This window comes from Pecten maximus, chromosome 3, assembly GCF_902652985.1.
Source record: "Pecten maximus chromosome 3, xPecMax1.1, whole genome shotgun sequence".
Classification (NCBI taxonomy): Eukaryota; Metazoa; Mollusca; class Bivalvia; order Pectinida; family Pectinidae; genus Pecten; species Pecten maximus.
The window spans coordinates 5834884-5952668 of NC_047017.1; the positions used below are offsets into that span (position 1 = coordinate 5834884).

The window sequence follows — 117785 nt, forward strand, 5'->3', positions numbered from 1 at the left end:
ATCTGGATTTTAAAAAATCGTGAGAGATTAAAAGGCTTCGACGACGATTCATTGGGTAATCGGATATATAAAATGATCAAAGTGATTTGAAATATGATCCACTAAATGAGTCTATTTTAGGCTGGAGTCTGATTTAGCAGTGTCGGGTGTCAATTATATCCTTGATTGTTTTTATGGCCGATAAATGCATGGATGACTAGGCCAATTATCGTTTGTCTCTCGGGATTCTGTCACAGACAAATAAAACAAACTATTCATATACATCAAACTATTTATTGTTTCAAAGTAATGGCATTTGTCTGAGGATCACTGGATTATGGAAATCGTATGCATTTTACATAATTCCCACCCATCGAATAAATCAGTGTTACTGAGATGGGCTGACCAATCATGAAGATATATAAACGTTTGTTGTTGGCTACATTTCGGGGAGACATCTTCCCTTCATCAGACCAAAACGTGTTTACACAAGGGCCTACAAGGACACTGTGAGCGTAAACATTTGTGGGGTTCGATCTGTGACGTCATCGATGTTGTGGCCCACTGTGATTTCATCAATGCTTTGGTTATCTTGGTTGTATGCAGGGGATTGGTGTATTACATTATCTTTGACCACCTTTTAGATGACGTCATAGATATACCTCTAAGTTGATGACGCCTTATATATGAACCACGCATATGGGTTAATCTTGCACATGTATTTGAAAACCACCTTTCGTTGAAATAAACATGTTATTTTATCTTTACACGTTTTGATATGCGGACTCGGTTGTTTGGTATTCAAGGTATCTTTTTCCGGTACTAGCACACGTGCTTACTTACCTACGTAGTGAACTGGAAAAACAGTAACACTTGGTCGGTAAAACTGTCCAGTACACCACGGTATTTCATTGCGTAGATAAACATGATGTACGTCTTAAGCATACTTGGAAACGAATGAAAAGTGTCGTCCAATATTCCAAACTTATTTGAAACAATTCAACGGTATACAAAGGGGTAAAACAGCCGTCCTCATCGTCGCCATGACAGCCGATCCCAGATGAAAGACCTTACTTGTTTTATGTTGGTTTATCACTCATCAATTTAAACGCATTTTAACTAAAAAAACACTAAAAAACACAAAATGTAGCCTTCATGTCAATCAGTGTAAACACAACGCGTGATCTGTAAACAATGTGACGTCATCGGAATGCTCAAGTTGCAACAATGTACAAAACTGAATATTTTACACGAATACACTTAACGAACAACAGAATGGGGCGCACAATTTACCCACATGCGCACTCAAATGATGACATCACGGTAACATGCGTTCCTCGTAGAAGCAAGTAATAGCCTTTCGAGATGTTCTCCCCGAAACGTAACAAACAACAATAATTTATTTCCGTTTGTACTAACGATTATTAAGATATAATGATATTGTTAACATACATTTTCCGACAAATGCGGGCATCACATAGCCGATCCTCAATACATATTGATAAAAATTAATGATATTTTATGCTTTGGTAGCATCAGTTGACATCATTTCAACTTCAAAGTAATATTTTCCTCTAGTACAAGGTTTTATGGACTAATGCTAAGAATTCATAACATATTAGTATCTGTTGTTGACTTTCACTGCTGATCTAATGTATCTGTACACAGGGACGAGTACTAACAGTGTTTTTTAAAAGTCAATTGGTCCAATTACATTCAGTGAAGAAATAGGCTAATATATCTATTTTCCACGAAAAACATCCAATTGGGATGATTACCTTTACCAGAATTGCAGTTAAATTGACCGAAATGAAAACATTTCTGTTACGGGAGATATGCTATTGAACTTTGTATAAGACACAAATATATCGTTTACGAGCGTTCCCGTATTTCATGAAGTCATCTAAGATCCAATTTCAGGACTTTAATGATGCTCCTTCTTGTACTCTATGGTGGATGATGAAGGATGGCCTTTATTGCGGCGAAAAGAATTACTGGGCTTTAGAATATATTGAACTGGTAAGGATAGGTCCAAACACATTTTACAACCGTTAATCGTCAGGCTTCATCAAATATAGTCAAAATTTATTTTATTATGTCTTTTGAACAATACTTTGAAAGGCGAATAACACGCAGGCGGAAGACAGTTATTAGATGTTTTGGTATAAGAATGACGGGCGATATATTTTTTTCGGTTTTTATTACTGTTTGGGTTAGATATCATGAGTATTGAAAAGATTTGTACGTGGTTTTGCACGGTTAATAGATATAACATGACAGACCATCATCAGATTACAATATCCGCTTTTATTATTAACAGGATATGAATATTGAATATAATGGTGATGCTCATTTCTATGGTGAAAGGGATATACAAAGACCAACATGTAAACATTGTTAATGTCTTTGACGCGTGTGTTCGTAGTAAAATTAAAAAGAAAAATTAATCTAGGTATTGTTAATCTAAGGTATTGTTAATCTATGGTATATTATATTTCAAAATCTAAATCATAGATACCTACCTGCCGTGCTCATAAACAAAGCGTATTCTTTTCCCACAGCATGTAATAAGGAATTATGGCCTAACTTATATGGTATTCATTCACATCGCTATCCTTTGATGCCATTCACTGAGGGGCAAAATGAGTTGCAGAGAAATAATGGAATATACATCATTTAAAGAAATTAGATTGTACTTGTATTGTGTACCAAACAATACATAACAAAATACTTTGACGTCAGAGTTCTGGAGATGTTAGAAGTAGGATTTTTCTAGTTTTCTTATGATCCTTATATTCAGATGCCTGCTGGAGGACTTCAGTTCTCATGCACTAGAAATTGAAATTATGCATAAAATGTATTGAATAACTGGCCTCCTCCTCCTCCTCCTCCTCCTCCTCCATCAATCACCTGCATATATTTGAATAGCTTTAACAAAAAAAAAAAAAAAAAAAAATCGATGGCTAATTTAGAATCATTTGGATATTTACTGAAATATTCCCTGTATATTGTAGCAAATCCTTATCAAAAGTAGGAAACATATTGAAAGGTTCCAGATACTTTAACAATAAAAATAAATAAAAAAGAAGAAGAAGAAGAAAAAAATGGCATAGTACATATCACTTAGTCATATATTTTCATTTCAACTCCTACTGTTATTACATTACCATTTCCAGGTCAAATAAACGCAACTGTACTCCAGATTTAAAAGGACTACAACAATTGTAGATGTAGGTCATATTTCTGCATGAAAAGCTACAAAAGGAAATTTTGATTAATGGAATTTGATAAAACTGGTTCCACTTTTCTTTTCAATACCATATAGCTTTTCCGAGCCAGCGGTAATGATAGATGGTATTTATATAAAACTGCTCCCGGCTATTTCAATCCGTGTCGACATTGTCGATCACTGATTCACCTCGAGCGACAACAAAGTAGAACGTCACCACAAAGCTACACACCTTTGCGGATGCAGTAGGTTTGTTTCCATCAGCCCATCAGCCAGATTTTTATTAATTGATCAATACTGAATGCTTAAAAGAAGGAAGAAGCAAACACGTGGGTGGTAAACATGTATCTGTTAAGACGTGATCAACAAAAATAAAAACAAAAACATACTGATCATTACACCTTCTGTATCTAATTGACTTTGATTGTACACGTGGTTTTATCTCGTTGTCAATAAGGTTTCATTAGGGCTCTCCTTAAAATCGGCTTTCTGTAAGATGGTATGGTTTTATTGTTTAATGCACGTTTCGACATCTGGTTGTCATGCTGATTGTGTTGATATCCTACAGAGATATTTTCACGTAATCTGGGAAATTAATGACTTCTATAGAAACCAAGCCTACCTTTTATGGTTACGTGATCAGAATTATTTTCAGCAATCTGATTGGTCGAAATTAACCAGAAAGCAAAACGAGGATGGTAGCTTGTAAGTCAATTAAAGCTATATGTACAGGGAAGAAGTACTAAAACTCTAAATAAGAAGGGGAAAAAAATCAGATTTGTGTAGTGAATTTTTTCCCGGTTAGGCATTTTAATGCCATACCCACAGACGACAGGATACTGTACCGCGATGCATTAACCTGGACATGGTATTTTGTTTACAAAATACATATTATTATCTATCAATAATGTCCTCTTACGACCCTGTCTGTTATTAGGGCGTTAAAGTGGGAAAACAGAGCCAATAAACTAACTAGAGTGACTATCCAGCCCTTACCGTCAGAAGTATTTCGTCTCTAAGGCTTTCTTAACACGACAGACCAATAGGAAACAAAATGAAAGTAAAACAGGAATGCAAAGAACCCATAAATGTAGCTGATTTTGGTCTCTTGAGTGTCCAAACGTCCATAAAACTCATAACATAATTCTTCTCGGAGATTATTCAATAGTCGACTACTACAAACACTGTTGGAATTGGTAGTGGTAGTTGTGTTAATTGTGCTGAAACACAGAAACATTGATGTATGTAATTGACAGATGATATATTGTAATGACAGAAAATATAGAATGTTCAAACGCTTATTTGGACACGGTCGTCGTAAAACTGGAATCAACAGAGACGTTTATGAATGTTTCCGTAATGATAGGGCGTCTTTCTCAGAAATCTTCGCCCCATGTCGTTTAATATTATTATATTTCTACTTTCTGTCGCCTATAGCTAAATGCTGGCATGTTATTCTACCACTTACTTAATATCCCAAAGCAATAGCCAGTCATTGAAACCTAGAAAAGTCCATTCAAGTTCATCAAATGCCATGCATACCATATTTTTATATGTATTAATCTATATTACCGTAATAAATGTAGTTTTTAATAAGAGATACAGTTACGTATTCAGTAATATAATATCTTATCAAATAACTGTTATCGGTTATCGTTGATTTCTATACATATTGATACTACATTCATTTTACCGAAAATGCTAAACCAATTATCTTTCGCATGCTGTCGGTATTGTGATGCATTGCAATTTGTCCTGGTTCCAAATATAATGTTTTAGCGACAAAAAGAACAAGATTACAATAATCTTCATCTGATTATAATATGCATTAAGCACTTTCACACTAACAGGTATAATGCATATTCTCCATTGCCACCTTACCAGGCGTCGCCGACGACTTGTCTTGTGACGTTAACAGCTCCCCACATGCATTACCTCTTTTCAAATTGTGAATTTTAAGTGTTTTGACGCTACGCTTTGATTATAACACTGTATTTACTCCATCTTAATATGGAAATGACTTACAAAAGGTCAGACATCATAATGCATTTGTATTCCCAGATATGTTTTCTGTTCTAGATAAGAGTTTAGGGATTCTCACCTTTGGAAAGCATTGGTCGCAGTAATTGAAACGAAAATGGTTTGGCTACATGTGCTAGGGATTATGAAGTAGCATCCGAAGGGAAAAAGTGACAAGAGAAAATAAAATGTCAACTTCATGATTCAACAAAAGGACTCGTTAAGCAGCAACTAGGTACAGTCTTTGTTTTTGATGGTTTATGTCAACAGAATTTCGTCATAATTCTTGCAAGTTTATATACGTTGTATGAGAGGAATTATTCAATCTCAGTATTACCACTGACTACATAAATACAATGTATTTTTGGAAAATAGTTCCTTACTTACAAAATGGAAGCTTCCTCATCACGTGCGAGGTCATTTTATATTTGATATTAAATTTTCGCTTATTCGCCTTTTCAAATACAAAAAGAGCAAAAATGGCAGTAATCAGTGATCAAGATTATTCAATTTCAAGTATTAACACTTTAATACATTTGTTATTCACTGACAGGTTTTTTTGTAGTTTAATAACCGCGAATATAGCGAAATTAAATTCCTCACGAACATTTTCAAATTAACAGTAATAGCATTGTGTCTTGACTACATTTTCCTTGTTTACGTCCAGTACGTAGCTGTAACTTTTGATAGTTCATATCGATTGTTATTTCATTGATGATCTGATGAAATGTTGTTAGCATCCCACCGGAAGAAGGAGGTGTTTAATTCCGGAAACATGCCAAGAAGCACGTGCTTATTTATTGTCAGGATACTGTCCAGCAGTAAACAAGTCATCCGCATTGGAAATGAATTTCTGGACACTATACCAAAACACGTGACAGGTTAATCAATTCATCAATCGAATGGCATTTATATCGTGGTTCACTGGAGTGGAGGCGGTTAGTAAAGTCAGGTCATTCAAACGTGCATCATACAATATTGATAAGAATAGAAGTTCCAGAGCGCATGTTATTATAGTATTCTGTGTGTGTTGTCCCGCGGTGATGTTTACAAACAACCGTGTTTGTTAAGGTAGCATTTTTTCAGTACTGACAAATACCTCTACAGTGCCCCCTATCGGTTATACTAAACAAATCAATATCTGGTGACAAGTTAACTGTAGGGAAACCCTGCCAGCTCATATCTGTATTCAAATGTCTTGGAATGCAACCCCATAACCACAACATTTTGAATGTAATAATTATAAATTGAGGAAAACTATTGGTTTCCTGCATTTGAGGTTCGTCAAATAGTACAGCTTATTCTTAGCAAGATAAATTAACCAACAAACCTAACAACTACAGCGCACTGGTTGTCAGTCACTAAACAACATATAAAAATATGAATTAATTAGCACTTTGACAAATACGGCGAACAGGTTGCGAGTCACTACACGAAGAACTTACAAAGGCGCATATGGGTACAAAGGCGCACCATACAAGTTGCTAAACGCGCGTGCGCATTGCGCATCTACATGTACCTCTACACAATCAATAAGTCTGTTCGAATACCGCATTTATAATATATCTAAATACATTATTTATCAGTGGAAAGCCTTATTATGACTCAAATCTTTATGCAGGATCAGATCAGACTTTGATATTACCCTGGGTGTCGATATATGACTGATGTAATCATTTTATACTGAACCTCCAAACAGCAATTGTCTAATGTCTGACTGTTCAACCTTGGACGGATTATTTATACGAGTTTCGTTACAGACATTATCCGCCCTCGAGTGGTAAAATTTCCCATCGGTGGTCACATCGCATACATATTGATGATATTCACAGAACGACAATGTCCGTTGGCTTCCTCTTTAGTGCGGATGATTTCAAAACATGGCTGTTTTTTTTCTATCAAAGTAAACCTTTGTTATGATCAATTATCAAAGTATGTGTCGAAGACAACGACCATTTTTCTGTGACAAGAACCGGTATAATCTGTCCTATGTTACCCTGGTAGTAGCAGACTTCTGAGGCCACTGTCCACTGGTAATAGTAAGGAGGACATTATTTCAGAAATTGATTCTGACATTGAACAATTCACATTGCATTTATACCTATAGTCAATCAGCTTCATAGTAAATGCCTAGTGTATACCCTGAAGTCAAGCCACATGGTTCTCAGTGTAATGGATGTTCAGGAATATACGAGTATGACGGGCGTCAATTTCAGGGACACATGATATCAAATGGTAAATTTATAGGACAATCAAACGAATTGGAAGCTGAGAGAATCCAGTTTCCTCATCGACGGAATCGCATGGACTGTTACTTTTCAATCGTTTTACAATATCTACATTTTGCAAGTTTCTTTTTTTGCTACAGATTTATTTGCAGTTGATCTTGTTAAGAACATCAAATATTCAATATGCATGTATTGATATCTCCTCTTCATCTTTCTACTCATTACGATTTCTGAACATCAATCCGTTGCAAATCTGTTTTGATCTTTCTTCGAAGTCAACGAACGCTAGGTTAAATTGTAAAAGAGCAGATCTCTATACATATCGAGTTTAGACAAAATTGTTTATAGCTCTATTTATAAGACGGGTCTTAACGGTGATACCAACGAAATAAGCAAGCGCATATATAGAGTAGAAAGAAAAGAAACGCAAACGTAAAATTCAAAGTGTTGAAATGAAAATATCAGATTAAAGATTGTATCTCGCTGTCCCTTACGCAAACGACACAGAAGAAAAAAATATTTTGCGGCAGTCATAATTTGAAGTGTCTTAAAACGATTGCAAGCAGAGAGACAAATGTCCCATCCTTGGATCATTTTGTATCCCCTATTCAGGGTTTGGGGATCGCGTCATACAGTGAGAAATGACGTTGAAGAACATTGATAAATATGTCGTTAATTTGTCGTCACGAAGATGCTGTCATCCATCCCGAACGTATTTGAGATATTATGATACCTTGATTTAATGATGATTTACACCTGAGGTGACAAAACAAAGCAAAATACGTTTTACCGCTTGAGGCGCCTGGCATTGTTACTCGCTCTTTTTTGTCTCCACTCTTTCTTCATCTTACTGATTTTGATTTGCAAACTACACTGACAGCGGTTTAAACAATATATTTGAGGGTGGTTAACAAAACAGCTCCAACGTGCAGAGCTTTTTTTTAAATTAACTGTATTACATTATATTGTTCCTTAAAATACTTCATTCTTACGTCCTCAAACGCATTTAATTAAGTTAGCCGATAAATAATGAAGACAGCGCTGTGCAAAAGAAAACGTTGACAACCCCTTTAGCCGGATATTTACCAAACATCAGTGTTTTTATTACCATGCCTTTTTTGGCGAATAGTAAACGTCTTAAGTGAAGACAGCGATTCTTTCTTCTTTGACAAGGACCGATATATCTGTCGCATGATAGTAACCCTATTAGAAGGACACGTCTGAAGACACTGTAATTGGCGACAATAAGAAGAAAATCCTTTCCGAAATTCACATTGACATTTGACATTTGCCAATTCACAGGACATCTATTTATACTAATATTCAATCAGCTTCACAGATAATGTCTTCAATGTAGCCTCATTTCTATCCAAGGCCAGTGTCAACGAGTCCATGATCCCAACTTTTTAAATGTTAAGGATGTGTGCCACACGTGAACTTCACAGACATATTAAACAAATGAGAATTCGGCCGTAAAAATATTCCTGGACTAGAACAATGAAAGGTTGTGGTTGCTTAAAACCGAGAGCTGGATTGATGGTTTTGTCACTGCATTGCATTTAATGTGAGATATTCCTTTCAAGGATGTCTGTACAAAGCTATATTTTCATTTATATCATGTTCTTTTTTTCATCGATTTCCAGTAGAAATTACTATATCATATTGATTTTCTCTGTTGATTTTAACTATCATTTTACTGAATTTTGTTGGGGTGTTTGGTTACGGATTGAATGGCAATCTTCTCCTGTCTCGAGCAGCAAACCTCTTAGGTGAATGTCTCACTATCCTTTCTTCATCTTTTTACTCGTTAAATTTCTGAACAACATTAATCTGTATCCATTACACTTTCCTCAGGAGTCAACGGACGCTAGGTTAATTTATGAAAGGGAGTATCTACTGCATTGCGGATGAACAAATCTAAGACGAATTGATACATATATTGCTTTTTATATCCCCCGTCCAACGAAGAAATGATCGGATTTTGATGAAACTCGCTTGGTAGGCTTGTTACTAATTATGTTGATTACTTTCACAGGAACTTGATGACTGAACACAAATACATGTAATGATTCTAAATGCTATGTCATACGTTTCATGTTTTTATGCATGTTGCCCATTTTAATTTCATGTAATACAATATTTGCATGTGCGGGAGATCTTGACGACTATGTCCTTGTTTTTATTGGTTTAACATTTGCACCAAGCTCATATGAGACAGGTCAGCGACATAGAAATTTCAAATCTGCATCAGTCTTCTAATGAAAAGACTTCGTACAATTCTCGCTATCTTCGAATTCTGAATAAAATCGCGATAATAAATTACAAGAAAGAAAAACATAAGCAAACATGCTCGTTAAACAATTAGTTTGATGAAAAACTTCCTCTTCATCTGTAGCGTTTGGGAAAAATCATGGGGATTTGAACCATCACAAAGACAACAATATCTGTCAATGGCGTTCCACATACTGTAAACCAAGCTATTTTCGTGGAGACATAATTTCCGGTTTTGATGCCTAACGATTTTTTAGCGGCGATATACTTTATCGATTTACAGTCATAAAAGGTCTACTGTTCCTTTGATTGAAACTGTTTCGTGGAGATTATTTTTTTGCGAATTTTAATCTCGCCCAGAAATAAGATGGTTTGCAGTACTTAATTCATTTAAAATGCAGTTTCAACTGTTTAAATATGAGCATTCCAATATGTATTTCCATTTTGAATAAGCATTGTTTATTTGTATTCGAAAGCATGCCATTTTAAACTATTTCTCCAACAATTGCGAGCTGAGCGGTAAGAAGGTCTTGTTACCGGGTCCTAAATAGATGTTTGAGGAACTATCCTGCATTGGTCAGTGGGAAACACGTTGGTCTCTAATACCTTGCAGTGGGAAATGTTAACTTGAAAAAATATGTCGTTTCATTATCGATCTTGTTAAGAAATATTCGATTCCATTGTAAGATATTAAGTTCAAAGTTGCTACTGATCGCAAGTTAACCTTGGGTATTCGCTGTCATCGCTCCAGCTCATTTTTGAGTTATGGTATAACCGTGATTTGAGACAGATTTACGTAAGACGTGATAATGTAGAATACGCTTCATTGCCCGGAACGCCTGGTCTTATTCTCAGATTTCCTTTCCTTTGTTCCTCTTTTACTCATTTCTTTCACTTTAAGATACACATAGCAATGACACTAGACTGACACAGATTTGGTTGTAGGGCGATTTTACTTCAAGCTCTTTACGTCTGTCAAACATGTACAGCTTCTTCTTCAGGTTGATATATCATACTAGATTCTTTAACATATCCCATGATTATCATCATTTTACTTCGGACATATTTGATTGTTAATTAAATTTAGCTTACTTTTACTCCACCTTAACTAAATACATTCAGAGTATTTTTTCTGACACTTTTGTGGTTTTACACTCATTTTCTCTTTCTTTTCCCTGGGATAAATAAACAGATACGTCAAAAGGGATACGTATGTATGAAACTCAGATAAATATTAGCGACAACACAATTCAAAATGTCCTCAAAACTGAATTACGATCGTTGCTGAACAAAACAGTGGAATCTCGTCATAACTATTTCGATTATTTACATGCCAATATCGACTTACCTTTCTAACATTTACCAGTTTTAATGCTTCTCTTCAAAAAGTACGACGATAGTGAAAATAACACCTTCAGGTACCAGGTCTTTTGTTACAGCGGATGTTTATCTTTATATATATCCCGACGTATGAAATCTGATCATCTGTTTTTACATTAAAGCGGGTTTCTTTTCCCACACGTCACGCGAAAAGTATCAGATTTCGTTTGCAAGTTGCCCATTTATTAGGATTTATTAGGAAACATTATGGACGCAGGCTGAAAGCCTCTATATCCATATCCAGTAAATTACAAAGAAATAATAATTAAATAATATCAGTCCGGTGCAATGTACATGTAGCATTTGGAGATTATTGTTCTTTATATATAAACCGGTTATTTTTCCAATAATTGTCCAACAGGATTTCAAACTGATAAACAGTTTCTGCATTTATGACATGTTGGGGAAGACTGTTCCAGAGATCAACAATTCGATAGCTAAAGAAGTGTTTCCTTGCATCCCGTCGACATCGTTTTTTGAAAATTTTCTGGGAGTGACCTCTAGTTCTGTTGTTATTGTCCATTTGGAAAAAGTTTTTCGTTACTCGACTATCATATATATTGTTCATTATTTTAAAAACATTGATGACATCTCCTCCAGTTCTCCGATGTGAAAGTGTTGGAAGATTTAATCTTTCCAAACGTTCCGAATACGATAGCGTTTTAAGTCCTGGGATGAGTTTAGTTGCCCTCCTCTGCACATTTTCAATCAGATCAATATCGTTAATTCTGAAAGGGTTCCAGACGCTCGCAGCATATTCAAGATGGGGCCTTACTAGTGCTTTAAATAGTGATGTAAACATTGATTCATCTAAATACACAAATGATCTCCGTATCAATCCAACTATGCTATTTGCTTTGTTGACACTTAATTGTATGTGTTTTTTTAAAGTTCAGATCTTCGTCGATCATGACACCAATATCCTTCTCACACGTAATATTTTCTAGTTGAAATTTTTCTTCACCCGGTCCTGACATGTAGTATTTTCTTTTCTCAGAAGATTTAATGGAGAGAACTTTACACTTCTTTGGGTGAAATTTCAGTAGCCATGTATTTGACCAAATTTGAAGTTTGTCCAGATCATTTTGAAGTATTTGAACATCATCATTGCTGTTTATCTGCCTGTATAGTTTAGTGTCATCTGCAAATAATGGCGACTGGGAAGCTGTTATTTCAGGAAGATCATTTATATATATTACAAACAGTATTGGACCTAGTACACTTCCTTGGGGAATACCGCTGATTACTGGGTAAGTTTTCGATGATTTGCCTTTGACAATTACACGTTGGCAACGATTACTAAGGAAGTCCTCAATCCATTTAACAATCTTTTGACTAATTCCGTATCCTGTTAATTTCTTTAATAAACGTTGATGTGGTACTTTGTCAAAGGCCTTCATGAAATCCATATATATAACATCGAGTTGACCGCCTTTGTCTATTATATCTGTCCATTCCTCGAGTACTGTAAGTAGCTGGAGTTGGGTTGATCTGCCTGATATAAAGCCGAACTGTTTAGAGCTTAATAAATCATTTTTGTCCATATGTTTAACAATGGCGATATGTCACGCGGTACTTTCGGCAGGCGCAATTAATTTCGTATGTTTTTTCCTGATTATTTGACACATTTGTAAAAGATGATTTTTCACGGGTTTTAGTTGTAGTTATGAACAAGTCTTGCTTCTTTTGACATAAATACTAACGATTTGTTTTGAGAATAAAACATGTGGTAATGAAAATATATTACAATTATACATTTTTTGGCTTAGAGTGACGGAATATGGCATCAGAAAAAAGGATTAAATAATTAATCAAACAGCATAATTAATGTGTTTTTTTTTCTGAAAAATAATGAAGGATTGAATTAAAAAGAAAGGAAAAAAATGCTGCATCAGTCAAGGATGGTTTCTTTCTTGAGGCAAATTTAACACCGGGTATCTTATTGCCGTCATTATCAAAATTAATTAGTTTGCTACTTCGAACTAACGTAATCTCGATTCAAAGAAAATCTCTTAAATACCCCTCTCATATTATCTTTGATCATATTATGGTACTTAAAAACATGATTGAATAACAACAGGAGATGCCCTGTCAAAGTCTCATTTCAAACTAATAATTTTGTTCAGGTTTTTATCATGCCCATACGGATTATGCAAAAGACTCAGAAGTGAGGAGTTATGACTATTATATTACTGTTTGTAACGTCACATGATTGGTAAAAACACATAATAAAGCTGTTTAGTCAGTCAGTGCCTGCAGTAATAATACTAAATTTGAAGTGTAGAAATCCAGAAGAGTATTTGGGAAAAATCAAAATAGATCTAAGATAATACTAAAAAACAGGAAACGATGTGCATTACCCTATAACTTTCATGTAAAAGGATATATTTTACCCTACAATGTCCATTTAACTTCTTTTTTCATGCAATGCATTGCCGCTTGTTACTTTGCAAATAAGAATTCTCTGAATTAGTTCTCATCTTGATGATCCACAACACATTATGTAATTGATCGTTCCTGACTTTCAGAGATGAAGCAAAAGTGGTTGTGTTCAAATCACCTTGATTCACCTTGAAGTAAGTGTGGTTTATTCTCACTAAACATTTACTTTCTTTGAAAGAACACAAAAGGAATTGGAGACAATACATTTTAAATTATTACATAATGCGTTGGATTTTCCCTAGCTTTACATATAAGCTATATTTTGAACTACTGTAAAAGTGGATATTTTCGCGTGTGGAAATTTTCGCCTAGCCAGCTTCCAAAGTGTTCGCGGTGTGGATATTTTCGCGCCGTCAAGATATTTTTGCGCTAACTTGTATCTTTTATATTTAGTATTTATATGTATCAATATATTCGCGTGTGGAAATTTTCGCGGAGATTTACTGATAGCGAAATAAGCGAAAATTTCCACACCGCGAATATTTCTACTTTTACAGTACTGCACGGCTAAAATGACTTACACGGTCACGCACGAACTATTGAACACCGCGTGACGTTTCCGAATTTAGTCCTACCCTTTCAAGCGTCTAAGTCACGCAAATGTCAACACTACCAGACGACAGTCATGGCGACCTCTAGTCCCAAAGGAAAGTCGAGATTTCAGTGATTCTAAGTGTGTTTTAGTCCTCATGTGATAATACAGGTATATCATGAGTGTCGGTACTGTTAATCGACCGATGTTTTATTGCACCCGGCCTTCGTACAGACACTCATGATATATGTGTATAAAATTTCATCTTGCGTGTTTCTGGAAAACCAATTTCATTATGGATACCATATATATCATGATGTCATTAGATGAATAAGATTTCCCTGTGCAGAAATAACAAAAATAAAGAAAGCTATACCTAAACAATATATTGAGATTATGCAAGGACAAGAACCTGACAGAACAGCTGGTGCTAAAAAACAAAAAATATATGTTAACAATAAGTTAGAGATATGTGTCTTGAAAATAAATCATTTTAAAATTTTAAAACCACATGAACTAAAATTTTCAATTCTCCACAATATTTCAGATCCAATTGTAAGACCTAAATCAGAAATGAAATGGAATACTCATTTTCATAAGGAAATACCATGGGAGAAAGTATGGGAAAACTTCAAAAATACTGACATTGCAATAACTAGCTAGATGCACACTGGGGTATTATCGACCACTGGGTATTATCGACCATTTGTCTTATTAAAGCTTGATATAAGTCGTAAGAAGCTTTGTCTTGTCATTCAATCGCTTCTATCACTTAGAATACTCCCTTCGGAATAACTTGAGGTTTTCCTTAGATTTCTGAGAGACTTTAAATTCCTAATGGATAACATTGTTGAAACTGGCAAGCGCGGGTCTTTCAAAACAACGTAACGTTACGGGATAATTTAACTGGAAAGGGAAAATGAAAGTGTTTTTTTTAACATGCACACGCAGACAGTCTGCCAGTTTTTATTGTTTGAACTGTATATGAATGAGTATTTTTAATGTTTTTATGAAAAATGGGATAGTCATGTCAGCTACAAGAAAAATGGGATGGTCGATAATACCCTGATGAAATTAAAATCGCAGGGTATTATCGACCGTTGACTAAATAAAAAAATAAATGGGAGTTCCGCACGTATGATTTGACATTATACAGGCTATATAAATATTTGACTCATTAGTAAACTATTTGTTCGATAGTGTAATGGTTAAAAAAGAGAAAATAAAGTGATAGTTCCACGAATTTGTTCTGAAATTGAATACGAGTTCGAATACACTCACCAGCACGTATTTCATTTTTTTCTGTTGTAATTGATCAATTAGAATTAAGATATGCAGCGCATTGTAACCAAAATAACCCGTATATTCAAAATCAAATTGGTAATTTGATGGATTTAAACTTACAATAAAAGGATTTATTTATTAGATTATATCTTTTTTATATACACTTGTGTTTATATTTATTTACCAGAACAGTCCCTAATGAATCAGATACAAGCTTTAATCCCACTGTAACATATTAACATATCAACAAAACAGTTGAAAATAATTAGCACCTGGTTACGTATCAGATTGATGATAAATATCAGTTCTGTAGTTTATGGTAGTAGATTCTAAGATTCTGTGCAGCAACGATGCAACTCTCATAAACCTGAATCGGGATGCTGATATTCAGGCATACTGCAGGTCCTGGTGCAACTTCTGTCTGTAAGGCCTATATACATGTATACGTAGCTTGAAACAACTTACATTTTGTATTTGTTTCCATAGTTTGTTTTCGACACCCTATACCTTATACATTTCTGTAGTTACAACTATGATTTTAAAAGAAGATTCGTATATGACCGAAGAGTGTGTTATAGCAAGTTTGGGTGAAAATATTGTCGATAAAAAAAAAATATATACTATCAATTCTTTAAAAAGTTTTCTTACGGTCGATAATACCCGGAAGTGGTCGATAATACCCTGCGTATATTATTGAATAACACCGAAGGTTATCTCAAGGTCATAACACGTCTGTGCATCCAGTTGGTCAATTAATATGGCTCGTCAATGAGGCTATCGAATCATCGATGTTTGAGCAGTATGTGACAGTGCAACTCTCGGATGCAGTGAATTTACCCTTAAACGGTCGATAATACCCCAGTGTGCATCTAGATAGAAGAACTTCATTGGAAAAGTATTCATAAAATTATATACACTGAAAGCAAATTAAATTTAATGAACAGATCTAATGGCTTATGTCACATGTGTAACACTGAAACTGAAACTCTAACTCACTTGTTTTTTCACTGTAGTTCTACATTTTCAAATCAGCTATTAGATATAATTCATGTTAACTTGTACAATAACCCTGTTTTTGTCACAGCTAATCAAATATGGAATATTGGCGAAGAGAAGATGATACTAGGAGATACAACTGATAACATCACAGCCACCATAGCTAACACAATTATCTTGACAACTAAATGGGTCATATGGAAGGCTAGAAACATTAAAAAATTTCAAAACAAAATAACGTCTCCACAATCGGCTTATATAATTCTGAAGAAATTATTGAAAGAAAACATATCACTTTACATTAAAATTACACCCGACGCTAAAAAGAGATGTTTGATATCAAAATATCGAACACTATTACAGGAAATTTGATCCGTTTACTTACAAACAACGTGCTACGACAAACCGGAAGTAGATATTGAGTATTGTATAAAGGCCAAAATAGTCGAATACCAAAATTTCGGCTAACCACTGGATAGTTTTTTTTTTATAATATACCGATTATAGTAGACCAAAGTAGTAGAACAAAAAAATGTGTGTTAGTATAGATTTTAAGTGATATTGTGTGTATATAATTTAGATTGAACGAAAATGTATCAGAGTGTACAGTACATGTATGTAAAATATGAAAAGAATGTGTGAGGGGATAGGATCTCTGATGAGTGAGAGATAGGATGTCTGATGAGTGAAAGCCCTCCTGCGTGAGGACATTTGTTTATATATATATACATGCTTGTTGAATAAAATTGATTTAAAAAAAAAAAAAAAAGATTTCCCTGTGATGTTAGCTAGACGTTGTTCAAGTAAGTTATATTGGTTGGTAGTTTCGCTTCCCCGACTCTCATGTTGAGAACGTGCAATTACCTCTATTGGACCTTAATTTCCATGAAAGTGTTATCGGTGAATGAATATATTGAGTTTTTCCCTTTTTGAGACATTCATATTATCCTCTTGTTAATAAACATTTCATTTATGTTTTCAAAATTAAGTTGGTCACGATTTCGTTGTTTGCCAGTCGACATTCTCTAGCTTTTTTGTAAAGTACGTAGGATGTTTTATTTCCGTTACATCTTCCATGTTCTCTTGTGCAATGATCAATTCTTAGAGAGTGAAACACAAAGGAATGTACGGTTACAAAGGATACTATTTAAGAAGAGTTTGCCATAGTTTCAGCGAGAGTTGCTGACTAGCAAGTTGAGTCGCCTATATCCATGATTGGCCTTATCCACCAAAATATACGTATTCCTGTTTTCAATAAAACGGGAAAATTAAATTATTTCTGTCAGGGATATTCGAAACGGTATATGTTTCTTTTAACATTCAGATTTTAGGTTTTAATATCACTGACAACAATACATTTGCACCATTTTTTCAGGCATTCATGAACAAGTCTGTGTCGACTATCAAAATCAACAATTTGTGACCTATATACTGACATACATATCTTGGCTTCCAGACTGGAACAGTTTCTCCATCACACCTTTCCTATATACATAGTTGCAATCTGGTTGTTTTGCGTTTGTTCTGACATTATCTGATTCGCATTGATCCTTCGGAAAGCCAGTCGCTACACAATGAAGTTCCACAATAAATCAGCTGTTTTTTTCCTAGAAACCCATAATGCTTCCTTTAGGATAATTTCAAGTCAAGATATTATCTTAAGTTAAGAAACGACGATGAAACTGAAGCCTTCTAATCGACTATACAGGTGATATTGTCGCATTCTTCCTTTTCTAGTGGAGGTTTGCTGTAATTGGAAGCACAGAAAGGACTGGCAGTCGTTATAGATTTGTTTCCTTAGCAGAGCCAGACCAAAATGTCACTCCTGTCTCGCGGTGTCCTTTTTGGAAGGTTTTCCCAAAAAATCACCGCATCTCCGCTTGAGGACAGTCCTCTTTATTACTTGTATTTATTACTTAAAACAGGTGTATCTAACTAATGTATGCTATATCTATATTCAACGAGGAGGGTTATGCAGCGGCATTTATCGTAATGATTAAAAAGTATAGTCTATTTCAAAAGTTCACCTTAGAGAATATTTTCATCAAACTTTTGGCAAAACTTCGATTTGAATCCACTAAGAAACAATTGTTGTCAATGGAGCAGAAGACTATTTCTCTTCCGAATCACCTGCTGTTTTAAACCTGAAACTTTCCCATGAGACTCCATACAAATCTATATATTTGTTTATATTGTGCCCTCGCTTAATCGATTTAAATTTTGGTTTCGTAACGATGTCGGTATTCTTTGTTGTTTTTTTTGTATATGACAATATGGGATATGCTAATTGTAATCAAGATGCAGTGTTTTCAGAAAATTTTGACTACATATCACCCGTTTTCCCATTGATATTCCGTTAAACGCTGCCTATTTTCAGCTATGTTTTATACATTGTTCAAGGTAGTTTCAATTTTTGAAATTCAACCGTTGCAATATTTATTCTCTATTTCGACTTTGATTTTGAAACTTATGATTTGTATTTAGAACTATATTGATATTCAAAACCCGTTTTCATATTTGAAACATTTCACTCTTTATTCAAAATCTTGGCGAATGATTTTGTATTCGTTTCATGACAACGGAACAAAATTAATTGGCAATTCGTCATGATGTAATAGCTGATACTGAAGTGTTTGTTACGACTGTGTTACAATGACGCTTTGATTTGGCAATAGTCATGCACTTCTACGAGGTAACTATACGCCGATAACGATAATTAAATGTCGTTCGAATTGCACTCATGTTTAAAGCAGAATATCAATGAAAAAAAGCCCAACCTTTCCGTTTCTTTATTTGAATCAGAAATTCAAACTTGCTGATCTCTCTTGCTATTTTGATACACTTTATAGTGTGATTATTTCAAATCTAAGCATTTCCGTTACTACTTGTATTACCAAATGCCCTTCCTGTCTCTCTTGTCAATGAAACCTTTCAGTTTGTACAAGGTTTGGAGCGGAATAAAGTTATATCATCATTGTAATGATATGTCAGCTGTTATTCCGTGTCCATTTCGATGTCAATTAGCTCCGAAAAATCAACATTGAATGTTGCGTCAGTGTTCCATTACGTAATTGTTTTTTCTCTGTATTCTTGTTTTGTTTTCTTTTGTCTGTTCATTTTTTTAAGGGAATTGTATCAGTTCCTATTAGCGATACAATATGCATGTTAATTATTGGAAAACAGGACAAAAAGACAAAAACAAAAAAAATTAAAAAATGTTGATTAACAAAACAAGTAGCGTCATTTTCGGGTTCTTGGACGAAGGACGAGCATTATTCAGCATATAAAGTTTCCACTGCTATAACGTTTAAGATTGATGAAGTTTAATTGATTTTTGTCTCTACTGTATCGAATTCAACTTGCATTGAAGGTGTTATTACCATGAATGTCTGATGTACACACCTTTAGTCAATTGTTTACAAGTGCAGCTTAGGGACAATCCTAGATGACGAAAGCAAGGACGGCGGACTATCGATATGTTTCAACAGACGTATGCATTACAGATTTTTAACTTGTATAAATGCCCTAATATCTCCTCCAAATGAAGAGACCTTCATCCTGAGGGGATGTCGTCTCTAGCATTGGCGGTTGAATAGCCATTTTTTTACCGCAGGTCGTAAGAGCATTGGGTATCATTTCCGGTTTAGTTAAGAGCTACGCAGGGCTGTTTTATGGAAGGATATTAGTCCAGCCGAAATAAAAGACAACGCGATGGAGATCGAAGTGTGAATAAGGAGCGGCCGCGACAGAGGACAAAGCCAAATGCAAAACTTGGAATTAACTACATATTGTGAAAGGCCCTGGTGCGTGTTCCACATAGATATTCAGACAGTACTGCTACGAAGCGACAATATACCAAGTAATATTTCCTATGTAAAATGTATACCCATATTTCAATTTTCGTGAAACTTATACAGAATAATAATGTATATCATTGGCTATATGGAATATCGTTTTCATAAATCTCAAACTACATAAACAGAATATGTTTACGAGCGGACTTAAACTCAATTTCACCCACGTTGAATATATGATACCAGCGAAGCCTTTGGAAACAAGCAAGACAAATTGAAGTATATTCCTCCCCACGTTTGATTTTATGCAGTAAGACCGTATATTTGCAAATACATAAGCTGTGTGGAACTAAATCAATAACTATACTTGTCTACTAAAGTCATTTACTGAGATCTGCTCTCTGTGATACCCGTAAAGAATCAACAGCGAGTGTTTATTTCATCCCGATGAGAGAGATATCTAGTAACGCTACTTCTCCCTAATAGATATAATTAATGTAACTAAATTTATCCCACGGACATCGGAAAAAATCTTTAAAAAGTTTTAATACCCATATTTCTCGGGTTAAGTTTTTATTTATATAAAAATGTTTAGAATTATAGCGAAATATATAACATCCCCGTGATGTCAAACTAACTAGTCTTTAAAGTAATTAACTCCGGAATCGGTGGTTGGCTCCGGAATTAGTGTATCTTGATTAGATCTGGTTTCTTGTATTATATTTTTGATCCAATTGGACAGTATCTGTTCGGTTATCTGGGTGAAGCTAATTCTAAATTTATGTTTAATAAAGAGAATTATTGAGGAACATGAATCCGAAGAATAGGATTTTGACGTTCGTTTGGTGCCATGTGAGACACAGGGGACTTGTTAGATAAACAGAGTTGAAAGTATCGTTTTGACACACTAGTATGCGGCCGGCGGATGACTTATGCCATTAATGTGAAACACAATTGCCTTAAATAATTTAATCTGACTTAAACTCTTTCAAAATAAAAAGAAATCAACCTTCCAAATAAAACAAATTATAATATGTATTTTGAAAATAAATGTTATGAAATGTCTGGAAACAAGGCTCACGATGTTTCTCCTAAATGACAACTTTTAGTTCTATATATAAAAGGTGGGTCAGACAAGTTTGACCTTTTAGTACGAATTATGACCGTTATGAGTAAAATGCTGCTGAGATCGTGACGTCAACAACATTTTTTGTAAAGATTAACTGCCTACTGAAGAAAACTTACAACATAGAGTTAAACTCTATGTTGTAAGTTTTCTGCAGTCGGCAGTCGATATCTATCATGGTGTCATGCTATTGGAGACTACACCTAATGAATACTGAATCTACTTGGAAATAAAATATGTTATGTGGGGTAAGATGTTACAATCAAGAAATGGAAAGTTTTATATATATATATATATATATATATATATATATAGATTTTTAGCGGGGAAAATAAATACATCGCCACCGCTTTGTAATGTCAATTCATTTACATTCATTGCACGACAGGTGCTGACAACTTAACTCGGTTGTTACTGTCAAGGAGATCCGAGTAGATAGAAAATAAATGCTGAGGCAATCAGTAGTTATTATTATAGCTTTTTACCTGTCAATCCTTTATTGTGGATGTCAAGATACGCTACTGACTTCGTCTTCCTAAAACTGAATACAATCATTCAGTTCTATTTGATACTCAGAGATGTCTAGTTAATAAATAAATAAATAAATACATAAATGAATATATAATTAAAGAAATAAATAAATAAAGATCAACATTTGGTTTGTTCGCGTGTTTGTGTTGGGTTTTATTATACTAGCCAAATGAAACCCAAATAGGTCATCCAAAAATGAATTTCAAACTAAATTTAGGAATTTTAAGTATATATTTTATAACTATGACAGTTACTGTTGGTAGATACTGTACGGTTCAAATGTGTAATTCTTTTTATATGGATTTTGCATATTTCTGAAGGTATGACGTATTTGAAGATGATATATATATGTAAGATAAGTTTAGCAGTTTTTTCTAGTCCCAATCAAGGACATTGAGCGTGTTATGTAACGAAGATACATGTAGTTAACTCGAGCACAAACAATTAGTTTGTAAAATATATTTGTATTAGGAAAGTAGATAACTCTACGATAAATAACAGACAACTTTTGTAATGTAGCATACATCCTTAAGCAAACCACGCGTCGGAACATTACCACACATTGTTTACTCTGGAGAGAGTTCCGAGCCTGTAGTTTTCCTGTAAGTTAATGGTCGACATGTGCTTAATCTCAAATGTTCTTGTTACAGGTCGCCCGCTAGTGGTGAGTTGTGAAGATTACTGGCCGAATACAAACAAACGAAGCCTTACCTTGTCAGAAAAACCATCACAAACTAATGCTACCAAGCATAGTCTAGCAAATACCGTGTCAAGTTCATCTCAGTCCCTAATATCGGGCTCCGCAATCTCGATAGCATACACTTGATTCCAAAACCTTTACGTACACAAAGCCGATGTAAAAGTGTACAAATCGGAAGTTCGTCCCGGGACATGCTCATTTAAAAAAAAAAAAAAAAAACTTTCTTTGAAAATGGGAGATTGTTTAAGTTGCTGTTGAATCGATCGAAATAGATTGTCACGTCAAATCATTAGAGACCTTTCTCTTCCATTTAAAGAATGGGGCGATTTTGAAGTATATACCACACCCTGATTCGCGGGATTTGTTTGCGAAAGGTTTTCCCTTCGAGCCATTTATCCAATGACAACTATAAGATTACAAACACGACAATTGCAGCGAGCAGAAAATCGACTGTTAACGAAGACGGCAGAGCCGGCAACGGCAACGAGAGCTCCCGTAACGCCACAGAAAACAAGCTTACATACGAGTTACAGACCCTAGCTGTGAAAACGGCAGATTCCTGCGAGGGCATGACTTATTGGCTACGGAACCGACCACTCGTTTTGTTTTAATAGTTGATACGGTCTCTCGTTTTTAGTCTTGATTGGATTATACGGGACAAGACATACCGAAACAGTAAAGTCAGTGACTTCAATGTTTGGCTTTATTTTAAAATGTTGACTTTGGATTGTGAGGTTGACAGCGTATTTATAGAAAGGAGAATGCGTAGATAAGTGTTATTTAAACATCCATTGTTTGTGAAATTCGTATTTAATTATTAAAATATCAACATCAATTAATGGGTTTATATTACTGGAAATGATAGTTGAACAATGTGATTCGATAAATCAAAAAGGGATTTTTAAGAAGTTGACACGCGAGAGGACAATATTTCTAGAAAATTTATTCCATATACGCACTTAAATTGTCGGCTGATTGAATCACTTCAGGGTAGATATAAACTGCGTCTGATGAAACAAAATACATACAAAACGGGGCATTAATCACCTTAGTGACGTCAGAAGATTTTAAGTTGTTATTGCAAAGCCTGGAAATACATTATATATGGATATGTAGAATGTCACTTGCTGTGGAACTCGCGAGATTTAAATAAATTATAACCAGCTGTTTTTGCCGTACGGTTACCGACACAGCGACTAGATCGGGACGGAAACACAACTAGTATGGCGGACGGGAAACCCATTGGAAATTCTGTAGTGTTTAACACTTCAGCTTTTAACATTTCTGGATTGTCGGGTGATGTGTTGTGCTACTTATGGGGGAACTGTACAAATGACACAAGAGAACTACTGGATCGATGTAGTGGTGGTGTGTTCGATTCCTACGTGGATTTTACCCAAATTTTCGCCGTTCATACCGCAATGGTCGTTTGCTACCTCCTGGTAATGGTTTTCGCTGTTTTTGGAAACATCTTGGTGATCTGGACGATCTGGAGAAATACGCACATGCACACGGTGACCAACTATTACATAGTGAACCTCGCACTTTCGGATTTCCTCGTGTCCTCAATTGTCCTACCACTCAAACTTCTGGAATACACAAGCCCCTGTGATTGGCAGATTTTCAGCCATGATGGCCTATGTGCTGTTGTCTACTACATTCTACCAATATTCGTCTTTGCCAGTGTTCTTACTCTCGTCGCTATTTCCTTAGAAAGGTAAGTCTTCTCAATACAATTGATAAAACTAACAAAAATCGTTCTGTTTTGCAGCGTTGCTTATTTTGACTCCCAGTCATCCTTCTTATGTTCACACTGTATGTTGATTTTAACTTAATATCGCTTTTAAAATAAATAGATTTTGATTTTGAGCTGTACTACACACAGCATACAAAATAAGGCCGCCAAAATTATCCTCAACGATAAGATTTTAGTATGATAGAAATGTTGGGTTTCCCTATGTTTCTCTATCGCAGAATATCGATGACCTCGGTGCATATCAAAGCTTTTAGGAAAATTAAACAGATTTGTTCGCGGTGAACTTGTTTTAGATATGAGTTTAAAGCAATCTTAACATTATTATACATTAAGAATTGCAATAACCAAATAAAATTAAAAAAAAACAAAAAAAAACAAAAAATTGTGTATCGGAGAAATTAAAATCTACTGCCCTTCTTTTATTCAATATTTAAGACAATTACTTTTTTTGTTTATATTTAATTGAAACTGAGAATGCAATGACTGGAAGAAAGTTTCATGCCCTCTGTCTATACATTTGATTTCATCTGATCGTCTACATAATCATCGAAACTCGTACAGAAACACACATGTAAAAAAAACCCAATAGGTCTGATCCAGCAAGCAGATTATATTCAAACAGACCGGGGTCTGATTAATTTACTGAAAGTGTTGCTAATGACTATTTTAGTACACGCCGGTTACTTCTCAGTGATTAACCCCATAAACTAATACTTGTAATTAGTCCGCATTCCCTGCTAATTACACACGCGTGTTTGTGAAGTCGAATAGACAGTTACTGGAGCTATTCGTGTCTCGTCCTTTAAGTTTGTCTGTACGTGAATGATTGAATTTATTGATTCAACGATATAATCATTTGACCTAAGTTTATTTATCAAAACAAACTGAAACGTATCTTTATTCATCATGATATACCACTTTGAAACTTAATTCATCTTTAAAGGGCAAACATGTACGAATTAATAACTTCAAAATTGCAGTACTCTTGGGTAATATACATCTATTGGCGTTTGATGAGGTTTGTTACAGGGATTATCAACGCTGTGATAACAATATTAACCGAGGGATTCAAATCACATCCTTCTTCAGTAACGTAAATATACAATATTGCAGACATAAGTCTGTAGATAACTGAAAAATTACTTAAAACACTGATATTATATTCAGACCGCATATGAACGGAATATACGCTGATTTGTTATGCCATTGCACGTGCAGTATAATGCACTTCCTGTCTCATTACTATTCATATATCTTGTTAGTTATGCTATTACACGTACAAAGCCTTGAATGCTGGTTTATTATGAGTTTGCAAATGCGTGTTGGCTGTATGATTTATGTATCCTTACATTCATTCGAAGCCTATACTATTTTGTTGCGTCCCTACACGTAGTCTAGCGGTATAATAATTTTTATGTGTTCGCGCACGCACTGTTACGGAGATTTCTGGTGAAAAATACGTTTAATCAGGCAACATTCTCGTTCATGAATAAAAGATAACACCAGCTACTGATATAGAAAAGAATATTAAAGTTTCGAATGATAAATACATGTAGGGTGTGTTTTCTGGATAAGAATAATTACTATTCACATATCTAAAGACGACAATTAATGATCATCTTATCTGCTAAGATGCTGGTAATAACTATATTGTATTTTCAACGTACTAATTGATGTAGATGACAAAGGATTAGAGATGGGTAGTCGTTTATGCTTCTACATAAAACATATGCTTAATAGAGAAAAGAGCAAAAAGATATGCTTAATAGAGAAAAGAAAAAAAAAAGATATAGTCCAGATGTATAATAACGACAGAGGATAGCCTTTAGAGAGAGGAAGCTCATTTCCGTATGAATCAAAGAAAGGCTGGCATTAATTATCTTACATTGTTAATAATCTTCGCCCATTTCTGAACCCACATATAAAAACTTCACGAATCGCTATTAGAAAATACTGAAACATTCTTTATCTCCCGAAACCCCATTAAAATAAAACAAAAAACTTGTGATAGCACAATCGGTTAATAAACAAAGACAGAATTAAATGGTATTTCATAATTCCTGCACGTACTATTCATGTCCTCATAGCAATTGTTTGACATCGTCCCCTTAAATCCAAGCTATGAAATAAACAAATTTCCCAAAAGAACATCCATACTTTAAAACTATTTCTATACAAAATGATCATGAGAAAACAAATTTCGAATTTCGAAAACAAAATTCTGTCGATAAGATAATTATCTTTTGATAGCATATTCAGGAGTTTCCGGGATAATTACATTCAAAACAACCAAAGCTAGGGTTGTCGAACGCTTTTTCTTGATCCTTTTCCTAACACAAACAATGTTGAACGAATAGCCGTACTGCTAATTCATTATCGTTTTAAAATTACGAAAACGAAAACAATGTTCAAATTGCCACAGGACATTTTGGAGACTCAAAATAGCATGCTCGTAGAGATAAACATGAGTTTTCACAATCTCGAAATAATGCTACACGAAATTTGTTAATTAAGAACACAGCAAAAATATCAGCTTTTTAATTTTTGAATTATGCACTAGAAACATGACAACATCGTGGATGTAACCGGAACGATGACGTCTACAGTGTCAAAACCGACTACATGCTAATCCCTGCATGAAACAGTATCATGTATCAGTCTATATGTGTTACATGTTGTATATAAGTCGATATCCGGTTGATAATCCAGTCTGGATGTGTGTCAAGATGGTCATGTGTAGGCCAGTATCTGAACTAATAAGCCATGAATGTGTTTTAATGTTTAGTCTATTAATACTCACATATAGGTATATATCTGGACATGCAGATCACCACATTTGTATCAATATCTTGTCTATAGATGTCAATATGAAGGTCAGCATCTGGCCGAAAAGACAGCCAAATATGTGTCAATATCGTCGCTAACGGCGTTCATATGTAGGTCAATTTCCAGATTAATAGCCACTAAATGTATGTCACCGACTAGTATAGAGATGTTTCTATATAAGTCAACATCGGGCCTAACATACCCCACATTTGTATTAGCATTATCATGTCGTGAGAAGTTCATGTGTGAGTCAATATCCGGCCTAATAGACCCCACATTTGTGTCAGCATCTGGTCTTCAGAGGTTCCTGTTTAAGTCAGTATCCGGACAAAAAGACCCTATATTTGTGTCATTGTCTGGTCTTGAGAGGTTTCTGTATGAGTCAGTATCCGGACTAATAGAACCCATATTTGTGTCAGCATCTGGTCTTGAGATGTTCATGTGTATGTCCATATCCGGACAAAAAGACTCCATATTTGTATTAGTATGGCCATGAGAGGTTCCTGTTAAGTCAGTATCCGGACTTACACAACCCATATTTGTTACAGCATTATCTTGTCTTGAGAGGTTCCTGTGTAAGACAATGTTCGGACTAACGAGATCCGAAAGTGATTTTGTCCGAAAATAAGTGAATATTTGGACTAGAGAAGTCCATATGTAGGCCAATATCTGGACTAATTTGATCCGAAAGTGTGTCAGTGTCTGGAGTTGAAAAGTCGATATGTAGGCCAACATCCGTACTGATTTGATCCGAAAGTGTATCCGTATCTGGATTAGAAAGGTCCATATGATGGTCATTATCCGGACTAACATGTTCCGAAAGTGTGTGAATATCCGGAAAAGAGAGAGCGGTCCATATGTACATGTAGGTCACTATCTGGACTGGAAAGGTTAATATGTAAGTCAATACCCAGACTAAGGATTGCCAACTATGTGACGAAGCAAACAGAAGACATCAAATGCATAATAAAAAGACAATGGTTGTTCATATCACCTAGGTTTGCTTCAGTCCCTTTACACCAATAAAAATGGTCTTAATCGTGAATAGAATCAGGCAATTCAGCGGCATCCACAGAAGTTGATGAATGTATATGTTATAGCTTTCAAATGATGGTGACAACTTCGATAAAATGGTTTTCCCCATGGCATACCCTCATATCTTACTAAAATAGAAATGTATCATTGAAATTGTACTGAAAATGAGAATCACATCAAAACAATTATTCCTATAGCTATTCATCTTCATTGTAAAGCATTGGTTTTGACATTTGCAATTATGAACTGAGCAATTTTCCGATTATTACTCCAACAAATTATCTTTTTCATGTGATGAATTTATACATAGTAAAGATTAATGTCATTTTATGCCTCTTGTAGTACATCTTTCAGACAAATATGTGAATGACGGAACGATTGTCAGGATTTCGTCGACATCGGGTACCCACAATAATGTTGGCTTTAAAATGCTAAATAACAGTCCAGCATTTTAGTTGCCAGAGACACCTGGACTGTTACTGTGGATGCAATGGCCAAATAATACTTTTTATTCCTGGATATGAGAGAGCAAAGGTAATTTGCATTTCTCAAGACAATATACATCATAAACATATTCTGGTCAAGTGGTAGCAGCAATGAGGTCCAATCAAATGACCATTTTTGCGATCATCTGAACAGCAGACCTGACTTACATTACGTTCATTCCGAGATCTGGGTTTATTTCTTTGAACTCAATGGCGGGTCAATAACAACCGATGCTTGTCGTGATATTGAGAAAGGTAATTGATTGGAAAACATATCAAAGGCGTCAAGAAAAGGTTTATTTTACTATACCGTTCAGTTCTACTGAGATTGATTGGTACCAAATACCGTGTGAGAGAGGGAAAGCTATAATTGTCGAGTTTTGTATAAACAAAGTACTGAAGTTTGTTATCAATTAAAGCAGCGTACAAGTATTGCGTTAAAATCAATACACCTAATTCAAGACTATCAACTATCACACAAAACTGACTTTGAAAAGTCGTTTTAAAGCGTGATGTTCAACTGTTAATGTAATATGGGGGATATTGACGTATTTGTCCGAGAATATCACGTAACCCGGATTTGACCGAGATATATATACGAGGAATGTCGTCGACGAAACAGAAGACGCTTACTCTTCCACGACATCTGGTCATATTCTTCATCTACATTTGTTTTAATGGTCTCCATGCGATTCTAGATATTTGTCCATATTTTGCTCTTATTTGATGAGTTTGAGACTTACAAATGTTTTATTATGTCTGTATTCCCTCTTGTTTTTGCATGTATTGAAATGTCTTATCAGCTCCACATGGGCCTCTTTAGCTTGTATGCATCTTTTAAAACCATGTAGTATGGTTTGATCATCATATTCATCAATCTGAAATCTCTTTGACATCTTCCTGTTCCATTTACTAAGAAATTTCACTCTCTAGGACATTTTTGTTTTCGGTGATCTCAGCTGCGCCATCTGCCGGTGCCGGGCCGTATTTAAAAGGGGAGACTAATGCTCAGCGTTTATCAAGGATAACGCGACTGTTGATTTCGATCAAAATGTGGTCAGTGGGGACAGAGCATATCAAATGTTTCTCCTACACAACATAGAATTCGGAAAACCTCGATGAATATTGAATTATATATACACTTAAAACTGGACCCTTTTGAAGTAAGGTGAAGCCAAATTAAATTGAGAAATGTTGCGAAAGAATATTTTCAAATGATAGTTCTGACAAAAACCTTCGATATTTGCTTCTTGATTTATTTTCAATTTTTCAATGATAACACGATGCCTAGCAAGAATCTGCTTGCTAGCCATTACAGGCCTTCCCTATATTTTTGTTGCCTTCCCTGTACTTTTGTTGGGATGATTCTAATGTTTAACATTACGATACAAGATATTGTTTTTTTTTGTTTTTTGTTGTTTTTTTTTGCTGTCAGATGTGTTCACAATGAAACTGCTAGTTGATAATTTAATTAGTTCCTTAAATTGTTATTAGCATGGGTTAAAATAAAACACATCATTTTAAAAGAAATACTATTTCCGGAGTTATTTTTTCAAATTGTCTCTTATGACATCACCAAGGTACAATAAAACACTGAGTGAATTAAATTTCACAGAACTGAATTTTTTATCTCAACAATGTATTGTGACGGAGAAAAATAAATCAACGAGAAAAATCTGTTTGAAAATTTTAAATATTTATTTTATTTCTGCAACTCCAAGGTCGTGATGTGATAAATTCCGACACGGAACACAATTGATATTCCCTTTTTAAATATTTTATTGGAATACATGTAGGTGTTAAATACAAGATGAAGCACGCAACAGTCATAGTCTATGAGGGCCATCCTCTGTTCAGAAATGGAGCATAACTTCTTCGAATTAGAGACAATGGAAATCGCAAAATGAGTATTTTAAAGGGAAATATCGTAACCAGACAATGAGCATCATGTTCAAAATCTGACAAAATGTGTCATCTCATTACGAGTCATTAAATGTACATTGTTTCCTATAGTAAAAGTGAGGGCCAACTTTAATATCCGAGTACTAGTAAAATGATGATTGGTTCATCTTTCGAATGACGTAATTGTCTATGAATTAAAATACATACATAAACGATTCGAACTAAAAATCTATAAATTGAGGGGAAACTATTTACAGAAACAACATTCGAAACGTAAAAACGAAACCATAATTCAAACTAAACCGATTAAACGAGGGCAAAATACAAAGAAAAATATAAATTTGGATTGGGACAAAGTACAAGGAAATTAAGACCAAGAGTTCCAGAGGAGTAAGTGTCTTTTACTTTATAGAGGACACTCGCCATGTGAATCTAAGTTAATTCCATCTCAAAGAAGAATGTTAGGATGGCGACAACGGACCTACTAGACAGTTTAACAAGCACCAAATACGTCATATCGCTAAAGGAAATATAATATTTCAAAATGAGATCATTATGATCGACCAAACGATTTGCCAGTGGACTACATCAACATTCATCTCTCGAAACATTGTGTTGTTAATTTCTCCGTCTGCCACGTCTAGACTCTATCTAGAAACAGAAAATAAACAATTGGGAAACTGAAATCCTCTCTCTCTTATCTCGTAGCTTAGTTGTAATCTGTCCCTGTTGGTAACATTGTAAGGGAAGATCAAGGTAAGCGGATGATATTGAAGAGTCTGTAGTGTCATTGATTTCAAATGTACAGGGTATGTTGGGTTCATTTGGTTTAAAGTCCTGTTAACAGCCAGGGTCATTTAAGGACGTGCCAGGGTTCGGAGGTGGAGGAAAGCCGTGGGTTTCGAGCTCGCGACCCAGAGGTTGAGAGCTAGTAATGAAGTGTCGGGACACCTTAACCATTCGGCCATCGCGGCCCCTTACAGGGTATGTCCAATCGACATGTTCAACACATTTTTATTGTAACCAAGTTATTCATCACTGTTTCCTTGTCCACGTAGGACTATATAATATCAAGTACCTTACTTTGACAGCTTATTTGGTCAGCTTCTTAGTACTGGATACATCGGTCATACACATTGATGATAATTAAAATCGGAGATACACTTTACTTTGGACTCCATACTCTTTCTACAACTACACTTAAAAGACCCAAGTAAGATCTACAATACTCTGTAGGTCACAATTGTACGAATTCGCGTCTCCATCGCTGGGGTCACAAATGACGTCACTGTTACGATAAATAGATTTTCAAATCTTCGCTCTACCGACTTCATTGATGATCCATTTTTCTGATATTTCGTACACTAACAGTACCAACAAAATGAGGTCACTGTTTCTATCAATTTTTTTTCGTCTTGACACTTATCCCTTACAAACTCCTGTTATCATATTTAGTGTGTTTAGACGATTCTTACCACTTTTCTTGTGGCTGATATTGGATAACAAGGGGGTTTGGTTTGTTTGTTTTTGTTTAACGTCCTATTAACAGCCAGGGTCATTTAAGGACGTGCCAGGTTTTGAAGGTGGAGGAAAGCCGGAGTACCCGGAGAAAAACCACCGGCCTACGGTCAGTACCTGGCAACTGCCCCAAGTAGGTTTCGAACTCGCAACCCAGTGGTGGAGGGACTAGTGGTTGAAGTGTCGGGACATCTTAATCACTCGGCCACCGCGGCCCCCGTAACAAGGGAGTTTCTCTCATTTGAGATGTCCCGTTATTAAAAGATTGTACATCACATCATTACTTTAACTTTAGATTTTCCAATTCCTTGGAGTAATGATACAGATATCCTGTCGTAGTTGATTTTCCATGCTTTTACTCCTTATCTGCTGTGAAGAGATTAGAGCATGCGGCAATATCGAGACATTTATGTATATATATATTCTTGACATTTCATTATAACAGATAAGAAAACGAAATAGCCCTTTTGTTGTTGGGCGCTCAGGATGGAGGTGTTTTCTAAACGATTTCTACACAGAAGATAATATTTCTGTGAATGACGTGTCCATGTTTTGGTGACAGATTAATCTAAGCACAATGGAATCCGAAATTGTTTCGCGCCACGTGCTGACAATCTTATTGTCACCAAAGTTATTATGATGAATGTATAGGACGCAGATACAAAAATTAAGTTTCATTTGGCATCGTGTCAGCTTACGTATTTCAATGCAATTCAACACATGCAAAACGAAACAAGACGAAGGGTGTGTTTTAAACCATTTCCTCAATAGGGAAATGTTTCTGGTTTAAGAAAAACATTATTAGATATGTAGCCTTCAATTGTGCTCTCATCCTAATAATTACATTCTAACACTGCAAAGTCAAGTTGCAAAAGCAACGGATGCACTAATATTAGGCAAAGAACGAACATGTTGAAAAACACCCATAATTGCTTAGTGAGTTCCGGAGACACAAAAGACCATTAATATTCTAACGTTCTTGATTTTCTCTTAATTCTAGCAGCAAATCAGAATCCTCCCCATGGATTTATATTTTCATACATGTCCGATTCAGAAGGTCTGATTGCCAAGTTGAATGAAAACCAAGAGAGTCATAAAGAAGTGCTACGAGAATTCCTGAAGGACTGAAACAATTTAAATTCAATGTCACGTCTTACCGGTTTTATTTCGCTAAATGATCTCTGGAAACAGTTTTTTCAGTGCGAAAACAAATTGAGTTCGTCACACTTTGCAGTGATTTCAATTATTTTACACTTAATGGGATTTGATGATGTTTATCAAATTTGGCCAGTCGCAAAGATGTATCCGATAAAAGCTCAAAGTTGTCCTTATACCATATCGTTTTTGCTGTGTTTTCAAGGACTACTGCAATACCTTGACTACCAGACTACAGATGTATATCGCCCATTGCTGGACGTGAAAGAGACAACAACCATTGATGATTTCTATACAGTTAAATATCCCTTTCACAAACAGTCCGGAAAATGTTCAGATAAAAAACGTGGCTAGATAACTGTGGCAAGCAAACTAATACAGAAATCTAGATCAGATCGCTTCGGTTCAGCGAAAATATTACCTATCTTTTATATATTCAAGTGGAAACTGACGCCTACCTTCGCGATATTGGCTATAAGAGTATACCGTGGAAATCAATAGCTACAAAAATGAAACGAATAAATAATATTTCTACTACTACTTCGTCGCATGAACTAATTTGGAGACAGGGGACAAAATCAAATGAACTCCGATTTAAGTCAAAACAGACAATATATCTTCTCTCTATATTGCTGCGCTTGAATATGCACATTTGATTCTATTTTGGTTTTGACAAGCACTTTCATTCATCATAAGAGTCTTTACATGACGTGAAGCAGATCAGAAGGAAATGCTTTTGTGTGAAGTTCTGTGCGCTGTTATGTAGATATAGAAGGATCCCATAGATTTCGGGTCTTCAGTTACGGGAGAAGAAAGCCGGTGTGACAGATGAACGATTTATAGAGAAAGCTACCCTGTACAGTGTCTTTTCTGGTGTATAATGTAGGATTCAAAGAATGGTGCATATGCTTTCTACAATTCAATATATTTTCAATACATTTCCTGAAGTTGTTTGACATAGGACTACCGAGGCGCCAGAATTATTATTCATCAGATTTTAAGAATGATATGTTCGATCCAGCGCTTTCTGGAAACGGAAGTGTTATGTTTGAAGTAGGATGAATATAATACTTCTGGAAGTAAAAAACTCTTTATGTCAATATAAATTGTAAAATAGACCTGAAATCAAAATACCGTGTTCATACTTGAATCTGTTTTATATAATTGTATATCAAATACATTTCAAAAGGAACTGCGATTCAAAATCGATCGAAAAGTATTCATTGAAAACATCCCTTTTATGTATCAGTTGACTTTGCAATGAGCACGCCTATTGTGGAATTCGCAAGGTCATTTCGGCCGTGGGAAAATCTAACGAGGAACATCAGTTTCCATCAGAGAGAGCATTGATACCGATGATGATAATCTTTTCCTCGTTGACAAAGAAGTATGTAAGCAAATCCGGGTTAAATGTGTTTTGGCTACATTATATGTTGTATATAATTGCCATCGTCAAACGGACATTCTATCATGATAGAAGAACATTCAATGTATATTTACTTCATTTGAAAAAGTGATGTCAATACATTAAGAAAGTTCGAACCTTACTAATCATGGAATGTCTGACAAAATCTCATTTTTGGTTCAAAACACGAAAATGGGTGGATCTAAAATCTTTCAATTAATGTTTTAACTTTAATTCCGTAAATAAAGTCATCAATTAAATCTTTAATTGAATTTCCGAGTCAAATCTGCCCTTTTATAATGTAGTGGTAATATTAAACTTATTCTGTAGTGGGATTTGAAAACCGCTTTGAAACTGAACGACTTGGTCTGTTGGTTTCCCAAACCGTTTCACCTTAGAGTTGGAGCCTAATGACAACAAGGGTTGGGGACATGACGCTTCCTGCGTGTCTCATTAAATAGGGCAACCAGGGTTGGGACATGACAGTTGTTCAGTGTCTCAGTACATAGGACCACCAGGGTCGTGGGCTGACGGTGTCTCAGAACATAGGACCACCAGGGTCGTGGGCTGACGGTGCCTCGGTACATAGGACCACCATGGGTTCGGGACCTCACGGTGTCTCAGTACATAGGACCACCATGGGTTCGGGACCTCACGGTGTCTCAGTACATAGGACCATGGGTTCGGGACCTCACGGTGTCTCAGTACATAGGACCATGGGTTCGGGACCTCACGGTGTCTCAGTACATAGGACCATGGGTTCGGGACCTCACGGTGTCTCAGTACATAGGACCATGGGTTCGGGACCTCACGGTGTCTCAGTACATAGGACCACCAGGGTCGTTGGCTGACGGTGTCTCAGTACATACGAACACCAGGGTTGAGGAACGACGATGTCGGGGTACACATGACTACTAGGGTCGGGGACCTTACCGTGTTTCGGTATATAGGACTAGAGTGTACCAGCGTTTGGGACCTGACGGTTCCCCAGTGTCTCAGTACATAGGACCACCAGTTTAGGGACCTGACGGTTCCTCAGTGTCCTGACATTTCCTCAGTGTCTCAGTCCATGGGACTACAAGGGTTAGAGCCTGACGGTTCCCCAGTGTATCAGTACATAGGACCACCGGTGTAGGGAGCTGACGGTTCCCCAGTGTATCAGTACATAGGACCACCAGTGTAGGGACCTGACGGTTCCCCAGTGTATCAGTACATAGGACCACCAGTTAAGAGAGCTGACGGTTCCCCAGTGTATCAGTACATAGGACCACCAGTTTAGGGAGCTGACGGTTCCCCAGTGTATCAGTACATAGGACCACCAGTATAGGGAGCTGACGGTTCCCCAGTGTATCAGTACATAGGACCACCAGTTAAGAGAGCTGACGGTTCCCCAGTGTATCAGTACATAGGACCACCAGTATAGGGAGCTGACGGTTCCCCAGTGTCTCAGTACATAGGACCACCAGTGTAGGGAGCTGACGGTTCCTCAGTGTATCAGTACATAGGACCACCAGTGTAGGGAGCTGACGGTTCCCCAGTGTATCAGTACATAGGACCACCAGTTTAGGGAGCTGACGGTTCCCCAGTGTATCAGTACATAGGACCACCAGTATAGGGAGCTGACGGTTCCCCAGTGTCTCAGTACATAGGACCAACAGTATAGGGAGCTGACGGTTCCTCAGTGTATCAGTACATAGGACCACCAGTATAGGGAGCTGACGGTTCCCCAGTGTATCAGTACATAGGACCACCAGTTTAGGGAGCTGACGGTTCCCCAGTGTATCAGTACATAGGACCACCAGTATAGGGAGCTGACGGTTCCCCAGTGTCTCGGTACATAGGACCACCAGTGTAGGGAGCTGACGGTTCCCCAGTGTCTCAGTACATAGGACCACCAGTGTAGGGACCTGACGGTTCCCCAGTGTATCAGTACATAGGACCACCAGTATAGGGAGCTGACGGTTCCCCAGTGTCTCAGTACATAGGACCACCAGTATAGGGAGCTGACGGTTCCTCAGTGTATCAGTACATAGGACCACCAGTATAGGGAGCTGACGGTTCCCCAGTGTATCAGTACATAGGACCACCAGTTTAGGGAGCTGACGGTTCCCCAGTGTATCAGTACATAGGACCACCAGTATAGGGAGCTGACGGTTCCCCAGTGTCTCAGTACATAGGACCACCAGTGTAGGGAGCTGACGGTTCCCCAGTGTCTCAGTACATAGGACCACCAGTGTAGGGACCTGACGGTTCCCCAGTGTATCAGTACATAGGACCACCAGTATAGGGAGCTGACGGTTCCCCAGTGTATCAGTACATAGGACCACCAGTATAGGGAGCTGACGGTTCCCCAGTGTATCAGTACATAGGACCACCAGTTAAGAGAGCTGACGGTTCCCCAGTGTCTCGGTACATAAGACCACCAGTATAGGGAGCTGACGGTTCCCCAGTGTCTCGGTACATAGGACCAACAGTGTCGGGACCTGACGGTTCCCCAGTGTATCAGTACATAGGACCACCAGTGTAGGGACCTGACGGTTCCTCAGTGTATCAGTACATAGGACCACCAGTTAAGAGAGCTGACGGTTCCCCAGTGTCTCGGTACATAAGACCACCAGTATAGGGAGCTGACGGTTCCCCAGTGTCTCGGTACATAGGACCACCGGTGTAGGGAGCTGACGGTTCCTCAGTGTATCAGTACATAGGACCACCAGTGTAGGGACCTGACGGTTCCTCAGTGTCTTGACATTTCCTAAGTGTCTCAGTCCATGGGACTACAAGGTTTAGAGCATGACGGTGTCTCAGTGAATAAGACTATCTGGGTTTGAGGCCTGATAGTTCCTCATAGTGTTTCAGTAAAGTACATATCATCACCGCCAGGGTTGGAGCCCTGGGAATTGAGTACGTATTGTAACCACAAGGGCACAAACAAAAACAGATAATCATGCTTGTAGGTCATTTCGTACCAGATGATGTAAAGCTGTAACGCCTTTGTATGTTTTATTGACGGTATCACGGTTAATCGTGTTAGTAGTGCTATGTTAGTGTCCTATCTAACGGAACCAACATTCCCTGGGAGACGTCTACGTTAAAGGTACAATATGGCCATCAACTATATCGGAACACATGGCATCAATATGTTATACCTTATACCATAGATGTTTGCATTGATCGCCTCCCTCTCTGGTCCGAGTTTGATGAACTTTTCTTAAAGATATTACAGCGCAAACAGCCTTTTGCCCTATACACTGCTTGTTAAAAATGCATAAACTTGCACCCATGGCATAAAAATGTCTCATCAACAGCACAAAATGAAAAAAAAAAAAAAAAACTATAACGGTGATCTTATAATGATCGCTTATAAGACCTTAAGTTATAACTCCACCAGAATGACCTGTCGTGTTGACACTCGACTGGAGACGAGTCGATATTCATGTAGGGGAAATATGGGCATTGCAAGACGGGACACGACAGTCAATGATTCAGAACAGGACGGGACGGGACGGGGAAGTCATTGATTCGGAACAGAACGGGACGGGATGGGACAGGACGGGACGGGAAGGGATGGGAAATTCTCCCACCTTTCACTGATTTGTCTCCTGTTTTGAGTGTACAAGATTTCTCTGTCTTTTTTAGCGCGTGCAATCTGTCATACCCTAGGGTGTGACAGATTGCACGCGCTCACTTTCTTCACCGGAAGTACTACCGGAACTACTTTTTTTGTTTACATTACGTCGTCTGCTACGTCATCGAACAAATTGTGTACACAATAATACAAAAATCCTCAGTCTCTAAACAACTACAGACAACTGAACAGTTTCCAAAAACAAAAAATGTCTGCCATTCTTTCAAATACAAATTAATCCCCCAACTGTAGGCCTACAACTGAAACTGAGAGCACAAGTGCACCTACCTGCACCGATCGCGACAAAATTGTTCAACTGTCACAAGTAAAAAGATCGCACAACAGCATTTCCTTGTGCCCAACTCCGTCCGATGTCACAAGATCGGTGTTTTATGGATCCACAATCAGTGGGGGAACATTTAACATCCATTTCCACAGCCATAATGACAACACAAAGTCGATTTCAAAGCGACCTCGTGTGATTTACTCCGAGTCGGACAGTGATCATGATGAGTGAGTGACGTCACCCCACGTGAAATGGATGAATGGAAATATGTGCATATTTCCCGCGTTTTTTTTGACATGTGTACTTGTTTACAAACAGACGGAGATCGCCGATGGGAAAACACATAAAGAAAAGAGGTGAGAGAAAAATAATCATTCCCTACCTTGAGGGTGTAACAAAGAAATCTCAACCTTCGGGGGAGATTCTTGAATGTCCAAACCCTCGGCAAGCCTCGGGTTGGACATTCAAGAATCTCCCCCTCAGGTTGAGATTTCTCTGTCACACCCTCAAGGTAGGGAAATATTCTATTAGTCATTGATACGTAACGGGAAGAGACGGGACGCGGAAGTCATAGATTCGGAACAGGTTGGGACGGGACGGGACAGGACGGAACGGGAAGGGACGCGAAAGTCATTGATACGTAACGGGAAGGGACGGGACGCGGAAGTCATAGATTCGGAACAGGACGGGACGGGAAAGGACGGGACGGGACGGGACGGGACGGGACGGGACAGCGTTCCGTGTATAAAGTTAATCAAGCAATTAACCAAAAAGTATATGATGCTATTTTGGCGTTGTGCCATTCCTGATACGATGAGCTGTCTAATGGAAATCATCCTGGTGATATGACCTAAGTTTCTATTGTTACACACGGCATGAGTCAGTGACCCAACCTTCTTAATATTGGCCTAAAAACGTAACAAAAGGCTGGTTCTGTTTGTTGACAACGCTTTTAAAACTTATTCGTCTTGGTCAATAACGTTGAATCATTGGTGACAGCTACCGACCTTGAAATTAGAATACATTTCATCACATTCTTGAAAATGCAATAACCAATTACTCAAGGAATGTGTTGTGAAAATGGAGCTCTGTGATTGTTGTTAAAATCATGCAGGTCTTTTACCGACTGTGTATTCAGTTGAGAAAGGCTATTGTAAACGGGACGTATATCATTGCGACTGCTTCTGTTAAAAAAAAAGAGGGGGGGGGGGGGGGGGGGGGGGGGGGGGGATCAGCCATAGATGATGCTAATGGATTCACGACTACAGTAACATATAGTGTGCTTTTATTGAATAGCCTGTATCTATGTTCTTTAAAAAGCACACCCATAAATGATCTTAAATTGCATCATCATTAAATTCAATTTGTCCCGATTAAAACCTTAATAGATATTAAATATTGTGTACGTCACAGCACGAGCAAACCTTGCAGTGATGAGTTGTGCCACAGTATCGCTGTGATAGCTACCATCAAAGATCCCTTACCAGTTTATCAGATGAAACTGCCTGTCTGCTCTCTCTGATTAAATCCACTCTAAACCGTGTCTCGTTGAGAGTAGCGTTCGTTCCAGCCTGTCTCGAATCAAACGTTAGCTTACTATTCACAAACCTTAGTCTTGATCCTCGTTATGTGTGGATGTTGTCATATCCCAATGCATAGGAAAATAATGTCAGATATATATTTTCAATCTTATATAAAGAAATAAACATCTTTTTTTGTGTAGTTTGGAATCACTGACACGTTTCCTCAGAAATACTTTTTGCGACAGCGAAAATAAAAGACACACGAAAAATAGATAATTCACAGTTGATCAGTCGGAATGTTTTTGCTCCCTTCATATCGATATGTGAAAAAAGGAAAATACATTGTTGTAGCTAATTGAAATTGAACATTAGATACGGCATACCACGTAGCGGAACAAAATTAATGAATTATTTTCGGAGAAGTTTAAAAAAAAATAAGAAAAACGAGGACGTGACAGCGGGGGGATTTTCTGTGTCAGAATAAGGAAAATGGCTTGTAACATATAACTCGTTGACCGAATATGGTAAACTAATCCATCAGCCGTATCCTAAAGCACTGACCGCTCTCCACACGCGCGTTCTTTCCATTGTTTTGGGAAATAGATTGAGGTTTTGTACGCGTCACCTAACCATGCATATAAATAATGTCATTACCTGTTCTGTATATCACAGCATTTTGGAATACCGTCACGCGCAAACTCGTTTACAGTTCACGATGAGAAATGACTCGTGCATATCAAATACGACAAAGAAATCTCCCAATTTTTTTTTCAGGCGGACCGAAAAATCAAAAACAGTATGGCTACAATCCATCGCGCCGTGTGCCTTGGTATTGACTGTTGACCCTGGACGGATTTCTGACCATTACTCACAATAAATCGGTCTAGGCAGATCCCATTTCTCTTGTACGTTGCATGATGCTGATGGGATTGTCTTTCCTAATCATCGTTCATACATTTCAAAATGCCATATGATAGGCTGTTGTTTCCAGTCGCCTTTGGGTATCATTTTCTGACATTGGTAGAGGTTTCACGGATAGTTGTGTGACCGATAATCAACCATTTATAAATATTATAGCTATCTTCCGTTATTTCTTTGTCATGTAAAATGGTCATGCTACAACATGCCACAGTCTTGGTGATATTGAAACCTACCATCGTACGTTAAGAGCCATCTACACTAAGGTGACCTTTTGCTGAACAGGATAGCATACTTGATTCATAATGCACTGTTCATATTGGGGGATACAAACCCTTCATGTGCGTGTATAATGCAATCAAATTATATTATAAGCTCAAAGATATTATGACCCAAGTGACTGAGGGTGTTACCTGAGATGATGGTAATGATTTAAAGTCGACACGATGACCTCAATGGAAACAACCTAGCCTACATCCATGTAGGTTCCATTGCAACCACTTGAATTCCATTATGGGAATACAATATTGCCAGGATTAACCTAGATTATCATGGCTGATATCGTTGTTGGACCAGAGGACGCTCACCCTTCCGGACCATACGGCCTTGTTCTAACTCTGGTTGATTTTGTATTTCCTCAACATTTTAATTATTCAGGTTTTGAATAACGTTTTCGCTTTAAGCGTTAATACTCTCTTGTTTATGTTTACTAAGCCGCGATCTGTTAATCTAGAATCGGTCATATGTTAGTTGTGTTACATTATTATTGTATGATTATGTAATTGAGGAAAATCATAATCACCATTCAAGAGTACTTCCGGTCTGTGCTATGAGCGATTCCATGTTTTTTTTTATTAACTTTGGCTGATTCAACTACGTCATTTTATTCCGTTGAAATTCAACCTTATTTTAAGTCGTGTCGTCTTGTAATAAGAAAAGCAGGGACACAGTGAAGGATTTTGAGTATCTAATGACACAACTTAAAACTATCGTTTAATAAATGTCGGTACCAAAAGTAAGATGTCTTACTAAATAGAAGTTTATTGACAAAATCAGAATCAATGGTGGTACACTGCAATGGCTTGTTAAACAACCAAGATTATTGCTAGCATTTCAAATTTGGAGGGTTATTTTCAAACAATGGATACAAAATAAACATGAATAAACCTTCAGTCTGTTGTTATGCGACAAAAATCATTCCACCACCTTGATTGAATTTTCATTGTGCAGAAGAATTAAAAGGATTTTAAAACACTTAGAATAAAAAAAATATCTTTCGTGTTTGGTTTCCTTTTGTTTGTTAATACGTTTGTGTTAAGAATTAGTTAGTTTCACGAACATTTTGTGACGATAAAATAGGGGAAGATGACAGAATGAGTTAGTTAATAGAATGCATTCGTATATGCTGACAAATGATAAATAACCTATCATGGTTTTAGCATTTTATTGCTTTACCTGTCAGGATTCTATTACCAAGTTGGTCGTTAAATGAAGTATATGATGTAAGTTAAAGGTTTCGAACGAATTCACAAATTGTGTAAAACAATCGAGAAGATTTAATCGCCAGGAGCATGCATGTGCATGATTTTACAACAGTCAAATCTGAGTGCAAGTTCACATTCGGAAAGTTCGGCAAGTAGGTTCCTACCAACGTCTTTATATAGATAAAGCTAGCATAGGATCAACTACTTTTATGTAACAGAATAAATGTGTAAAGAATTCAATGGGGAATCGTTAAATGACTGTATACTTAAGATTTGTTCGTAGTTTCTTATACGTCTTTCTGAAGGTTTTATCTTGGCCTCCCCCTTGGAATAATGTCTTCTTTATGTTTCGTGTATTGGCGCCGGGAAATGTGGAATTCAGAATCGGTATTGTTCAACACAAAGTTTGTGTTTGACGAGAGTAAGGTAAAAACCAAGATGGCGACCCCAAGTGGATACTTACGTTTTATTGAAATGGTACCCATAACATAACCGTACTGTAAACGTAGGAATTTACGCGAGGGGGACATTTACGCTTATTACACGGGGTCCTTTTGATCGCGAAAATTTCCCCCACGAGTATTATTTTGATATCAATTTGCATAATCTCGAACTACAAACGAATGTGGATCGATCGCAAAAATTACCCCAGCGCGTTTAGTTTACATATAGAAATCGCGAAATTAACCCCCAGCGAAAATAACCACGTTTACAGTATATCATACAATCTGCCACTCATTCACACGATATATATACTTCAGATAATATTGTCCGTTTACCTTATGTCCATATGTACCAGTTGTCAAATTTTACAGAACTGATAACAGACTTGAATTTGTTTATAATAGCGAAACTACCAAAATACCGGTACCAGTTTACCAGTAGTAGCTGAGCAAAGATTTTTCACCAGAGAGGTTTATTCGAAACAAGGATAAGTTTGAAACCGTTATCATTAATAAATCGCTAGGATTACTAGCGGATGCCGTGCTGTAGAGTTTTACACACATATATACTTATATTGTACTGGAATGGACAGGGATAATAACTTACATTTCAGAAATATCTTATTTAGCCTCCAGCGTGAGTGGGTGTGATTTATTTTTCTCCTCTTGCAGTTGTTTCTTCAAGTTCGGTTCCGTTTTCTTATGAATTTGTACCCCGGTGGTCAACGTAGAACTTTACCGAGGAGTTCCGATTGCCTTTTAGACAAATTGTTTTGACATTTTTACTTATCACAAACAATGTTCTATGTCGACATGTCATATATACGCAGCATAGGAGTAAAGCATGACGTTTCGATGACTACACTCTGTCACAATCATCAGAAAACGAAACGTTTGATCGCAATTCATATTGATCATCGGAGGGCGCCTATCAACAAGATGGCTCCGATACCTGTTCGCATCAGATCGCGTATAGATCCCACTTCATTCGCGGTAAAAGGACTAGCTTGATATCATGTCGGCTATCCTCCTCCCCAAACTCCACTGCGCCATCCACTGCGCCGTCCTTTGCGCGTCAAACTCTGCACACGTACCATACTCTGCGGCGCCTCACCGGATATCATTAGCGAAATCATACGCTAAAGTGCTGTTTTAATCATTTTTTATGTTTATTAAAACAGAAAAAATGATTCAACATTTGCACGAAAATTAAAAAATCTACACAACATAAAGCAATTTTTGTTTTCAAATGCGTGCGAAACATTCATTAAAGTAGGTTATTGCATCCGGGATATTGTTTGCCGACCTTTGATTGCTGCTTGTGTTTTGTTTGTTTGTTTGTTTTTTTTATATGGATCAGCTTGATGTTTAAAATATGTTTAAATACGAAGAGTAACCTTAAATTTTCATTAATTTGATAATTCAGGACGGCCTAAAGAATTTGGTGACACATATATATAATATACCATACAAACCATTTGATCATGTATGTCGATGCATTATTCCAGTAAATTAATCAAACGTAATTGGCATCAGTAAGGACTAAGTGCAATGTACGATTTTAACCTTGACTTTTGTCTCTATATATCTAAAAGAGGACTGTTATTGATGAGTTCTTCTTAGACTTTTCTATGTGTGTCACTGTCCTACGAAAATATAATTAATGCCGGAAGTAATATATTACAGACATTCTCGCATCACCATGGCTGTTGATTAGACATTTCATAGCACGCCTCAGGTGATGTAAAAACGCGACTTAAACAAAACAAAAATGATTTGATTGTTTGTTATGTGAAAGAACCAGAGAAAATAACCGAATCATGTACGGTGTGACCCTATGTGACAATCACTGGGGAACTATCTAAGAAAAGTACAGTCCCAATCAGGCATCTCCTTCATTAAGGGGCCTTTTCCATTTTTATTCGCTTCTTAAAGGGTATTCCTGTCAATTACTAAGGTAAATTTACTGACATAGTTACACGCACGAAATTGAAACCACATTAAAAAAAACATATAACTCAAAATATTTCATTTCACTTGTTTTTTTTTTTTTTTTTTTGTTTAGTTTTTTTTTATCTCTGAAACTTTTCCGTTTTGTTGCAAAAATTGAGCTCCATAGTTAAAATGCAAAATGAGAATGAAGCACAGAATAAAATGATAAAAAAAAATCTTAAAAAGTCAGTGAATGATTTAATACCTGCATAACTGTAATTGAATGATACTCAGCTAAATTGGATGTATTAATAAATGGGTTCCGAGCACGCTCCGAGATATGTTTGGAACCCCTATTAGAGCGAAACACAACTGTACAACGAGACTGATTGATCAGGATCTCTAGAGCGCTTGACATTCTGAAATTTATTTTTAATCTGTTTGGCTGAAATATGAATAAGTAGGTTTAAAGACACATTTTGGAAGTAACTATTCGATGAAGGTGATTTCTAGTCAATTTCATAGAATTTAATCTCATATAACTAACACAAAAGGGCTGCTTAGGAAGGCAAAGAAAGTTGACAAAAAATCCGTGAGAAATTGAGGAGACATACGAGGGTGGACAGGAGGAAGGGGATTCCCCATTATGTGTGCATGACGTCATCGAATCATGTGGTTTTTCATCTGCTTCACGTAGCAACAACTTGTAGCGCGGCAATTGCTGATAAGTCAAAACATATACATGTATTTGAGATTGATTAATTATCGTATCACGTACTGTATGTTTGTGCATAAATTCTGTATCATTTAGGTCGTAGAGAAAAAGCAATGAACCGTTATAAAAACAAAAGCTACACATTGTAACACAGGTAAACACCCGGGGCTATGACCTGGCAGCGATCGCTATAACTACGCACAGTGTCAAGCGATAGTCTGTACAGCTGTCGACACGGGTGACTTGCATTGCCCCGACACTTTTTTCTCCTCGCGGTGAAAAAATCGTCCGGATTATTGAGGGAAATTTACTAATGAAAAGTACGTTCCGTTCCCAAAATGGGCTTCCGGAATCGGAATCCGAATTTCCGGACTGGTGAGTACAAATAACGTTACGGAAATCCGTTCCCGTGCATTTCCGTCCGGGCTGTGAGTTTTCCGGACTATCGGCGTCCGGATTATCGCGGGTCCACTGTAGACATTGTGTTTGAATGACGGATCATATTTTTGAGCACCTGTATTTCCTTACAAAAATAAGTCTTGCTTGATTTAGCTACAAAACATAAAGAAATCGAGCGTTCAAAATAGGCGCTTAAAACATACCTTCACACACGTACACGAATATGTCGTAACGTCGTTCCCGGAAGGAATGCGTAAGGATTCTTCATCGACGATTGGTTTGGTTTGTTTTTGTTTAACGTCCTATTAACAGCCAGGGTCATTTAAGGACGTGCCAGGTATTGGAGGTGGAGGAAAGCCGGAGTACCCGAGAGAAAAACCACCGGCCTATGGTCAGTATCTGGCAACTGCCCCACGTAGGTTTCGAACTCGCAACCCAAAGGTGGAGGGCTAGTGATAAAGTGTCGGGACACCTTAACCACTCGGCCACCGCGGCCCCTCCCGTCATCGACGACGGTAGAACAGGAACCCGTTGTTTTTAAAGCTGATTCGTAAGAAAGTTAATATATATCAATATACAATTTATAGATAAAAGATCCTAATAATTTTGCACACTACTTGAGCCATTCAAACGGGGATGCCCTCTCGTTCGCAATAAATGCGGACAAGATAGCTAACAAAGTAAAGCTGGTCTATCCAGGGGAACGTTTCGGCACCCTATAGTTTCTTTCTAAACATCTTTCTTCTTTCCCAATATAACACTTGACAGTGACCGCTGGTTAGCCGCAAGATCTAGGCGTCAACCGAAACAATGAGATCATTGGTTCAACATCATCAAAGATAAAACACATTTTAGCTAAAATTGGTATTTAATACTGTCTATCTTGCCTTTAGGCCGTTGTCTGTAAACGTCGACGACTGGATGGGTTTCAAGCTAAGGTAAGCTGGCTGTGCCTTTTTTACATTTCAATGTGATTTTTGTTTTAATTGATTGATGCATATATGGACATCTTCTACATACTATCTTAAAGCGACTAAAGATGTAAACATCACAGTTTTGGCTGGCATTAGTTTGCAAAAAATATGTAATAAAATTAAGAATTTCCCCTTAATTACAAAACTTAAGAGTGTCCGAAATTGTGTTTTGCAAATACCGAACTCAGTGCCGAACAATAATGTTACTATTCGGTTGGACTGATAAGAATGCTTATGTTACCGTTCGTAATAAGAAATTACCGTTTAATGAATTGGAAATCAACAGTTATAGTGGCTTTAACAGTAACGAGGTAAGAAACATCAACCAATCAAACATTCGCATAGTCTCGCATGATATTATGCTGTTATACATTATACATCAACATGAAATTTAAAGTGAAACTATAGTCAATGGATAAAAAAACTACCGTTACCTATCTCTAGGTCAAGAAAATCTTGGCAATAATACAGGGCGTGTTAAAGTTACAAAGGAATGTCAATGAGAGGAAAAGAACAGACCTAGGTATTGTTTTATGCCGTCTTATTGTTCTTAGTACTAAAAGGTCATACGCAAAAATAAATCGAATTTTCTGGGGCAACACGCCAGGTCGTTTGAATATCCCGTACCGAATGACATTAGATATTATGATAGCTTAGTATGTACTCCTGATAGATGATCGGTGTCTTGGAAAATATATTCCAAGCAAAATTTTTTTTGAACAATCCAGTGTTGGCGAATATCAATAAACAAAATATTATAGAAGAGAGGCTCATGATGAATGGTTCATTATATGGTTACCTAAACTTCCGCTAAAACTGTGAAGCTGAATCGGAATCCTGGTCTGGTTTATCAGTAGTAACGAACAACATATTACCAATCAAAGTTCCGTAATACCTGACGCGTCTTGCTAGACAAAACGATGTCAGAAAGTAGCATTGTGTAAAAGTGATCCTTGTTTTTTTTTTCATTAAATAAGCCTCTTTCAAAGTTTACTTTTGAATCTAAGATGAATAGAAAAGTTCACTCCATCCCAGTTGTGAACCCGTTAATTCATACGCCTGGCAGTGAATGATTATTGATAATGAGTCACGTTTTATCAATGAAAACATTGTTGTCAAAAGATAATTAAATTATCGTCCTGACATTATTCTATTGCTTCGATGACGTCATACCATTGTTGTCAGTCATGAAAATGAATATATAGTTTAACAAAAAGATATATTGAAAGCGATCCTTATATATCGGCCAAAATACTATTGATCTTTAGAGCATGGCGATAGCCGCCATGTTGTCCAAACGTCGTTATATGCTTCAAATCGAATGATACCGATTCCCTATTCAATATCAAACGCCTGCCATCTTATTCAGAATGTCTAATTGAATGTATTTTTCGTGATACCTGACCAGACATGTTCATTTAGCCTACGGGAACAATTAGGATTGTATAAAAACCCGTGACAACGGGCGGATTCATTATAGATAACGTAACTCAACGAATTTTGTCCCGAGCCTTATTATGACTGCATGCGAAATTACTAGCTTGGAAAGCGATCTAAAAGTGTCAGGTGATTTCGATATTAAGTATTCAGAAGGCTTGTAATATTCAACTACATAATGTAGGAGCTGGAAAGTGTGTCAAAGTAGTAAAAACGTAAAATAGGATGTCGTAAATAGCCTATAAAGTCTATAAATGGTAAGTTTAAGTCAAAGTATTAAATGACAGCAGGCCATTGTTATGGTAGAAATCTGCCCTTTTGTATCGTCTCTGATATATTGAAACTGTATTTGGCGGCTTTGTGTCATTAATATGAAAATTGGTCGTCGAAGCGTGAAGATTTCCGTGTCAAATCCTGGCAAGAACTATTCCTAAATTGCTTTGTGTTATATCGCGTATTACTGTCTGTCAATGTATTGAATAACGCCCAATATGTATTTGTCATTTGTTACGCTGGCTGTCGGAGCTTTTAGAAACATTACATAAATCTGTCACACAGGACATATACAGGTCAGAAAAAAAGTCGACCCTCAGTCCCAAGTCCACTTACACTCTAGATAAAGAGGAGGATAAAATCCGTCTCACATGAGAGAAATTGACACGAATCTTTGACTAAAGTACCGAAGATAGACATATGTGATACTTAAAAGTACAATAGTCTGTTGTGTATTTCAGGAAGAAATAAAGATTGAAAAAGCGACAATTTGTTTTTACAGTCGGTGATCCCAAGTTCGTACGAATCGATACGAGGTCAGGGAGAACGGCTGGCCTGTAAACAAGATAACCTGATCTACCACCACCAGACATGAACTGACGTTTAAAAGACAATCAAACATATCAAAATAAGTTTTCGGCAAGCCCAGATACTTACAATCACGTACTGATTATGTTATTAGTTTGCAGCAAACGAAATCGGTAAAAACGAAAAGGATAGATAATTTGTATCATTGGGTTCATCGGACTTTTCCGGAAATTTAATTAGCATGATGTTAAGTACGAATTCGCCTCGGAGTCATCATCAGGCTTATTAGATCTTGTCAGTTACTACACTGTTATCCGCTGTAAATTATGTACAGGGATGTATATGTACTATCTATTTATTATCTTGGAAATAAAATTAGATAAAGTCACAAGGCAAAGGCACTAGATGTGCTCGATGAATCATGTTAGATTTGCTGTGTGTGAAATATATCTCAAAGGATCATCAGTGGTAAATGTATCAATGGAACTATGTAGCTATATCTGTGACCTATAATAAGATAACTAATACATCTGTTACTTTGAAGGTTTTATTAACTAATAATGAACAAGAAAAAGAAAAAAGAAAAACTGCACACAAACTACATCAGACACACTTTCTCCACGATTCTACATATCAGGGGCAAATATTTTGGGAACTACAATACGCCTTACATGAAAATCAAATCCAGATCCATAATAAACTTTACACGAAAATCAAATCCAGAACTACAATCAGCTTAACGCGATAATCAACTCCGGAATTACAATAAGCTCTCCACGAAAATCAAATTCAGAATTACAATAACCTCACTACGAAAATCAAATCCACATCTATAATAAGCTTTACACGAAAATCAACTCCAGAACTACAATTAGCTTAACACGAAAATCAAATCCGAAACTACAATAAAACTATTCTAGAAAATCAAGTTAAGAACTACAATAAACTTTTCACGAATATCAAATCCAGAACCACAATAAGCTTTTCACGAAAATTAAATCCAGAACTGTAATATCAAGAACTACAATAAGATTTTCACGCCAATATACAACGTGTCATCAATTCCAATCTAGAACTCTTATCATTTCTACCATTTCCATTTAATCCCCAATAGAACAAAATTATTTTTTTTACGTAAGTAGGTAAGTGTTACTGCTGGAAATGAGTCTGACATTCAAGGCGTCTACCAAAAATAGGTATTATGTAATGCATTAAGAATGCTGATTTTAATTTGTTCTTTCCGTACATTTTATAACAGTTGTACACTTTATGGTCGAAAGTTGACACGTAGCCGGTGACAAAATGTCTGGCAGGGGGAAGATGACTCTATCTTTTATAAACTTGACCTTTAAACTTAATGATCATTGACCTTCATTTGTCCAAGAATTAGATATCCTCACCATTGTTCACTTTGCTGCCGCACGGAATGTGCTTGAAGCAGCAATTTACCCTTTTTTTGCTGACATTTTGGATAAATAAAAAACCTATATATTGCGAAAACAACTAATATCGTCTTATACTTATCTATCTTGCTGGGCTTTATCGCAGCGCGTGGTGATAAGGGGTGGAGACTGCAGAAAACGGGCTGCCGATCCCATACCTTTATTACGACAATGTAAAGCATTTTACAATATATATTAATGTTTATGGCTTCAAACGTTTGTTGAGGCAGCAACAATTTAAAGCAGCGATCAAAGTCATGACATAGAAATAATTCGGTATACGTGTAGTTAGTTTTATCTTTGTCGCTAAGAAAGAGAGTAAATTTAACCGATATATACGCCATTTTTAGGTGTTATTGTTTCTTCATAAAAATCACAAAGAATTTTTGTTTCGAAATACGTTCACTCCAAGAAAAACATCCAGTTCCATTTACCAGCGTTAACCAAGTCGATATAAAGGTCTCTGGTCTTTAACGTGACTGGTGCATCTATTGGTTGATTTCAATGAATCATTCATGCAAACTATGTACTTTCCCTTCCCTCCAAAAGAAAAAGTTTGAAATGGAAGCTTTGGGCAAACCAATTGTCTGCCGTATTTCTCGTCATTTATCAATGAAAATCTATCTTTCTCCGAGAATGGTGTGCCTCTAGACAAAATCGTATAGGTTTTTTTGGCAACAGTTTATGGTATAAGAATAAATTTACCATTAAAACTAGTTGTCAGTTCCAGGTTGTGTTGTCTAGACATGCGAGACCGTTTATCAAATGAATGCTGTGACTGAAAAATGTATGCTGCGACAAAATAGAAAGGTGTTCTAGACTATCGATGAAAACACGGTAAATCGCAAACCAATTCATACGCAAGAAAAGAAAAAGAAATCAAGCAAGCAATACACAAACAATAAGCAATGTGTAGTACAATGTATCGAGACACGAAAATAAAAAATTAATAAACAAACACAAAACGAGTAGCGGACAACATCTGGTTAAGAAGTGTAATTCCTTGCACCGAGGATCTAGTTCGGATATCCAGTTTATTCCTCCTGAACTACATGCAGGCCATTAAGAAATACAGAGCTTGAATAATCGCAAAAGTGACAGAAATATCAAAACCGTTATACGAGACAGCCATTCTTCAAATATACTTAAATACGAAACGTAATTTTGATTGCTTCATGGTGGGTTAGCTTGGTTGCCTTAAAGTGATATGTCATTATTTGGTTAGACAGAATCCTCTCTTTTTGAATGGGTTAGTATTAGCGATCAGATGGAGACAATTGGATCATGTAGAAAAATGACACAAACAGTTTTAGTAGAGTTAACATTATGTTGGAGCAAGTGGTTATCTAGAAACAAACAGCATGTACTGTAGAATGTCTTTTTAACGGATGTCTTTCTGTGATTACGGAAAGTGCTAATGATTTTCGAGTTACAGAAAAGGTTCCTACTTGCTGAAATGAAAGAATTTTGACTCTCCTAATCTGAAGCAACTGATATACATCCTGAACATGTTTGAATATTGTAATTAAAATCGGGGGAGTTATCTCAATTGATTGGATCTCATTCCGCACTTGAGCTTATATATAATCCAGTGGGATGTCAGAGAGCGATCTCTTTGATCCTAAACCTCTCAATGTAAAGCCACGAAACGTGAGTACTCACTGCATGGCATGGTTTTTGGATACGGAAGCACTTCATTGGTGTTCTAGAGAAGACTCGTGAGCTCTAATACACCAGTTTTCTCTACAATATGTATTGCAAAAGAAATAGAAAATTGTGCAGTTTGATTATATTAACTTCACTTATACTTATTGAGAAACAGAGCAAAAACTATAAACAAAAGTTCAAAATTCCAGCATCCATTATTTCTAGAGTCACTGGACCATGAATGTTTGATGATATTTCGTCAATCGATTGTGTGTTGATATGTCAAAAACTATGTCATCCATCTTCTTGTACTTTTTAGCAAAAGTTCTTAACGCAAAACTGTACAATAAATCGATTACGCCGACGCCGCCGTCGACGACAAATATCCTAGACTCGCCTTCTTGAGGTTTTATTATTTAGGAAACAATTATATCACCCCAACTGTACCATCTATGTAATTTGTGAACAAGCGGGCAAATTGTGGTGCCTGCTATAACCAAATTCTAGGAGGGAACCTCGTTTTGATTAACGGTGACCTTTCCATCGGTGATGGGGAGTTATAATCCGAATTCTTCTGCTGCAACTTCAGGCCATTCGGTTACGTCCCTCTGTGTCAATATTCCTTGCGGATTATCGACGTGGTACATTTTTTATTGACTCAAGGTCCGATCTTGTCCTTGTGTGATGATGATGTTGAATATTTTATATCAACTTTGCTTTTGGATCTTCTTTTGTTTTGACTTGACGATGTGGTGCATTTAGTGTTAATTGAAGTGAAGATTTTATACCTGTGTGCTGATGTTGAATAGCTTTATCGACTTGAAGCTCGGCTGAAGATGTTGAATATTTCATATAGACTTTGATTTTGGGTCTTCCTTTTTTCTATATTGACGATGTGGTACATTTTGTGTTAATTTAAGTTCGGATTAACTTGATTAAGGGTATTGTCCTTGTATATTTCTAGAAACAAAGCTCTTTGATGGCATTGAGTAATCATTATAATAATGTTACGAAAGACGTAATTAACCAGTCTAGCAGAAGAAGGTACCTTTTGGCTATGATGATATTACAAATACAATAATTGATTTCAACATATGAACCGGCTATTTATTATCTTTCCTGTACCCATTCTGCAAACGCGAACGAAATAAGCTTAATTAAACATTCAGCAATATTATGTATGAATTCGGTCCTTCCAGTCATTTGCGGCTAAACTTGTGCTTTAATGTCAATTAATACAGTTAATTATTAAATGTTTCTGATATTGTATCAGCCCTACATGTCAGTATTTATGTGTTTTTTGTGTTTTAACGTCAATAACATCGACAAAAGGACATTGCTCCCCGCTCGAAGCTAAAAAAGACATTAAAACTGAGGTCAGAGACTTAAGAGTTTCATAAGCAACTATCAGATGTATAATCAATGCAAAAACATGTGTACGAACCTCTAAATGATATGGAAGTTGTCCCGAAAGGGCATTCATTGCTCGTCGTCGGACAGCGATGAAACCAATTAGCTACAAACATATATCATTGTCATAAAACAGTTCTTCAGGAACGGGTTTGAACTTGACAAATCCCTTACCAGCTGACTGAGCTGAAGAGAAGATAATTATACAACGCATTTAACATGTTACCGAATGTAATCGTCCCAGTTAAGGTCATGAATATAAAGTTCGGCCATCTCTCAAATTTGTTTTAATACATACTAGATAGAAACATCATTTATTTTCAATTTTAGAGTATAGGTACATGCATAGTCAACTCGACTAGAATAAAAAAAAACAGTATTTGTAAATAGGTCAAATTAAGCAGGTAAATTAGGCAGGTTAAGATTAAGGAGGTTCATAACTAGATATGTGTTTGTGGTTTGTGGCCGAGACCAAACCTTTGTCCTGCGAAACATTAATAATAAACAATAACAAATAAATCTAACACTACACAATTACCATTTAATGCCACAAACGTTTAAACAAATAGTAGGTGTAACGTGTTTACGGTCAACACGTCCCTGGAAAATATTGTCAGAAGCAAAATTGAATATCATTATGTTTACGTGATATTTTCTCATTTTAGTACAACAAGAATTGATATGTGAATTTCAATCTATTTAATCATAGTCATTATTGTTCTATCGTCGTTTTATAAGAATAAAAGTTCTATTTGCTCGTCGGTATACAATCCTTGGTTTTGTGAAACATTTTGGATATTTAATTCCCGAACTTCATTTCATATCAACACAAACCATTGTCATTTCCTATAAGAAATCTTTATTGACGTTTTTGAGTTTTAACCTTCAATTTAGAAAAGAAACGCATTTGCGCTCTCTAGAGAAGTAATTTCTCAGATGCAATATAATGTTATTAAACAAGCGTCTAGCGAATTCCATTTTGCCAGAATATAAGAAAACATATCAGTAAATTGTCGCCTTTGGCTATACGATCACATTTCAGGCGACATACGACTTACAACAATCAAATCTACATGTCTACATTTATGACGTAGAAAGCATCAATTCATTCATCTGATGTCGCTCCTTGATGATTAGATTGAAACTTACTGACTGCCGCGCTGTGACCATTTATATCAAACTTTCAACAACACTTTTAACAATTAACCCGATATAACAAGAGTTTCAGAACTTGAATTATCTGATTTAATCTACCTGCCATCATGTTTGGCCTCGTCCTCAATTTGTTGTTATTACTATCCTAGCATTTACTCCGAAAATTTAACTGTTTCGCTAAAGGCTAATGGAAGTTTTCTGACAGATTCAGTAAAATATCCAGCTTTTCAAGATTTTATATCGTCTGACCGACTTTTCCTCCGACGTTTTATCACAAACTGGTTTTGAAGATTAATCATGGCTCTACAGTTATAACAAACCCGTGAGGATTATTACTTTTATGTTGACTAACAGAAAAACTACTCTGGTGTTGTTTTTTTTTTTACCGATATTAGAAGTTAATGATTCTCTCATTTTATTTTACCAATTAAGATCAGACAATGGCATATCTATCCCCGATTCATCTACTTTCTATGTGACAGGTCAATTTTACTTAAGGTTTACATTGTCATATGTATGCTTAATGTTTAATATGGAACAGTAAACTTTTCTTTCTGTATGTGGCCAGCTAGGTTGTTTACTGTGTCTTTGTCTATTTGCTGGCGTCACATGTAACAGGGTGTGTTATATGTATTATGGGTAATGTGTTGCTATTTTGGGCGTAACAATTAACTCCCAGTGATTCCAAAATCCATGTTCTTATCCTGTTTTTGATTGGTCGCTATTTCTATAATTCCTTGTTGGTCAGTCTTGGCTGGAATATCATTGTTAAGACATGACCACAAGCTCTTTCTACATGTCTTGAAATTATCCCAGTTAGTTACAGAATTACTATGCTATTATATACTGTTTCGGCTACTCTCCTTGTCTCATTGAATACTAGTACATATATATTCTAAAGAATAAAGAACTTACGTAAATAGCACCTGTGCTCTCATTATATTGATATGGAGACAATGGTTGCATCCATTTGGGACCGCGGTGGCCGAGTGGTTAAGGTGTACCGACACTTTATCACTAGCCCTCAACCACTGGGTTGCGAGTTCGAAACCTACGTGGGGCAGTTGCCAGGTACTGACCGCAGGCCGGTGGTTTTTCTCCGGGTACTCCGGCTTTCCTCCACCTCCAATACCTGGCACGTCCTTAAATGACCCTGGCTGTTAATAGGACGTTAAACAAAAACAAACCAAACCATTCATTATGAATGTTGTTGCTTTGTGTGTATGTTCAGTGAAGGTGATATTTGAGGTGCCAACACAAAAATTTTGAAGCTAAGATAACATCCGTCATCATGTTTTCAATTTGATATGCCTTAAGACATGGTCGGTAACTGAACCGATAGTTTGTTTAGGATCTACATGAAGATGTCATGGAAATCATTTTCATTTTCATTTTAACATGTTGTGTAAATTGCCATCGAAATCTGATAACGGCGAAACTGAAGCATGGCTCCATATCTGCTTGACAAAGAGTTAAACATGGCATACACCTAAGATCCCGAAAACGCAAGGTAACGGAAAATCAAGATTCTTTGTAAGCAAGCAGGTTTGCTAGGATTTATTCTCGAGAAGTGTGTAAAGAAGGCCCCGACTCTAAAGTATGCGTGATAAACCGTGCCTGATCGTTAATACTCGTGATGTATAATTTGCCCTCTACAAACTCCGAAATGCACCAGGAAACATTTCATGATTCGATAAGCAGCGCGTTGTGTATGCGTGGGGTTAGTTACATTTACCATGAGTCTCATTATTTCCAACTTCCTTTATTCCAGCAGGGGACAGAGAAAACCGACGCTTCGTTTAGCTAAAGTGGCTTCAACGTGTTGGGGGTCAAGCTTATGTAAGGTGGTGCTGATTGTTTCGATAGACTACAGAACTAGTTAGAGCTTGGAAGTCTCACTCCGTGTATAGGGTTTATACCAACCAGCCTTTTGCTCTTTTATCTTAAGCAAAACTAATAAACGTTAATAAAGGGCATAAATAGTTTGAAGGCAAATAATGTGATTTTGTTACAACCATGGGTGATCCTTTTGGGGCTACATTTCACTTGTATTGTGCACGGGAGTGGTGTATCGGCCACTGTGAACTGTCATAATGATGTCGCATTGATCATGTATAACGTAAAAAGATTAAAATAGTAACAAAATATCAATCAGTACTAGAAGAAAACAAAACAAGTAGTCCGCAAGGGAAAGCGTCTTCTGCTTAAAGGACGACCGTAAATATGTAAATCCACGTGGAATAAAGGGAATACCTTAATCTCAAAATAAGTACTACAATGGTCTTACCACAGAACTAAAAGTTTTACGACTTAAATATTTATCACGACAACTACCACAAACCTTCCCTGCGTTCTTCGTCGAAATCATTAAATAGAACAGCAGAGAATACCGATATAAAAGCAAATCGTAATTCTAATTCGAAATCGGCAAAAATATGAACAAAAACATGTACGTTTCCATGGTGACCAATGCAAAAATACCAGGCGAATTAGTTGAGATATTCAGGAATAGTAGCCGTTTTCAGCTTCATCGACGATATATAGATATCAAAGTTCGGGTTACATCAAATTCTCAAAATATTAATTAGGGTGTGACAATATCTTGATGCAAAAGAATGAAAGAAATATGAAGTAAATTTTGATAAACCTCTTTATTTCGAACTCTGATAATTCAAATGCCGAGCTAAATTCGAACCAAAAGTTTTTCATAACCGCACTGGCTTTGAAATAACAAGATTCAACTGTAATTAATAAAATCATCACTTCAACCTTTTGTTGTTTTTGTTACTGTAACATGTCTTTGAAAACGTAATAATACTTTGATTTGAGATTTAAATGGAAAGCATCGTTGATGAAGAAGAGGGGCGTTCTGCTTCCGGATACACTTCTCGAGTAAATGATTAAATAGAAGATAGCATGTGAAAGGCTTGATAAATTTAATGAAATCTTATTCACACATTTGAAGATAAGAATGCTTTGAATAGATACAGATGTAGTTAGAAAAACATTCGCTGTATTGTATTAAACAACAAAAACAAATTATCAAGATAATATGCCCTTAAAAGATGATTAACTACTACTTGGGTTTCGGTTTTCGAATGAGGCGGAAGCAATTAGCGGAGAAACTAAAGAAAATTTCTAATTATACCACATGTATGCAGTTAAAGATGTTAACGTTAGAGAATATGATTAAAGAAATTGTTGAAAAGAGTAAATAATGACGAACAGATTGGCACAGGTATTATTAGACCTAATAACACATGCGTGTAACTGTAACTATGAAATGTATCATTTATTTATAAATTAAGCCTCCAGATGACAAGAAAATTATTCGTTTTGTCAGCGTTACGCTGTTAGGATCAATATAATTATTCTTTTCTTTATCTATTAAAAAATAATGATCATTCTATGTCTGTGGTCGTTTAAAGCGATGTATGTTTTGTGTAGTAGATTTAGGTAAGTTGATAAGGAAAAGATAACTCCAGTGTAGGTATTTACGACAATTATCTAAAACGTTGTTTATGTGTTTTCATTAAAAATAGTTAGTATATCTCCTATTCTTCACTTAGTTACAGAAAAAAAAATGAAAACACCTGTTATCTTAATATAGCGGAGGATGGCTTTAAGGTCTGGAGCACCTGTTTCACGTGAGGTCTGTTATGTGGACGATTTTTAACGATAAATACAGAAAGTAATAATTAAATATCAAATCAAACATTTTTTTTGTTTTTGTTTTTTTTTGTTTTTTTTTTTTCTGTTTGTTTGTTTGTTGATTTTTTTTTTTTGTTTTTTTTGTTTTTTTGTTTTTTTTTATTTTTATTTTTTTTTTGTTAAAAAGCTGATGTAAAAAATGACAATTTTGACAATATAACAAAACCCCGTACCCACATGTTAATAAAAAGTGAAATTTATATCAGGTAAATTGAGTAATTTCTTTCAGTAGAATAATTCTAATGTTGATTTGTATAGTAACTATCATTCTATCTCCTCGACATGATGAAACTTTCCAGAAGGGAGTAAAATGTAACCATTTGTAACTTTCCTTTCACCGTCAGTTGCTTCTTAAACAGCAAATCATTGGAACGTGCACTCCTAGGGAGCGTCATTGACCCCTTTCTTCTGTCTCTGGAAAAACAAAAACATGTTTATGCTTATTTAATTTTCATTTGTGCCTTTCATTTGATCTGAACAGTGATTTAATGGACCTAAACTCATACAAACCTCTTTCTTTCGGGAAATCCATATATAATTATTCAATTTTCTTTGCTGTGTTTTCATTATTTCATCATTAACATTCAATTTTATTTCTCTTTTTGTGCCCAATGACCAGGTTCGATTCAGTGATTTTATTAATAGATACACCGTGTCGCGTACGAGGCGACCAATGTGAACTACCGAAACAGGTTGATTTTCTTAAGAATAAAATTATTCTTTTGTTTTGTTTTGAAATTACTAATGTCCTATCAACAAATGCGTTCATTTAGGACGTTCTTACCTGTATGCGAGCTTCATACATATTGGTTGGATTATTTTGTTTAACGTCATATTAACAGCCAGTGCCATTTATAGACGTGCCAGGTTTGGAGGTGTAGGAAAGCAGGAGTACCCAGAGAAAAACAATCGACCTCCGTTCAGTACTGCCCTACGTAGGTTTCGAACTCATAAACCAGAGGTAGAGGGGTAGTGATAAAGTGTCGGGACACCTTACCACTCGGCCATCGCGGCCCCGACTCCTGGTGGGGCCGCGGTGGCCGAGTGGTTAAGGTGTCCGACACTTTAACGCTAGCCTTCCACCTCTGGGTTGCGAGTTCGAAACCTACGTGGGGCAGTTGCCAGGTACTGACCGTATGCCGGTGGTTTTTCTCCGGGTTCTCCGGCTTTCCTCCACCTCCAAACCTGGCACGTCCTTAAATGACCCTGGCTGTTAATAGGACGTTAAACAAAAGCAAACCAAACAAACCAAACCCGACTCCTTGGTGTACCAAGGAACTGTATGGTCACACTTCACTAAAGCGTACTGCTAAAGGAGTTGATAACTCGCTTGTACTCCCAAGGGATAAAAAAATCATTTACCTTTTTGCCTTCTTGGAGGGCAGTAAGGATATATTTCAGAAACAAAAACCACATTACAACATCCATTCAATGCATGTTTTTGTGTAGTATCCGGAAATGTTTCCATAGGAATGTATCTGTCGTGCGCAATATTTGTGCATTCTGTACGATTTGGACTACTTCACTAAAGCGTTGTGGATCTCTAGAGTGTAAATACAATCGGAAAAATCACACAACTAATGGATGTCGAGGTTTAAGAAAGATCGTGTTAACAAAACTGAAGAATGAGGCTAATTTTAAGAAGTGATGCCGTCTTTGGAGGCATTTTTGAAGAATTTTTTTTTCATTCAGGGCACCATGCTGCTTGTTCATGGAAAATTATTTTATTTCCTTAAACAAACCAAAATCTACAGAAATCTAATGTTTAAAAACATGTTAATACATTTTTGTATATCCCGAAACCTTTGAAATGATGGGGACAGCTTATAAACAGCCATCTACAGGTGAATGTTGTCCGTTATATTTAGGACTAGGTGTTTCGGAAGAGTGAATATCTTCCGCTTTATTGACTCGTCATATATTTCAAGGTATCGTCAAAATGTGTTATCTTCTCAACAAGTACATTAAAACGAATTAGGATGACAACAAGAGTGAAAGATTACAAGATAAAAAGACAACACCAAGACACAATAGAAACATTATAATGCAATATCTTATCTGAGGATTGACAGCCGGTAAGAGAAAGAATAATGCATCCGTCCTTAAGCAATTACTGTAATCCCTGCTTAATTGTTATCATAACGAGACAAGTGCATGGCTATCTGTTACCCAAAACATCATCAACTGATCCCGCTAATGGTAACAGTTGTTTCAGAATCAATCAAGCTAGCAACAGAAAAATCAAACGACCATTGCATTGCAAAAAAAAAATAATAATAATAAAAACATAATTGAAATATATGAACCGGTTCAATTATCGTTAATTGAACCAAAAACACAGATTGCATGCCAAGTGATTTGTTTCTGAAAAATTAAGACAACTAAACGATGACTCCTTCTGAGAGAATAATGAATTATTCATTTAAGATGGTCCAGAACGACTATTTGTAATCATGAGGTTTGTTTTAAACAATTTTGAAACCAATGCATGCATATCTCAAACTAAAGATTAGCATCCCTACGAAATTTGTTTCGTGTGATTGATAAAAGGTTTATTTTTTCGAAGTTTGGTATGTGATGCATTTGCTGTCAACAATTAAAGCAATGTGTCTCCTTTATGTTCCCGTTGACGTGGCTGAAGTCGCATAAAGCTGTGCTAATCTTATGTGGAAACTGTGAGATATGGTCTGTAAATTATTGAAGGAGGACAAAATCGTGGTGACACAAGTACACTCCAGTGTCAAACATCAAAACATCCTCACTTTGACAATATGATACGTGTTGACTTCTCAAATATAGTGAATTTCCAGATTACCAATTAGGGAGTATGCCGCCTTATTTGAAGCCAACATGCATGGCTTCCACTAAAGCAGACATATGAAGACTGAAAAAGTTTTATGGTCGCCATGAACATGTCACTTGGGAAATATTCTATAGATATGTGTGGTTTAACGTTAGATGTGTTCGATGGTTGCTGTTATTCATGGCGGTGCACCAAGGTTATCACACGGAGATCTTGGCGCTATCTACAGATCACCTCTAAATTTACATGACATGTGTAGATGGGAAAAACGCTGACCCTTCTTGGAAAAATCAATAATTATTCTTCCTGTACATTTTATATTTTTTAATCATACATTGCAGATATTAATGGGACTTTTGCACCCATTTTTGCATTTCGTTTGAATCGTCACCTAGATCTCAATACTTGAAGCGCTTAGCATCACTGACGAGTCGTATACGAATGAAACAGCTGTATGATGCAGATTTATTTATTTTTGGCTGGACTGTATCTACCTTTATTTTTTTTAATTTTTTTAAAGGTTTTGCTTTATTAGGTTTATATTGATTAATGTCCTATTATCAGCCAGTGCCATTTAAGGACGTGCCTGGTTTTGGAGGTGGAGGAAAGCCGGAGTACCCGGAGAAAAAGGAAAACCCCACCAACCTACGGTCAGTACCAGACAAGTTCCGAATTCGCATTCCAGATGTGGATGTCAAGTAACGAAGTGCCGGCACGCCTTAACCACTCGGCCACCGCGACCCCTGTTTAGGTCCATCCGTACGTGAACTTAGTGTCTGCTTAACCATCGTCAGGTATATCGAGAAATAAATATGACGAATACGCGAAAAAGAAAGATATTAGTCGAATTATCCGTGCAATATACAAAGGAATCCGGTTAACTCGAAGTCAGAAGCGAGGAAAAAAATCCCTAGACCGGGAAAGATAATGCTTAGGCCTTGACCTAAATAGCGAGTTGTGAAAAATTCTTGAACTTCGAGATAAAGTCCAGCAATTTCGCGTGTATGGGAGAATTTAATTAAAGATATTGATATAAGAACGCCGTTTTAATTACGCCCACTGCTTTTGGTGTGTTTAAGACTGACATGGACATTTATTTATCGACAGCCCGTGGTTTTAAAACCCTGCAAACCTGATAGACGATATAAACTTGGAAATTAAATTATTCCACTTGATGACAGTAAAGGTAATTAATAGCAGCACGGTATGAACGAATCTGTCTAATACGGCTTGGGAAGACATGGATGGCACAGCTTACAAAACCGGTCTCTCCAATTCACATAAAATCTATTTAACACGTGTATCAAAGCTTATAACATGTTCGATCGTATGATTAGCCAAACAGTCTGAAGGTTATACTGGAGTTTTAATTATCGTGATTAAGAAAGTGACAATTCTGTTTAGTAGCCTTGGTACATATCTAGTATCCATTTTATTTCGATAGCTAGCCATGCTGACTCTTACTATTATTATTAAAGTATAATTATTATCTTCATCTTATTTTTTTTTTTTTTTTTTGAAAATAACTTTTGCTAAAACACATTCTCTTTTGAGGTTTGAAAAAATAAAAACGGCGTGAGCTTCATTTAACACATAGATAAGTTTAGTTTCCTCTTTTTCACTGGATAATTTCATCTGATAATATTTTGACAGCGCCGACTGAGTTGTAAGAAATGCTTCTGGTATCAAACTGTTTAAGTGGACAATATTATATTTTTGTCTATTTTTAGTTTAAGCGTTGTACTGCGGATTGGTTTCACTCTTCAAATAACAGCTTTTCTGTTGATACATAGAACGATAAGATACGTCTCAAGTACTACAATGAAAACAATATGTCGATTGTTATCTTTTGCGGTTATTTTATTTGGGGCTCACAAGAACCTATAATTTGATGACGTCACATATATGCCACCTCATAAATAAACCAATTTTCAACGTCTTCAAAATGGTCGTAGCTGATCTTATCCCCCATGTGAGGTGATGAAAAACGGTGACATGCCCGACCACGTGGGTGTTTTACTGGCAAAGACCCCCTGCGAGCTTCATCTGTTATGTCTCTCAAGAATTATTCCATAGAATGTAAATAATACATTATTTACATATTATGCAAATCAAGACATGTTTCAATAGTTCGTTCAATGTGTCACTATACTCTGGCAAATTATCTTGTCATTGTAGACATGCAACAAGCACCTACTTTTTTAACTAGCTAAAGGACAAGATACATGTACATTAAGGGTCAATATACACTTGGCGGCCCTGTCTGAGGTACCATATTTGTGTCATTCTCCTCCATGTAATCAAAACGTCTATTTGAACCTGATCACTATGTATATGGGGTTCCTGGTCATGGTCATTCCGCTACACAATCACGATATCCGCACGGCGACACTGTATATTGTAATACATACATTTCCCTTGATCGTAACATCGCCGAGTTATTCAGTCCGACCAATTTCTGTATGTAAATTTACTATGTAAATATACTTTTGTACGATATGTTCATGTTAAAACAGTTAATACAAAGTATCTTCTACTCTGCTACCAGTTCCAAGAGTGAATGCCGGCCTGTTAATCAATTACTGATATATTTTCATTGTTCTCCAGGTTTCAAAGAATTTTTAAATCTGCTCTGTGGTAAAACTTCAGTCGCCGTTTCTAGTTTATTAGGCTGTGAGCATTACATTATAAAATAAACATTAACTCAACTTGTTTTTATTCTAACCCCAATTTGAGTCAACGAGAACATAATTTGAGCAAATTATTTGATTTACACAAACTCATGTGAAATAAGTGAAGATGCTCCATGAGGGAGCGCGTTGTCTTCTTTTAGAGTTCCAATCAATGTAATATCACGTTTTTTACCTGGATGGTAACAAAGGAACCTCTTGGCTAAGAACTAAACATCTAGAACGTATGACGTCATACCTCACAAGTAGATAAATATTTCCCGATGAAATTATAATTTCGAAAAATAAAACTTTCCCATGATCTGCATCGACTTGTATCACTCGAAATCCTTTATTGTAAGTGTCTGATTATGACGTCGTCTAAGTGGATTTATTTACCAATATTTAAAATCAAATTCCATGTCATGATGTAAAGAAGTTTCGTCTTTTGCCGGACTTATCGTGCTCTAGTAAGTGAGTTTACGATTTGTTTACTTCTTTTCGAAAATCACATCCTCCCGTGGGAAAAGAATATCTTCGTGTTTTTTAAGCAGACATCATCACTGAAACTGGCACCGAAATTCTTTTCGTGACATGATAAACAGAATATTATTATACACTACATAATTACATATGACATGTTAAAGATGTTATTTTGAATTCTACATATAAATATGTCTTCTTAAACAGATGTTGATGAGCTTAACAAGCAGAGTTTCAAGCATCTAAATAGGAAGATGACCTTTTTGCGTGACAAAAATACTTTTCTTTCTTGTAGACAACGACGGCTTGAACGATTTATATTGAACACGGCTTTTTTCCAAATGATGGTCTCTATTTGGTTTAATAACCTTCCGGAACTTTAGTCTCCCGGTGTTGATTACAAACGTACGTTTTGTATATTAGATAACATAGTTACCAACATCATGTGATCGCCGTCATTAGTGACACTTATCAAAGTGCATACTGGGTAATTACCGACCATTTACCTACATGTCTGCAGTCAGACTTCTCTAAAGAGTTCCAACAAAAATCACAGTCTAGTGAGCACAAGGATGTCCCTTTGGCCATTTGATGATAAACCACGGCTTGTCACTTTGTTAGTCACGAACATTTGACTATGAAAAAGAAAATTCCTGTAACTCTGCCATATATGTGGTTACTATAGGTCACTATTCTCGATCAAGCTATCGGGAATTTCCCTTTAGCCTAGTCCGCTCAGAGAGCGAGAGGTCGCTAGTCAGAGGCCCGGTCATTGCAGGGTATTTTCATACTTCATCAGATCAGCGAGGATTTCCTTTTAGCCTAGTGGCAGAATGTCGGTCCGTTCAGAGAGCGAGAGGTCGCTAGTTCGAGGCCAAGTCTTACTTGTAAAGATGAAGTATGTGATTGGTCAATGTAGCGGTAAATGCAAAATGCAGATATGCAGTTAAAACCAGCAGCATTAAAACTATACCGTTTATCTTTTTTTAAAGATATTTCTTGTTTCTTGTTTCTTTTTCTTTTTTACATTACTCCATATTATAGATCATTTTGTGCCGTTGACCACTATAAATGAAAGCTATAGGAGATTGAGAGACTTTCTTAGAACTTAAGAATCTAGTTTTTTTTTTTTTTTTTTTTTACGAGGCCAGAACAAAGGTCCTCTTATTAGCTCAGGTTAGCATGAATCTCGCTTTAGTCTAGTGGAAGAATGTCCAGTCGGTTTGGTTTGGTTTATTTTGTTTAACGTCCTATTAACAGCTAAGGTCATTTAAGGACGGCCTCCCGTGCGTGCGACATGAATGTGTGTGGTGAGTGCGTATGTGTGTTTTGGGAGGCTGCGGTATGTTCGTGTTAAGTCTCCTTGTGATAGGCCGGAACTTTTGCCGATTTATAGTGCTACCTCACTGGAGCATACTGCCGAAGACACCCAGCAGCATACCCCACCCGGTCACATTATACTGACAACGGGTGAACCAGTCGTCCCACTCCTTATATGCTGAGCGCTAAGCAGGAGTAGCAACTACCATTTTTAAAGACTCTGGTATGTCTCGGCCAGGGGATAGAACCCAAAGCCTTAGGACAGTGAGATGACGCTAGTTCGAGACCAGAGCGGGCAGTTTAGTTTTCAATATATAATATGGTGTCAAAGAATGCGACACTTAATTAACATCCAGATATTATTATTCCTCGAAATTTATGTTGTAATTAACTCGTAATTTATACTTATTTTAGCTTGCAAATTCCAAAAGGTTATACTGGTATCGCTGTATGATACATGGACATTATGTACCGGCTGCCATATTGCCTACGGAAATGTGGAAGTTATTTCTTTCTACTAAAACCAAAGATATTTCCAATAATGGTTTTTTTTTTTTTTTTTATTTTTTTTTTTTTTTTTTCCAACTCCGCCAATATTAACATGGAGTATTGACAATAACCAACATCAAAGGGAAACAAGACACACATTAAACGCAAAGGATATATCCATTTTATGGCTCGAATATACGTCTATCGAAAGTCATATATAAGGAATGTAATAGCCATTAATAAGATTATTGGTATGATGAACTTCAATACAGATGTCTTAGTGATGTATAAAGGAGTGCCATATCATTCTTATTTCTTCATGCAACATTTAGCACAATAATGGAGATCTTGACTTAAATTCTTTAGATGCAAATTGACGACAAAATTTCATTTGAGCTTAACATGTTCCATATATATATATATTTATCTTTGTTACAAATAAGAATTTATAACATAGGAGAATAATCAAACTTTTAAATTTCAAACTAATATCCTGAATTATTTTAATTTACGATTACAATTGATCATCCCGCGAAAAGATATCGATCGCGAATATTAAAGTAGTTCCATAATGTAAGGGCTCTCAGTCAACCGACATGACAGGACGTAAAGTGTTATGTATGAAGATAAGTAAGGCAATGCTGATGCTAACCTTTAAGTTATCTGCAGTCGATGTAACCAGACGTAATTTAGTGTGACGCTTGTCTTGTCTAAGTCGTGTTAAGTGCCAGTTTGATATGATATAATTTGTATCAATGATTGGTTTTCATCTGGGTTATATCAAATATATGTAAACGAATTCACATAGGATAACTACCAAGTGCTACTACATCCTAGCTTGATATAATAACATTATATATATTATTCGTGAAGCACTACACATTTATTGGTGTATAGGCAGACACTAGCCAAAACAGGGTCCTTACAGTCCGAAATATTCAAGAGATGATTTGATAATATTTAATTCTATTTTCCAACATAAGTAGCCATGTTGTTATGATCTGGGTCACATCTTATTCAATAAACACTTGATGGATTTAGGGACCCTAAACACAGCCTTGGATCGGTTGTCAACGATATATGTTATTAACAGAATGCCCCGCCCCCCGCTCTGGACAAAATCCTTGACGGAAGTTGAGGAAAGACGATGCTTGTGTGAATTGTTTTATTGTAAGGAAGCCTAACAATGACAAAAATCTGGTGTGTTGTTGTCTTCAAAAGAAGAACAAAGCCTCGTCATATTGGTGTTTCTATGAACTAGAGCGAACACATACATGTGAAAAATCGTACTTCTATGACACACTTCAAACTGCGACGTAAATAACCCCTTAATAAACCAATCACTTCGAATCATGCTTCAATTACACACAATGAACACATACATGTGAAAAATCGTACTTCTAATTCGAAATCAACAAAGCGAGGTCCCAATATTAACAGCATACAGACTTGCGTGAAAACTCCTGAGAATACGGCAATGTGTTTCGGATAAGTAAGCACCATTTGCCTTGTTTTAGGGCAAAGTGTTGTCTTCAGTTTTGTGTAAATATTTTTTGAGTTATTTGTACCTAGACACTCATAATAATTCATTTCTCGAATAGTTTAAAGTACCCGTATAATTACATTACTCTACGTTAATTATTATGTTATTTTTGGCCAAATATTATTCATCGGAAATTTTATTCCCTTGGATTGACGTCATTGGGTGCTTGAAGGAAATAAATATATCGATCTCTTAGATATAATTACTTAAAAAGGATAGGTTTCGTCGCCGATCAATATTTTATTTCGTTTTCAAAACACTTTTAATGCAGATACATATGTCAATTAAATTTGGTGTTCCGAAAGGGTAATGTCCTTTCGAGCATCCTCGAGTTATTTACGGGGCGATACAAGATTTGAATTGTGAACTGAAGCCTGCTTCAGATTAAGTAACTGAGGAAAGAATATTAAAAAGGACCATTATAAATACTCTTGATAAACAAAACAATGGGAATTTGACACATTGCTCATACAATTACATGTTTTATTAGGCTCAATACGGCTTTATTCTTAATTTAACACTTTTTTCATTTGTATTTTTATTGCTGAACATATCTTGAAATGACACTCAGCTCAACTCAACATTAGAACAAACAAGTTTTTGCATAACGGAAAATTGACAAGCGCATGTCATATAATTGTGTTCGATTCCAGGTCTGGGATAATATCATCTATCTATACATCGACAATGGGTGTTGACCAATAAGATACAAACGTTTTTGAGATAGCGATATTCTCTTTCTCCAATGACGTTTGACGTATTCAGGTTCGTTTACGTTTTTTGGAGCGTCATTCGCGGGGAGAGTACTACACCTGTGCAAACATTTGCACTTGAGCGTGTGAAAGATGCGTGTGTGCAGTACAACCAACTCCATAACCTACAAACATAACCTGTGTTTATTGAGAACGAACTATTGACATTATCAGGAAGTCAGTGAAATAAGAGCTTTTGAGGGACGCTGTCTAGACTTATAAAACTGTGGTCTATAATTTAAGACAGTTCAATTTCATTCCAAATACGCAGATTTCCTGTCATTAGAAAGATTATCTGCTAGGGTTCCTGTTTATCCATGTCAGTTGAAGCCACCCAAAAGCATTATTTTCTGCTTTTTATTTTACGTTTCCGTGGCATTTTGAAGTACTGGGCGTTCGTCTGTCAAGTTTGTCACCGATAATCGGTCTGAGCAAGAAATTTCGGACAAGCCCATTTCTTCTGTATACAAAATCTTAACTACCAAAGGCAGCATAAAGGGTTTTGATTGGATGTTATAGTGCCGTCGTTATAGCATCAATGAACTGGTCACCATGGCAACATGTTCATTATCATTTTACATCATACATTATATCGCTCTTAACATTAAACATTATGCTTTATATTTTACATTATAAACTATATTATCATTTTACATTATATACATTTCGCTATATCATATCAGTATTCCTTGTTGTTATTTTACATATCTTACATCTAGATATTAAACAGGGAATTACAATGACTTATTGTAGGACGGCCAGTGTATCAATAAGCAGTCTACTTACATCGACAAGACCAGATAAATCACATACATGTTCTTCATCTTACAAAACTCCACAATCTGTTTTTGTTGGTGTTCCTTATCTATTCTTCTTCTTTCTATCTTTATCCCCGTCTTCGTTAAAATCCAATTTCAGTTTATATACACTCTTGTTACGGAAAGGACGTAAGTAATTTGTATAAATTTTGTTTAATCCATTTGCTTTTATCTGCAATATAATACAATTGATTTAAACTAAACTATCAATATGTGTTTTTCCTGAAAGGATGATTTAGATTTATCTTAGAATAAATTAAAAATAGAATTTAGATATTTCAGACATTCGCTGGATAAGAAGGGAGAGGTCATTTATAAGTTTGTAAGACTTACGGACTAATGCCTTTGTCCTTTTATGTCAATAAAATATGTTTAAACTTTAAATAATCAAAAATAGATGACAATAGAATTTAGATAATCAAAAATTCACTGGATTACCATGTTGACATACATGTATGATATATTAATTTCCAGAAATGTGACTTTTAACAAACTAAAATCCGTATTTTATAAAATATGTTGTTGAAACGGCTTATTGAGCAAAAGTGCATAAAAGTATTCCCAAGGAATGAAATAATTCAACATTGAGCTTTTTGAGATAAGAAACTTCTCATTATATGCACTTCTGCTCTGCAAGTCAACTTTATTTTTCCATTCTTACCGATTCCAATTTTAGAAATGACGGTAATTTTTACGTTTTCTAGATTTCCGATCTTGTATAGAGAGGCATGAATTGTCCGCAGGAACATCGCAAAAGTTCGTGTGGATTTGATTGTAGTTTACACGACACTGGCCTTTTATAACCCTGATTTTCTCGCCGTTATTGTCTGCACGAGCAGATTATTAGTGCGGATGTGACATAACGTGAGTTTTGAGAAAGTAATGAAGATGCCATGAAACGATCGCATCCTCTTTACATGTATTTCACACTTAATTATTGATATCTGGATTATATTTCAAAAATCAGTCACCGTGTCAATTAAAATTTGTTTATATCTTCAAGTCTAATGCACTTTTGCATGTAACAAATGTAGTTAATACTTTGCATGTTTTATATTGTGTTTCCACTAAATTAAATTTAATTGCTTAAATTAATGTCTTGTTTACTCCCTTTACATCCAGCAGGGTTTCACTCAAACGCGTTACTTCTGCTACCAGTAATTGGGAAACCTAGTTATCGGTTTATATGTAACCAATCATTTGTTATCACGACGAAGTTACGCAAGAGCAAAGAAACAAGATAATGTAATATCAGATACTGAAATCATATGTTGTTTTTTCAGAACACATCGGGGGTTATAGATCCGTAACAGGTGGAATATCAATCGGAACACCTCGTCTTCGTCTCCGTTTACGAACGTAGCAATCGGAACCCCTCGTCCTTTTCTTCGAAGCTAGATTATCTACGTTGACACACGAGGTGTTCCGATTGCGGACGTAGGTTCGAAGAAAATGACGAGGGGTTCCGATTGGGGAAATATAATCATGTAGATTCGTTACGTGAGGTAGTACTAGGTAGCACAGTGCTTGCTTTCTATTTTCGGTCACGTGACGTATTACTGTAAAACGAATAAAAACAATCGGCTATTTCATATTGATGAGGCTTTTGCACTTTGAGTGTTAGTTGAGTTATGATGCGCATGTCAAGTCGACTTTTGCTCAATCACCGATTTCCTTTGGTCCGACTACAGCAACTAGACTTTGTTTGCGCATGCGTCACCATTTGGAAGCACGGCAGTGGTTGGTTGTTGTTTATACGAATATGTAACCACATTGGACGGACCAGCCTGACTATTGTAAATAATTGACGCTCGTACATGTAGTATGATGTCACCTGACTGACCGCGTGGGTTTTCTGCGGGTACTCCGGTTTCCTCCCACAGTAAGACCCGTCTCGTGCTTCCATCCGGGTCATGTATTAATATAAGTTGATAAAACTTGTTTCGCAATTGTTGTAAAATAAATAAAATTTTCACTTTTTTATTATCACCTGAATATCGGTAAATCTCAAATATCGTTTGTTTCTTTAAAGAGGGGCAGTGGTGCCCAGTGGTTAAGGTGTCCCGACACTTTATCACTAGCCCTCCATCTCTGGGTCGCGAGTTCGAAACCCACGTCGGGCAGTTACCGGGTAACTGCCCGACGTGGGTTTCGAACTCCGGCTTTCCTCCACCAAAACCTCGCACCTCCTTAAATGACTCGGGCTATTTATGGGACGTTAAACAAAATAAACCAAACCAATACACCAAATTATTTCGTTTAATAACATCGACGTCCTATTTTGTAGATGCTTGTAATCATTTTACTCAAACATGATGAAGATTTCATTAAGTCCTGGCCAGTAAAGACATCATACTTTTGCAACCATCATAATCTTACCATCGTTCATTCAACTGTTCTTTGAAACCAAGGAGCGTCTTTTACAAAAAGACGCCGTCATCATAGAAATTAATCCTTGTCGTAATTGGGAAACAAATAAGTCCAGGCGTTTTGTTAATAAACAGTTGTTATACATGGAACGCTGTAAGTTAATTGAGTTCTTTTACCCAATATAGAATCATGATGTTCAAATTATATATTTGGACTTAATGAGTGACACCTTTTCGCTAATAAGGGATGTTGATCTTTGATATACGTGTTTTCAATCAAAAAAAAAAAAAAATCTGCATTCTAATTTGTTTGTCACAAGAAGTATGATTGGAGTTTGTGTGTACTAAAGGCTATATATAGTACGTTATGAGTGCTCATCTTCGTAGCCGTTAATTCAAATAAACAACTTGTCCCCAGAAAATGAACTGTTACGTCATGAATGGATTATTTTCAAGTACTGTCACAATTAAGGGCCGTAGCTTGTTTCCAATATCACTGAATGTACCACATACCCCAGGTCATAAAATGTCAAAGCTTTTACAAAATGTCACAGAATGTACAAATTATCATATCTTGAAAACAATGTCGTTGCTTGAACAAGATGTTGCAAATTGTACACATTGTCACACCTTGTATACAGTGTCACACCTTGTACACAGTGTCACACCTTGTACACAGTGTCACACCTTGTATACATTGCCACACCTTGTACACAGTATCACACCTTGTATACTGTGTCACATCTTGTATACAGTGTCACACCTTGTACACAGTGTCACACCTTGTATACAGTGTCACACCTTGTATACAGTGTCACACCTTGTATACAGTATCACACCTTGTATACAGTGTCACACCTTGTATACAGTGTCACACCTTGTATACAGTGTCACACCTTGTACACATTGTCACACCTTGTATACCGTGTCACACCTTGTACACAGTGTCACACCTTGTATACAGTGTCACACCTTGTACACAGTGTCACACCTTGTTTACAGTGTCACACCTTGTATACAGTGTCACACCTTGTAGACAGTGTCACATCTTGTATACAGTGTCACACCTTGTACACAGTGTCACACCTTGTATACAGTATCACATCTTGTATACAGTGACACACCTTGTATACAGTGTCACATCTTGTATACCGTGTCACATCTTGTACACAGTGTCAAAGCTTGTATACAGTATCACACCTTGTATACAGTGACACACCTTGCATACAGTGTCACACCTTGTATACCGTGTCACACCTTGTATACAGTGACACACCTTGCATACAGTGTCACACCTTGTATACAGTGTCACACCTTGTACACAGTTTCACACCTTGTATACAGTATCACACCTTGTATACAGTATCAAACCTTGTACACAGTGTCACACCTTGTACACAGTGTCACACCTTGTACACAGTGTCACACCTTGTACACAGTGTCACACCTTGTACAACGTGTCACACCTTGTATACAGTATCACACCTTGTATACAGTGTCACACCTTGTATACAGTGTCACACCTTGTACACAGTGTCACAACCTTGTACACAGTGTCATACCTTGTACCAGTGTCACATCTTGTACACAGTGTCACACCTTGTACACAGTGTCACACCTTGTATACCGTGTCACACCTTGTATACAGTATCACACCTTGTACACAGTGTCACACCTTGTATACAGTGTCACACCTTGTACACAGTGTCACACCTTGTATACAGTGTCACACCTTGTACACAGTGTCACACCTTGTACACAGTGTCACACCTTGTATACAGTGTCACACCTTGTACACAGTGTCACACCTTGTATACAGTGTCACATCTTGTACACAGTGTCACACCTTGTATACAGTGTCACACCTTGTATACAGTGTCACACCTTGTACACAGTGTCACACCTTGTACACAGTGTCACACCTTGTATACAGTATCACACCTTGTACACAGTGTCACACCTTGTACACATTGTCACACCTTGTATACAGTGTCACACCTTGTACACAGTATCACACCTTGTACACAGTGTCACACCTTGTATATATTATCACACCTTGTATACAGTGTCACACCTTGTACACAGTGTCACACCTTGTATACATTATCACACCTTGTATACCGTGTCACACCTTGTATACAGTGTCACACCTTGTACACAGTGTCACACCTTGTACACAGTGTCACATCTTGTATACAGTGTACAACCTTGTACACAGTGTCAAAGCTTGTATACAGTGTCACACCTCGTATACAGTGTCACACCTTGTACACATTGTCACACCTTGTACACATTGTCACATCTTGTACACAGTGTCACACCTTGTATACAGTATCACACCTTGTATACAGTGACACACCTTGTATACCGTGTCACACCTTGTACACAGTGTCACACCTTGTATACAGTGTCACAGCTTGTATACAGTGTCACACCTTGTACACATTGTCACACCTTGTATACAGTGTCACACCTTGTATACAGTGTCACATCTTGTACACAGTGTCAAACCTTGTACACAGTGTCACACCTTGTACACAGTGTAACACCTTGTACACATTGTCACACCTTGTATACAGTATCACATCTTGTACACAGTGTCAAAGCTTGTATACAGTATCACACCTTGTAACAGTGTCACACCTGTACACATTCATCTTGTATACGTCACACTTGTACACAGGTCACACTTGTATACAGTGTCACACCTTGTACACAGTGTCACACCTTGTATACATGTCACACCCTTGTACAGCATTGTCACACAACCTTGTATACATGTCACACCTTGTACACATGTCACACCTTGTACACAGTGTCACTTACAGTGTCACCTTGTACAGTGTCACACCTTGTACACAGTGTCACACCTTGTAACAGTGTCACCACACTTGTACACAGTGTCACACCTTGTACACAGTGTCACACCTTGTATCACAAACAGTGTACACATCACACCTTGTACACAGTGTCACACCTTGTATACAGTGTCACACCTTGTATACAGTGTCACACCTTGTACACAGTTTCACACCTTGTACACAGTGTCACACCTTGTATACAGTGACACACTTTGTATACAGTGTCACACCTTGTACACAGTGTCACACCTTGGACACTTTGTCACATCTTGTACACAGTGTCACACCTTGGATACAGTGTCACATCTTGTACACAGTGTCACACCTTGTACACAGTATCACATCTTGTACACATTGTCACACCTTGTACACAGTATCAAACCTTGTATACAGTGTCACACCTTGTATACAGTATCACATCTTGTACACATTGTCACACCTTGTACACAGTGTCACATCTTGTATACAGTGTCACATCTTGTACACAGTGTCACACATTGTACACAGTGTCACATCTTGTATACAGTATCACACCTTGTATACAGTATCACATCTTGTATACAGTATCACACCTTGTATACATTGTCACACCTTGTATACAGTGTCACATCTTGTACACAGTGTCACATCTTGTATACAGTGTCACACCTTGTATACAGTGTCACACCTTGTATACAGTGTCACATCTTGTACACAGTATCACACCTTGTACACAGTATCACACCTTGTACACAGTGTCACACCTTGTATACAGTGTCACACCTTGTATACAGTGTCACAGCTTGTACACAGTATCACACCTTGTACACAGTATCACACCTTATACACAGTATCACACCTTGTATACAGTGTCACACCTTGTATACAGTGTCACACCTTGTATACAGTGTCACACCTTGTACACAGTATCACACCTTGTATACAGTGTCACACCTTGTATACAGTGTCACACCTTGTATACAGTGTCACACCTTGTATACAGTGTCACACCTTGTATACAGTGTCAAACCTTGTACACAGTGACACACCTTGTATACAGTGTCACACCTTGTACACAGTGTCACACCTTGTATACAGTGTCACACCTTGTACACAGTGTCACACCTTTAGACAGTGTCACACCTTGTATACAGTGTCACACCTGTACACAGTGTCACACCTTGTATACAGTGTCACACCTTGTACACAGTGACACACCTTGTATACAGTGTCACACCTTGTACACAGTGTCACACCTTGTATACAGTGTCACACCTTGTACACAGTGTCACACCTTGTAGACAGTGTCACACCTTGTATACAGTGTCACACCTTGTACACAGTGTCACACCTTGTAGACAGTGTCACATCTTGTACACAGTGTCACACCTTGTATACAGTATCACACCTTGTACACAGTGTCACACCTTGTACACAGTGTCAAACCTTGTACACAGTGACACACCTTGTATACAGTGTCACACCTTGTACACAGTGTCACACCTTGTATACAGTGTCACACCTTGTATACAGTGTCACACCTTGTAGACAGTGTCACACCTTGTACACAGTGTCACACCTTGTACACAGTGTCACACCTTGTACACAGCGTCACACCTTGTAAACAGTGTCACACCTTGTATACAGTATCACACCTTGTATACAGTGTCACACCTTGTACATAGTGTCACATCTTGTACACAGTATCACATCTTGTACACAGTAATCAACCCTTGTATCACAGTGTCACACCTTGACACAGATCACACCTGTACACAGTGGTCACATCCCTTGTATACCATGTACACACGTTGTACACAAGTGTACACAGCTTGTCTACATTTATCACCAGCTTCTGTACTACATTTGTCACAGCCTTGTACTAACATTGTCACACCTTGTATACATTGGTCACACCTTGTATACAACTGTGCTCACACCTTGTACACAGTGTACACACCTTGTACTACATTCGTCACACCTTGTATACAGTGTCACAACCTTTGTATACAGTGTCACATACTTGTACACCGTGTCCACACCTTTATACCAGTGTCATCACCTTGTACCTACAGTCGTACACACCTTGTACTACAGTGTACACCACCTTGTATACAGTGTCATACATTGTACACAGTGTCACACCTTGTATACAGTGTCACACCTTGTATACAGTGTCACACCTTGTACACAGTGTCACACCTTGTACACAGTGTCACACCTTGTACACAGTGACACACCTTGTATACAGTGTCACATCTTGTATACAGTGTCAAACCTTGTACACAGTGTCACACCTTATACACAGTGTCACACCTTGTATACAGCGTCACATCTTGTACACATTGTCACATCTTGTACACATTATCACATCTTGTATACAGTGTCACACCTTGTACACAGTGTCACACCTTGTACACAGTGACACATCTTGTATACAGTGTCACATCTTGTATACAGAGTCACACCTTATACACAGTGTCACACCTTGTATACAGCGTCACATCTTGTACACATTGTCACATCTTGTACACATTATCACATCTTGTATACAGTGTCACACCTTGTACACAGTGTCACACCTTGTACACAGTGACACACCTTGTACACAGTGACACACCTTGTACACAGTATCACACCTTGTACACAGTGTCACATCTTGTAGATAGTGTCACACCTTGTATACAGTGTCACACCTTGTACACAGTGTCACAGCTTGTATACAGTGTCACACCTTGTATACAGCGTCACACCTTGTATACAGTGTCACACCTTGTACACAGTGTCACACCTTGTACACAGTGTCACACCTTGTATACAGTGTCACACCTTGTACACAGTGTCACACCTTGTATACAGTGTCACACCTTGTACACAGTGTCACACCTTGTACACAGTGTCACATCTTGTACACAGTGTCACATCTTGTACACATTGTCACACCTTGTATACAGTGACACATCTTGTACACGTTATCACACCTTGTACGCAGTGTCACACCTTGTATACAGTGTCACATCTTGTATACAGAGTCACAGCTTGTACACAGGAGCATTTCTTCTATTGACATAATGTGGCAGCCATCTTTCCCTGGTCGACCAGAGGGAAACACTGAAAGAAAAGGAGCTGGGATGAAAAAAGACCCACAAATACAATGTATGGCGTGTTGCAATGGCGAATGAATAACACAAACATTATCAGAATTTAAAGATGTTGTAGAACGCATTAAGACGAATTCAATCAATGTTCCCACGCATTACTGGAGGACCTTATCAAATATATCGAAATTCAATTCATTGTCGAAATAAATCAATTTCGTCGTAGAAATGGTTGGTAAACGGTTAAAGTAGTTTTGGCGATCAATACAGTAAAGGCATATAGTTCAACATATATCAAGATGATAGACTTTAATACAAATATGTGCATATATATATTTCACTCAAACAAGTGTGAACATTTTATGACGTAAATGATAACCTATTACCTTTGTAACAACCGTAACTGTTGTAGGCATGTTCGTATCGGCCATATATACATGTATAATATAGTTTCAATGCTCCGCGGCCGCGGTGGCCGAGTGGTTAAGGTGTCCTGACACTTTAACACTAGCCCTCCACCTCGGGGTTGCGAGTTCGAAACCTACGTGGGACAGTTGCCAGGTACTGACCGTAGGCCGGTGGTTTTTCTCCGGGTACTCTGGCTTTCCTCCACCCCCAAAACATGGCACGTCCTTAAATGACCCTGGCTGTTAATAGGACGTTAAACAAAAACAAACCAAACCAAATCAATGCTCCATACATGTAATGTAACTGCTAGTTTGTATCGCTCTCTAAGGACTGCTGTAGGTTTTATCACTCCCAAAATTCCTCTAGGTTTCATCAAATGAATTTCAATTATTATATTGCCGAAAACAGATGCCTGTTAGTAAATTGTGTTTCCTTAACTAGAGCTTAATAGTTACAATGTGTCTGTTGACAAACAGACGCTTTTAAATTACATGGTAGCATACTTTAGCTCGAATAATGCTATGAATTCATAAACTGGTATATAGTGAGTCTGTACTCAACCAAACTTTCCCAGATCAATCCAATATAACATATGTGGAATACTGATAAACGCTCGTATGTGTCCATCATACAGCTATTTCGTTCCCTAGGACTCGTCATTAGGAATGTCGAAATCCAAGGCCAAGTTGTTCAAAAGGTGATTAGCTTAATCACTTGATTAGTGAAAATCTCATTTTTCCTATACTTCAAATCATATGTGTGTATATTCTTCAGAATCAGCAGCGGGTATGAAGAGACTGGTAGGTGCTATAGTTTAAGAAAGTTTTGTCAAATAAATTTTACCAGAAATTATTTTATCAAGATTTTAATATTGTTGTTTAACTGTGATTAGCTTAATCACCTTTTGAACAACCGAGCCAAGAAAGGAGTTGCGGTGCAAAAATACTAATGAGAAAAGTGAAGGAATAAATTAATTACTTACACTTCCAACGAAAATGTTGTATAATAAAAAATAGCTTTTAAAATAATATATACTTATTCCTTTAACAGTATTTAATATTTGTAGAGGCGCTCTGATGTCGAATTTGATGACCGAATTCAATATTATCGGCCAACTACACTATTCAATATCATATCCTTTTTATAAGAGGTAGCTGCTCTCAGGCTAAACCTTGTTAATTTAAGGTTTTATGTTCAAATGAAGCTCAGTATGACAGTATTGTCTACCGTTGCCTGGGTCCCCGACACACGCTCTAGGGGGACATTGAAGCTGCTCTTCAAAGTCACATTATCAGGTTTCCTATTAAACGAAAGAGTATATGATACATACCTCAGGGGTTTCAATTATTTCTGTTGGTTTTTTACTAAGTAGTTTATTTTACCAATCAGGACACATTAATCACTTTCGGACCTTGTCATTTGGATGGCATTGTGAACCATTGTCAGTCTGTTGAAGGTTAGGTACAATTTCAGGAAGAGCATTTATAAATCAGAAAAGATATATATAATCCTACCACCGGGATACCAGAGGCAGCTTTTACCCTGAAGAACTGGCATGGCTAGTGTTCCACACCAATTTCTCTCCGATTGGCTTAGAGAGTTGACGTTTTGTATCTGTATGTATTCTAGTTACATATGTACATGTATATTGTTTCAATTTTGAGTTACGGTTTCTTCGCGACACCGGCATTCTCTATTGACATGTATTTTATGAAACAATACCCAGAAATAAGCTATTTGATGGCTCTTTGACAGTTGCATTGTGAAGATTACATGGCTGTATTCCATATTGTGAATATTAGAGGCGACTAATGTGCAAATCTCCACGGTTACATTGTTGTATCCCATATTGTGAATATTAGAGGTGACTAATGTGAAATCACGTAGAAACGGTTTAATGAGATACTTTTCTGATAAACAGATAAGCTGATATGATCTAAATGTGTTTTAAATGTCTAAACGTCTTCTTTAACTTACGATCATACGATGTATGTATGTATGCATGCATGCATGCATGCATGCATGTATGTATGTATGTATGTATGTATGTATGTATGTATGTATGCATGCATGCATGCATGCATGCATGTATGTATGTATGTATGTATGTATGTATGTATGTATGTATGTATGTATGTATGTATGTATGTATGCATGTATGTATATGCGAAATCAATGTGCGAGATGCAATCAAGTGAGTGACATAATAATTATATATATATATATGACGAGTGAAATTATTTAGGAAGTAATGAATCCAGGGCAGTGGGTACATATGTAATGTATTATGTAACGACGGTGTGCAATATGTGTATGAATGATGGTAATACATTGAAAGAAAATAAAGGAATGAAATGTGTAAATGAATGTAAGGTGATGAATGAGAGCCCTCTTGTATGAGGATATATTTGTCAGGATACTGAATCCAGGGCCTCAACCCTGGCAGCAGTCCAAATTGTTAAATGTTCTGGGGCATTCAAATTTCTTGTACCATAAAAAAAAAAAAAAAAAAAAACTTACGATCATTGAAAACTACACTGTATTGATTATGTGCATATACAATTTTAGCGTAGAACATAATTTACATACGTCAGCGGAATGATGAATTGGCTGATCCGCAATACCTGACGTCTAAATCAATAACAGGAATCAGTGCATAACAATTTTTGTATTTCTAAAAAAAAACTCTACCAGAACATGTTTATTTGATAGTTCGTCCGCTTCTAAAAATAGTTCTACGTATTATTACACATAAATGTAAACCATTTCTAAGTATAAATCTTAAAACAAAAGAACGATAATGATGTCTAACGCCTCAACAACAGTCATTACCGAAGTTAGCGAAAAACTCTAAAATTGACAAAATTAGATTGCATAGCACGCTACTGTTCATTGTTTAGAAACGACCAAAGAAGTCCAATCACAAAATGATTGATCGTTTTAATCCCGAAACTGACCACTAATCAATTAAGACTGTCGAAACGAAATCCCTACCGGCCACAAGGTCCATTGCCCTAAGTCACCGTCTAACTAAGAAGTCGTACAACGGAAAGCGGAAATGTCGTGTCTCTATAGGTAATAGGATAAAAGACGGATTTCCTACGTTTCCACAAATAATACATTAGGCCAGGGTTCGCTGGCGGCTCTCGTTCTAGACAGGGACCACAATCTCAATGCAACTAAGTTTACTAATTAGTCTCATCGGGTGTTGTTTTTACCTAATTTCATCTTTGGGTGTTGTGCCGAGACACGTCATATCTCAAAGAACAGTTTTGGTTATAACGCTTCTTGCTCGACTTCCTGCCTCAAGGGCACCATTTGAGAAACTTCGATTAAGTTGTGATTGGTGTTTTTTTGTGGTACGTTGTTTCGCGCGCGACCTAATGATTAAGACGTCATTTGTCACATGGGTGATTTGTCTCCGCCTTTTGTTTATCACAATATCTGTGTTTGTTTACATGCTTCTTGCTTTGGTGTGAGTGTCTTTGAGTCTCGACTTGTATCAGTTTCTGTCACCAATTTGTCGTGTGGCTCATTGTAAGCTTTGACCAAACAACTTTCCATCAATTTACTTCAATATTGTTAAAAATGTATATAGAGTAAATTTCAATTACAATTTCAACAAAATTTATTTTTGTAAGAAAACTATAATACATATATATATATGGACTATCATTTATGAAATCGTGCCAAGCCCCTGTGATCGTAACTACATGTGTGTAAGTATCGGTAAATTGCCTTTACACTGAAGCAATCTCAGGATTAATCTACTTTGGTTCTGTTTATGTCTTTATTGTTTGTATTTTATTTTCTTGTTTTTTGGTTTTGGTTTTGTTTTTTGGTTTGTTTTTGTTTTATCTTTTTTCATTTGTTTATTTACAATAATGTTGTTTATTTACAATAATGTTTTAATGCTTCTGCTAGGAATGTCTGTTTTAAATAAGAGTGCATTTTTTATATCCAATGACTACATCTGTTAAATTTAGAGTTAGATTTTATCTGTTTGGGTGAAATTTATTAGACACCGTTAATGCAGAAATGCGATAGGTTATAGTTTTTGCGCCCCTTTAAGTTCCGATAATTATTCTGTAAACACGTTTTTACGTGTCAAAATATAATGGAAGTAACCTTATAAAAGTGCACATGCATAATGTTTAAATGTACATTGATTTTCAACGTTAAATTTAATTGGTTTAAATTCTATTAAATCTAAATTCGATAGAGCTAAATTTAGCTAATTAAAGAAATAGAAATAAACACTGCGACCTGAATGATTTGTTACCGACAATCAATGAGTTCGTCGTACTTTTAAAGAAGTGTAACGCGTTTGAGTCCGTAACCAGGGTTTTCCCTTGGGTTTAGGAACACATAAAAAATACACGCTCGCTGATTTACCTCGACAACTACATACACAGCAACCTAATTAAACCGTAACCAGGCAACGTATAGAACAAAGAATCAGAGAAAACAATAGGTACCTCACAATGATCCTACAGGGCATGAAACAATTACCTATATAGTACGATACGTCACAACCGACCTATACAAGTCCTACTGAAAATGGTATAATCTGTACCAGGAACTCTATCATTTATCCCGGTATCACGTTTTGGCACGCGTCACTCTGTTCCGAGCACCTATCTACACCCTGCACCTTGTCCTATATTCCTCAGTATCCCTACTGTATACCTCAGTCCCTGTACCATGTCCCTTCACCGTGTCCCTGCACAATGTCCTATATTCCCCTGTACCCCTAATATATACCTCATTTCCCTTGACTACATGTTCCTGTACCATGCACTAGCTGTGTATCTGCCCCCTGTATGGTGTATGTACCTTGTACCTTGCGCGCAAGGAACCTATAGGTACTGTGTATCGGCACCCTATACTGTATGGCCTGGTACCATGCGCCCCAGTAGGTATACCATGTACTGTGTCCCAGCACCCTATACTGTTTCCTGGTATCAATATTCATTACTGTGTATGTACCTTGTACCATACGCCTAGGAACCTATGTAATGTTTATCGGCACCCAGTACTTATGCATCTTGTACCATGCGCCCCAGTAGGTATACATGTACCATGCACTGTGTACCTTCACTCTTAACTGTGTGACATTGTTCGCATGCGCCCTGTCCTTTCCTGTCAGTGTCTTGCACTCTGAATCAATACTCTTTACTGTATACCAGCACCATGTACTCTATAATGGTACCCTGCACTGTATGACCTTGTACACAAGCACCCTGCCTGCACTATGTGACCTTGTACACAAGCACCCTGCACTTTGTGACCTTGTACACAAGCACCCTACACTGTGTGACCTTGTACACAAGCACTCTACCTGTGTGACCTTGTACACAAGCACTCTACCTACCTGTGTGACCTTGTACACAAGCACTCTACCTGTGTGACCTTGTACACAAACAACCTACACTTTGTGACCTTGAACACAAACACTCTGCACTGTGTGACCTTGTACACAAGCACCCTACACTGTATGACGTTGTACACAAGCACCCTGCCTGCACTATGTGACCTTGTACATAAGCACTCTGCACTCTGCACTGTGTAACCTTGTACACAAACACCCTACACTGTGTGACCTTGTACACAAGCACTCTACCTGTGTGACCTTGTACACAAGCACTCTACCTGTGTGACCTTGTACACAAACAACCTACACTTTGTGACCTTGAACACAAACACTCTGCACTGTGTGACCTTGTACACAAGCACCCTACACTGTATGACGTTGTACACAAGCACCCTGCCTGCACTATGTGACCTTGTACATAAGCACTCTGCACTGTGTAACCTTGTACACAAACACCCTACACTGTGTGACCTTGTACACAAGCACTCTACCTGTGTGACCTTGTACACAAGCACTCTACCTGTGTGACCTTGTACACAAACAACCTACACTTTGTGACCTTGTACACAAACACCCTACACTGTGTGACCTTGTACACAAGCACTCTACCTGTGTGACCTTGTACACAAGCACTCTACCTGTGTGACCTTGTACACAAACACCCTACACTGTGTGACCTTGTACACAAGCATCGTGTACTTTATACTGGTACCCTGCCCTGTGTAACAATGTCCTTTATTGTGTATGTACATGTACATTGTACCACGTGCCCCTGTACCATGCACTGCGTATTTGCATCCATTTCGGGTCCCTTATTGAATATTACCCCCTTTTTAATACATTATTTATATATTATTTGGTAATGTTAATTCAGAGTATGGGTTTTTAATGCTTAATGCTGGAGATTGATTGATTGATTGATTGATTGATTGAATGATTGATTGATTGATTGATTGATTGATTGATTAATGGGGCTTAACGTCATTGTTCCGTTTATAATCACACCTAGGATGCAAAGGGGAGGTTTGCTCTAATGAGGGCTGATGTTTCGCATTGGGAAAGACAATCTACATCTATATCCTATTTAAAAGAATATTTTTGGACTGTCACTAAAATACCTACATCTACATTAGCCTAATGTAGACCTTAAATATACCTATAGTCTGTGCGGCTAGCAATATGCCTACTCTTTTAAAAATACCAGCAGATGAACTTTATCGTGCACGGTATGACTCTCTGCGAGAGAATATCGATGGAATAAATTTTTTTTTTTTTTTTTTTAAATGATCGCATGGCGTCACTCAATCAATCGTCACTCTGTATATGAGAGTGTTGGAAATTCATTTGAATCATGTTTCTAGAGATCTCTGATAGAGACAAACGCCCGTTTTCTTGTAATGTTGATTTATTTGGACGAGTTAATGAATTTTATTAGAAATTAAACTCGCTCAAGAAATTCAATATTACAGGAATATATCTTTACACGAATTGACACTGGCGGTTGATTTTTAAGTCCCCGTGGCTTGTCAAGTTTTATTTGATTTGTATAGTGACACAGTTCAGAATATACCAATGTGCTTTTAAAAACCCTAATTTTATATATTGTATTTCTACTTTTTTCTTATTTTTATATTTCCTATTTAAAGTTTTTGGTCACCTCATATAATCACTTTTCGCCTTCACCATCACTGACGAGTCATAGAAGAACGAAACAGCTTCATGATGTACCCTTAAGTATCGCTGACGAGTCCTAAAACGACGAAAAAGCTGTATGATGTCCCTAGTATCACTGACGAGTCCTACAAGGACAACACAGCTCTATGATGTCCCTAACATCTCTGATGAGTCCTAGAAGGACGATACAGCTCTATGATGTCCCTAACATCACTGATGAGTCCTAGAAGGACGATACAACTGTACGATGTCCCTTAAGTATCGCTGACGAGTCCTAGAATGACGAAACAGCTGTATGATGTATGTCCCTAGTATCACTGACGAGTCCTAGAAGGACGAAACAGCTGTAAGATGTCCCTAACATCACTGACGAGTCCTACAAGGACGAAACAGCTATATGATGTCCCTAACATCTCTGTTGAGTCCTACAAGGACAACACAGCTCTATGATGTCCCTAACATCACTGATGAGTCCTAGAAGGACGAAACAGCTGTATGATGTCCCTAGTATCACTGACGAGTCCTAGAAGGACGAAACAGCTGTATGATGTCTCTAACATCACTGACGAGTCCTACAAGGACGAAACATCTTTAAAATGTGCCTTGAATATCAATGCCGAGTCTTTCAAGGACGAACAGTTGTATAATGCAGTTTATTTGGTGTATTTAACAATATTGTTTCAAAAGGTGGCAATATCTTGTTTGTGTTTTTACACAATCCTATATAACACATTCTTGATTAATAGTACAATACTTACCTTATATTATCACCGCCTCCGAAAAATCACTTAATCAGTTCTTAAACTATTCTTAGAAAACAATTAAATCTAAGTGATGTCAGTGTGTTTACTCACCAGCTTTAAATGCCAGGAGGCAGTGAAATATTTATGGCGCAGCAAATACAGGATTGTGTTATTTTTCTATTCGGCATTGAGTAGAAAATCTAAGCGACAATGAAATCCGTTCTAAGCTTAATACACATTGTGTCGATTGATGTTTCGTTAAATGTTATAACGGTATGTTTCAATGACTAGCCTCTTTTTCTGGCATTCGAACCATATAAACAGTGCAATTTCGGAGGATGACACACATCAACGAAACAGGAATTCAACATTAACATTGAACAGTACTTTGAAGTTTCAATTTACTACGCATAAAATCATTTATATGAAAACAACAGAGAATACTGACATAATAACGAGACCATAATTATAACTCAAAATCGTCAAAACCAGGGCAAAATATAGATTTGCATGGAAACTTTTGAAAAACAAATTATCAGGAGAATAAGACCAGGGGTTCTGTGAGAGTAAACGTCTTCTGTTCAATCGACGTCACCAGCCATACAAATCTAGGTCAAATCCGGGTTATGTCACGTTCTCCAAATGAGAACTGGGGTAGTGACACAGGAACCACCAGGTATATCAACAGGTATCAAACACGTCTGACTTCATATCGCACAAGGAAATATAATAGTTACGAACGATACCATGACGTTACCAAATAAACTTTCTCGTGGTTTCCATTAACGTAAACATAGTTCGTCTGCCTCTAGGTAGTTTAACTATTTACGATGTTATAAATTCTGGGCACAGGATATTGAGTTTCTTGACATGTTCATTTCATTGTCTTCAGTAACGATTATCATTCTGCGATTACAAACCGTTCAAACTTTGCTATTAGAACTACACTACATACATTACACAATAACGTGTGTATCACAATAAGAGTCCATTTTTTTCGCCTGAATGCCAACGGATTTCTGACAGAAAGCATAGCGTTGTAGTTTATTCGAAAATGACATCTCAAAGAAGTCCGGCAAATTCAGAAAAAAATAAGAATATTTTTCTTATCTTATCAGCTTAATTGAATGAAGGGATCATTTTAGAATTAAATTCGTTAAAATGTTAAAGATGGATACTTAATCGAATGCGACTACGTCTGTTTGTTCAGTAAAACGAAACCGCAAATAATTACAATCGTGTTTCTGGAACCTGTCGATGGACTCAGCGATACAACTGTCTGTTTTAACTCAGATCAGACAGGCGTGGAGATTAGAATCATTACTAGTGATTGATAGCATCATCGAAAATCTCAAGCTAGCTTCTCGTCTTACCAGTCCTGACAGAAATAAAAACAAACGAATTCGCGGCGAGAATTCATCTCCGGAAGTACGAAAGTACTAGCTGCCATTACCACGTGCAGACGCGAGCGTTTTATTTCTCGATAAATATCTTGTCAATTAAAGAACATCTCGGTGCGATATGATCCGACAGATGTCGGTAAATTCAATTGTAAACCGGATATGACGTAGCATGACACCTGTGAACATTATCAGGCTCCATTTCGTGATTGATATTGGTATCTGACACCAGCGAAACGATTTCATTCACTGAAATACAGCATAAGAAAATGTATATTCATGCGTAATGAATAGATTAGTATGGTAGTTCCTTTAGGGCCAAATTTTCAATATCGCTCCTTCGCTCCTTCGACCTAAACGCGAAGGAGCGAAGGAGCGAAAACATGATGGCGAAGGAGCTAATGAGCAAAGGAGCGAAAATACGATGGCGAACGAGCGAAAACACTATGGCGAAGGAGCGATGGAACTTCGCTCCTTCGCTTCTTCGCTCCTTCGCCATCGTATTTTCGCTCCTTCGCTCATTAGCTTCTTCGCCATCCTGTTTTCGCTCCTTCGTGTTTAGGTCGAAGGAGCAAAGGAGCGATATTGGGAATTTGGCCCTAACGGAACACCTTAGATTAGATACGTAGAAACAGGAATACCTTTCAAAGCGCTAAAAACAAATTAAGTCAATTTGTTACACACACTTGTTTACAACGTGTGCTTTCTATCCATAACCATAATGGTAATATGTACGTTTCGAGATTAATGACATTTTAAAATCGCATGTTACCCCTTTCGTTTGTGTGTTGTTTTTTTTGTTATGTAAATTACACGAATTAATATCTAGGTTTGTTTCGAAAATTGATAATAATGATAAAAAAATCGATTTTGATTGAATATAGGTCAGGATCGAACGCATGGCCTCTGACTTATTAGTCTTACGCGCAACAGATCGAGCTAAAACAAGTTCTCACTAACTGATCGGTAAATTGCGACTAGTATCATGATTAATTAACACCTGTCAGGGTTAAAAAAGTTTGCACGCACATAAGCGACAGCGGACAAGATCATGATGTGAAGATGCGGTAATTGTTTTAAGCCAATAGAAATTGGAATCGACCAGTTTCCTTACTGCCATCATGTCAAAATATATCTGTTTATTAATGGCGACCGAACACGATGTAAAAACCCATTATTTCATCATATATTGTTGTGTTTCTTAGTCCTTGAATAAAATTGATTTTGAATCAAAACAAAAAATGGAACGTGAAATATGATCCATTATAATGAGGTTTAAGGAATGCTATATATGTATATTTAGATTGAACAAAAACAATAATAACATCATTATTTTGATAAAATATACGTGTTTTGATATTAAGAATGATGAGAACAACAGCGATTATGTAATATGTAAATACAATGTACATTAAAGGGATGATTCATGGTTCTTGTTACGATTTTCTAATTCCACTGAAGAGAGAAATTGCTATACACATTCTTAAATTTACGTTGTAGTTGGATTCATAAACTATCGAATTTATATTCATTATGATTTTTTCTCGTATATGTACGCCACACACAACAACGGAAGAAATAGAGGATATCTAACAGTGTCTTCAGTAATACCAAATATATTTCACGAGTGGGGCTAATATTTTGATATTTTTCACGAGTGCGCAGCACGAATGAAAAATATCAAAATATTAACCCCACGAGTGAAATATATTTGGTTTTACTGAAGACACTGTTAGATATTCTGTTTATTACATATATCAACAAAAACCCTACCCCGTATGCTAACTAGGACTACAGCGATAATTTGTAAACAAAAAAAAAGTAGTTTCCCTCTGTCCATGTGCTGACATATATGTCGGGCTTTCTGATTGGTCAATTATTTTGGTATTTTCTAATCATTAATTTGATTGGTCAAATCAGCAAAAGTGATATTTTTCACTAGTGAAAGATATGATATTCTTCACTAGTGAAAAATATTACTTTTATAGAATGATTAATTTTTGATATTTCACTGGTAAAAATGTAATAAAAGTAGTTAGCCAGAACGTTCATGTTCATCAAACACTGCCTTGACATTGGAAATACCATTATGATTATCTCCCGTGAAAGAAATCATATCGCTGATAAATACGTCATGTAAAAGAAATAAATGCGAGTGTACCAGAGTCAGTAGTTTCATTTCACTGTAATGACAAATGTTTTTATACATTTTTTTATGGTGAAAACTATGTCAAAGATGCAACCTGTTTATAAAATAGTAGTACGGTTGTGGTTTTCCACGTACAATATTTGAAACAAGACATCCTGCACTTATTGTCAGGCTGTTAACACTTATTGTCAGGCTTTTAACACTTATTGTCAGCATGTTAACATTTATCGTCAGTCTGTAAAACTTATTGTCAGTCTGTTAACACTTATTATCAGTCTGTAAAAACTTATTGTCAGTCTGTTAACACTTATTGTCAGCCTGTTAACACCTATATCAACCTGTTTGTCAGATTGGTCTGTTTCCTCCATAGTGCCTCCCTAAATTGAAGATAATTCCACGTGCTCAAAATGAAAACAGAGGCATTGACAATGGAATCAATAGGTGTAGCGACGAGCACCGCTTCAGTCGTCATTAAATAATTACATCCTAATGTCATTATTTTTGTGTGAACTTCACTTCCTCAGAAAATATCTACTCTGGAGAAACATATAAGTTAAGTCGGTTTTTATTGTGTGTGCAACCATGCGATATATTCAGACATATTCGACACGTAGTTCTGGTAAAATAGGTCATTACGGATGCTTCAATATCTTATAACTAGATTTCACGTTACTGGCAAGACTTCAAGTGGCCTATTTTTATCTCCGGACAGTGATTATAAGTTCCGTACCAGATTGCTGGACAATGATAAGTAGACCGGATGTTAAAGAACCGAATTACACCGTTCGCTCGGCCGTCATTATATCAGGCTACGAGACACAGCAATCTAAAAAAACTCCCTCGGACAGCAAATCAATAAAAACGTGTCGTTAATGAAGAGCTGATTGTGTAAAGTAGACACCATTTTCATATTTGTCAGTGTGATAAATTGAATAAAACTACCGCTATTGCTTATGAAAGAGGAAATTGGCCAAGCAGCTACTGTAAATGAACGGCTTGATGACGAGAATCTCTGATCTAACTCGTCTGTCAGTTGTTTAAAAGCATTCCCATCCTAGTTAGGGTCCAAGGCCACGCGACATGTAATTTGTAAACTGACATGGAAATTGTCAAGAATATATCATACTTGTGGGTATCAAAAAATGTAGATATGTCAGGAGATGTCAGTCGAGTCGAGGAGTGCCTTGAAAGCCGATATGATAGCCGTGAAGTGAAAAAAAAATCATTGCGTTCCGATATCGTCTAAATATGTAATGCAAAAATGCACCGATGTCTAATTTGTACGGATGTGGGTGGTTAGGCGGTGCAGTGGTAATTCTCACAGGCCTTTCTTATAGCCGACCGGGGTTCGATTCCTCAATCGAGCATGCTTAAAGGTATTGGATTACAAATTATAAATTCGTTCGAAAATCTTGTAAAAGAAATGAAATTTAAGTTCTATGGTGTAGTGCTAAATATCCCATCCGATTTAATTATAGCGATATTATGCAACTTAAAACTTCAATTGGTAGCTATGCAGTTTTTTTTACATATTTTTTTATCTCAAAAAAAGGATAAAAAGCATAATAATATTAAGTTATTTTCCGCTAAAGCAGACTAAATTTACGGTCAGTCGTAGTTTATGTTACCTGCCGATCACGTTTGATTAACGGACCCCTGTTCCGCCCTTAATGGATTTCGCTGGAGCCGTCTTGGGGCGGCGATAGTCCAATAAATATGTTTCATTTAAGTTCCTGCATGGTAGCAGTTTCTTCAAACGACGGCCCATTACTACAACAGAAGAAATATATAAACACTTACTGATATATGTATATAATGGCCTGTTAACGTAGACCCATATATCTACGTATGTATACGTTCATATGATTTATACATACCACTTCTAGTGTTAAATAATTAAATGTCGATCATTACAAAGATATTTTCAATTATCACAAGAGAAAAAATGTCAAAATATTCTACACTTTATGTTCTGAGAGAAAAGCAGTAACGATGATTCTACACATGGTGTGTGTTTGTTTAGTATACTTTCAATAAAGACAGGAACACATAGAATAAACAAGTGAAATAGATCTTGTATAATATATTTAAAGTTGATAAGCGTTCTGCATATCGCGGTGAAAATACTTGTCATTCCGGCACACCTGCTTTTTCCTCTGTTCTTCATGATTAATTAATTAATTATTAATCAATCAAATTAATTAATTAATTTATTTATTTTATCTATTTATTCATTCATATATAATTATATTATTGAAGTATAACCTTTTCTTTTGTGCCTATCCACTTGTGTTGTTTTCTCTCCTTTACTTTCTTATCTTCCATGATTAGAAACATTTATTTTGATTACCCCAGGCTGCGTCGACGTGTTTCTTTTGTTTTAATATCCTTTGTTTTAATTACCTTTTGTTTTATTGTCTTTGATTAATTTGGTTTGATTGATTTACCTTTGTTTTGAATTTGATCGTCCTCTTGACTTACTTAATCTTGTTAATAGATATTTCATTTTTATACCTATTGCCTCGTCTCAATCAATTATGATTTGAAACATTGGTTCACTCACAGGGCGGCATTAAATCGGTTGATGGATTTGAAGTATTGTGTCTGTTTTTTGTGGAATTTATCTATACCTAAGAATGAGATAATAAATAAAGTTACAAAGAGGCTTGCAAAATCTCTTTGTCAATATCTATTTATCTGTCACTTGTAATCATTGAATAACATATAGCAATTAATATTCGTCCAGTTCAGCAGGGTTCTGTATTAAATTACCATATACAGTTTTCGAAATAAGGAAATCAAAACTTAGATTGAAACGTAATGGAAAATAAGTTTTGATTGACGACGTGAATGACAAAGGGAAAATGAAATGAACTTTGTTTGAAACATGAATTTATATAATAGCAAAGGAAACATGTATGACGCACTGTTGTCTCTGTATCACACCTTCGATTTTTCAACATTCAACTTTTCTAATATTCTCCAAAAGGAAGTAAAATTAAAATTTACTACACTTATCTTATACAAAATGTATCAGAATGAAAAAAAAACAACAACAAAAAAACCCCAACAACAACAAAACATTAATGACGAAAACAACAACATAGGCTAGGATAGGATAATTTGGTTTGTTTTTGTTTAACGTCCTACTACTGTAACAGCCAGGGTCATTTAAGGACGTGCCAGGTTTTGGAAGTGGAGGAAAGCCGGAGTACCCGGAGAAAAACCACCGGCCTACAGTCAGTACCTGGCAACTGCCCCACGTAGGTTTCGAACTCGCAACCCAGAGGTGGAGGACTAGTGATAAAGTGCCGGGACACCTTAACCACTTGGCCACCGCGGCCCGCGGGATAGGATAAAGGCGGTATATGCATATCAAATCGTTTAGAAAATAATTTATTAAAACTCAACAAACAGGAACGAAATCGGAATACCGAACAACGGAAATACGTCATAATCACCTACGAGTCACCGGAAGAGGAACCAGATGACTAAGATGTCCCTTACTCCATCTAGGTCTCATACCTTTTTAACTTCTATAGTATCTATCTTTGTTCTTCCTTCTTTTCTTTCTTACTCCGTCCGCCCACCTCTACACCATCCCTATGTTTAGCTAATTGTTATCTTGAAACACTTTACGACTGTTCCCAATTAACGGGTCTTTGGTAACAAATAGATATTATGAAAGATTGCATGTCAAATTTTATTTTATTTGTTCATTTTGTGAACTTACAGCCGTAGAAAAACAAAAAAAAAAAAAAAAAAACTCGTGTGATAAACTAAAACAAATACCAATCAGTGCGATTTTTCTTTAATCGAAAATTGTGAGGGTGAATGTAATAAAACAACAACGCAATACCAAACATTTCAGAAACATTTTATGTTCGTATTACAAAGTTATTCAATTGATGTCAATACATATAATTGTGTTTTTGAAAGAAATTTGTAGAATGAAACATTTTTTTACCTGACATAAATCTAAAACTATGTCAATATCATCCGTTTATGATACAAAGTGGAAGTACTGGGACGCTATCTTTGCGCCATCTTATTGGCAATGCTGTCGTTGACGCCATGCACACTTCGACAGTATTTACAATTTCTTTGTATGTTTTGATCAAACTATATGGTTTTTATTGAATGAAGGTCGTGATAAAATATACAAAAAATTCTCTCTGGAGAGAGTCCTGGAACTATCTTAGTGTACGTTTTGAAGCATCTGCACTAGGGATAGCACAATTCCACGTTTACGGATATTATCAAGAAAGCATGCAATACACAAGTATGCTTGGATGATAAATTGCATTTCTAATTCTTGCGGTTCAAAGTCACGTGATGGTGTCATAGAGTTTGTAGATCTTAAAGTCGTTTGTCACGGTTAATCCGGAAAGAATATATCTTTAAGCACATGCCCAATGCGTTAATTAATACAGACAATTCATCAGTGTTGATGTTTTCTATATGCCTATTGTATTCGTTTATCTTTTTAAATTGCTCCGGAAGTATGAAGCCTACATTGTCGTAGTGCATTCGATTACGTCTACCAGATTCTTGTAATTCTGTGCATTGTTTACTGAGAATTGTCCGTTAATATATATATATCTATATTCGAGCTTGGGGATTACATCGTATATTTCAGTATTCCAATCATTAAAAGCAAATAATACCAGAATTGTCTGGACTATTGAGTTTCTACAATTGTTCAATTCCATTTCCGTTGCGTCGACAAAAACCTTAAATGATCTGACGAGTGGATCCTTGTTTACCATGACAAATGACGTCATAAAATAGAATCCTGTAGCCTGAACTTCAGAAGATAATCGAAAATCAAACTGCAATTGCAAAAGTGTTCGGCCACTCTCGTACATCAAAGTCTGCAATTGGATTCAGTGCTTCGTTTTATACTTTATAGTTTTGATCGGAATTGAATCTCGATACATACTGCACATTTGTGCTACATTACATTTTCACAACGTTATAAAGTTAGACTAACGTATTGGTTTTTTTCTCTCTCTATAGTATTGTTGGGGTGATTTACAAACTTCGCCTTCATCAATAGTTTTTAAAATGCATTATATCGTTTTTTTCAAAGACTGAACATTGTGTATTGCATGTTTTTTTAAACAAAGCATAGATAAACAATTTCTCAATTTTCAACATGAAAATCAAAGCAAACCGATATGTAAGTAAAATGTAACTTATATATTTAAAAAAAAGAGAAAAGGGAGAATAAGATAAGGTGTTTCTGAAGAGAAAACGTCTTCGTCGACGACATGCAAGATAATGCCTTCTTCGGATGAACAAATAAAATAAAGGCAACCTTAATGAAAATCAAAAGTAATGAAAAAATGGTAAAATATGAATAAAATATATTGTTAACAAAAAGAGAGCGCGAATTGGAAAAATTGGAATCTAGAAAAAATATAAGTAACGTTCTCCAAGTGAGAACCAGGTTAATGACAACATGATCGTTAGACATACCAACGATAATTGCATGTATCACATGAGGAAAGAAAACATTAAGGAGTTAACTTTGGTGATTTGAACCAGTCTGTATCTATCTATGGGGCTGCGATGGCCGAGTGGTTAAGGTGTCCCGACACTTTAACACCAGCCCTCTACCTCTGGGTTGCGAGTTCGAAACCTACGTGGGGCAGTTGCCAGGTACTGACCGTAGGCCGGTGGTTTTTCTCTGGATACTCCGGCTTTCCTCCACCTCCAAAGCCTAGCACGTCCTTAAATGACCCTGGCTGTTAATAGGACGTTAAACAAAAACAAACCAAACAAAAAAAAAAGTATCTATCTACAAAATATACATCTGTCACAACCAATGTTTCGACAGTCAAACTTCTATGACTACTGTAAATGAAATTGCGCCATTTTATATGCTGTATTTTCCCCATCATCCTACTATGCTACATAATGTTCCTGGAAAATAGAGGGTTAGGATTTCTCTTGTTTAGATCGTGCTCTTGGGATCTTTAAACCAAGATCCACGGCTTCCCTGTCTACTGACACTGATTCACACATAAAATTATGGGATGTTTTACCATTTACATTTTTGTAATGTATTTTATGTATTTGTTGTTGTAAAAAGGGAGCTACAATTTTAATATATAGGACATTTATGTTCGACATTGTGTAATTTTACGCAAATAAAGGTCGCACTTGAATCTGGCTGGCCGCCATCTATTTGCGCGGGCATAAACGGAGACAAAACCAAATTGTAGTACAACAATGCGATTCGATACGGAGGAACAACGTGCGTGTGCTTACAGAATATCAAATACAATCGAACGTCATTACTTCAAAGTCAATGAAAGGTCATGATAAACCTTCAAGATATGACGAAAAGTCGAGATAACTGGGTATATGTTACATATGATTTTTACTGTTGGAACTAAATGTAGCAGAGACTTACAGTTATAAGAGTAAACGAAGTTTGACTGTTTTACCGTTCAATATATTTTTATTTTCATTATAAAGCAATATCTATATAAGCTTAGGAAGGATATGATATTTGTTTGAAACTTTTGATACCTCATCTAGAAAACTGATTGCGACATTTCTTCTTCAATATCCTGTCGTTTTTACAACATTCATGAACATTGCCCGATTTAACGATAGCTGCTCTCTTTGGTACACGAGGGAGTGTTGTCGCTTGGGTACGCACATGTTGTTCTAGACAGAGGCGTTGTATCAGTTTAAGTTTTGAACAGATAAGCATAAAAAGCCATACATACACATCGAAGGTATTTCGAAAACATGTGGCAACACAATAAGTTAATTGACTTGATTGATATACATGTTTAAAGCAATCACGTGACAGCGCTGTGCGTCAATAGAATGAAGAGAGGAATAACGTTATAAGACAAGGCTCGTTCGACCACCATATGTATCATGTTTAGTTTGAAATCAAATAGTTCCGTCATGTACTACTAGTCTAATACTGTCCGATTTGGAAATCAAAGTTCAATGTTACTTTATAATGGCAGTTCCATCATCAGCAATTGCCGAGCTCGATTTATGAATCAGAAATCAATATATTTTAATTTATAAATGTGATTTCATCATTAATTCTAGTCGAATCCGGCCTCAGAATCAGATATTTGATATTTTGTTATAGCTACTTAATTTTGAATAATAGTCTTAATCAGACACTCGAAATTGTATAATCCGGATTTCTAGTCTTGTCCGCTCCCGGAATCAGAAATTCAATATTTTGTAATGCTGATTCCACCATTAAGACAGATTTTATATAACATAATGTTTATTTCACTATTAACTCTGATCGATCAGCTATAAATAGATTAATGATATTTATTCGAGCGTGATAGACTTATTTCGGACTCTGTCAGAGCACGTGTGCGCTGTATCGCGTGATACCACACAGGCTCCCTACTTTACATATAGACTGACCAAAGTCCGTCACTACTGACCAGCAATAAATCAGTCTGCTGACCAGTGTCGCGATGACTGCTTCCTCCATTTAAGATATTTCCATACAAACTATCGTATTAGCTCCGTGTTACGCCATCTTGTCTTTTCAGCAGGTCACGTCCCGAAACTGAACAAGATTAAAGACACTTGAATATTGTGTCCTTAGAGCGCAAGGCACAATCACGGAAATTATTGTAAAATTGATCACATATTTTACTTTTTGTATTAATTCGGTTTTTCTTATTATTTTTAACTCGTCACTTAACTCGAGCTATTAAGTATGTTTATAGCATATTGTCTAAAGAACAAGAGATCTGAACAATGTTCGGTATTTTTGGAACGCAAAAATGTCTTTTCAATTCCATCAATCAACAAGGATTTAGTGAACCGTATTGCTATCGCCGGATTGTTCCCTGTTCAATGTTTAGTGGCGTGAAATAGCCTGTCTGACACCCTCCAATCACGAGTATACATCGAGAACTGTTGGCGGACTAAATCTGGCCGCTAATACAGAGATGTCTGTATTACATTTCACTCCATGTTTTGATTTTAGACAGTAATTTCGAAAACCCCCACATCAATACCGTGACATTAGCGTAAAATCCCCCGCGATTTTCCAGTGTTTGTTTCTCGTAACGTGAAATTATTTCTTCAACTAGATGACTAATTTCCAAAAACTTCAATAATCGTTCTTAATGGTCTTATTTTCCTGTTTGTTTATTTGAAATTGGGAAATCAGCGAAGCATGTCAATCATAAAATTATTGAGATCCTACACTACAAGACGGGAAATAGAAAGATTTGAAATTGGTCGGATCAAAGTATTTTACAGGATGTCAAGCCATAATCTTTCTACAACGGCCACAAATTGCTTGCGTGAATTTAAAACGGTGGCCTGGTTAAAAATAATATGTTTGTAGAAGGAATCGGTTATTGATGTTTCGGATGCTTATAAACAATAACTGTGTCTGCAAGATGGATTGTTTGGGCTCTTGTTTAGATTAAAGTAATGAAGAAAGTTCAACGATATTGACAATCTCACCCAACTTTGGCTTTACGCAATTTTGATCTGTTTTACTTCAATATACGTAACAATATACGCTTGTCGCCATTCCCCACAATCGAAAACTTTGAATTCCGACTCAGTTCTCTTAAGTCTTGTCATCTTTATGACAAATAGCTTATACAATAATTACATTTATATTACATTAAAAAAAACAAGAAAAATTAATAAATGTCGTCTTCACCTATGACTGTAATCATTTTGCTGCCGGGACATCTTTATTAACGTTTCAGATTAAATGATAACAAAGTGTTTAAGGAAGACAATTTTTAGAATATAGGTTGAGGCTACTGACTGTTTATAGCCTATATAGCAAGATAAGTAGATTTTCTAATTTACTTCTGTGACGCGACCGGCTTATTGAACAATACTGGTTTGGAATTACGTCTGCGCTTTGGCTTAAAATTGGGTTTAATACTAAACGTTGTCTCTCACTAACCTAAATATAAATGATTACCATAAGTGTTCTGGAAATAATATCATTTTTATGTGGTTCCTGATTGTTTAAGTTAAAAAAAACAATTTCAGGCAGAAATTTTCTTGAAGCCCCACATTAAACCATTAGACGGCCGATATACTTAGTCATGTCTATTAAATCCTTTCCAAACCATTCGGAGCCTAAAGGATACAGGTCTTGGCAAAACACAAGATTGTCACACGTGCATGTAGTTACACATCCCTTTACTTCTTTATTGTTTCTTTAGGAATATTAATAACTAATTATTGACGCCACAAAATTAATTTGCCGCTGTATAAGTCGTCTCATTAATTGATCTTGTTTACATTTCTTTTATCGACTAATCAGCAATGACGATGCAAATACAGAAACCAGATTAACTTTAAACACACTTATACTAGTCTGTTATTTACATCACTCTATCACAAAATAAATAAAATTATCGCAAAATATGAAAAGTAAATGTAGATTTCCATAAAAACCCTGCAAAAGTACAATAAGATGTAGACCAGATGTTTCGTAAAAGTAAGCGTCTTCTGCTTCCTCGACGACACCCGTCATACAAGTCTGGGCCAAATTTGGGTTAATTGCAATTCTCAAAATGAGAACTACGGTGGGGAAGACGGACCAACCAAACATCCCAAAAACCATCGAATACGTCTGACTTCATATCGCACAATGAAACAAAATATTTCCAAATAAGACCATGATGTTGAATATAAAAAATTACGTATGTCGTCATCAACCTGATCTCTCAAAACCTTGTTTTGTTAGTTCCACGGAAGCATATTCAGTTACCTCACTTAAATGTTTGTTATACATGTAATTTTCATTTTAAAGTAAATTGATAATTTAATACTTATATTTATACGATCCACTTGCCACCATAGGAGAGAATTCATATAGGCCTGGCCTGTTATTCGATTCCTTTGAATTATACCATCGAACGTCAATACAATTTGTTGAAATGAGAAGCATATCCGGTTAAACAGCAGTTAAATCACGGTGTATCTGTATCTCATCCAAACCATTACCAATGTCCACGGCAAGCTCGACATTTCATGAAATGACGTCACATTATGAACAATGACGTCCCCCGAAATGTCCATTGATTTCAATATCACTGAAGTTAATAACCAATGGTACAGATTTCTGAAAAGTGAACTTAAAACCGAGAATCGCCCCGTACTTTGCGTGTTTAATCGAATAGCTATGCTTTGTTTTTAGAGTTTTTGACGGTTGCCGCAATGATACTGTCGTAAATTGTGTTTTAATGGCGTCGCTATGCCAACACAAATGATAATATACAATTGTACCTACCTACATTGATAAACAATAATACGACAGTATTAATGTAGGGTGAGAGTTTCCGACAGTGCAACTAATCCATGTGTCAACTGTGTCGTCTGCTTTCGGGACATTACGAGAACCGTTGTCATAGTCATGTGACCAGGAATCCTTTTATGGCGCCATATTAGCAGGCATTAATGTTCCTCGTTAATACGATTGTATTACACGCTAGATAAAGTCTTTTTAATGACATATCATCTATTGTGTGTTTTTTTTTCATTGTTATCGTTATTATCATTTTTGTCAGGATCATGACATTCGAAAATATTAGTCTTTGAAATGTCCCTTTTCATATGACAATATTCATCATTAATGACCAACCTACATACATAAAACACAATAGATTCCCAGTGTTATTGTGATAATCATATACAGTGTTTGTTATCAAAATAAAAAAAAATGTAACAAGCGAATCACCAGTATTGAAATGAACTACTGAACCAGAGTATATGTTGGTAAAACCCCATTTCAATCAGTCAGCTATGTTTTAAAATGGCACACTTAAGAGGATATTTATGTAAAACACCTGTACTCTCGAGGGTCAGATTAATCCAGGGTGATCGCTACTTGAGGACAGCTTGAAAATGGGAAGATTTTATGGTCGAAATGGGTAGAGAAAACACAAGGATGTCGATTTCCCTTTGGTGTGTGTTTCCTCGTTTTAAAACGTATCGCTTTGTGCCGGATGTTTTTACATATTATATTCACTTGATGTGTTCGAAAGTATTGCAGGTGATTGGGACCTAGTTTTATACTATATTTAGCAGCTGTTTAAATATATAGAGGATATTCAGCAATATCTTCAGTAATACGAAATATGTTTCACAAGTTGGGCTACTATTTTGTTGGATATTCTGTTTATTACATTTTATAGAAAAATAGGGGCAACTATAAAGGTCTACCATTAACCTATGTAAGCTGTGCTTTGATTGGTCAAATCAGAAAAAAGTGATATTTTTTCACTAGTGTCACTTTTGTAGAATGAATATTTTTTGATATTTCACTGTTAAAAATGTAATAAATAAGATAAAGTGTTCTCCAAATTGTCTTTCCAGTGGTGATACAGGATAGTGAATTTCTCGTGTCATTTTTTCATTGATTGGATTATATATTCTTACAATTAATTTTGGTATATGTATTAGATAATAATGTTACGTATCACTTTGACGTCTTTGATATAACCAATACCACACCACATAGACTATCTTACTATATGAAGGTAACTGTATACAGAATAGACGAATATTAAATAGGCGATGAATGGTAAATAAATTTATAAACTTTTTAAAGGTAACGGGATGCTTGCAAATGGAAACCAAAACACTTCCTTTCGAAAACAGTAACCCCTTTAATTAACAATCGTTCTAAAGTTTTTAATGATTAGACAGCAAGACAGTTTACACCGTTTTTTTAAGCATTGATGTCATGCATTTTTTTTTAGTTTCATCGGGGTATGAAACAAATTTTGTTTTCAAACTGTATGAATCCGCGTAGCGGATTCTTACAGAAGTTTGCAAACAAAATTTGTTTCACACCCCTATGAAATTAAAAAATAATTGACATCAACGCTTATAATTAATTTTTGAAAATGATTTTCTAATTTAAAACATGTTTTATGTACAATTTTACTGGTTTTAAATGGGATTCTTTTTCTCAAATCAATACGCAACGTCAATTGTCGTATTGTGACGTCACATTTTTCGCGCCATTCTCGGAAATTCTTTCATAGAAGAATGAAAAGAATTTTTCGACCAATCACATTTGAGTATTTACCATGAAAACAAAGAAAAATTAATTATATATTTTTGATTATAATTTTTACCGTCGACATCATGATCGTTTATGGAAATATTCCATATTTCTTGTACGATACAAAGTCAGACATGTTTGGTGTTTGTCGGTATGGTAATGGCTCGTGGTTCCGTTTTCACCAGCTTACAACTGATACTGAGCATGTGACATAACCCGGATTTCGCCTACACTTGTATGGCCGTTTTCATGGGTGAAACAGAGGGCGCTTACTCTACCGGAACACCTGGTCTTATTCTCCTTGTACTTATTTTCAAAGGTCTTCATGAAAAAAACTTTATCTGATTATCCCATTTTGACCTCGTTTTAACGATTTCGAGTTAGAGTTATGGTTTCGTTATTATGTCGGTATTCTCGGTTTTTTAGGTGTTTTTTTTCGTTTTTTTTTTTTTTGTTTTTGTTTTGTTTTTTGTTTTTAATCTTTCACATAATTGTGCCACAGTACCTCATGTGATCATCTAGAGTAAAATTAGCAACTACTTTGAATTAGTTTCCATAAATCATCAGTAAGTATTAGTATTTCACATAAGCCATAATTCGTTATCTTCTTTTATTACAGGTACTACGCCATTGTCCATCCTCTTTCCGCTATGAAGGTAAACAGTAAAAGTAGAACAAAGAAGATAATAGCAGTCACGTGGATCATACCTATTGTTATCTGCACGCCTTACCTCTATTGTGGAAGTTACTCATTTGAATTTCGCAGTCATTATGGTTCAGTTTCCCGCCAAATTTGTGCTGATCGATTTGATGAGATAGATGGCGGCACTGGTAACTTCCGTCGAGTATTCTTCCTTGTTCTGACTGCGTTCATGTACTTCCTTCCAATGATTATCATCATCACGACTTGCTCGAGGATCGCACGATCCTTGCTTCAACCAATCATCATCGAGAGCTCGCAATCCGGAGCCAGGAACTGTAAAAGACGAGACGAAGTAAACAAACGCAAAGTAAGTCACTTAATCCTATCAATTATTCAAATTCTCAGATTGAGATTTTAATTATTTCCGTTTTCCTGAAAGGAGTGCATTTTTTGATGCAGCTTTAAATATAAATACTGTCTTTATAAAGTCAGAAAAAATAAATTTCATTCAAGCCAGTGAACAATTGTGCAACCCCCGGAGAGTATGTCAAATAGATAGCGATGCTATTACTGTTGGCATTTTATAACCGATGTGCAGGTCAATTATATAAGCGACAATGCGTATTTTGTCAAGTCAGCACTTCTTCTGAAATGACCGTTAGTTGTGGTAACTTTTCCCCATCATTGGATGTATAATTGTACTTTACAGCTGTTGTGTCCTTCTAGAATATTTCGGAAATGGTAAGAGCAAAAATTTGAAAATCCATGAATAAAAGCTAGGGTGGTTAATATGGACAGAATAAACAGAATAAGCTATGAAAGGAACGATGCAAAACGTCCTAATGTAATAAATATGGTAAATGAGAGCGACTTGGTAATCCAAAAATAATTCTTTTAAAAGAAGTTAAATGTATATTATAAAAAAATCCCCTCCATCCATCTTACAGACTAAAATGGGTGTACAAAAACTCACACAAGTAACCATCACACTGAAAATGGACTTCATTACTGCATTGCTGGTCGTTGACCAACTTGGCAGGACAGGAGTAAAGCTATTTGATCGATAGACTGGGCCATGACAGTCCGTCATTAATGCATGCTATCGCATCATCATGCCATTGATAGCTATGTTCGTTAAAGTGTCACAGCGCGTCAGCATGTACATTCATTTATATGTCGCTGAAACAACAAACTTCAAAGAGGATCCAAACATTCAACTCGTTTATGGCCTACGTTATACGGAAATACGTTTAATGTCAGCGTGGGTAAAATGTTGTGGTTTTTTTTTTTTTCACATCAACGTGACTATTTTTTATATTCTAGTCCTTCTTATGAATTGATAGAACTTTGCTGGACGGTGTGATATCCGGATAACAATAGTTATGACATCATATTCATTAATATTGCAAGTTAGCAGGATGGCAATAATGATAATTATGACGCATGATTGCATGTTTGTATATTGCAGGTTGCCCGGATGGTAATACTGTTAATTATTATCCGTGCTTATGTATATTGCAGGTTGCCCGGATGGTAATAGTGATAGCGGTGGCCTTTATCGTCTCCTGGTCTCCGATGTATGTAGTCAACATTGTCAGTCAGCTGCAAGGCCAAGGCGACAGTTTCCTTCTTCATAGCAACTTCCTTTTCACTATGCTCACCATACACCTGTCAGGTTTCATCAACAGTTGTGTGAATCCCTTCATCTACACGGCCATGAGTAAAAAATTCCGGAAAAGTTTTGGTCGTACACTTGGTAAAATCTTCTGTAATTATTATTGCCGACAGAGGCTGTTTCTATACAGGGATAGTATCATACAACGGCGATCAACGGCGTACACAAGCGCGTCACGGGGGTCATTCATTGACCCAGAAGCAGAGCCATTACAAAGTGAAATGAGAGAAAGAGCACCAGTCAAGGGGAAGGAATCTCACAGCAGCAGTAGCGAGGGGGACTCATCCTGCAGGTCACAAAGTAGACTGTGTAAGTCCACCACGGGACGACAACCAATGGCACAAGAGAATGTTTGTGGGTCTGACGAGTGCCGAACAGTTGAAGAGACTGGAGTCAGTTCCAACCTATCCATGGTAACCTTCCCTTGTCCAAAATCTGTCCAGATCATTGACCACTCCGGACATTGCAGATGTGTCACAACCAGTCAAATCATGCCGAGACAGTGCAAAGTTCGGAGCTTTATGGAGCCCAACAAAAATGGCATCAAGACGGAAACGTTTATCATGCGTAACCCCAAACAGTTGGAATGTGACGTAGACGGGCATGTACGCACGATAATCATGTGCAATGGGGATATGAACGAGGCAGAGACCATCGACGTTAAGCAAAACGCATGTCCGTGAACCTATATCCCCAAAAATAAAACTAAAAATGTATCAATCAATCAAGCAATCAATCGTGTGACATCCATTTTATTGAAGGTGAATAGTTGACGACAATCGAGGAAAACATTTTAATCGGGCATCACAAGGCTGATGTTGAGAATACCATGTAAATGTCCTACTATCACAACACTTGTGTGTTCTAATCTGTCTGGAACCCCTTGGTGGTCTGGACGTTTCATTCCATACAAAAATATGTTTGATTATTCCATTTCCTCAGACATTTTTCTGCTGTAACGTTCCCAAGGAGCAAATTATCAAATGTATACATATTTTGTATGGAGATCGTATAAAACACCAGCGTCCGGTTTCCAAAGATGGAATAATGACTCCAGCAAAAACAGATTGAAAGACAGCATTGCCATTATAAACATAGCATGAAATATTCTAGTTTTCTAAAAAAAAAGTATCTATATTTGTTCAAAACCATACTATTTCAAAACTTTAAAAAATACTAAAACAGCATACGTCGATCTGAAGTATATCAAAATCATACCTAAATGTATCATGTCCTTGCAATATCATACTTTTACATCCATGTTACGAAATTCACAGAAAAAAAAAATGAAATCAAATTTCTGAAATTTTACTAGATTTCTTCACCTTTTCATGTCAACGATATGTCAATGTTATTTCCCGGATTTTGATAGAAAAGCATCCAATTTGATAATGAATTAGTAATGGAAAAAGTAACCGAGCGTTTGTACAAAGGGAATACTACTCTAAACCAATATGGTAGTTGAACTCTTTTTTTTTCTTTTCTTTTTCTTTTTTTTTTACTCAAAACTCTCGGATTGGTAGGTTTTAGATTATTTGTTCACAAGCAATATGAAGATCCGACTTTTAAAAATCTTTAAAACTTACAAGTACATGTATGAATTTACTGCCCGTAGAAAATCTTTTTATATCCGTATCGGTACAGTTTTAATATGTTTGGTCAACTTTAGAATAGTAGGGATCGCCGTAATACTAATTTTCATCATATCATCCACGTGTATAAGGTATTACTATGATATGAAATCTGAAAGATCTGCCAGAATGACCAATATAAGTTAACAATTTTCTTTCGTTATATTACTTATTCGTTTATTGTTGAATGAGTCTTGTTGGTTCCATTTGATCATTATATTCAGACTTAAATTAAACTTATTTTTCTTGCTTTTAAAAAAAAGTTATTTATGGGTTATTTTCTCATTTGCTGATTTATTACACTTGTTTTATCATGTTCCATTATCGTTGCACAGAAAGAAGTGACGTCATCGGAACGAACGGTAAAATTTTATGTAAAAATGGTGTATCAGTAAATGCGTATTCGAATTCGTATGTGTTAATTATACCAACTACCGTTAAGTAAATGTCGACAAACTTGGAAATAACATCATATTGGTACAGTTTAGTGTTGTTGTAAAGTAAAATCACCATTTTATGATACACTGTGTAAGCCGTTAAATTTGTTTGGTCAGTATCTATAAATCATCATCATGTTTCGGGTCAATAATTTGACATATTGATATACATTGTGTACTGTTGTTTTTTCAGGTCAAAGTTTCTCCATCAGGTGCAACAGTTATTAAGTATGTTTTGTTACAAATTCTAACTTTAACCAATCCTATATAACTAGACGAATTTAGTTTATTTAGTATTGATAGCTTAATCAGAATTGGATTACATACAGAACTGAAAACGAACCACAAAACAAATAGGGCTTGATTGATGACTGGAAGCAAAATAATGCTTGATTGATGACTTGAGATCAGACAGAAAATAAACTGTTTCCCCAAATGTGTCGAAGAACGGGTTCTTCTTTACTCTGATTATTTCAATGTTCAAACATATCTCTTTGTTCTATAAATAAAGATACACAACGAATCTCTTCTCTTTTTACGTACATAACATTTAACACTATATAGCTATTTATTCTCTCGCACAAGGGATTTATCAAAAATATGAAGAAAAAAATACTCTAAATCACTTTGATTTTGCGAATACATTATTTCGCGAACTTACCCGAATATATTCCCGAATATAGGAGCTCAAGGAGTCATTGACTCGGCAAGGTTACTATATCGGTAATATAGCTTCGTCACCATCCAAAGAGTGTTTCACGTACAAATAATCGAGACGGATTTTAATTCTAAATTGACTCTCCTGGCGTATTAACGCGAAAATAAACCCTACGCGAAGTATAAGTGATTTACAGTATGTATCTGTTGTAGAAATCAGGAATCTGAATATGCTTTTGTTTATAATTTTATGGCGAAAAATAGAACCTTTGAAAGCAACACCTTAGGATTTGCATTGCATGACACTGTATGATGAAGAGGAATGTCGTTCGATTAAATCACAATTTCTCCTATGAATGTAATTCTCGCGATTAAAAAAAGTAAACATTGCAAATTATTCACTTTTGTAGTAAATAACATTGAGTACCCCACTCTACAGCAGAACAATCAGATTTGAAGTACTATGAAGGCTTCAGAATTGTTCGAAGTCTATCTATCAACAGAATGGTTCAGTATTACGAGTTTTATTTTGATTTATCATCAATATACAACACTGTTACATACATTATTCATTCGAAATCGGGTTTCCGAGTAATTATTGTTATCTATGAATTATTCGTAGCCGGACGAAAGGACAACACTGACTAATGCAACAATAAGTATTTATACATTGTTGATAGGAAGAAAGCGGTGTGACAGTTTTTCATTCGACGACTGAGTATAGCGGCACCATGTGAAATACGAAACTGTTTTAATCTAAACAACTCCGAAAGCAAAGAAGATCTTATGGTTTATTTGACCAATATGTCGTTTCAACAATGTTATTGACAGAGATGTTGCGATTTTATATAAAAGAAGTCTGACGTAATCAGGAGAAGAACGTTTTAACTCTCTTAGCTGTTTATTTAGGGCGTACGAGAGGAATGTTTACAGTGATTTTGACAGGCTGTTGATAAATTCATGGCAGAATTAAAACTAAGTTTCGCAAATATAAGTCAGTTTTATTTAGTTTAAGATTCATGCAGCAGTTCATCCTTACTCTTAAACTTAAAAAAATAGTAATAAGATTTAACATGTTGATTAAGATTGGCGGCATGCATTGACTGCGGCATCGTCTACCACATACTGACGTGATTTTAATTCCGCAAGTCAACAGAAGAAGGAATAAAGAGTCTTTATAGCCTTAAATAGTACATTTTATTTGACATTTCGAAATTGGATTTCTTGTAATGTAAAACGAATATGATGTGAACCAGAAAAACCTCATATAATCTATTTTGCGTTTCTTTTCTGGTATAAAGAACATCGCAAGACCGTTTGTAAATATAGTATCTACTGACTGTAAAAACAGCCCTAGTTACTATTCCCGTATCTTTATTAACACTATCATTCCATTGTTCCATATCAGACTAAAATATCCTAAAAACAACAAAGAATACTAACATAATAACGAAATAATTATTAACTCAAAAATGTTTAAACGATCTGAAAATAAAAACGGAGAATAGAATAAGGTGCTCAGGAAGAGAAAGGCGTCTTCTGCTTCGACACCCATCATACAAATCTAGCTCACGGCGACACCCACCATGTAAATCTAGCTCACGGCGACACCCACCATACAAATCTAGCTCACGGCGACACCCACCATACAAATCTAGCTCACGGCGACACCCACCATAAAAATCTAGCTCACGGCGACACCCACCATACAAATCTAGGTAACATGCTAGTCATGATCTCCAATGAGATTTCGGATAGTGGGAATGGAATCACTAGGCATATCAACAAGCATAAAACACGTCTGACTGCATATCGTAATATTTCAGTAATGGAAACATGACTCATGGAAAAAAAAGGAATTTTTACACGACATGGTAACAACAATAAATGATGTACTCAGTCCGTCCCGCAAATAAACTCGATGTGTAGATCAGTGTAATTTGAGGCATTAATTACAATTTACCTAAAATCTGATACATTGATTCATGTTTAAACCATTCTGAGTTCTCCTTCACACTAATCCTTGATTTAAATATCTTTATTTCATCTGTTTTACAGTTCCACGAAACAATTAAAAAATATCGAGCTAAGCGTTTTCATTCGTCGATCGTCTGGATTTGACAATGGCATTGACAAATGATTACTTTGAGCTAACATTAAGATTTGATAAGATTGATTTAACTGGTTGGAATGATTTAATCCTATTCCATGTGGTAATAACAGATTTGAGTTAGACTATTTTTATACAAAGTTCAATTTTGAAGAATAAACTGTACCATTCCCCATCGCAATCTTAATGCGGGTAAGTAAGTGTCTTCACTATATATTTTGCTCCCTATCAAAGTCACCTATACATGTATTTTATCTATATTTTATTCAAGACAAGAGGTAGTATGAGACAGGTGTCGTCATCATGCTGCGAAATTAGGTTTGAACTATTGCTTACATTTATACCCTTGATACTTCTATAATGGTTTAGTTTGATTTGCAAAATTTCTAGAATAAAAATATATGTGGCAATTGGATTCCCTTGCAGACAGCATGCTTTTACATTTAAGAACAAATTCCCGTTTTATTTATAACGGCATTTACGTAAGTATGTATTTTTTTCTCTGTTTCTTTTTTCATTTCATTTCAAAATGAGCAAAATTGAAAAACTGAAAGCCTTTTAATCTCAGGTTATCGCGTCAAGGTTTTTTTTCTTCAAAATCTATCAACAGCAATTTTGGTATATTGTTTTCTTCCACATACATCTTAATATCGTCAAGTAATACGGTGTCCTCTCCAATATAACGATCCGAAGAGTTTTAAGTATTTCTGAATTCATTAGCTGTAGATCCAGAAGCCATTTTTTTAACTGTCTGGGTTTATCTCCCGTTGGGAACAAAAGTAATGATACTTTGTCTTTGATAAGATATTCCTGAATGTACTTAAAATTCGACAGTAAAGCCAGCTGAGCCAAGATTCTTATCGCTGTATATGGGTTTTGTTGCCTGTTCAATAGAAATTATATCTTGTAGACTTTTAGAATAACATTGATCTATTTTTTTTTAACTTTCAGTATAGACCTGAAAAAATTCCATCATGTTTACATCTTCAAGAATATTATCCTGCTTTGCAATAACTGTATTATTCTTTGTATTTTTGTGTTTCGACCACTTAAATAATGAAATTCTTATTAAATCCTTGATAATGTAAAGGTAGTGTTCCTATTTTGGGGACATTCAGCATTGAAACAAATCGAAGAGCCAGTCCAGACTATCTCACTTATTATCAATTTTGTCAAACTTTTCGTTTTCAATTTTTACAATTACTTTAATTGCTGACAAAGTGTGAAAATATCCTTCAGTGAAATATGGCTTATAATCCTGATAAAATTGCATTCTGATTACATATTTGACACGAGGCACTGGTAATCGACCGATGTTCTATTGCACGAGTTTTGCATCTCCATTTTGATTTTACCTGTTAGGCAAGTAAGCGACGTTTCCATTAATGTAAGCATTGGAAACTGCTCCCAACTTCTACCAGACACAAAATTATCCTTAGGTTATACGACCCTTAGTTTACTCTTATTCGATATGACGTCAGGCGTGTCTAAGGACTATTGATATTCCCCAGTGGTCGGTTTTCACCACCGAAACTCTCATCAAAGATCATAACTTAACTAGGATACCACATAGATTTGTCTGGTGGGTGTCGATCATGAACCAAAAAACGCTTACTCCACCGAAACACCTGGTCTTAATCTCCTTTCATATTTTCCAGTCTCCATGTAAATCTATATTTTTGCTTCTATAACAGAAGTAAAAATATAGATTTACATGGCGTTTAGGCGATTTTGAGTTTGAAATATGGTTTCGTTATTGTGTCAGTATTCTTAATTGTTTGTGTGCCTTACCTTCTTCATGGAATAAATACTCCTTCCTCCTTTATGTACTTTGTACAAGTGATCCATCATTAGTAAAACATTAGTCATGTTAGTGACAGTTCCTTTGGCCTATTATTTTATTCGGTGTGCAACAGTCCTGTCATTTCGAACCTCAGCCAGTCATATTTTAAACGTAAACTAAGGCAATTACCATGATCATCGATTCAAACTTTTTAACGTTGACTTGAATAGCATTTGAGAGAGTTGTGTCTTAGACCAAAACCCTGAAATACTGACAGATATTTTGTTTAAGATTGTAAATGAATCAAATAGGAATATATAATGTATAACATTAACCAAATTGTATGGCTATGTAACGTAACAAAAAGAGTCATCTGTAAAAGACGGCATATACATTGAAAAACAAAGTAATCCCAGATTAATGACCTTTGGAATCCCAGAATAATGACCTTTGGTCTAATTTGGTAAATAATCACGGGCGTAAAATGATTACAAATTGTACTCTAAAAATCACGAAAAACAGTTAAAGTAATGGCATAACATCAAAAAATAATATGATTTTCTCTCCATATATAACGACCAGAGAGAGTTTAGAGTTTTTCCCTGATTCCATTGGCTATAGATCCGAGATCATTTTAAACTGTCTGAGTTTATCTCCCGTTAGGAATATAAGTAATAACACTGTGTCTTTAGATATCTCCAAATGCACTTGAAATTCGAAAGTGAAGCCAGTTGAACCAAAACTCTTAGCATCGTTCATCTGGTCTGCATCTTCAATGGAAATTATTTCTTGTAGACTTTTTGAATCACATTGATCTATTTTTTTTAGTAAAAATCTTTATAAACATTCATATCATTATAAGTAATGATGTATTTAGTACTTAATGTATAAATTTTAGAAAATGTCACATCCCTATCCTCCTATATCCGATAGCAGTGACGTTTTACACGACGTTCATGGCAGAGACAAAGATTTCAAAACATCTGTTTACAAGGTACTCTAAATGACAAGGATATTGACCCCGAACTACACAAATCCCATTTCATTTCCAAGGTTGTTATGACAGAACAAGGCGTTAGAGACGTGATTCGTTCATGCGACTGATGGTAAGAGATTTGTGCTGATCTTATTAACTCTCGTTACATCAAGGAAACAGTCCTTAGTTCCCCACTTTATACCTTTATATTCATATCATATGTCGATGACGACGGTGGCGGTGGCGGCGACGACAACGACGACGACGACGACGACGACGATGATGATGTACTGAAATTAGATTTTGTAAACAAAAACACAAAATATTGTTAAATTTACCAAATCAAAGTGTTTGGGAGCCCGAGGTAACTCATATTTCACTAAGCCTAATGACGCAACCATGGAGAAGATAAAGCAAAAGTATTTCATTATAAATCGTTGATGTAAAATACACCACAAGATAAAAAGTTAAATTTAATATCCATATCTGAAAATGAGCTTCGTGAGATTTAAATGTTGTATAGATTATTGAGTAATATTCACATTTTGAGAGCTTCATCAGCACAGATTAATTGATGTGACAAAATAAGCGTGACAGGAGTATGGAGGTGAAGCCAGAGAGAAGACGCATATTGACATCGTCTGGCAGAGACACTTAGACTCTATCCATTAATCAATTAAATACTGCCGTAATCTCACCGACATATACCTATGTGTCACAACATACAAACATCAAAGGTAAAATAAAGACGTCACTAAAGATAATAGAAAGATCATCATCCAAGGTTATGTGAAGGTCAACATTCAAAGAAATATGAAGTCAGCATCCAAGGGCATACGAAGATCAGTATACAAGGTAAGGTAGCCAAGGTCACACGAAGGTCAACTTCAAGTGTCAATTGTGACTTTGTAAATATAAATAAAAATCTTCCATTATGGCTACTCTCCTGTCGAGGTAATCAATATTTCCTATCAATGATATTTCAATAGATATTTACGAAAAGAAGCTAGCTGTTTTATTTTGCATCCATGACGTCATTTCCTGCCACTGATATTATCCGCACACGAAGAGATAAGAAAGAAGGAAATGTGTAGTTTATATCTGCTTATCCATACCAAGTCGTTTAAGGCATTTTAATGTTTTCATTCATGATCACATAAATGTGCAAAATCTTCAAACAGACTATTGGAGTACAATGAAAATAATCTGTTGCCCTCACTTGACCGACTTTATTCAGCTTTTATGCCAGACTGACTTGTGCTATCTTAATTACATAAACACTACTGACTCTTCGTCCATCAGCCGATTACCTTTGCGTTGATATTTATTTACAATTGCCAAGAGAAGATTAAAACCACTGTATAATAGAAGGGAGATACTTTCAATTTCCTTTGTGATTTTGTGATAATTTTCCATTTCAGGATAATAACATCCCGACTTCCTTAACCGTTCGCATATCCTAGTTATTTACCATATTTAAGGTTTATTTATATATTCCAAATAACACAATTTGACTAAAAAGCTGGAAAAAATACTACTTTTTTGTTTTGGTTTTTTTTTTGGTTATTTTGGGGCTTTTTTCCTGTACTTTTGTTTTGTTTTGTTTTTTGTTTGTTTTTTGTTTTTGTTTTTGTTTTTTGGTGTGTTTTTTTCATTGTGTTTTTTAAATTATTTTTTTTTTTTCCAAATAAGATCAGAAGAAATAATTTCTATTGTGCGATTTGAAGTCGGTCATCTTCGATACGCCAAATGGTTCCATTTTCACCTCCCCCCTCACATTTTCAGAACGTAATAGTACCTTGATTTGACCTAGATTTACATTGTGTGTGTCATCGAACATGCTCTCCCTTCCGGCGTGCCGTTTCTTTTATCACTTTACTACCAGCGGTCTCTGTTCACAACTGTATTTTGTTCATAGTTTTGGTCTGGTTTCATCGATTCTGAGTTAGAAGTACAATTCCGTTTACATGTCAATATTCGGCTTTTGTTCTGCTTCCATAAGTATACCCTAGCGGATAATGTTCGATAGAAGAAAGGCGTAAACATGAAAAAAAGTATTATAGATTAAGAAATGTAATTGGAATTCTGTACTTATCGATCGCTAATTATTTGAAGTATGCACAGTAAAGTATGCAATAAGAAAAGAGTGTTCTAAATTATCTCATAACGTAAGTTACAAATATCCTACGGGCGAAGATGAAGCTAGCATGCTGGCTACAATTGCGTAGTACTCCTTATATCCTTCATGGATTCCAGAAAAATTAGGTCGAGATTTAACCGTATCTATAATTTCCAGTCGATTACTTTCTATAATGATTTTCTTATCAGGACTGTAAGGACATGCTTGCTATTGGTCATTGTTAAATGTAACAAATAAATTCTGCGTCAGTGCCAAATTTATTCAACAACAGCACAATAGCGTGTCTGTTAATGTTGTCGAAAACTGCATGTAAATCGATCATGCTGCTGTTATGTTAAGACAGGTCAAAAGTTGGGTTTTTTCCTGTCCAGCGAGATCAAGCGTGTCGCACACTGAATAAATCTGTGCTCTTATATTGATGACGTCAGAGAAGTAACACAACAAATTCTGAAGATGGCGACCAGTGACAGTAACTGATCTCTTCGGTCTAATAGTGACAGTGATTCCGTAGATGTAATGATGTCCGATGGACAAGAGATGCATGAGGAAAAGAAAGAAAGAAAGAAAGAAAGAAAGAAATAGAAAAAGAAACTAGGATCACAATAATGATTCAGTAGCTTTACACTGAAAACCTCTAGCACGAAAACTACATTTAGCATTATCATTACTCACTCGTATCTATAGAACATCATATTGAGAACACGGCCACAGATAAAATAAAATAAATTATTGCAGAATGAACTAAAGTAGGAAAAATAGTTTATTATAAGGTGATAAATAAGACTTAGATATCTAAATATCTATATAAATCAAATATAAAAATTCATTGGACAATAAAGACATTTTCTACAATTTCATACTCAAAATAAGAATATTATAATCTAACCATACTTGCCTACTCCTACTCTTCACATTACGATTCATCAGTTGGAAATCTCGAAACCCATCGGTATCAATTGAATTTGCTTCCTGTCTGCAGCTTTTCCGAAAACCGGAAGCAAAGATGCCAGCACACTGCTGGTAACGAGGTATTGCCAGTGCGATAGTTATGATGAAGATTTTAAAATTCTAACCATGTTCAAGAATGCACTTTCTGATTGACATCTGGACAGCTGGGCAGTGATTTCTTCTCTGAGGGATATTTAGCTAGCATTTTCTCTAACGCTGCAGACTCTTTGAAGCCCATTCTAGCATAGAAATCACAATATCTAATTTTAAGGACAATTTCATGAGAAGTTGACGTGCAGCATATTAAGTTGACTGAATTCAAATTATAAAGATTCCTAACTGAAATGCAATTTGATTTTTAAAAATAATTTTGAATCAATCTGACATTTAGTTGAAGGGGTTCTATGTGTTCCTATGATATCTATCGACATTGACATGTGTAATCATTACATTTCAAAGTGTAATGGTGTATAATGAAACATAAAAAATACCACAATGTCACTACTTTCACCAATGTAAACGAGATTAAATTGCGACTCAATCGTGTGAAGAGATGTGACGTAACTTGCGACTCGTGTCATCATAGAACCGTAGATGACCTTGTTTGTTTTATCAAGGCTCTCAGAACACACACACACACACACCCACACACCCACACCCACACACTGTCATTACACACACATCGTAACACCCATCCACCCACACCCTTTTACACACCCCTCCAACCTTATAATCCAGAGCAAATAATTTTATATAATTTGTGTAATAATCGTTGTAATTTAAAGAAAATCCTTGACATACCTGAAATCTGAAAAACATAAATCATGTTGACAAATATGTTATAAAACAATCTGACATTAGGTTAAATTCTGTTTGATTTAGGAAAATCGTTCATTTTGCTTTACATATAGATATCGGCAAAATCCAGGTAAAATTAAAGATTGGAGTTGCTTTATAAATTGAATCACTTCTGCCTATAAAGAATGCTGTTCAACACAACAGCGATTGAAATTAGTGTTTTGGAGCTTTCGAAAAGCATGTTTACCCCTTTCCCAGGCAAAGAGGGTAAATGTTATCTATTTCTGTATTTCAAGTAGATACTTTATTGGATCAAGAAGAAAGGTTCGCAACATGTCTATGCTTTATCTGATCTCGTGATCTGCTCTCATTAAAATTACACCTTTGTACTGTTAGGAAATTAAATGATGTGCAACAAAATAACGAGGCTCGAGTCATTCTTTCACCTGTAACGAGTGAGAAAAATGTCACAAATCAGCAGACAGAAACCATGGAATCCACCTATATTACCAACCGGAAACACAGGAACAAAACTAAATTAGGTAACGAGATATTCCGGAGGATGAAGCATTCCTGCGTACTACCAATGAGAATCGTAAAACTCCAGATATAAACAGTTCGCTCTCCAGCGATCAAACACAGAATTAGTTTATATTGTCTATATTCACGACAGACAAGTAAATTCTTGGAGTTGTGAGAACGGCTGTAACAGTTCTACAGCATGGACTCAAACACATCCTGTAAATCCAAGTCTATGTTTGGTTATCCTGGTCCAGATGTCCAGAAAATTCTGAATGAATCTAGAAAAGTCTGACTGATAGAATAATTAATCAAATAATGAGGAGCAGACATTGTTCTTAAAAATAAATAATGAAAATAAACATTTCGAAAAAAGGTCTTTATTACAGACGTGACGTCTGTAATAAAGACCTTTTTCCGAAATGTTTTTTTGTTGTTTTTGTTTTTGTTTTGTTGTTGTTGCATTGTAGATACTTGTTGAAACCTGTGAATACTTTAATTTCGATTCTTCACAGATTAAGCTTCATTAACATGTGTGAATGCAATAAACTGCCCTTACGTTCGATAGTTGTTTCTCACAAACAACATGGAAGGGGTTCTTCACAGCAGAATGTGCGAGTTACGAACATTGCTCATCGAAATCCTCATTTCATGCATTTCGATGATGTTTTGTTTCGTCATTATTGTTGTTATTTCCAAAGACGACTAGGAAGGACAATTATACAGCTTTCAATAGAGTTCAGAATGTTATCAACTTCTAATCTATAACAGGAAACATGATCTTATACTGAATATTAAAATGTTGTTTATATCGATTCCTGTAATGCGGTGGGAATTCAAATTTGCCTGTTATCCGAATTTAAAACAATATAATATAAATTTAGTGGCAAATACAGTCAGGCTGAGTGATTAATAAACTGAATCAAACAAGATCACTGAGAAGCTAGTATGTACGGTGTCAGTTCTCATGGATTATTGAAGGCTTTCTAAATTGATTTACAATTATGCTTCAGGAACAATAGATTTTATAGCAACAAGATATTGAAAATTATGGTAACCGAGATTATTTAATTTGATAAAATAATGATATTATATACAGAATGCAATAATTTATCTCCTGCGGCGAACGAATTATTGCTTTGCTTGTCATACTGGTGAATATTTTATTTCCTTGCGCGATCTGAAGATGCCAAGTTGGTTATTTCCTTGTTTTCAAAATTTGAGAACGTGACATTACCTATATTTGACCTAGATTAAGCTATGGAGCTAAGACAATTTTCCTTCCGGAACACCTGGTCGTTTATATTTGTGTAACTGCTTTTGTTTTTGTTTTTGCTTCTTTGTTTGTTTGTTTGTTTTCAATTTTATTACATTTTGATATATATTGAGTTAGAATTACAGTTCTGTTTAATTAGAAAATATATTGTTGTTTTTGCTTATATTGTTTGTAATTACGTTAAATATTTACAAGGAGAATGTTTTTAAAAATCACAAAAGTAATTATCTCATATGACAGGATCGGTATTGGTTCCTAGAACCCCAGAATATTATACTTATTTCATGGAAATAAATGTATTTGTGAAAAATGTTATTTTCTTATGATTTCTAATTTGATACATGTATCTTAAGATATTGCGTGACAATCTATTGTTAACTATTGCAAGGTTGGGTAAAGTCTGTAGAGTTACAATGCAAGTCCTTGACCATCACCTTATAACTGACCGAGTTTCAGCTACTAGGTTATCATATATATCCCGTCTTTCTGGGCATATTTTTATTATCCCATAGGGGTCCATCACGCGTGCATAAGGTCAACATGGGCTGGGGTCCTGGCCAATCATATCGGGGTTTACGGTCAATGGTCCAATCAGTGATGCTTGCTGCTCAGCAGGGATCCTGTCAGCGCTTCGCCATTTTGTATTCACCGACATTTCTGTCTGGTGATCATCCATTGGGACACTTTTATTATATTTGTATTGTTCT

The 117785-nt window shown here is 36.3% G+C and overlaps 1 protein-coding gene across 1 annotated transcript; it reads left to right on the forward strand.

The window, feature by feature from the left end:
- Nucleotides 1–22467: 22467 nt before the first annotated feature.
- On the forward strand, nucleotides 22468–106382 carry LOC117323030 (neuropeptide FF receptor 2-like). Its single transcript, XM_033878021.1, has 3 exons — nucleotides 22468–24228; nucleotides 102105–102495; nucleotides 103650–106382. Exons 1-3 carry the CDS (start codon nucleotides 23735–23737, stop codon nucleotides 104484–104486), a joined length of 1722 nt encoding a protein of 573 aa, XP_033733912.1. The 5' UTR covers nucleotides 22468–23734; the 3' UTR covers nucleotides 104487–106382.
- Nucleotides 106383–117785: the final 11403 nt, after the last annotated feature.

What these genes read in the sequence shown, in the direction of transcription:
- LOC117323030 (XM_033878021.1), top strand. Translation starts at nt 23,735, where the DNA reads ATGGCGGACGGGAAACCCATTGGAAATTCTGTAGTGTTTAACACTTCA. An exon ending in GTCGCTATTTCCTTAGAAAG is followed by an intron (nt 24,229 to 102,104) that starts GTAAGTCTTCTC and finishes CTTTTATTACAG; the next exon opens with GTACTACGCCATTGTCCATC. An exon ending in ACGAAGTAAACAAACGCAAA is followed by an intron (nt 102,496 to 103,649) that starts GTAAGTCACTTA and finishes TGTATATTGCAG; the next exon opens with GTTGCCCGGATGGTAATAGT.